We start from the raw sequence: 113,779 nt of genomic DNA on the forward strand, positions 1-113,779 counted from the left end.
GTTTCCTCACGGCGGCTCGTTTGCTCTTTTAACAAAGCCTTTCGGTGTCCATAACACCCGCAACGCTCACCCCAAACAGTCTGACCGAATGTGACAAGTGGGCAGACGTTATTCATTTTTGTGTCTTAGATTCATTTTTTCTACTTTGTGTCAAATATCCTGTGTGTGTGTGTGTAGTAAGTAGTGAAAGCAAACAAAGAATAACATAACAAGCGTCGGGGTCCTGGCGGATTCCCCATTTGACGTCCAGACAGTCAGGAGACCCTCGTTGTCTCAGCAGTAACTCAAGGCCTTAAAAGGTCTGGAGCTCCGTGTCACTCTGAGGACGGTCCAAGAATGACCCCCACTTCCAGTGGCTACGTCACTTAAATACCAGTGGGAGAGGAAGGGGCGGGGTTTTGTGGCTCCAGGAAATGACCTCAGTGGTCGTCCAGCAGCTTCTCTTCCTCCATTCTAGGGACACAGGAGACAAAGTGAGGGGTCCAACGGGAGGTCTGTGGCTCCCACTCTGGTCCGTTTGTTTGTCCCTTCAGTTGTGTGGCTCAGCACACCCACCTTCTCGGCGTCACTTGGAGGGACGGCCACAAGAGTGTCAAATAAACAAGGAACTCACCTGACAAGCAAAGTTACACAACACTCCAACTTTAATGTTTTTATAGCACCTTTCAAATGAAGCGGACGTCAAGCGGCTTTGCAGAATGACCGGTCAGCTTTTCTTTTGGCCTCCAGCTTTGTTAATGCACGCTGTTAGAAAAAGGTCACCACACAGTCAGCAGAGGTTTACTTCATATAGCGCCTTTCTTCAGAAGAATAATTACAAAGCACTCATTCAGCTGTTATTTGTAAAGTGGCCACTTTGTACGGTGTGGGCAAACACTTCACACAGCCATTGGTCAGACTTTATTTAGTATAGCGCCTTTCATAGTGGACCCCCCCCCAAGGCACAGCAGTTCAGTTGTGTTCGTATTGCCACTCAGGGTCAGTGCTGGGGATCTGCACATTTTATAGCGCCTTTCACAGCGCCCCCCCCCAAGGCACTTGACAGTTGATTGACGACACGAGGACTGACAGGACTGGTTTAAGAGGTGACGTCTGTCCTACAGGGTGACATCAGTCAAACCAACTCCTTGGTATTTAACAGAAGAGAAACAGCTGGCCAGGCCACCAGCTTATGATGACAATAACACATGTCACCACGATGGGGACACGGGTGGGTGTACAGACTCACATTGAGTCACTGGGGTGTCTGCTTTGATATAGCGCCTTTTCAGAGTGAACACCAGCCAACTAGCAGGAGCAGTACAGTGGTCTCTGCAACGTGGGACGTGGCACATGAAGTGACTTACTTGGGGACAACCATGGAGTCAGCAGGGTTGGGGTCTTGTGGGTTTATATAGCGCCTTTCCATAGTGACCCTCATCACTACATAAGACTCATCAGTGGTGCAGCACGTGCGCTTGTGTCTGCTAAATGAGGGGTGACACGGAGTCAGCAAAGACCTGAATGTGTGCCTTTGTAGTTTTATATAGCGCCTTTTAATTGTGTGATTCCGTACCTCTGCTATGTGGGATCAGCCAGGAGCAGTGGCATGGAGGTTGGATTGGTGTCCTTATGGGTCCTTCTTAGAGTGCCCCCCGTCACTACAAAAGGCTCATGAGTGGTCCGGTATGCTCCTACTGCATAGGATGTGACAGGTGGGGTGACACAGAGGTGGCAGTGCAGTTGAATGTGTCCTTGTAGCTTTATATAGCGCCTTTCTATAATGACTGTCCTCACGTCAAGATGGAGTCAGGTGGGAAGGTTGGGGTTATGTAGCACCTTCTTATGCGCCCCTCTTCACTATAAAAGGATCGTCCTATTCCCGTTATTTCCACTATGGGGGGGCTGGCAGGTTTTCTGGGATATCCAAGGAGTCGACCAGAGGACTAAATCTGCCCCTTTTTATAGCCCCTTTCTACAAGGTGGTTTCTTTTTATTTTATTTTATTAGATGCAGTGGTTTCTAATTTTGTTTCTCTCAGTGACAGTCCTGGTATGTAAAGTGACCAACTTAGGGACACACTGGGACTCGGTGCTGGCAGCTGAAACGCTGCCTTCCTATAAAGCGACAGCAGAAGACACAAGTGGAATACGTGAAGGGGCTTTGATGAAAGGCGCTAGATAATGTCTACTGACTAACCACCCCCCCACTAGTCACTGCTACCCATTGGTTACTGTGCCATTCAGTCCAGCGGGCACCCTGCTGTTCTTGTTGTAATGAGGGGCCGCCTTTTCAGGTGACATAAGAGTGGAGGACACTAGTGGGGTCACTCGGCTCTCGGCCGGTCAGCGGGTGAAACCCAACATTTAAACTCAAAGCACCTGATGTTGGAGTTCAGCCATTTGCATAGAGGTGACAAGAAGCACACTGGGGACAATCCTTAGGGATGAAAGCACAATGGTCCCACTGGTTGGGGGGGGGTAGAGGGGGTCCGTTACAACACCCCATCCTCCTCGGTCACCGCTGCCTGTGCCACGCAGATCCAAGTGGACTTCTCTCTCCGGCACGTCAAACCGGAAAACGGATTGAACCAAGCGATGGAAAACGGACCTCCGAATGCCTCCTTCATGCCCGCCCAGTACATCGTCTTCTCCCAGGTGGCCGTCTCCTGCTTAAGGCGCTCGATGCCCTGCAACACAAATGACCGGGTCAGTTCACTTCAGATGCCAGGTGTGGACAGTGGATCTGTCACCATCTGAGCTGAAACAGCAAAACAAAACCTTCACGACGTTGGCTTTGTGCCACTCGCGCCAAGTGTGCCTGGCCTGTCGACCCCAAGGGCCACCATTTACATTCATTTATTTATCTTCAACCTGATTATCCAAAGCTGTGGCGTGAGGGCAACAGGCTTAGCAATGACAAGGTGCAGTAGGAAACCACCATGGGAAAAAGAAAGTGCCCCCCCCCATATCACTTGTTCATAAACCTCAGGTGACAAGGCAAACAGAAGAGACAGGTGTGAAAAGGTAAGTGCACCCTAGAATTTAGGAACAAGTAATTGTGGTGAAAAACTTCCATCTGCTCTGACAACTTGAGGGCAGTGCCAGGCCTTCAGCCATTTCTACGCCTGCCTCTGAAGCCACCGCAGGGTCAAAATCAGCCATCCAGCTACTTCAGTGATTAACGAAGCGGCACTGAAGGGTCCGTCTCGTGTTTGGACTTGAGGCCTCTTAACAGATGTCTTATTTCTTCTAATTTGCCACATTTAATTACGTTCTAAAGTGAATTGTTCCTTTAATCCTTTTAAAAACCCCTTGGCTGTTTATTCCCCTTACAGCAGGGCGTACAGTTACCCGGGTCCAAGAATGACAAAAAAAAAGGTTTAAATTTGGAAAATACGAGCAGGCTGAGGCAGCAGAGGTTTCAATTTAAGAAAAGGTATCTTCTGCGTTTAGGAGGCGTCCACATGTTGACGAAGCTCAATGGCGGATTCTTGATCCTGTTTTCTCGAAGTAACAATACGTTTTGTGTTTACCCGTCTGCTCACAGCCGCCATTGTGGGCGGAGTTTGGATGTAAATAAGGAGGCGGATCAGCGCGGAACCAAAGCCGTGTCTGAAACAGCTTACAGTGATTGTGTCTTCCCAGGAAAATGGTTTGAAAACGTAATAAATATAGAAAACCAAGCATTGACTTCCTTATGATAACCACAATATGGCAGCCTCCTTAGCGTCATGTCCACCCCTGGAAAAACAATGAAAGATTATTACGTGTACCGGCAGCAAGTAAATGCAGCATAAACAGTCAGAAAGGCCAGCCGAGTGTCTACTGCTGTAGCGCTCCCGTCCTTCATGTGACATGTTTTATGTCACCCACACACAGCTTGATGTCACCATCAGGCCAGTTGACGTAGTTCTTTGCATGCGTTTCTTATATTTTTTCCGTCGCCTGCTCCCGAGGGTGTTGAATGTCGCTGCCTGATCGACGCGCCCCTTGTGTCATCGCAGGCTACCACAGCACACGGCTTACTGACTTCTACGTTTCCCCGACATGGACACTGACAGATCAGTGATCAGAGCAACACGTTTTCCTTTTACCGTTGCACAATCATGTCACCTTTTTGTCACACAGCTACTGTCACACCACGCTGAAGCTTCATATCACAGCAGTATAGTCGTACAGCTCCACATCACTTGTCAGGTTCACTTTTCATGTTACCATCGGATGACCATTTCACATCATCATCATCATCATCATCACTATCACCCGATTTGAGCAATGGTTCACTTTCACTTTCAGTTCGGTCCACAACTGCCTTTATGGCTTTTTGTTGGCCACTGTGTTTATCATTGGAGGCTCCGCCCCACTCATGAATATTGATGAGTTACCTTAGAGTGGCATAATGCATAGAAATATTCCTGATTATTTGCAGCTTGATGTTGATGTTATTTCTTCCACTAGATGGCAGCAGAATCTCTCCTGAGTGTTATTGGGGCTTAACAATGTAAAGCAGATCATTAAACGTCACCCCAGGTCAGACTCGGGTTAACCGTATTTATTAGAATTCCTAGCTGAGTTTGCACCAAGGATGTTAAAGTGTAGGCTGGATGTGAGGCCTCAACTGGAACATCTAGTGAAAGTGGGCCTGCGAGTTTGTAGCACTCAACTTCATGGACGACTACTTGTTATGGTGTTGAAATATGCTGAGAATTAGGGTCACACAAAAGCAGACGTTTCCCAAAGTGCTGAGCTGTTGTGTTTCCTTTCACTGTGTACTGTGATACACCACATGGCCAACAGTGTTGGGACGCCTGCCTTTACACACACACACATATGAACATTAATGACATCCCATGGGCTTTAATGTGAAGTTGGCTCACCCTTTGCAGCTCTAACAGCTTCAGCTCTTCTGGGAAGGCTTTCCACGAGGTGTACAAGTGTGTTTATGGGAATTTGTGACCAGGAGAGCATTTGTGAGGACAGGCACTGATGTTGGACGAGAAGGCCTGGCTCGCTCGCAGTCTCCACTCAAACTCATCCCAAAGGTGTTCTGTCGGGTTGAGGTCAGGGCTCTGCGTAGTCCAGTCCAGTTCCTCCACGCCAAACTCACTCCTCCATTCCTTTACAGACCTTGCTTTGTGCACTGGTGTGTGTGCACTGGTGTGTGTGCAGTCATGTTGGAACAGGAAGGGCCATCCCCAAACTGAAAATGAAAACGGCTTCGTATGCTGAAGCATTAAGAGTTCCTTTCACCAGAACCCCACACCATAATCCCCCTTCCAGCAGACTTTGCACAATGCAGTCCGGCGAGTCCTGTTCTCCTGGCCAGACTCGTCCATTGGATTGCGTGATTCGTCACTCCAGAGGACACGTTTGCACGGCTCTCGAGTCCAGTGGTGTTATGGTGGGCTTTACACCGCTGCATCTGATGCTTTGCATTGCACTTGGTGATGTCAGGCTTGGCTCGGCCATGGAGACCCCCTTCATTCTATGAAGCTCACTCCATCTCTATGCTGCACTGTTCTTGAGCTTATTGGTGGTCTGTAGCTATGGACTCTGCAGAAGGTTGGCGACTTCTGAATGTCTCACCGCTCTGTGATTTGGCCTACCACTTTGTGGCTGAGTTGCTGTTGTTCCCATTTGTTTCCACTTTATTACAATACCACCAACGGTTCACCATAGCGAGGAAGTTTCACGAATGGACTTATTGCACAGGTGGCATCATCTCACGGTGACCTGCTTGAATTCACTGAGCTCCTGAGAGCGGCCCATTCTTTCACAAGTGTTTGTAGAAGCCGTCTGCGTGCCGAGGGGCTCGAGTTTATACACCTGAGGCCATGGAAGTGATTGGAACACCTGAACTCAATCATTTGGAGGATACTTTGGACAATACAGTGTATCCAGCATGGTGATAATTGAGTGATATCACATCTATTAAGCAGATGTAAGGGAATAAACAGCCATTAGGGGGTGCTGTGCAGACATGTCAGAAGCTTGAGTTCCAAATATCCGAGAGGTGACCAGACTGGACTTTATAGTCCAACAAGAAGAAAGAATCTTTTTTTTGTAAAACTTGAGTTATTTGTATGGAATGTTATTTGATTTTAATAAAATCAATTTTAAAAAAAAGGAAGAAGAAAGACTGGAGAGGAAGGTGGCACGGTGGCGCAGTGGGTTTGCTTCCCGGCTCTTCCCTGCGTGGAGTTTGCATGTTCTCCCCGTGTCTGCGTGGGTTTCCTCCCACAGTCCAAAGACATGCAGGTTAGGTGCATTGGTGATCCTAAAATGTCCCTAGTGTGTGCTTGGTGTGTGGGTGCGTTTGTGTGTGTCCTGCAGTGGGTTGGTGCCCTGCACAGGATTGGTTCCTGCCTTGTGCCCTGTGTTGGCTGGGATTGGCTCCAGCAGACCCCCGTGACCCTGTGTTCAGATTCAGCGGGTTGGAAAATGGATGGATGGACTGGAGAGGACAAGTACGGACTTTGAAGTTTGGAGGACCGGCAGGTTTATCATCCTTTTCCCATTTAGAAAGCATGGAGGATGTGAGACAACAAAGAGAAACTTCCTGATGGAGGACTGGGGTTTGGCTAAGCAGGGTTGGGCATGAAATGTGACTACAGTGGCGGATTGGATTGGATGAACCAAGGGAGTTGCCGCCACCCATTGGTCCAGGAGTTGTGATAAGAATGGTAGAAGTTGGTCTCTCTCTCATCGAAGACCACCTACCTCTCTTGACATTTTTTCCATGATGAAGACAATTCTATCTCAGCAGCCATACTGAGACGTGCTTTTGGGCTCTTTCAATGTTCCACTCGAAGGACATGCAGCACTGAAGACCAAGCCAGGCACAACATGTGCCAGAAGATGCACTGCTACTTAGGCTGTAATGGCATTTCTGTCACACTCATTTTATGTTGCTTATAATTTGGACAAATGACCTACAATACAAGATTAACAAACAGTGTAACTCCTCCTCATGTCTGTTCATCCTCTGTCATAGGGGTAATGAAGGGAAGGCGTTGCTGAAGTACAGTGACTGACCACACAGTGTATGGGATTTGACGCATTACACAATACAGAGGGTGACCACAGAATAAAGCGTCTTGAGCATGGGAATGGCGCTATACAAATACAATGTATTACTGCCACAGGGGATGCACAAACCAGGGTGTTTCTTCATGCCAGTCCCAAGCCTGGATAAATGGGGAGGGTTACGCCAGGAAGGGCATCTGGTGTAAAATTTTGCCAAATCAATATGCGGACAAAGATAATCTGCTGTGGCAACCCCTAACGGGAGCAGCCAAAAGAAGAAGACGACAATTATTATTAATGTACGACAAAACACAGCTAAAGAGGAGAAAAGCGGGTACCTGACCACCCATCACTGAAGACAACTGATGTTCCAAATGCATTTCAGGGGAGTCACTTCACTGGAGCTGCAGCTGCAGCGGGCGAGACGTGGAGCCGTAGAGAATGAACCCTGGCCATGTCTTTCACTAGCAGCTCTTATGTAGGGTGGCGAGGTGAAGCAGTCGCTCCTGGAGCTGCTTCAGAGATCTAGAATCATCTGTTTGAACCACAAGTAAAAAATAATAACAGGAACCTCCATACGGTCACTCAAATCTCTCACACCTCAATGCAAATAAACGTTTAACACGGCCAAACAAATAACATCAATTAGCAAACTTACTGTAATGAAAGCGGCATGATGACCACTGACATCACTTCCACTTTAGCCCAGGAAGTCCCACCTCTCCCACCCCACGGGCCACAAGTTAAGGCTCACTACTCGAGATGAGACCGGAGCTCCGCTATGGAAGGCCCTCTCAACTGCATGTCCTGAGAGAGGCTCTGACGGATGAGAACGTTGTTTTTTTTTATTTACCCAACGTCACACGGGGTCCCGGCTGGTCCCCATCACTTTCTCTATCTTCCTGTTCTATCTTATTTACACTCCTTTCGAGGCTTCTTAACAGTCTTATCCAGAATTTGCATTGTTCCTCTCTCTTTGTGCTGTACTAAGAGGCCGAGATCAGCGCCTTGAAGCCACCGTGGGGCCTGTAAAGAAGACTCCTTGACTAAAGCCCCCTGCCGTGGGTTATGGCTGAGGGGTGAATACTCACAGAACGAGTTCTTTACGTTTTCAAATATGTCCTCACAGTGTTTAGGGTTGACCAGTGAGAGTGAACCAAACTGAGCAACACAAAGAAACATGGACATGCCCAAGGGGTAAACCGTTGATGGATGATTATCACTTATGGCAACGCACATCAGCCAGAAGGTGTGCTTTGTGAAGCTCCTGCTCAATAGAAGTTGTCAGACTTACAAGGCGGGGATGCCAAGTGAAGAGCCTAATTATCAGGAAGGTGACAGACAAGGTTAACAATTGAGGACTTTGAGCCTGGCATGGCTGCTCTGTAACACAACATGCCAGCCCCTTGGCTGCTACAGTCCGGACAAGTCTTTACTGTTTAGTCTTCTTCACTCCCTACATATTTTCATTTCTGACCATATTTCAACACCATAACAAGTAGTCATCCATGGAAAAGTGAAACACTGTTTTAAGTGGATCTTCCAATCGAGTGCTCCCATCCAAGCCATAACTTTAACCTCCTTGGCATTATCCTTGAGCGTGAATCAACTCAGAATTCTATGTAAATGCAATTAAACCCGAGTCAGATTTGAGGACATTATAACATTTGGGACAGCACTCTGCTGCCATCTACAGGAAGAAATAACATGCTGCAAAAAATCAGGAATATTTCTATGTGTTTTGCCACTCTAAAGTAACTCATCAATATTCATGAGTGGGGTGGAGCCTCCAAAGGAAAACACAAAGGCAGTTGTAGAATGAGCTGAAAGTGAAGCATTGCTTGTCTTTTGGTTTTCAGCAAATGTGTGGCCAAATGCCTTTCTGTTTGCCTCATCTGTCCACATTGTCCCAGAAGTCCTGGTCTTTGTTTAGGCATTCATGGCGAAACTTAGGCCTTGCCCAGATGTTCTTTCTGTTTCCTCCTGGCACAAAACCCACATCCTGCAACCCGATCTCAGATAAGCGGAAGAGGATGGATGGATGGACACAACCCATGTAGATCTAATTTGTGCAGCGTCTCTTTAATGGTGGACTCCTGCACTTTGTCATTAACAGAGACAAGAGCTACCTGAGGGGCTCACAGTGAAATTCTGGGCTTTTTGGGGAGTTCTGCCCTTAGGCTGACCTTACCAAGGGCCTGGCCTGGGCAAGTTGGCGATCTTCTGAAATCCCTTCAAAGACTCATAGAACCTTTCTAAAGACCTCATAGAGCTCACTCTCAGTATGGTGATCACACTTCAACAATTACAGGTCTGTTTCTCTCATCTCCTTTCTTTCTAAAACACTTGAACGCGTGGCTTCTAACCAGGTCTCATCCTACCTTGTACAGAATGGAGTGTTCAATGCCAGCCAGTCCAGTTTCAAGACTACTAAAGGTGGCCGACTAGCTACGACTTGCTAGAGCTACCAACATGTCCTTGGTCCTGATTCTTCTAGATCTCTCCACTGCCTTTGGAACAGTCAACCCCAACAACCTTGATGCCCCCCTCTCTGACCTTGGCATCACTGGAACTGCTCTCAGATGGTTTGAGTCCTACATTTCGGCCAGATCCTACAGTGTTTCCGGGCAAGGAGAGTTGTCAAAGGCACATCAGACGTGCACAGGGGTGTCCCAAGGACCAGTGCTAGGTCCTCTGCTCTTCTCTCTGTACACCACATGACTGGGTCCTATCATCCAGTCCCATGGGTTCTCTCATCAGTGCTATGAAAATGAAACACAGCTGTACCTGTCATTCCCTCCAGAGAACAATATGGTGTCAGCCAGAGTCTCTGCATGTCTTACTGATATCTCAACCTGGATGAAGGACCACCACCTACAGCTCAACCTGGCAAACACTGAAATTCTTCTGATCTCGGCTTGCCAGTCTGCTCGGCTCCCCTTCTCTGTCCAGCTTGGCTCACTGCCACTAACCCTTGCCAGGTCAGTACACAACCTTGGGGTGGTGACTGATGAGTAGCTACATATCTTCTTCTGACCAGACTTCTACTGTTTCTCGTCCATGCAGGTACAGCATGCACAAGATCAGACCTTATCTGACGAAGTACGCAGCACAGCTTCTGGTCCAGGCTTTGGTCTTGTCATGTCTGGGCCACTGCAACTCACTCCTGGCAGGAGGACTCACATGTGCTATCAAGCCGCTGCAGATGGTACAGAATGTCATGGCCTGTCTTGTATTTAACCAGCTGAGACGGGCACATGTCACTCCACTGGCTCCCTGTAGCAGCACCCATTCAGTTAAATCCCGGATGCTTGTCTACTGAGTAATCAGGGGGTCAGCACTGGAGTGTATGGAGACACTGGGGAGGTGCTGTGCTCCTTCTCACCCACTCAGGTCTGCTACTGAACAGCATCTGGTGATGCCACCTCTACGTGGTGTCAAGTCTAATCCAGACCCTTATGTGTACTTCCAAGTTGGTGGAATGAGCTGCCCACCATCATCTGAACTGCTGACTCCCTCAATGTATTTAAGAACCATCTGTCTAAATAATCTTTTATGTTGTTGGATAATTTGTTGGCGGGCGGCACGGTGGCGCAGTGGGTAGCGCTGCTGCCTCGCAATTGGGAGACCTGGGGACCTGGGTTCGCTTCCCGGGTCCCCCCTGCGTGGAGTTTGCATGTTCTCCCCGTGTCTGCGTGGCTTTCCTTCGGGCGCTCCGGTTTCCTCCCACAGTCCAAAGACATGCAGGTTAGGTGGATTGGCGATTCTAAATTGGCCCTGGTGTGTGCTTGGTGTGTGGGTGCGTTTGTGTGTGTCCTGCAGTGGGTTGGCACCCTGCCCGGGATTGGTTCCTGCCTTGTGCCCTGTGTTGGCTGGGATTGGCTCCGGCAGACCCCCATGACCCTGTGTTCGGATTCAGCGGGTTGGAAAATGGATGGATGGATAACTTGTTGTTTCAAGTTTGTTTTATCGATTAGAATCTATGATTGTATATTTATCATTTATTACATCTTTTCACTTGTGCCAATCGACTTCTGTTACCTGTCCTACTGCACTTGCTGAACAAACAGGGCCCAGACTGCTGTTACTCGATTATGTTTACCTCTTTTTGTAAGTCGCTTTGGGTAAAAGAACCTGCCAGGCAAAGAAATGTAAATGTAAAGGACAAACGAACGTGGCGGAGGTTTAAATAGGAGGAGCGGCTCAGAGGAGATCCCCTCCAGTGACATTCTAAACATTTGCCCCCGATTCTAATCTGAGGTAGTGACAAATGGAGGATGCTCTTACTTCTTCCACATGTGAAATTTGCATTGATGTTTATTTAAATTAAACAACAGACTGCACAATATCCATATGAGGGAGTAGGGCTGCATGATTAACTTTTTTTTTCTCATGATAACGATATTTATGATCCACGATCAGTTAATAAATATCGTCGCGATTTTACAGTATAAAGACCAAACTGTTTTTTATGGGCTGCGTTTACGGATTGGACTGCGTCACTATGACGTTACTGTGTCTAGATTGCAAGCGCTTTCTGAAGCAGTAGAAGTTAATAGCAGCAATAACAGTCAGTCAGAATAAATATAAGATGGCGGAGCAACGTGAGGAAGGTGCAGAAGTGCGATCGTTAGTTCCTAAAAAGGGGTCATACTCAGTTGTCTGGAACTATTTCGGTTTCGAGGAATGTGATGTTGATCAGGTACGAGTCTTGTGCAAACTTTGCTCCTATTCCGTCCAAACGTCCCAAGGTAACACAACAAACCTCATCAACCACCTTAAAAGCCACCACAAAGTACACTATCAAGAATTTCAACGACTGAAGGCACAAACAGCAACAACAAAAAATTACCAGCCATCCACAACACAGACAACAATATCAGGGACATTGTTCAACGTAATACCATATCTGCCGAGCTCGCAAAGACACCGGGAAATAACAGAGGTGATCACGTACCATATAGCCAAGGATATGTGTCCAATAACCACCGTGAGCAGTGAGGGGTTTAAAAAAATGATCGCAACACTTGATAAAAGATATAGCATTCCCTCACGCAACCATTTTTCCAATGTTGCGCTGCCCTCGCTGTATGCGAAATGCCGAAAAGAAATAGAAAGAGAAATTCTCAGGCGTTTGCATGTTCTCCCCGTGTCTGCGTGGGTTTCCTCCGGGCGCTCTGGTTTCCTCCCACAGTCCAAAGACATGCAGGTTAGGTGGATTGGCGATTCTAAATTGGCCCTAGTGTGTGCTTGGTGTGTGGGTGTGTTTGTGTGTGTCCTGTGGTGGGTTGGCACCCTGCCCGGGATTGGTTCCTGCCTTGTGCCCTGTGTTGGCTGGGATTGGCTCCGGCAGACCCCCGTGACCCTGTGTTCGGATTCAGCGGGTTGGAAAATGGATGGATGGAATTCTCAGGCTCAGCCTTGAATATTTTGCTGCCACGACCGACTTATGGTCAAGCAGAACTGCGGAACCGTATTTGAGCTTGACAGTTCATTTTATTGACAGCGAGTTTGAGATGAAAAGCAAGCTTTTGCAAACTTCGTTTTTCCCACAAGACCATACAGCAGAGTTTATTGCAGTGGGCCTCAAAGAAGCGATGTCCGCTTGGGGCTTTGTGGAAGAAAGACTTGTGTGCATCACAACGGACAATGCAGCTAATATGATTAGGGCAGCATCTGTGAATAACTGGCCGAGGCTACACTGCTTTGGTCACAGACTTCATTTACCAAAGGAATAATCGTCATTATTAATCGTGATAAAAATTTTGAGCAAAATAATCGTGATAGTCATTTTTTCTGTTATCGTGCAGCCCTATGAGGGAGAATCAAAGAGTAAAGGCAATTTACCTTTTAACAGCGGTAACTGTGAGCAGATGAACGTGACAGTTTCTCCACGTCGTACCCCTGAGGGTCGATGCTCTTCTTGTGTTGTTCCACTGACTTCCTCATTCCATAGGGTTAGCAGATTTTCGGCTGCCCCCAATTCCAGGTCTGCTCCACTTCCTTAATCTTGTCATCAGAGGTGAACCTGTGACAGTACAGTACACCTTTTAAAGTGGCCCAATGATGGGACGGTGACGGAGCAGCACATTTCTGACCGCATTCCTCCTCTGTTGTTATCCACTGCCAGGTCTCAGTTTCTCTCTTAAGAGTAGCACAAGGTTTCCAAAAAAAGCACCAGAGTAGGACCCCCTGCATGTGCCAAAACAAGGTCACCATGATATTCTTGGCAGAGGGCGGTTGTTTGAATTTCTTTGTTACTGGAGAAGACTGGTGTCCAGTCCTGCGTGATGTTGTCATCATGTTTCGTTTTGTTAACACTGGTAGAGGTGTAAGAACCTCCTGACTCGTGAGACTCGACTCCTCTGATTCATAAATGAGTTGCTAACCCGGACTCCAATTCATCTGACTAGAAGTCGCCCAGCTCTCTCTGTCACTCACAGTGATGGACCCGCGTCTCAATCCACTCCAAAGCACTCGGATCTTCTTCCAGAAAATGTTTTGCACTACGTCAGCTTCTATTCATTGCAGTTATTGCGCCATTTTAAAATTTCCTTTACTTTTTGTGAATTGAGGTTTGTTATATCCCCTTTATCTAAAGATACGGTGTATATGAAGGTCAAATCTTGATATGTACATAGTTTCTCCCAAAAAAAGAAAAAAAAAAAGGTACGTGATGGGTGCACTTACTTTTTCACACGACTGCACGTAGTGGGCTCCTGCTAGGTTGCTCTTTTCCCAGGGCCACAATATCCAGTGAGGTTCCTTTTGCTACTGTCACTGTTCAGTTTGTCAATGTGACACATTACTGTACTGTGACAACTAAGTGACACAAAACCAATAAACATCAGGAAAAAACATTCTGGCCAGCTTAATTTCACCCTCACTTTAGCATTCAAAACTGGGACTGACATGTTAAAAATTCTTTTTTGTTAAATTAAAGCAGATAATTCAGTGCGACACGTCTTTAGTTGTAAGACAGGACCTCGCATGGCTTCACATCAGAAGCAGCTCTGAATTTGATCTCCAAGCCTCCCCACAATTCCTGCCCTGAGGGATTCCATGTGGACGTTGCATATTCTCCCCTCATGTTTCATCCCAAAGACACTCAGGCTTACTGACACCCCTGAATTTTGGCTCTCCTGTCGTGTGCCCAGTGCTGCCATGACAGACTCTCATGTCCCCAGTCCTCTCCACTTCTCCATTGCGCAGTTTTTCTGTAACTACAGAAGGAAATCAAAGGCAGCGGTGGCCGCAGCAGGGATGAAGAGCTGGAGGACATGGCCCAGAGTGCAGAATGACTTCAAACACACCGAAGGGCATGACAGGGCCCTTGGCCTTCTCTTAAAGTTTAAAAAAAAAAAAAGTGTCTCTCAAAAAATAAGTCGCTTCTGGTTTGTGTTTCTTAGGGTGCTACATTTATTAAAATGGGCCGTAGCTTCAGTTTTTTAATATACAAATTTCTTGTTTCTTTATGAGGAAAACAAGTTGATAAAACACTCAAACATCAGCTTAATTATCCCGAGACTGATCAGTCATATGAAATATACTAAGTAAGGACTGACTGCTGAAAAACTTTACAGAAATGAATATTTTACACCCCAGAAGACAGACGTGTCCCACGTGTACAACATTGTCAAGGCAGCATACCTAACCGTCAATCATATTGCTTGTTTGTTACTTCATGCAGTGAAAAGCAAAAGTTCTGGGACAGTACAGAGTGGGCATCTCCATCTACGTTTGTTTTCTAACTTGAGAAGGAAGGTGAGAAGGCTTCAGCGAACACTAGATGATAGCCGTCCTATGTATAGCGCCTCCAGAAAGTCTTCAGGCCCCTGCACTCTGTACTCCAATGTGGTAGCCTTGTGCTAAAAACATTTAAGTTCATGTTTCTCCTCCTCAAGCAACACTCAATACCCCAGAAAGGTAAAGTGAAAAATTCAAATCTCTCATTGACACGAGCATTCAGACCCTTTGCTTTGGCTCAGGTGCAATCTATTCTATTGATCACCCTTGAGATGTTTGGACTCCACCTGTGGCCAGTTCAGTTAACTGGATAGGATTAGAAAAGATGGGACAAATGTCAAAAGAAGGTCCACCAGGTGGACAAAAACTAAGCCAGGAGGTCAAAGGAACGGCCTGCAGAGCTCAGAGACAGGATTGTGTGGAGGTCGAGGCACAGATCAGGCAAAGGTTACAAAAACATTCTGCAACGCTGATGGTTCCCAAGAGTAAAGTGGTCTCCATATTTCTTAAACAGAACCCTAAATCTAACCTTAACCCTAATTTGGGACTACGCACTGCTGAGGCCTCATCTGGAGTTGTGTGTGCAGTTTTGGTGTCCAGGGTACAAAAATGACAAAGCAGTGCTAGAAAAAGTCCAGAGAAGTGTGACTAGGCCGATTATGGGGGGGGGCTACAGGGGATGAGTTATGAAGAAAGATTAACAGAGCTGAGCCGTTACATTTTTAGCAAAGGGTGGAGAGTGAAGTGCCAAAAATTATGAAAGGAATCAGCTCAGTGGATCGAGACGGTGACTTTAAAATGTGGTCTTCCAGATTTGGAAACTTGTTAGGGAGTAAATTTCACAAACATTAGGAAGAGAACCACAGACAGATGAAATAAGAGACCAAGTAGTCTGCTGGACAGTAGGACTTTAAGGACCTTTAAAACTCGACTTGATGTTATTTTAGAAGAATTAAGTGGCTGACAAGCTTTGTTGGGCTGAATGGTCTGTTCTCGTCCAGATTGATCTAATGTTCTAACCACAGCTGTGTCCAGAGCTGGCAGCACGGCCAACCTGAGCTACTGGGGGATGACAGCCTTGGTTAATACAGGTGACCAAAAATCTGATGGTCACTCTGGTTGAGTTCCAGAGAACCTGTGTACAGAAGAGAGACACTTCCAGAGTGACAACCATTAGTACAAGTCTCCACTAATCAGACGCCTCTCCTCCAGAAAAGAAACATGGAACCCATTTGGAGTTTACATAAAGTCACTTAAAGGTCTCTCCGACTGCAAGTAACAAAGAATCTCTGCTCCCATGAAGCCAGGATTGAACTGTTTGGCACCGCTCATCACCATGAGAACCAACAGAATCAACAGAGAAGCATGGTGGTGCCAGCATCAGGGACTGGGAGAGTAGTCGGGATCGAGGAAAATTTGAACAAAGTTGAGAGATATCCTTATTGAACACCCGACTGGGCTGAAGGTTTGTGCAACAGAGGGATGGCTTAGTGACATTCCTGTGGATGTCCTCGAGTGACCCAATCAGACACTCTCTGGAGAGACCTGACAACAGCTGACCACAGATGGTATCCATCGATGCTCACAGAACCTGAGAGGGCCTGCAGAGAACAGCAGACAATCTCAAAGTCCAGGTGTGCAAACCTTATTATGAAGAAGACTACAGGCTGAAATGGCTACCAAAGGGTCTGAATAATTGTTTCGACATTTTTAAATTATTTTTTTTATAAATTAGCAAAGAATTCCAAGATCCTGTTTTTCACTTTGTCATTCTGCAGTGAGGGAAAACAAATTTAAATGACTTTAGCACAAGGCTGCAACAGAACAAAACGTGAAAAAGTGAAGGGGTCTGCAAACCGTCTGAAGCTGCTACATATGTACACAATGAATTTAACAGGGACCACCCAAGCTATCTGTTCAAATTCTTGTGTCCACCATAAATGATTTATTACATCACATATGCAAAATATTCAGCCATGAAAGCCAACGGTGTGCAATTTTTTTTTTATTTCTTATCAAAAATCCTGTCTAGAGAAAACATTACACATTTAACAGAATTGTCCCAATACTTGTACTTTTCATTTTATATAAAATGCTAAATCTCTAGTTTAAAAGCACTGAATTATTGCTAAATGAGTCACATTCTTTTTGTTTGTCCAATGTACAATTTCTCGTTTGTACTTACTGTTCATAATTTCAATGAAACTAAAAGGTGTACAAGTATCACGTTAAAAAATGCAAATATTTCAATATTTTATTGTATTGTGTGATTACAGCCATATTATGTATGTGGAATTTCAGTTGCAAACATGTCGAAACAATGTAAGTAAAGCCACTGAGTAAACTGAAATGTGTAGTAATAAAATATCACAGTTCTAAGGTGGGCTTTGATCAAATATGCCTGCCTGGTTTAATTAATCCCAAAGCGAAAGAAAGAAAGAAAACGAACGAACAGGCCCCGCTGTGACAGCACTTTGGTGTGCAACAGAACAATACTGGAGGACGGCATTTAGCCACATTGCTTTTGGCTTTCCATAGCGCCACGTTGCTGGACCAGGTCTTGGGTTAGAAAACTGAAAAGCAAACTGTTCAAAATGAGAGATGAGCTGTGAAGAAGAGTGACATAGATGAAGTGTTGGGGACTTGAGGAAGAAGGTGATGGGAGGGGAACAACTTTTTAAGCCAAAGCAAGTCCCTATTGGAATACAAAAGTCCAATTCTGTATGTCACATCACTGTACATATGCTGGAAATGTTAGGCTAAAGCAAGGATAGCTGCACACCCCCCTCTCCCTCACTACGACTGCCAAGTCATATAATGAACATCAGTGACGAGAGCTGGATGAGGCTCTGTAGGCCTGTTTACTGAAGGTCACTGTCGTGAACATTCTGTCATCAATCAGCTGTTCAAAATGCTGTCCATATCACAGAAAATCTGTCTATTAACTTTTTAAAAAATAGACAGCAATGTGAGCTGAAACTAAAACTGAACAAATCAAGACTTTAACACCATTGGAGCTCAATACATGACAATCTTTTAGTGTTTGCATCTGCACTCGGCATTTCCAGTGTTACAGCCTTCCGTGTGGCACTGTTAGTTAGGAAATTCAAACTTGACGCTGGTCTCATACACATGTCAGGCACGGACACTTTGAGAATATTCAAACCCACAGGTAAGAAGGTCAGCTGTCCTTGTTAAAAGATAGTTTAAAGTAAGGCATGATAAAGTGGCAAAAGGTTGTTTTTTGTTTCATCCAAAGCAAGCAGAATTAAACAGTACGGACACCTCAATTAATCTTTGATGCAGTGGAAGAGAACCACAGCTTAGAAATGACTTCTAGACACAGATTAACAAGTCCCTGGATTCACCAAGAAGTGAAGTTACAAAGTTTAGTTGTCATTCCCAGCCAAATGTCCTCCTACAGGTGTTAACAATTAATTCAAACAGAAAGGAAGCAATCAGTTAATTAACAATGAGCAGCAGGCAAAGAACATGTCAAGAACAGAGACAGGTGAGGCCATTCATTCTTTTTCTCTGCAACTGCTTGGTGTCATTTTATAGAAACCTGCCCTCCCCATCACTCACCCACAGCCCAATAAAACATGAGAAACAAGAGTCAACAAAGTTCTCCAGTTTCGGATTACAATCATATTAAATGCAGATAATGCTTTAAGTGGTAGTCCTGGCTCATTGCTGCCCTCTACTTCAAACCACGTACTGATAAGGGTCCGCCTTCCCATGGTCGGGTGTTGCAAACGGGCTAAGCCATGCTATAGAAAACGGGTGTCCAAACACTGCTTTCATGTTCATCCATTTAGTTTTTTTTGCCCATCTTCTCTCTTCCTTTTTCAACTGTTCTATGCCCTGAAAATAAGAAACAACCAAGACTTGAGTTCAATCATCTTTTTGTTTTTTTATACTCATTGCTTCTTTTCTTTAAGGTTTGTGTTTGAGGAGAGGGTGATTACTAGCTACTTAGTGTGGGAGTGGAGAAATGTGTCACTATCTTCAGCTCACATGAAGAGAGTAAACGGTTGGCCAGTGCAAAGGTCAAATAAGTGCTAACATGATGAACAAATAAATGAAAGATGTCAGACTAATTATTAAGAGTCTTAAGTGATCAAGGGCAGGCAGATTCTCAATCAGAAGTGGCACACTAAATACCAGTCAGTAAGATGCCAGGTAAAAGGTGACCTTTACAAATCCAGCTCTATATAAACTGCCAGCTACAGCAGCATTCTTGTGCAGCATACTACTGGATGATGGAAAACTCTTAACATGTAATAACTGTTGCATTTGCCTTTATGGAAACTCCCTCTAAATATGCAGTACTACAGCAGCTGGTCCTACGTTTGGTACAGTATACATGTCATCACTGTAATGAGGTTTGCTAGCAATTTACTAAAGTCTGTCTCATAATACAAAAGAAAACAATGTCTTACTTTAATATTTTCTGAATATTACCATATTTTTTATATTGAATTTTGTCAGATCTGAATGCAAGACATAAAAGAGAAACGGTGTCTTAAATCTTTTTTGTTTGTATTCATGGTTATCTATTGTGCAATGCACTTATCTACCAAATATCAACCAGACTTTTTTGTTTTGTAATTCATTTTGGTTAAAGGAATCTGTTCGGTAAAAAGTGTTAATCATAATAATGTATGGAAGTTTAAAAAAGAAAAAACCTTTATTATCACTTGCTGGATTGGAGAAACAGAAGCTGTGTGTTTAACGGTGGGCTCTTTAGACTTTGTCAGTACATTTCACATTATCGAGTATAATATTTATTGCCAGGTCATTACACTTTAATTAGTTTTACATATTATAAAGAATCTCTCCATCAGTTATCGCCATGTTGTAGTAGCTTCTTTCAAACTCAGCACAAACATGACCCAGAATGCCACATTCTCAGCATTTCTCCATTATAAACAAATGGTGACCACTGTCAACATTTTCCTTCTGCCTTCACCACACTCTTCAGTTTTTTAAAATCTTGGGCTCTATTTGTGCTTCATCAGAGGAGGAAAGTCATTGTACAAAGAGTCCCATGAAAAAGTACTGGCCCATTTCCCAATTTCCTCTGTGTTTCAAAGTTTTGACACTTAATGAATGAACGTTTCTAACCCAAAATATCTAGTATTGGATAAGGGTCCCCTGAGCAAACTTGTAACACATTTTTTAAAACTTATTTATCTAATGATCCAAAGTATCCAACACCAACTGCCACTGTCTGAAAAAAGTAATTACTCTTTACATTTAACAACTGGTTATGCCACTTGTAGCTGCAATGACTGAAACTAAAAAAACATTCTGTAATTCAGCGTCAAGTCTTTCATGTCACTATGGAGGAATGTCAGCCCCCATTTCAGAATTACTTTAATTCACAAATGCTGGTAAGTTTTTCAGAAAGACCTGACAATTCAATTCATGCCCCAGCATCTCTAAAGGGTTTTAGTCAGGACCTTTGACTAAGCTAATCTAAAATTTTAATTTTCAATCCTTTCTCGCACTGTGATGTAGTCGTGCCTTTTTGCATTGGATCATTGTCTTGCTGCATTACCCAGCCACACTTCAGTTTACTGATGGATAACCAAACATTCTCCTTAGGAATTTTCCAAAAGAGAGCAAAATTCATTCTTCCTTCCATTATGGCAAATTATCTTGAGGCAGTTAATCACCCCCATGGCATCGCACACTAACACCATTATTTATGACCTTTAGGTATCATTCAGATGCTTCTTTGCAAATGACAGGTGAGTGTTTATGTTGTTCTCTTTTTTAGCGGTGGTTTCTGATTTGACACTCTCCAACTAAGCCCATTTCTGTCCAGTGTCGTCCTAATTCTGGAGTCATGAAAACTGATCCTGGCTTAAGCAAAAGAAGCTTCTCTTTCGTTGGATTTATTTCAGATCTTTTGTGATTTCCCAGATGAATCTACATTGTCAGTAATTTTGGGGTCACCCACTCCAAGGAAGGCTTCCTACTGTTCCAAGTATTCTTTGATTGGGGACGATGTGTCTTACTGTGGTTCAGTGGGGTCCCAGTGCATCAGAAATGGTTCTGCAGAGCTTTTTAGATTGATATACATATATTTTTTTTAATTGATTTTAATTAGAGACAGATAAATTTGTCTTGACTAAGGAATGTTAACAAATCAAAGCAAAATTTGGCCCCCATCCAAGAGAAAGAGAGAGGAGCCAACAACTGAAGCTACTCGATAAATTAGCAAGAAAAGAGGGGAATCCTATTCCCTGAAATGGAAGCATATTCTAGAATGTTATCGATGAATTCCTGTCATAATTTTAAGAAAGTTCTGAACAGATCCTCCAAGTGAGAATATGATTTTTTCCAATTTCATGTAGTAAAGAACATCACTGACTTAGGAGTGGTGGGGTGGGATTCTTCCTGATAACTGTTTTCTGGTTTGATTGAGGCATTATGTACCTGTTGAATGATTCTGATGGTAAGGGTCCAAATAAGCAAAGTGCTGGTTCCTTCAAGCCTGGCTGTGTTCAATCAGTCAACTCTAATTATCCATTTAAGGGGGAGGATTTAACTAGGGGATAATTACTACTACAGAAAATATCAGTTGGTGCTGAAAAACTTTAGGTAAATTATAAACTTTATTAAAAAAAAAAAAACACGGGTGTAAATGACATTTGGTAATTTATACAAAATGTTTCTGCACTGGCGTTATAAGAATATTTAACAAAATGTAAAACAACAAGCAGCCCCATATCATAAATAAAATTAAAAATCTGTGGCAACATATTCTACAGGCCCCCATAAAAGTACACTATTAATTTCTGTTTAAGAATAGAAAACAAGAAGTTATATTTGTTTTATATTATTCAGTATACACTAAAATACACTAAAACAAAGACAAAATCAATTATTACTTGAATTTACAAAGTCATTTTTAATTATGTGATCCCAAGCTACATTGTGACTGCTTTTACTTGTCTGGTGTTGCAGAAAAAAAGAATTAACATGAGGAAAATATTTAAAGTTAGTAAAAGTTATAAAGATACTGTGAAAACAGAGCAGTAAGAATAAAACAGAATTAAAGGTAAACAAGAGATTAAGACAAATGCATCATACCTTAAAGATATTAATGTGAAGAAAGCAGCAAGAAAGTCAGTCTCTTGAAAATATGAAAACTCTCAAAACTACAAATGCTTTTTATATGATACTACACAGGGGATTAGAAAATAAATAGATGAATATAAACATTACCATGAAATCTTTAATACACAGGATGGATGTTTTGATGGCAGAGATTAAAATTATGAATACTCACTGTACAAATTCTGTTAATATTAATCAGAGAAGAGTCTTAGTTTATATTAAGCATTCGTCTGTAAAAAGGAATTGACCATCTCACCCTGTACTTCTCGTGTACTGCTGCGCTGATACACATTATCTATATAAGCTGTGATTTCACGGTCTAGAAATATGCACATGAGGTTGACTACTTCCCATCTATACAAGGCCTTGCCATGCCAACACTAAACATATAATTATAAAATCTATAAAACTGGACAAATATCCATTCAAACTATGTGTAGGTAGCTACTGTGATAATGTAAATATATAAAACAACATGTACCATAATGGAAGAAATTAGCCACAGATTTTGTATTGTTCTCCACACCCAGAAATACAGAAAGCTGTTTGAGTTTTCAACTTCATTCCTTTGTAGATGAGGGGCAGTGGCGGCCCACCTACCAAGGTGACTTGTTCCCCCAATACACAGGACGGCAGCATGCCTCTGGCACTGCTATGTAGTAGACTCCTGTAGGCTGTGCAGGAAGAGTAGTTTGAATAAGGGCAATATGAAGAAACTTTTGGTGAAAGCTTTTTCTCTGCCCTAACCCACCTGAGCATAACATATGCACAGATCTAACTTTAAAAGAGAGGCCTCTCCTCCTCAGGCAGGTGAGTTTAAAATAAAGAGTGCAGTAGGACAACAGTCAGCTGGTGTGAAAGAAGAGACGGACTAACAGTTGTATTGTGTGGCATTACTTTCTTTGTGTTGTGAAGAGAAAGAAGGCTGTGAAAATGATTTTGGGGGGAGGGGGGTTGGGGGGTTTCTGACGGAAAAAACCCCAAAAAACCCAAAGCATTCTTCTTTGAATCCAAGATTTATCAAAGTATAGTTGTGGTCTTGGTTTGGGGTGCAGGATGCCCTCGAGCGACCACACTTTGCAACACTCCTTCCCATCACTAAATAAGCGAGTCTCGCTTTCATCCAATTATGCATTCTTCATTTGTAAACAATATCTGCAGGGGTTTAAAAAAAAAAAAAAACAACAACAACAAATGAGATACTTACTGTTTCATCAGTACAGATAGAGTGGATCTGTGTCCCAAACATTACTGCTGTAAAGATGAGGAAAAGAAGTCCCTCAAAGCACAAAAGGATAAGCAGGATCACAGTCACTGGCGGAGAAAAAGTGCTGCACTCTGTAGCAAAAACAAACAGACACATGACGCACATAATGTACGTTAGTCTCAAGTAGGTACAGTGTTATCATAAGCTCAAAGTTTCGTTATTTTACTCAAAACCATTTCAAGAAATACATTAGGTGCAGATATCACTTACAGTAAAAGCAAACTGTTTCAAGGCCTTTCCTTAAAAGGTGTGCAGCACTGAACTAAATAAGAATGATTCTAGGATTGCAAATGCAGATTATTTAACTTATGCTATTAAATAAGGAGAAAATCACACAAGTGTTCAAGAAAGATTTATTATGATTAAGAAATGTTTATTAGGGAAAGTGTGAATTACTACTGCAATGCACAGAACTAGACTACATGCCATTGTCAAACAGCCTCACCATACTTTGGAGCATATTTTACATGACAATACAAACACATAGGTGTTGAAGAGTATTGAAAATGTAGCAAAAAATGAAGACTAAATGAGGTGGACGTGTTTAATGAAACTCACAATTGTTATTGTTGCCTCTGTTAAACTTAAAGGGAAGAAAGTCGTATTAACTTACTCGTCCAGTCTTCCTCAAAGCAGTACAGGAAATGAAATGCTACCATCACTAGAGCATGCAAGGATATGAGTGCTATGTACATCTGGAAAGCAAAGAAAATCTTTACATTAGCAACCTCAATGACAAAATTCACAATAATATTGTCTATGTACATAAAGTATGTTCTTTTAAAAACACAAAAAGGAAAGCATATAAACAGCAACAGGATTCTATTTATTCATTAGTCTGAATTTCCCCTTGGGATTAGACTAGACAAACTTTATTAATCAAATTATTATTCTTATCTAATTTGAATTTATGTTTTTCTTTGCTTGTAACCATTTCTTTGAGATCCTGTAAAGCACTTTCAGCTCCATCCTATGCATTACAGAATTAAATGTGCTTGTTGTTGATTGGGCAGGCAGTTCTGTTTTGACAGATTCACTTGTTCAGTCTCCAAGACCAATTCATGCTTTGCAGTTCAATGAAATTTTGCTTCTCTCACCCATTGCATTTTTGCCTCCATCTACACAAACCATTTGAGATGGAATATACTGAATTACAGTATATGTTGAGGTTACACTATTTACTTAATATATTCTATCTGTCAATATGTCTGTGGTGCTTTTTATAACTCAAGCCCTGAACACCGAGGAGTCAAAAGCACAGGAAATATCAAATATAAAAAGATTTCCTCCTGGGTCAGTGATGTGCCAATCAGCCATTTATCTGATTTGAATAGCTACCAAATAAAAATACTGACGAGAGAAAGTTACGCCAACATTGTTGGTTGGGGGTGGATGTGGGTAGTGAGGCATATTAGGTACTTTTACAGTCGATTTCTTTATATTTAAACAGTTTAAAAACAGTGTGATTTGTTTATTGAAGGAAACAGTGGATTTTGTTTTATATAAATGGTACAAATCACATCCCTACAAATAATAGCCCATAGAATATACAGATGCACAAGCTACTATTTACCCACTAAAATAAACTGATTTTTTTAAACAATGCAAATGTCTATTTAAGGAAACAAAACAATGAACAAAAGGCCATAGGTTATAAAAATGAATCATAAAAGTAAAAATCAGACATTTGATATAAAAATAATCTTATTGTGAGGTTATGTAGTGGTGGCAACCAATGATGAGACAGAAGGCTGTGACTGTAATTTAAGTATGTCCAGAAATTGTACTTATTTGACAACTTAATAAGGACCGCTGTGAAGCAATGTCCTAGCAAACAGTCTCCAATAAGCTTTCTAGCTCTATTTTATCGTGTTTGAAACCAAACTGAAGATGTTATGGTTGGCTTCAAAATAACATCCGTCTTCATTAACACTCCTTTTTATTATTCTTAGCTAAGGTCACTGATGAGACATCTATTTACCTGTGGCAAAAGCACTAGCATTAACTAAGGGCAGGAACTGCCTAATCAAGAGCTCAAACGAGCATTGTACAGTTAAACTGATGTTAGAGCTTTGGACAGCTTGTGCTGGCACAGCTTTGTTGGTTCTGACAGGTCCATCCAGGTATTGTCAGTGTTTAGTGTTTTTTATATTTTTCATACCCAGTTTTTAAATTAACATTTTAATAGCTTCCTGCTTAATTTAATTTTACTAATGTAGGATGCTCTGATTCACTGTTCAATTTTTGCCATCCAAAAAAGGGTTTTACACTTTGACACAATTAAGGGGCATATCACAGCAGTGAGACAGTAAACAATCTATGAGCACAGGCCTGCCTAGCCTATGTGACATTTGTCCACAGATATGTAGTTTATGATAGCTTTTTATTATGCAGGCTATGGCTTTATAAGAATATAGGAGGTCACAAAGCTGGTGGAACACATTGACCTATATCTGAGGAAATAGGTTTGATCACAGTGCATTACGGTAAGAAATCTGTCCAAATAGCTTGCCTACGGATTAACAGCGTTCAGGCTCTCTGCTTGCAGACTTTGAAGGTTGCTCCACATTCTTAAAAACTAAAAAGCAGCTCCATGGTTTCAGTCTTAAACACAGTTCTCTTTTAATTTCCAAGGTTATTCTTCGCTAGGTAGTTCACAATTTAAATAAAAGAAAACCAGTGAATCACATTCCATCCTTATGCATTTAGTTGCTTGTCTCTGCACAATGCTTTGTGCTACACTTGTCTTTCTTTTCCATTTTGTGCTGAACAGAGCCTCATGTAGGATGACATATGTGGTCTTACTAGCAGAACTCTAATTACACTTTGAACATAATTGTGTCTTGATTTGTATTCAATAGTTTTTACAATATAGTTGAACATTTTATCATCTTATTCAATTTTTTCTACATTTTTTCTTAAGAATGCTAAATTAGCACAATAATCTAAATTATTTTCAAATATTTGCTGCCTGCAAGTCAATGTTACCCCTCTTGTATTTATGAATGTTCCTTCCTGTATACACGGGACAGCTTAGCTATTAGCTAAACAAACGAACCTGGCTGACTGAATGGTCTCCTTTCATTTGTTAAATTTCTTATGTACACTGAACTACATTTTTGTGTCTGTCTCCCAATTCTGAAGAATCCGCAGGACTTTCCCGAAATGTTTTGCTACTTCCTTGGACTGCTATCCCACCAGTCATCTGCAAGGTTTTTTTTTTTTTTTTTTTTTTTTACAATATCTGTGCTCATGTCTTACAGTAAATTAGCTGCAGTATTGACCCAATCCCACAAAGAAAATCTCCTCACATCTGTACTGTTCAAGCCCAGTAATCTGTTTGTCTAATTTCATAACTTGAAGTAAAAGCAAATAGCATTGAGCTTGAAATGAAACCTTTAAGAAAATGTATCAAAGACTTTTAAGAAGTAGAAGTAAACTATACTGTGTGCTTTACCTCTGTCCCCTTTGCTGATTCACAAACATCTAAACACATTTGTTTATTTGGATTTTACCCATGTAATCCCATGATATTACTCTCTTAGTGTTTTGGGTATAGTGTCCATTATTTAAAGAAATATGACCTGCGAGTTCTTAAGCACTGGGGCCCATTTCTTTAGTCCTGTGCAGTAGAGTCACATTTACAATTTTCCAAACACTCTCTAATCTAAAGCCTTTGTTGTATGTTTGCCAATGACTTTTACAGCTGATAATGTTTTTCATTTATTTCAGTCCTACAGGTCAAATTCCACCATGCCCTCCTGCTGGTCTTTAATGCCCTTGGGTGTCTGACTGTTCTACTTTAAAATCCTTACATACTGAGCTTGTTTTTCCCTATTGGAGGCATTCTTTTGTTCAAAACAATGGCATATTATTACTTTAGTTTATTTGTTATTTCTGTCTAATGTTCACTGTACATATTGCAATAATGTTAAAGGATCTTCTGTTTTTATTATAGTACTGGAAGATTTACTGGCACACCTCTTAGCTTTCATTACAGTCCTTGCTTCAGTTTCTCGTTTTTCTCACTGCAAGCATTCTGGTAGTCAGTTATTTGTGCTGTCCCCGTGATTATGTACCCCACAACCTCAGACCAGCTTGGACGACTATAAAAAAAAAAAAAAGTGCAGCTATCTTCTTGACAGGGGAAAGGTGGTTACAAGAAAGTAATAACTCGTGTATGTGTGTGCGTCTATACAACCTGTTTACAAATATTCAGCATCTTACAAATCAATATTTTTTTTACAGCTCATATTTTGATTGGGGCAGTGTGGTGGCGCACAGTAAGGAGACCAGGGTTCACATCTTGGGTCCTTCCTGTGTGGCCTGCATGCTCTTCTTGTGTCTGCGTGGGTTTCCTCCTGCTGTCCAAAGACATGCTGGTTATGTCAACTGGCGACGCTAAATTGGCCCTGCAATGGGCTCGCATCCTGCCTGGAGTTTGTTCCTGCCTTACTCCCTGTGTTAGCCAGGAAAGGCCTTATCCATCAATCCCACCCCCCACCACTTGACTTAAACACGGTCTGGTTTAAGCAGTTTAGAAAATGACATGACATATTTTCATGGGAATATAACTAATACTACAAAATAAAAGGGCTCGAGTTGACAGCATAGGAAACAAATCGTTACCTCTGAACTCAGTGTCATTTCACCAATAATTACAAAAACATCTTCCAAATACAACTAAACTTTTTCCTTCTTAACTTGAGAGGTAAGTTGATTTTATCTTTCAAGAATATTTTATGTGAAACCGATGGTACGAAAAAAAGACAAAAACCTGGGCCTCCTGAAACTGAGCCACCAGCATTCAGTAAAGCTGGAAATGTCACCATCCTTGCAGCCATTCTCAGCCAAGCAATTTAGAATGCAATGTGCAGGTACGTTTTTCATTTCATGCTGGTTCCTATCTTGGGCTTATGGTTGCCATGAAAGTTTCTAAGCTTCCTGTTACCCGTGCTTTTCAAGTTAGGCTAGGATGGATGTCAGGGTAGTTCATATTGATTTAAGTCTGAATAAGTTAATTATTAAAAGACTTCAAAAATACCGTTTAAAAAAAAAAAAAACAAAAAAAAAAAAAATCCAAAGAAAACTAGAAAGCAGATTTTAGGATGAGTTATTACTTACTATACTGGAAAAAACAACAACATGATTAAACTAAAACATCAGATTAGGAAGTATGAAAAGGAAAGTACGATGAAAAGTCATTACGGTTAAAAGACATTGGTTAACAACTTGTGTTGCCTTCACAGAAATTTGGGTGTTGGGGGGGGGGGGGAGTTAGGGAATGTACTATGATGGCCAAAGTAGCACTGAATTATTAGTAAACTCACTGAAGAAATTACAAGGTCTATAGTCCCAACCAAGGAAACTTACAGTAAACAGTACAAAGTACTTTTGGTTGTTTTCTCCTACACAGTTATTAACCCAGGGACAGTGGTGGTCCATTTTCCTTATACACCTCTTGCAAACACTAAAACAAAAGAAAAACATATTATTAAAGGAAATAAAACACCCTCATATTATCAGAAAGAAAATATAAGCCTGTTTCAATAACATATGTTCAAAAATGAGTTACATTGGTCTAAAGTTTTACGAAGGACTATAATATTAAAAAGATGACAGATACATTTTGACTTTTGTTCATGAATTTTGTACAGTTCATCTGGTACTGCAAAATAATAATAAAATAAAACCATCTTCAACAGCAACAACCTGGTGCAAGGTCTGGTTCACATGTGTGTGTGAGTCTACGTAGAAATGTGTTAAGATGAGTACGGTTTCCATGTGTTTTGTGGGTACTGATGTAAACTTTAATGTGTGTCAATGCACCTAGGTTCATACATTTTTAATGTACCAATTCTGCAAGTGTAAGCATGACAAACTGTGTTTAAATAAAGTTCTGTTGTAAGGAAAAAAATGTCACCACAGACTTTTTCTGTTACATGCAGAAATTTTGTTGAGCCTTGAAATGTGTGTTGAGGTGGGAGTATACTGCCAACTAGAATGGAAGTCATAGTGATAGCAACCCTAAAAATGCATCATCCACAGAAACAATGTGCTCAGCTTCAACTGCCGTTGTTAAGAAGAAGCAAGGGATGGTCTTCCTATTATATTTGTGTGCCATTGCATGTTTTTTTGTATTTTATATATTGCTCTCGGCTTATAAATGGAAAACAAATAATAAAACATTGAGTTTTGTCATTAGTTTAATGATACACACAAGCAGCCGTTATTTAAAACACTGCAGAGTCAGGTCTCAAGTTCAAAGTTGCCGTGTGGAAAATCATCATTAAGCTGCGGAATTGTAGAGTGAGAGCCAGGCAATTAACTTGAACCGATAACCACATGCTCACAAAATGTAACCTTACAAGAGATAATGTTTAGAAATTGCCTAAAATGCGACAAAAATGGGTTCATTACATTTACAGTACTGTAATTAAGTCATTTTGTTGCATAAAGTTGCAATTGCTACTGATTTGGTAAAGAAAAAATCTATTTGTCTACAATTTATATCTTTTTTTAAATTCATTGTCTATTTCCCAAATAAAAATATCTGAAATTTGAGAGGAGTGAATAAGAATGATTTTTTTTTTAAATAACTACACCTAAATTGTTTAAGAAAACAAAAACTGTGATAGACATATTTAAATATTAGGAAAGTGGATATATACTATTATGAGTTACTTTATCTCGGGACATAACGTGAGCTACCACAGCTATGCTGATGACACACAGCTGTATTTATCAATAGCACCTGATGACCCCAAATCTCTTGATTCGCTAACACAATGTCTAACCTGCATCTCAGAATGGATGAATAGTAACTTTCTCAAATTAAATAAAGAAAAAACCGAAATCTTAGTGATTGGCAATAATGGATACAATGAGGCTATTAGAAATAAACTGGATGCATTAGGATTAAAAGTCAAATCGGAGGTAAAAAAGCTTAGGGGTAACCGTTGATTGTAATCTGAATTTTAAATCGCATATTAATAAAATCACTAGGACAGCATTTTTTCACCTAAGGAACATAGCAAAAGTTAGACCTCTTATATCATTGAAAGATGCAGAGAAATTAGTTCATGCGTTTGTCTTTAGTCGGCTAGATTACTGTAATGCACTCCTCTCAGGACTCCCAAAAAAGACATCAATCGTTTGCAGTTAGTGCAGAATGCAGCTGCTAGAATCTTTACCAGGAAAAGAATATCCGAACACATTTCTCCAGTTTTGATGTCACTACACTGGTTACCTGTGTCATTCAGAATTGACTTTAAAATTCTGCTTATGGTTTATAAAGCTTTAAATAATCTCGCCCCGTCTTATATATCGGAATGTCTGACACCTTATATTCCAAATCGCAACCTCAGATCCTCAACTGAGTGTCTCCTTAGAATTCCAAGAGCAAAACTTAAAAGAAGTGGTGAGGCGGCCTTCTGCTGTTATGCACCTAAAATCTGGAATAGCCTGCCAGTAGGAATTCGCCAGGCTAATACAGTGGAGCACTTTAAAAAACTACTGAAAACACATTACTTTAACATGGCCTTCTCATAACTTCACTGTAATTTAATCCTGACACTCTGTATATCCAATTCATTATAATAACTATTCATTCAAAATTTGTACTAACCCCTACTCTCTCTTCTGTTTCCTTTTCCGGTGTCCTATTGGTGGTGGCTTGTGCCACCACCATCTACCCAAAGCACCATGATGTTCCAACAATGATGGATGGATTAAAAGCCAGAAGTCTGTATAACCATCAGCATCAAGTGACTCCGTGAGAACCCTAACTACAAAGAGGACTATTTCATTTATGTTAGGTAGAATGCCCAAAGGGGACTGGGCGGTCTCGTGGCCTGGAACCCCTACAGATTTTATTTTTTTCTCCAGCTTTCTGGAGTTTTTTTTTGTTTTTCTGTCCACCCTGGCCATCGGACCTTACTCCTTATTATGTTAACTAAGGTTGTCTTATTTTAATTTCTTTTTTGTCTTTTATTCTTCTTTTCTTCATTATGTAAAGCACTTTGAGCTACTTTTTGTATGAAAATGTGCTATATAAATAAATGTTGTTGTTGTTGTTGTATTCAGGATAAGAGTAATTTTGTAATACAGACAAAAATAACGCAGTTTGATGTAAACATCTACCCTCCAACAGTATGCTTCACCATACAGGGATTTAATACTATGGCTAATTTCTCAGCAAAGATGGCATGATGTTTCCTTATGAATTATATTATTTACTACACTGAACAATACCTTGCATTTAGATCATCTATGGATTCACCGTAAAGTAAGGAATGCCAACACATCGTGAGTGTCAAAGTGTACCTGCAGTGATGGGCTCGGTCAGGCTTGATACTGCAACATTTGGGACACTTGTACACGACCTGGCCCGGCTTCAGCTGTAAACTCTCAATGAACTCCTTTGTTGCATTTCCCTTTGGCACGGCACCCTGGACGTGAACAGCATGAAACAACAACACTTTTACACAGTTAATTAAATCTTGAAATAACCATAATAATAGCAATAGCAATAAACTTGTTTATTACTTTTGTTTTAAATCTAAACATTGTGTGGCATTTTCTCATCAAGCAGAAGAATCTACTGAAGGTTTTCTCCGTTTATCTAAAAATGTAACATCCATTCAAGTGGATTTCATCAGTGCAGCCTTTACTTACAACCTTTTAAATACCAGATGTTGAATGATGCTTATTAATAAGAAGGTCAGAGAGTATTTACAAATAGATGTAAATGAAATCTGCTGACAGCTGTAAGGATCATTCCACCACAGTGTGCTAAGAAGTGCCTCTGGGGGTCTTTTCTACCCACCGCTATTAGGCAATTGAATGGTTCCTTCCAATGTACTCACTAAGTTGATTGTGAATTATTTGCACAACATACATTTGTTATTTATTTATATTTATAGATTGAATAATTGTCTGCATTATCTGCCCATGTATCTGTAGTCTTGCTTTTTTTATGTTTCTGCTGCTGTATCCATCTGAATTTCCCCTTGCGATTAATAAAGTTTTATCTACTCCAAGTCCTGTGAAATATAGATGCTTGAGCCTAATAATAAATTAATCATTTCAGTATTGAAAAGGCAGGTTTATTTTAGAAGAAAAACACTTACCGGGTCAGTCAGCATGGCTCTGCCATGTGAAGCCAAAGCAAGGAAGGCCAATGTATTGAAGAGGAAGCCATTGATAAAGCTGTATACCAAACTTTTTGCAGGAACAAGCATGACAAAGAGCACCACAAACTCGGCATAAAAGACCAATAGCCAAGTGATGACGCCGCAGACTATACCGCAGCCATCCCGGATGAACCACATACCGTCCACGGCCCCTCGTGGTGGTGGAGGCGCACAGTGTTCAGGCTGCAGATAGCCTGCTTGCCTCTCAATATCCCTGCACCGGTGAGCCGGGCTGTGCATTCTAGGACACGTGGTCCATCATTACTCTGTAAAAGAAGCAAAAACAGAAACACAGTTAGGAGAACATATGGAGTCAATGGGACCAAATCAGGATGTAAACAATTTTAAACTGAATAAAACTAATCATAGCAAATTAAGCAATGCAAAAATGTAAGACAGAGTGAAAAATGCCTTTACTTAGATTAGGTTATACTTTATTTGATAAAAAAAAATAACCAAACACAGCCAACACCCCTGAAATCACACACAAAACCATCTGTCTCGGCTAACAGTGCTCTGCTGCTGTCAATACCAGGCTGGTAGGTGGCACTAAGAGGCGGTAGACCTGCTCAGATTATCCCACAAGTTCAGTTTGTAGTGTCCATGAATGGAACATGCCTAATAGACGCCAGACTCTTGTTCGAGGTCCCCAGAATTCAGAATGATTCATCACTAAGATACTGCTAACAGAATGAATTGTTTCTGTTGCCGAGTCTCCCAGAATGATGTAACTTCCTTTCCTGGGCAGTGATGTGGACGAATTCAGTCTGCAATTCAACGTCTTCATCGCACATTCAGTTTAATTGTCCTGTGCTACCATTTTCACCACACTGCACGTTCACAAAAGTACCCCCTCCTGTTTTACACACTTTGTCTGATGAAAATATCATCTGAGATAAGGGGTGTAAGCTGGTTCTCTGCAGTACCCAAAATATCACAGGATGTAAACTTGCCATGAGATATGTACGAAAGCAACAGAACATTTCTCATTATAAGAAGTCAGTCCAAGTCAGAATCCTTTCCATTTTACTTTTTATCTTCACTTCTTCCGTCTCTAAACAAGTCTGTAACTTTTATCCTTGCTTCAGATATTCACCCTTTTCATTTTCACACAAGCGGCTCTTCTGAAAAGGCGTAACGGGGCTCTTTAGGTGGCGGTGATCACAGTGCTACCACATGAATATGAGAATGTTTAACAGATCCCACTTTAATTTTATTTCATTAGAAAACCTTATCACTAATTCCATTGTCCAGGTGTGTAGTCAAAGGTTTAAAGTGTACCTATGTGATCTGCGAGTTTTATTCCAGCTTACACCATTTTACTTAAGATGGGTGACTGAGGCCATTAAAGCTGAGACAAGCTGACAGGGCGAAAGCAATACTGCCATGTGACCAAGTCGAAGAGGCACGTGGAGAGAACTCAGGCTGACTATTTAAAGAGAGGAGGTGTACCCCGTGGTCTGACGGTCAGATAATTCTCAACAATGAATATGTGCTATTTCCATTGAATGTATGCCAGCTAAAGAGTGTAGCCCATGTTTGGCAAGTGTATGTTCTTATTTTAGAAACAAAGACTAAGAAAAATATAAAGCTCTGGCAACTGCACTGACAGTAGACCTCACCTACGAAAAGGACGGAAGACATCACTCTTGTCTGTATCTAGGAGCCATGACTCCTGCATTCTCAAAGTGGCCATAGAGAAAAGTACCACAAGGACTCCACGACGGCCATGCTTTGCCAGGAGCTTTCCTTGAAAGATTGCACAGATTATTGTGTGTCCAGTCGATATTAAAAGTAGCTAAGTGAATCCTTCCATTAGTGTGATTTTTACTTTCTTCATCTTAGTATCACTAACGTACCACTGGGGATAGATATTAATATTTTTTGGTTTAGTAATCGCTGCAATCTCTAAGATATTCCCAGGGAGCATGTGCCCCCTTCTGGATACAAGGAGAGTGTGCGTTTCTCATGAAATGAAAATTATTGTTACACAAAATTGTAAAGAATGTATAGTGGCACACCTCCTTCAGTATTACAGACTTGGGGTGTACTTTTGTTTGTGTAATTACTAATTATCAGCTATAATTTCACAGTACCTTTTAACATGTGTTGTGTATTACGGCACGTATATTGTGTAAATATATGGAATTTGGCATTTAACACTTAGAAAAAAAAATAATCCTACATATCTAGTTTAAATATATTTTGAAAGTATGGCTGTGGAAATTTAATTATACAAGTCAAATATGATGGGAACTAGATTTTTGCTTTACACTTGTAGTCTAAAAGACACACAAGTTTAAAAGATACTATAAAAATAGGCCATAATTTCCTTATGCTAGTGACTGCAAATTGTCACCCAGTTGCTATATTGGCTGTACAAAATCAAATTTTAAAAAAGGATTCATCTGGGAGAAGGCTACAGTGAGCAAGGAGTGCATGCATGTCGGCCTGACCCACATTCATCTAACACTCCGTATTTTTAAGAAAGCGGCTTCCATGAAAACGCTCCGCTCATGGAGTTCTGCTAAATTCACAAGGCATGTTATGTTGTTAAGCCTCCAGCTACAGCTCGACGTTCACCAATACATTATTCATCAGGTTCAGGCAACAGATTACATTTAAAATTAAAAAGAAAAACACAGCCTGTCTATAACAAGTTCCACACTCACTTTAAAAATGTATCTTTAGCCAAACTCTTGGGCTTTTCATGAACGGTGTACTGAAAGAAAAAACAGAAGAATACTGGACAGATTTAAAGGTGTTATTTTTAATACACCTGCTAGCTAAATAGACAATTTCAAGAAATATTCCTTTAAAATCAATGCAGATAACACTACAATACTGACATTACATATTCTGATAAGCCAAAAAAAAAAAACACTTTCTCCATATTTTTGCCAATTTAAAATTCCACGATGCTTATATTTGTGCTACTTATTACAAACAATCCATATGACCAAATTTTAAGCTACGTCTATTTAATAAAGCATAATGTAAAAACAAAATGGCAGCCACAAATTCACAAAGATAGATATTATTAAAAAACACCAGCAAATAATTGATTTGAAGACAGTTTTCTGGATTGGGGGGAAAAAAAACAAACAAAAAAACTATTCTTCGCCTTCTGGAAGTATTAATTACATTTTAATTTGTAATCATTTAGCAAAAAAATGAAGGACACTGGAGTGGGGAGGTAACTCATTTAGGCTCTTATAAAAAAAAAATCAACTCCCTGAACCCATAAGTTTAGGATTTCTGGTGATGATGACAAGATTATGTGACAAACGCCAACATGTGTAATGTTAGGCTTTCAAATTGTAGGAACAAGTAGTAAAATGAAGGGGACCAACAAACACACTTTGTGCCCCCACTGTGTGACCAACACTCACCGACTAGATGATGGATGTGTTAGGGCGGCCTTCTTTTATTATTTCCTGCAATGTCTGAGGTCCTCAGAACTCTCCTATAACAAAACATAAAATCCACTAAGAGGATTTGCCCAACATGTTTCTCATTCAAAACACAAATTCCACGGCCTGACTGTGTATACAGAAGGACAGCATACAGTGTAGTTTTGACATTTATGGCTCTGAGGCTAAGGATCTGCGTTGGTATCCCGAAGGTTGCCCGTTCGAATCCCCGTCACTGCCATAAGAAATGCTACTCTGCTGGGCCCTTCAGCAAGGCCCTTAACCTTCAATTGCTCCAGGGGTGCTGTACAATGGCTGACCCTGCGCTCTGACCACAAGGGGTATGCGAAAAAACCAAGTAATTTCCTTCGGGATTAATAAAGTATAATAAAATTTTTAAAAAAATTTAAAAATCTGCTGTTAAATCTTCAGTTTTCCATTTATTTTCAAAGCAGCTTGGCTACCAAAATTACAATTTCAGGTGGCTCTGAAAAAGTATTCAAGTAAGCGACAAGGGGCATTATTGCCATAAGGCATTCTAGAAGTGTCAGATGGCTTTGGGGCAGGCTAACAATTCTTTTCCATAACGGCTGGCAGCTCAGGTTTACCTCTCCACTTATCATGGCTATCAGATCACTAACACATGGCTAGCGCTGTAATCACATTACTTTGTAGAGCTGGCCCGGCTACAAACTAATCTTTCTTACGGTTGAATGTCATCTACAACAGGTTACTGCTATCCAAAAAGTGACTTTAAAATTTACCCTGCCGTTTCAGTGCAAGTAGTTGTAGTACTAGGGTGTTGTACCGTGTTAGCCATTATGAATGCAGAGGAAAGCCAAGTAAAATGACACCTTTTATTGGCTAACTAAAAAGATTACAATATGCAAGCTTTCGAGGCAACTCGGGCCCCTTCTTCAGGCAAAGATGTAGTGCAAGTAGTTAAAAGCATCCATGATTAAGGAGCAAACTGTGATATTCTCTTCAAGAAGCCTTTCCACGCCATTGTCACAGTTCTTTACGTCTTACTAGAGTTACACATCCACAGTTGGCCAGAACTGTGAGTGCTGAGAACATTGAAAGAAGCAGTAAACAATCCTAGTCAGAAAACGGCTCTCTTAAAGACATTAAAGAAATTTGTTAGTCACCTTCATGAAGCTTTTAGTTTATTCACACACAAAAAAATTGAATTCTGTGTTAAAGCAAAGTTAAAAAGAAGTGATTAAATGGACACACACACACAGCCACACACACAGAGCAATTCTTGAGACCTGAACTGCTGTGAATTGAGCTTCACAACCTAATATTAATTACTTTACCAAGTCTCATACCAGAATCAAATTCTAAACTCAATAACTTCAGTGCAGAAACAATCAAATAACTAAATTAAGAAGATTACAATGGACCAAACATGGGCCTCTAATTAAACACATAAATGCAGAAAAACGCAATTGTGTCACATAAAACACTCGGCCTGCACAAAACCTGATTCTGCCTTTGGAAGTCAACACACGCAAAAGACGTCATTCAGATGGTAACTGCAGAGAGTAGGACTTTACAGGGTAGCAAACGTGTTACAAGCAGGGTGCTTTGTTGAGCAATAGTTAACAAACATCGTATCAACTCAACACAAATCCATTCAGAAATTAAATATGAAATGAAAATGGCACTGTCCTCTTCTATGGATACACTTAGCTACAGTGAAAATTCAAATGCATCTGACCCAAACAATGGCGGCCCTGAAGAGAAAGAAGAGCTCAACACATAAAGACAGCATTCAGAACACAAAAGCGCGTGTACAGTACGTTCTCTGAGTAAACATATGACTGAATTGTTTCTTGTCCTACTGGCTTACTGTGCTTTAACTACTCAGCCTCCACTTCTTGCAACTGAGCACTTTTTAAAACTGATTTAAGCACGATTGTACAAATTCTCGCTTACTGTGTACTTTTTACATATCCAGTTAATTCCTTATAAAAGGGTAAGGGCCCTTCTGCTTTGGTAGGGCCTTTTATGTTTATGTTTGCATCTCCTGTTTTTCCATTGTCTTTAAATTGACAAAAGAAATTCAGAGGACAAAATGAGAAAAAGCTTAGTTGTAAGGCCTTTTATTTACAGTTGGAATCTCCATGTGAGAGTCTGCAGTTCTGCTGTCGAAATACCTGCAGACTTCATGTTCATACGGCATACGTACCTGCAGATCATCAGTAAGCAAAAGAAAACACAAAGACTAGAGCCTGTGCTTTCAACCTCAGGCTCTGTAAATGAATGTTTTTCTTGAACCTTGCTGACTAACCATACTAGGACAAAAATGCAGAAATTAAACGCATTTACAAACATCAAAAATGGTCAAATTAACTTTCTTCTTCTTCTTCTTTCGGCTGCTCCCCATTAGGGGTTGCCACAGTGGATCATCTTCTTCCATATCTTTCTGTCCTCATCATCTTGTTCTGTCACACTCATCACCTGCATGTCCTCTCTCAGCACATCCATAAACCTTCCCTTAGGCCTTCCTTTTTTCCTTTTCCCTGGCAGATCTATCCTTAGCATCCTTCTCCCAATATACCCAGCATTTCTCCTCTGCACATGACCAAACCAACATAATCTCACCTCTCTAACTTTGTCTCCCAACTGTCCAACTTGAGCTGACCCTCTAATGTTCTCATTTCTAATCCTATCCATCCTCATCACACCCAACAAATCTTAGCATCTTTAACTCTGCCACCTCCAGCTCTGTCTCCTGTGCCACCGTCTCCAACCCATATAACATAGCTGGTCTCACTACCGTCATGTAGACCTTCCCTTTCACTCTTGCTGATACCCGGCTGTCACAAATCACTCCTAACACTCTTCTCCACCCATTCCACCCTGCCTGCACTCTCTTCTTCAACTCTCTCCCATAATCCCCATTACTCTGTACTGTTGATCCCATGTATTTAAACTCATCCACCTTCGCCAACTCTACTCCTCTCATCCTTACCATTCCACTGACCTCCCTCTCATTTACACACATGTAACAGTTGCATGATATATTAGAAGCAAATATGAAGCAGAATATCAAGTCACCACATGATATAATGACAATGCCACATGCTTTAAAAAAGGTGTAATTCAGGTTCAAAATCCCAACATTTAAAAAGCTCCAAAAATTGTTTTTTTGTTTTCCCCCAGAAAGTTTTCTTTTGCCCCCAAATGCAGTGAATGTCACCTGCAGTTCATGCCACATGAACCACAGTGTGTGTGAGCGTGATTTTGAAAGGATACATGCGAATGGCACACTCTGTAGGTCAACTCAATTCAATCTGTTGTTGCAGAATAGACTTTACTGTACAGAGGCTCAGAGCGCTGCAAGATGTTCTCAGGTAAACAAATTACATAATGTGCACAAACACAAACACACATTACTTTAAATGCACAGCAAAACAAAGCAATTTCAAAGAGATGTATGTAAAACAATCCTAACAATTCAAGTATGTCAGTATTACTGTTGAGGTATGGCCAGCTGACATCGGAAGAGCAGGCGTCAAAATCCCTGGAGGAAATGAACCTCTGGGGGTCCGCAGTCAGTTAAAATGCAAAGCTCTAAACAAAGTCAGACTCAGTTCTAAAGACTTAGGCCAATTGGCCCCCACACCCAAGGCATCCTGGGGAATGTAAAATTGAAGTTTGTGTTAAGCAGTCACTTTCAGAAACAAGTCACTGTCCAACTAAACCCACCTGACTTAACACAACTGCATGTTTCAGGTAAACACTTTGAGGATGAAATCTTTATACACATAAAGCACGATGACAACGGACCTGCATGATAAATGTGCTCTGAAATTTGAATCCCAGCTTTATTCTTCTTTACGAGACACACAGCATATCTTCGTATTGCAATCTCAGCAAGTGTCATGTGAAGCTGTGGCCTGTCAACTGTAGGATGTACTTTTTAAAATGAATCCCATCAAGCGTGACTGCACAGGTGTAGTTCAAAACTATCTCTGGGGGGGAAATGGTGTGTCATCTCAAGGCCTCCAGCACTTGTAAGTAATATATATTTATTATACACACACATATACACACATATACATTATATATATATATATATATATATATATATATATATATATATATATATACACACACATACATATACATATATACATACATACATATATACATACATACATATACATATACACATATACATATACACATATACACACACACACATATAAGTTTATACATGCAGGCCACTTTCCAGTAAAGACGAGTGTGCAGGTAGAAAAGAACTGAAAATCTCATACCGACCTTTAAGGATTTTGACACTCTTGATATCCTTCTGTTGTGAAACATTCTGACCTGTCATTGTCTACACATGTCTTAAACAACTATTATCATACACTGATAATATAGATAATACAGAATTTATTTATATTACATATCTATTGACTATATTTATGTATCAAGATTGCAAATACCATACATTGCATCAATGTTCATATTGCATACTACACGTCAATATTGCTGCTACTTCTTTGTCTTGTCTTTGCACAATGTCTTGTCTTGTGTTTTAATTTTAAATTTAAATTCTATTTTTATTTTTAATTTATTATTTGCACTTCATGTTGTTACACTGTGGACCCTGAGCTTTGCAATTTCGTCTATCTGTATACTTGTATATGGTTGAGATGACAATCACGTACGCTTTGACTTTGACTTGACTGAGTATCTCAGTTACAACTAACTCCCTTTTTAAATAATGTTAAGAGCCCGACATAAGGATTAAGCTCTGAGATGTGCTTTGTGTATCATGTTAGGACACCTGAATACCAATTTATCTGAAATGTCACTCCTAAATATTAAATTTGTTCACTGCTCTGGTATAAAACCTAATTCTTAGATCTACATGTACAGGGTCAATGGTGGTATAATCCAACACTGAGTGGGGTCATGTCATTACTTCTCCTTGCAGGGCTCTGCCCATTTTCTTATTCATACTTACAGGATGTATATGCATGACCACATCTGTGCAAAATTCAACCCTTGTACTGTTGTGGAACCCCAAATTATATCAGATTTCTGAAATATATCTGGCAAGGTATTGGAAACCAACGAAGATAATATAAAATTCTGATCACAAAAGGAAGCGTAATTATGAGAATAAGCAAATCTACACGCAGATAGGCCATCCACAAACTCATGGACAAAAACATCTGGTATTTGGGAGATGGCTGATATTATCGTATCATTCTCAGACCTGCTCAGCGTAATTAAGGTGGTGGCAGAACCTATCCTGGAGGGATCCATACTTCATTCTTATTAAGTGCATGATAATGAAAAGTCAGGCTTGAGTCAGTTACAGACTTACAATTAAAAAGAGTGACACTGAAGCGACCCACGCAGGAACACAAAAAGAGCGTCGACCAAAGAGCACAGCGGCAAATGAAGGCAGGAAAAATGTCAGCAGCAACACACAAGAGCAAATAATGGGCAGCGCTTTTCATCTCAGATTGTTACTGTGGAGAAAAATGCTGGAATTGAATTTAACGCACACTTAACAAACATGACGAATGCTTTACGTATTAAAATGTTTTTAACTTTACATTTTGTGCCCTGTGATGACATTCCTGATGCCTCTGAAAAGCCTGTGAATACAGTGAAGCGTAAAGCATATTACACGACACAACGAAATGAGAAATATGAGTATCTACTGGTGTATTAACGTCTTCATGTTTGTCATCCGTGTGTACAGATAATAAATACGTCAAACCTTTAATACTGCAAAAGTACATGCAAAAGGAAACATGCTTGATGTCAGCATATTGACATATCTTAAAGGGAACGTCTTTGAGTATGGGCTCGTATCTGAAGTGTGTGCAATACGTGAGCAGACCCCTTTAAAGCTACTGTCTAGAGTGCTGTGTGATTTGAAGCAGGGGGAGTGAAAATACCTGCTGCTATCAAACTCATTTGAGTAGCACAGCGTTAACAAGAATTTTGAAGAATACAGCGGTGCGTCGTTTCATTTACAAATACAGTCATGGGCCGATGTAAGGCTCCACTTGGGACAGCCTATTTGCCTGTACGCTGGTCACAAAGCTTGAGACTCTGTGGGCCTGGTGTGGGTCAATGGCACACGTACTTTAACTGCTAGCACAAACTGATATCCGAGTCTTGGTGGCCTCTTTTGAGGGTGCCGCACAGCACTTTGGAACTGCTGCTCACTCCCTCATCCGCACAGCAGTTTGGAAACTGTGCTTGTCATTCATGTGTCGATACTACATGGGGACCACTCGATGTTCAAATGTTGGTGCATCATGGGGAGAACCTAACGTTCACTTGTTGGTGCTTCACGATAATCAACTGATACATCACAGGGGAAAACATGTTTAAAACTTCCAGTCTTCTTGTTTTCAGACATGCATTAATGAAGCAAACTCTTTCCCTCTGCAGAAGTGCATGTCATTATTATTAGCAAAAACAGGAAGTTGAAGATTTTTGGATTTGATAGCTTAAGGGAGGCTCCTAGGTTGTATGATTAAATATTTTTCTGCATCATACTGACACATTATTGTATTAAGCTGTGGCAGAAGGGAATTTTAAATAAGGCAGACTAGGAATTTGTTAAACATCCAATCATGCTCTACTAAATTCATAGATTATGTCCAAAAAACAGAGGAAATTGAAGCAATGGCACAGGTGACAAAGTCATCAACACCACAGTCTTTGCTAGAACTTCATGGCAGCGCTCAATCATTTCACAGATGTGCCTCTCCTCTCCTCTGTGACAAAAGCAACATTCGTCACCACTCACCATCTGGATATCTAAGCAACTACGCTTTATTTTCAAGCTTAAGCATTGTACAGTCCTACTGCAGCAGTGTAACACGGACCAAAGGGGAAGAAGGAAACGTCTCCAGTGAGCTCCCTTTTCAGCAATGCCAATGATAAAATCAGGGACAGGATTAAAACAAAAGTGACTGGCATGGAGTACTAATCAAGTATGAGTGCTTGGAGACATAAGCAGTTAAAAGCTTAAGGACCAACAGATAAACCGAGACCACTGTATTGATACCCAAGGGGAATTTCATTTTCTCCTACAGCAACATATGGCAGAGAGTCAAAGTGCAAAACTGGAAATAAAAATTTTTAAAAAAAGTTAAAGTTTGTGCTTCTTTTCTTTCATATCATACAACACATAATGAGCTCAGACAGACACCCTGAACAAATACTCCATATTTAAATCCTATTTTTTTGTCTTTGATATTCCCTGCTAAATAGGTGGCACCAAAGAAACATAACATTGTGTTACACGATTCAATGGCTCTCTACAAATCATCAGGCTGCCAATGGCATGGAGCGTCCTTTTCACATCAGGAAGCTGCACAGATTTGTTACTCAAATACTACAATAATTATGAAGGGCCAAGGGCAGGTCTGGATCTCAGTTCTTACACCCAAAATATAAATACGTTTTGGGTATTAAGGGAATTATTGAGCATTTTTGTGAGACAAATAGATAGATAGATAGATAGATACTTTATCTATCTATCTATCTATCTATTTGGACAAATGTCACCTAACCACAAACACAGCCAAAACAGTCACATCTGTGGCATATTGAATAAAAAAGTCATGCAGCTTCAGAAACTGCTCATGACATTAGAGGAGCCACAACACACTGAATACAGTAGAGCACATTCAGATACGTAGGAGAGTGAAGCATGTCCTCTTGAGCAGTCAGACTGACAGGGAAAAAGAAAATATCCCTCATGTCACAAACATGTCACTCTCAGATGATATTTCTCTGTATCTCAAAAACTTGAGCTAAAAAAAAAAAAAAAATCTAATTTTCACAGTCATGCTCAGGAGCTACTTTGGTCCAGGAAATATTTTTTCCGTTGTCCAGTGTAGTAGTAGTAGTAGTAGTAATAATAATGTAAAAAATATTATCTTGATGACAATATGTCAATTATTAATGTCAAGTGTGAAGATAGGCACAATGGGAAACGGCGGAAAATATGATGGCAGTGGAGCTTCAGTAGCACCTCCTGGCACACGGTGGGAGAACGGCTAATGGTGCTCAACAACTGCGTTCCATGAAGATGATCAGATTGGTCAAGATGATGATTTAGAACAGGGGTTCCCAAACTTTTAAGCTAAGGACCACCAAAATGTTGTAGCATCTGGTCAGGGTCCCCTGCTCATATAAAGTCGATGCTGGATGATCTTAGTTGCTGCTACATTAGAAGCAGTTACACAGCATGATGCTGGATAATAGTAAATCTGTTCATCAAGAAATGTCTCTCTTTTTAACTTATTACCTGTGAAATTTTTACCTGTCCCCTTATGGTTTTATCTTCCCACAAAACAAAATCATTTTCAAAAGCTTTCCAAAAATTTAGGGTTAGATTACCCTCACCAGTCACTTTATTAGGTGCACATTGCTAGTACCTCGTTGGACTCCCTTCCGCCTTCACAACTGTCATTAATTCTTGGTGGCATTGATTCAACAAGGTGCTGGAAAACATTCCTCAGGGATTTTGGTCCATTGTGACATGACAGCATCACACAGTTCCTGCAGATTTGTTGGCTGCACATCCATGATGCAAATCTCCTGTCCCACCACATCCCAAGGGTGCTCTGTTGGATTGAGATGTGATTACTGTGGAGGCCATTTGAGGACAGAGAATTCATCGACATGTTCAAGAAACCAGTCTGAGATGATTTGGGCTTTGTGACATGGCACGTTTTCCTGCTGAAAGGAGCCATCAGAAGATGGGTACACTGCACTCATAAAGGGGTGGACGTGGTCAGCAACAATACTGAGGTAGGCTGTGGAGTTTAAACGATGTTCAGTTGGTACTAAGGGGTCCAAAATGTGCCATGAAAATATCCTCCACACCATTAAACCAGCAGCCTGAACTGCTAATATTAGTCAGATGGATCCATGCTTTCAGGTTATTAATGACAAATTCTGACCCTACCATACGAATGTCACAGCAGAAATCGAGACTCATCAGACCAGGCAATGTTTTTCCAGTCTTTTATTATCCAACTAGGGGGCTCCGCCCCCTGCTCGCTTCGCTCGCCAACCCCTGGCGTTGGGACATGACAAAGAGTCAGATGTATGAATTAGATATAGAATAGTGTGCAGCTTTGGATGATGCCCATAGAAATAACAAATAGAGTGTTTGTCATATATTAATGTTTTATTGGAATATTTCTTTGTATACAACATTAGCAGTAAAGATGGTGTCTTGTCCTTGAATGAGTCTTCCTTGGCATGGATTATTTATAATTTTAACTTTAACGTCAGATGAACGGCGAACACGTGAGAAGGCAACATAAAGTTGTCCATGTCCAAAAACGGGTTCAGAGAGGTAGATGCCAACCTTGTCCATGGTTTGTCCTTGTGATTTGTTGATGGTCATGGCAAATGCAGGTTTAATGGGGAACTGTCGGCGTTTCAATGTAAAAGGTAATTCTAGGTCAGAACTCGTAAGGTCAATTCTAGGAATGAGAACAGTATTGTTAGCATGTGATCCTGTAAGAACTGTCGCTTGAATAACATTGCGTGTCATGGTGTTGACGACTAACCGTCTGCCATTGCATAAACCCTGTTTTGTGTTAAGGTTTCTTAATAGCATGATTATTGTTCCGTTTTTAAGGGCAAGGTCGTGTTGTGGTAATCCGGCAGGGTTAATAGTGTTCAAATATTCTAAGGGGAAATTTATATGTTCATTGTCGTCATCAGAGTCAACTTTGTCTGAGCTTAGAAAGATCTGTGTCTCTCCAGGAAGTAATGAAATGACTTGGTTATTAATGTGATTAACATTAATATTTTTTGGACATAATATAGTGCGTTGTGTTAACAGGGGTATTTGGTCTAATGTGATTGCTGTTCCAAATATCTCTTTTACTAAGTCGTCTGAGATAAAGGATTGTGGAATGGAAATAATATCTGGGTGAAGTCCATCTGTATTTGTGAGTGTACCATTTCCCAGTTGTATTAGCCAACTGTTATATTCTGGATCTGGACATCGCATGTTTTGTACCAACTGTATTGTTTTAAAGCAATGCCAATTGTCTGCGTATTTTAAGGTGGACTGAACAATAGCTGAGCGCATGGCATGTGGAACAATAGCTAAGCATTGTCTAAAATCTCCTCCTAATAAAAGAACTTTTCCTCCAAAGGGAATATTATTATTCATCAACGTTTGTAGAAGTTTATCAATGGTGTTGAGTAAGTGACTGGATGCCATTGTACATTCATCAATAATTATCAGTTTTGCAAGACGGATGTCTCGGGCATTGCTACTGTGAATGTTCATAGTGGATACTGATGTCTCTGTGATTGGGACCGGTATTTTGAATATTGAGTGACATGTACGACCATTTATTAACAGATTTGCTGCCACTCCGGAGGATCGCAGTCACTGTTAATATGTTTCCTTTTCTGCAGTTGAACGGTTAATAGTGCTTTATTGTAAGGAGATCCACCTATGCTGACACCTATGCTGTCTAGTGTGAAGGTGTTGACGTTCACTTTAGAATATGTGGCTTTGGGTGTCACTTCTTATGGATGTGTGTGTGTGTGTGGGGTGGGGGGTGGTGAGGATTGTTGTTGCGCGAGCGTCTTCTTTCTTTTTGTGTTCCTGTGTCTTGTTTGAATCCCCCTCTTTGTGTGTGTCCCGTCCGTTGCTTGTAGGGTCTGTGGGGTGGGCTTCGCTCGCCAACCCCTGGTGTTGGGAATGACAAAGAGCGTGATGTATGAATGAGATATAGAATAGTGTGACAGTGTAGATGATGCAAATAGAAAGCAAACAATAAAGTGTGTGGCACAGTGTAAAGGTTTATTTGAAAATTTCTTTGTACACGCCGTTTAAGTGTAAAAGGTAATTCCAGCTCAGAACTTGTAAGGTCATTTAAGATGGTTATTGTTGTGATCAGAGTCAAGTTTGTCAGAGCTTAGAAAGAGTTGTGTCTCTCCAGGAAGTAATGCAATGACTTGGGTATTTATGTTTTCCACATTAATATTTTTTGGACATAATATAGTGCGTTGTGTTAAAAGGGGCATTTGGTCTAATGAGATTGCTGTTCCAAATGTCTCTGTAACTAAGTCGTCGCAGATAAAGGCTTGAGGAATTGTAATAATATGTGCCTGAAGTCCATCTGTATTGGTGAGTGTACCATCTCCCAGTTGTAATAAGTAATTGTTATGATCTGTTTCTGGACATCGTATCTTTTTTACTAACTGTATCTTTTGAAAGCAATGCCAATTGTCTGCGTATTTTAAGGTGCACTGAACAATAGCTGAGTGCATGGCATCTGGAAGAATAGCTAATCACTGTCTAAAATCTCCTCCTCATAAAAGTACCTTTCCTCCAAATCGAATATTATTATTCATAAACGTTTGTAGAAGTTTATGAATGGTGTTGAGTAAGTGACTTCATGTCATTGAACATTCATCAATAAACAACATTTTTTCAAGACGGATGTCACGTGCAGTGCCACCGTTAATGTTCATAGTGGATACCGATTTGTAGGATCTAATGCAGTTGATAAAGATTTAACTTTCAGGTACATCGTCAGTTATAAGCTTCTGTAGATATTCAGTATATGAATGTAAAGAAGGCAGTCTAATTTGACCCTTTTGACAAGAACGTGTAAATGTATAACTTGTATTGCCAGTTGTTTCTTCAGGGAAGTGAACTGAATGACAATGATTGCAAATGACATTCATTAATCCGAATGAATTTTTCCGGGGTATGTTTTGCTTGTGCCGTTTGAGAGGCGCGTTGTTGCATGTGTAGTATTTGGGACGTGTTGTTTTGGAGCTGTAATCGATTTGCCTGTGCTGTGTGAGACGCCCGTTGTAGCCTTCGCTGCCATTAACGTATGTCTGAGACGGGAGGTGTTTCGTTTTGAATCCGTGCCTGTTGCGATGCAGCACTTTGATTGATAGTTTGCGTCATGTGGATCTAGGATGTAGATTTGTGCATATTTGCGTTGTTGATTTGTTTCAGGGTGCACTGTTCCAATGCGATGCAGTATTTGTGCACATATGCGAAAGCAGTATGGGCCATTGCCTTTTGGTGGCCTGATATTTACTCCGGTATATGCAAAAGCAAATGAACTATTGTAGGATCTAATGCAGTTCATAAAGTTTTTACTTTTAGGTACATCGTTAGTTAGAAGCTTTAGTTGAGCTTTGCGTTTTTGGAGTCGAGACATTTTTTCTTATGGATGTGTGGGGGGGGATCGTTGTTGCGCGAGCGTTTTGTTTCTTTTTGTGTTCCTGTGTCTTGTTTGAATCCCCCTCTTTGTGTGTGTCCCGTCCCTTGCTTGTAGGGTCTGTGGGGTGGTTTTGTGTTCTTTTTTTTGGTCTTCCATGGGCTTGTTGAATCCCCCTCTTGGTGTGTGTCCTGTCCCGTGCCTGTAGGGTGGCGGGGGTATGGTCGTGCCTTGCTATTGTGCGCTCGTCTGTTCTTTTTTTTTGGTGTGTTTAGTTTCGTGTGCAATGTGTTTCGTGCTTTCCCCTCGTTTGAGTACTCTGTAATGTTTTTTTTCCTTATTTTGGTGCTTGTTGAGCCTCATTTTTGTGACTCCTTTCTGTATGTGCTCACTCCTGTTTTCTGTGCTCTTGTCGGACTCTTTTTGCGCCTGCATCTCTCGCGGACCCTCATCCGCCTCTCTCGCCCTCTTTTGTCCGCCTTTCTCGGGTCCTCAGCCGACTCTCGCGGACTGTTTGTTGCGCCGGCGCAGTACGTCTTTTTGCAGCTACGGCCGGATGTGCCTGCGTCCATCATCCGGTTTAGCATTCTCGGTTAGTAATATGGATGTTTTTTTAGCCTCTGTGAATTGTAGCCCAAGTTGTCTGTTCTTAGTTGACAGGAGTGGCACCCGGTGTCGCCTGCTGCTGCTGTAGCCATCTGCTTGAAGGTTCAACCTGTTGTGCATTCAGAGGTACTCTTCTGCACGCCTCAAACCAGTCTGGCCATTCTCCTCTGACCTCAGCCTTCAACAAGACATTTTCGCCCACAGAAGTCCTGTTCACTGGATATTTTTTCTTTTTCAGACCACTCTCTGTAAACCCTTGAGATGGTCATGAGTGAAATTCCCAGAATTCCCCGCCTAGCGCCAACACCCATGCCATGTTCAAAGTCACTCAAATCACCTTTCGGTCATCTTGACAATGCCTACATGCACTAAGTTGCTGCCATGCGATTGGCTGATAAGATATTTGCGCTGACAAGCTGGTGGACATGTGTACCTAATAACGTGGCCAGTGAGTATAACTATTGACTTGATTCAGAATCTGTCTATACAGGTGTATGTATGTATATATGTATACACACACACACACACACTCACTCAAAACTTTTGAATACCCCAGAATTGTTCCTGTTTTGGATAGAAATTGATTCTTTGATATCAATATGCCACTAAAATGATTTAAAAATATAGCAGAGACATTACTAAAGTTGCTAATGGCTATTACTACTTGAAATTAATTATTCATCGTTTATTATTTAAATATTTGATATATGTATGTGTGTGGATGTACAGTATATACTGTACACGCGCACACACACACATTATATCAATGATGCAAAGCATTCTGGATTTTTACATTACACAGAATCCAAATTGAATCATGCATCAATTGAAACAACATAATGCTGTTTTTCCTCATGAGATGGCTCTAAAAAACCACTGCAAAGCAAAAACAGAGGTGGCTTTTTTCCAAGCTCAGCAAATTGCCCGGCAGCATTCATTTCACACAGCTGCAATGAAATAGCAAATTCAGTGATGAAATGCCAAGGCAAGTGTGCAGAACCATCTTCTGAGTTGTACATCTTTATTTATTTATGCACACACAGAATGACAAACAGCAGCCTTATGAGCCTCTAAAGTAGGCCAGCCATAAGGCAGAGGGTGAAACCTTTAGAAAGAGTCAAGAAAAAATAACAATTTTATCAGGACACCTTTTTCAAACGTTTTAATCCTGGGACTTACCATCTACAATACATGCCCAGCTATATTAAAATCTTAAAAGGTTTAGACGCCCTGATGCCAATCCCTCTTTTATACTAGAAATCTTCTTTACACGGCTCCTAGTGAATTATCAGCCGGCTTGCTGCCAGCCACTCTGTGACACTCACTAAAGTGCTACAACTTTGAAGAAAGTGTCTGTCACTACTACTGTCGCACCACAACAGTCTCCTTTGTAACCGGCTTCATTTATCTGCTGGAGGTCCACCTTTTATTCAAGGCAATTCAACACAAGCATCAACTCGGGGTACTCTGAATGTGGTGAATGAAACAGCTGTAACTCGACCAAAAGCAGAGAATGCAAGTTCAACCAGTGGCTCTGAGGCTACTTTGAATGAGGACTTGAGTCACTGAATAGACCAACACCTCCAGCTGCTGTCAAATAAGAATAAACTAGGGATGCACCGATACCACTTTTTTGGAAAACGAGTACGAGTACTTGCATTTCAGTACTCGTCGATACCGAGTACTCGTCGATACCGAGTACTTAATAAAAACATGATTTAAATTTACAGGTAACAGCTTTAGTCATATAACTTAACAAAAAAAAACAAGAAACTCTCGTCTATCCACTGGGAGGTTAGGCTAATTAGCGACACGGGGCTAACACTGCTTGTCCAAATATCCGTGGTGAAACTAAACGCAGAGGAGGCTTGCAGTAGGCTGTGGATATGTTTTTTCATGGAGTCGTGTAGTTTAGGCAGCTCCGTGTCAGTCATGTAGCGGCGGCTTGGGATATCATATCTGGGCTCCAGAACATGGAGGAGATGCAGGAATCCCACATTTTCTACCTCCGAGAGTGGCTGGTCACTCAATGCAATGTACTCGATAATTGCCTGTGTTATTTTCACAGCACGTGGATTGTCTCTGGACATTTTCTCTCGTCTTGCAAGAGTTTGCTGCAGCGTGGGTTGTGTTGGTTTAGAAGCGTGGGTAAACTCTTTATACTCATTGTCGTGTTGGGATTTGAGGTGCTTGATTAAATTACTTGTGTTAAATGCGCTACCTTTTGAGCCTCCTCTGGACAATTTCGCTGAGCACAATTTGCAGTCCACCTTTGTTTTGTCGTCTTCATTCACTTTGAAATAGTTCCACATGGCTGACATGTCTCGCCTCACCTTCTCCCCGCTCTGAGCTGCAGCCGGGGCCTGGGGGCGGGCACTCGGCGCCTGTGATTAACCCCTTACACGCCGCTCAAACATAGACATTTCTCAGACCGTCGTATCGGTCCCCGGTATCGGGGGACTTTTAACGAGTACGAGTACTTTAGAAAATGTGGTATCGAGGCCGATACCAGATACCCGTTTCGGTATCGGTGCATCCCTAGAATAAACTATTACCTATTCAACTCTTTGGAAAGGCTATCATCAAAAATATTAACACAACAAGACAAATTCATACTAGAAGAGCTGATATGAGCTATACACTTGCAAAAATAATCACTTTCAAGTCACACTGTAAATTGGACTTTTACCATCTCCTCAACCCTTAATTACAGTACCCTGATTTGGACAAATAAAGGATAAACACATTTCCTGAACCAATGTAGCGGCCCTAATAAGTGTCCTGTTTGACTATTTATGCCATTTACATTGACTTATTTGGCTGACGCCTTTATCCGAGGTTAGTTACAACATTTATGATACAGATGGTTCCACTTCATTTGTGTTTCCAGTTGGAGCCCAGGCGGGTGAAGTGATTTGCTCAGGGTCACACAGTGTCAGTGGTGGGATTTCAACTCACAAGCTCAGGATTTGAAGTCCAAAGCCTTAACCACTACACCACACTGTTTGCCACTGCTTTAAAAATTTCTTAGGCCATCTACAGCATGCACCTCCCCATGCACTCATTTGTTTTCTTATATAAATTAATAAAATTTAACAGCTATTGATTAAAAGGTACAGTGACAAATAACGACTGATACAGAATTCAAACTGAGATCTAATGGGTTAAAAAAATGATTCTTTAATCACTGCAAAAGAAAGACGCTCATGGAAATGGGAGGAGCAACACGGATGTCAATGATGGCATCAACAAACCACCATACTGTGGAGCAGGAACTGTTTACTTCAAGATCAGAAGGTATGAAGAATTAGGTGGATTGTGGGCTTTCCTTACTCCAGCTATGTGACAGGATGACAATAATGTGACGATGGTCCAAACAGTCACACTGAGCTCTTGCTCCATCAATTAGGAAGTGATTCATTCACTTCAGCTTCTGAGAAATGAGGCACATGTGCACAATCTGATATCAGCACAAAATCCAGGCGCTCACTGTAAAAGAAAAGGGCCAGTCACGGAATAAGATGTTGCTACACAGTTGATTTTCCACTTAAGCTAATCATAAATTACACAATGATGTGTTGTCTTCAGGAGTGGTTTATTTTCTTTTTTTGTTATATCTATTTCCTGAACTCCTGTAAGAGCTGAATTTCCCCTTGGGACAAATAAAGTACTATTTACGTATCCAAACTAACATCTGACAAAAAGAGGTGAATGATTGAAACAAAGACTGCTCCAGCGCTCTTCATAATGAACACTGTGAATGGTTTCTTAGCACAAATGCAGATTTAGAAAATGAGGACCAATTATGTCATTTTACTATACCAGAAAAAAGAACACCAAATAATAACAGCACACATCACTCAGTTCTCAAGACAGTAAACACACATCCTAACAAACGCATGCAAACAAACAATGGTAATCAGAAAAATTAAGGTTACAAAACAGTAACAATTCCTTTGTGCAGACAAGGATGCTACTGTAAAAGACAAACAGGAGACCACTGACTGCTGTGAGGGACGGATGGCTAAATATTCCAGTCCACACCTCCAGGCCGCCAGATGCCCTCCCAGCAGCAGGGATGGTCCCCAAATTCCAGCAGGGCATGATGGACATTGGAGTTTTTATAAACAACCCTGCTGGATACCATGGGGACCACCAGGAGCCGCTGTAGGGAGGCTCACAGAGTGCTACGTACCCTATAACCCGGAAGTGCGTCATGATCACATGATCGGAAGGAATGACGTGCTTCCGGGTTGAAGAAAAGGACTTTTAATCTGACCCGGAAGTGATGAGGACTTATGGATTGTTGGGATGGAACTACTTCCGTGTCAGGGACTGTAAGACGAGTGAGCTGAGCTGGGTGGAAGGGTGGCAACGTGTCTGGGAGAGGAGGATTGGTTTATTGTATTGGTTATTGATTTGTATGAGTAGTGTGGAGTGGAGGGTGCCTTGTGCACATTATAATTATAAAATAAATAAGTATTGGAGTTTTACCCAGTGTTTGGAGTGGTATCTGAGGGTTCAAGGGAGCACTAGCGCCCCCTACTGCTACATTGCTTTCCACTTTGTTAAAAAGCTGCAGCACTTTGATAATCCAAAACTACTGGAATAGAAAGAGGAACATTCATGTTATCAGTATGTGAAACTTCCCCATAAAATTCTCATCCCGGATAATTGTACACAATATGGGGCTATACAAACAATTCCATAGAGAACTCATCCTACAGTACCATACTGGCATGCTGGTTTTCATTATCATCAATTAATTAGACTACATCAGATAAATGTTATGAATCCCACGGGGAAAATTAGATGCCTACAGCAGTAAAAACACACAAAGCAAAAACACAGACTCACAGGACAAACAATGCCACTGATCGACAGGGTGGGAGGGATATAGAGCTAGAGTGAAAGGCACTATATAACAGGCTGAGGTATACTGATTTGAGCCAAAATCGCCAAATAAACATTTATTACTGTAAATTATCATCACTTTCCTTAAAATATGCTGATGCTGTTAAAGCAGATATCTTGCTATATATTTTAGTCAATGACTTTTGGAATACATATCACTGTGGACATGAAAGTTTTGATCACATTTTTCCAAATCAATCAATTTATGACTCACTTTGATCAATGAATAGCTATTTCATTTTAAAATAACAGAGACAATAAGGATTTTTCTCACAGAAAAGATTTTATTTATGTATTACGTGTGTAAGGGCTTATTTCACATTTCAGTTTATGAGTACGAATAGAACTTACATACTCACAGGGGTGGCTAAATTACTGGACACAAAGTTTTGGATGACATTTTCAATTCAAACAAACCCCTGCTTCACCTGCGACTCCTCATTTCCACGTGCATATAGCTGGCTATTGGCAGGACTTTAAGCAGCATGTCCTGTTAAAGGATTTTGTGTGTGCCAGTCATCAGCAACCCAATGGCACATTTTCAGATTATTAGTGCAGTCCAAAGGGCTTACAGCTGTGGCGAGCCAGGTGTCCAAGGCTTGCACCGTTCCTGTTAAATCGTTTTCTTTTTATATATTTCTGATGATGATGATGATGCCTCTAGTTGGAGTGTGGCACCCTGGCTTAAATGCAGCAGTGTATTAAATGCACCCTGCAGAATGCAGCTGCTAGAATCCTAACTAGGAAAAGAAAATCTGAGCACCTCTCTCCAGTTTTGATGTCATTACACTGGTTACCTGTGTCATTCAAAATTGACTTTAAAATACTGCTTATGGTTTATAAAGCCTTCAATAATCTCGCTCCATCTTATATTTCGGAATGTCTGACACCTTACACTCCAAATCGTAACCTTAGACCTTCAAATGAGTGTCTGCTTAGAATTCCAAGAGCTAAACTTAAAAGAAGTGGTGAGGCGGCCTTGTGCTGTTATGCACCTCAAATCTGGAACAGTTTAGTATGTGCCTCTAAATTTTTAGTATGTGCCTCTGCGTCAGTCTGTGCTGGGTTGGGCACTATATAGCGTTTATCACACCATGAAAGCGCCTTTTAGTCAATTGTCCAATTACTTTTGAGCCCCTGAAATGAAGGGATTGTGTGGGAAAAAAAATGCTTTAGTTGCCTCACATTTTTATGCAATCGTTTTGTTCACCCACTGAATTAAAGCTGAACGTCTGCACTTCAACTGCATCGGAGTTGTTTCATTTCAAATTCATTGTGGTCATGTACAGAACCAAAATGAGAAAAAAGTTGTCTCTGTCCAAATATTTATGGACCTAACTGCATATAATATTTGAAAATTAAAATCAAATGACCAAAAGGTATATACACTTTGAGTAAGAAATGTCCTCTTATAAACACTGAGGGCTATCAATATTTTAGGTTAAAGATGTTCATAAAACAATTATATATTTTATTAACTTTTCTCTGTAGGTAGAATGTAATAGCTGAATTATTTACAAGAATTATTTTTAAAAAATCAGCTACTACTGTCTAAATAGATCCAGTACCAAGTTCTTTGAGAAGCTAAATTCTTTGAGAAAGTTGTGCTTATGCTATTTTAGAATTGTAAGTGACTAATGTGTTACTTAATGTGCTAACACAGGTGAGGCGCTGTGCAGAGTTTAATCTTTGTAGCTTATTTAACAGCATGAAGAAGGTTACTGGTACACCATACGCTGCAAATAAAACGAGGGTCTGATGGTATGTTATACTTTAATCTGATGATAAGTAGTCTAAGAAAATGTGAAATTTCAGTTCATCTTAATGTGACTTTTACTAATGCAACACAACACCCTCCATAAGGTGGGGGCCACATAGTGCTGCAGAGAGAATGTCGAATGCAATGCCCGATGAAAAGCCAAATGTTTAAATATATAACATGGCCTAATCCGATCCTACACTGTTGTTTCACTGAACGTGTTTTTGATCATTACAAAGAAAAACACAACATAACAGTCTGAAAAAGAAAAAACACAAACACATTTACTCTCACACATTTCTCTGTAAAAATGCTCAACACTCATTACTGTATGCTGATTAGTTTCTGTAATTGAGTAGGTTAACATTTTAGCTTTGGGGTAGGATCTGCTTGTTCACTGCCATGTGGTCACTTTCCATGATTAAACTCATTGTCCAAAGTGAATCTGCAGGGGTATTGTATATCCAAGTCTCAAATGACTCCATTCAGAGAATAAGCAAACCCGGCCTGGAACCAGCTGGATTTCAGGTATGGCTTGGTCTTCAAGAGGACTACAATTTCTATTCCTTTTTCAGTCCTGACTTGGTTTCATGATCATCTTGACTTGCTCTCAACTAGTTGTGGTCTTGGAATGGCCAAATGTGGTCTTGAATAAATGACTGACCTGGAGCAACTTTGCCTGGAAAAAGGGGCCACAAATCACACACAGACAGTGTGCAAAGCTGGGACATTCTTACCTGTGACAATTTAATGTTTTTACTGCCGCAAAAGGTAACTCTAGAAAGCAGCACCCAACCACAACCTCTTTAGTTTTTTTTCTGACATAAAAATATTAAATTAACAATTTTGAAATAATATTACAGAAAACGATTGGCTATTGGGTAAAATTAGAACATTTGACAATGAACTGAATAACTGCAAAGTTTTTTCTTAAGAAGTTCAGCAATCTGAAAAGAGAGAACCTGCCTTACTACAACATACAGTATACTGTACATAAGACACAGGAACAGTAGATAGAAGAGAAGGAGGGCATCTGTGGTACAAGAAACAGAAGGTCTGCCTTCACCATTACTACGCCTGATAAACTTTGAAATAGTGGCGCATCAGGCGACAAGTGATTATGAGGATGGAGAGGAAAAAAGAAAGAAGAGATGAGCTACAGATGGATGCACATTTAGAGAACAGCCAAAGCAGAACAGAATCAGAAGAAACGCAAACAGGTCAGGAACAGAAGTGTCAAACTGAAGTCTTTAAGGTAAACAAAAAATTAGTACCACTTCAGTTTAGTTACTGTAAGAAAGCATCCATTCTTCATTTACTCTTATGCAACAAGACCTTAACAAACACTTCTCAGGGTCTTCATAACACCATAGCAGCAGTGAAGTGTTTATTCGTCTCTGCAGCTTCACTTTGGAGTGGTCTGAGGTGGCTTAACTGAGACTCGTTTCTCTTGACAGGATATATTTAGTATAAGACCTGTGAATCCTTCTTATTAACGAGTCACGTTGCCATCATGTCAATACGCCACACTGCAGAGAGATGAATAACTAATTCATCTACCGACATTTCAGAAGTGTTATGAAGACCAAAAGAAGTCTTTGTGAAGGTCTTGTTACATAAGAGTAAATGAATAATAAGTGACATACAAAAGTGTGGGCACCCTTGTTTAAAATGTCTGTTACTGTGAATAGTTAAGTAAGCAGTACAAAATTCAATATGCATGTACAGTGTAGACCCTGTACAAATAATTAGGTGCCAAGTTTAACACAAAACAATCTACCATATAATAAACCACTAAGGTCTGTGTGCCCAGTTCCTCTGAGCAATCTGATTGGTCAGTTTGGCTTTGTTGACATGACGCTCGGGGAAGGAATAAAGGAATGAGACATGCCGAGGGAGTCACTTTCCAAGATGGCCAGTATAAAACTGGACAGAAGGTGAGAAAGAAACCACAAAAACGATGAGGGTGTCTGAGAAGCAGACTTTACAGGAATGCGCTCACGAGAGAGGGTGCGCCAGTGAAGAGACGTTTACACATGATTAAACAGAGAAAAGGTGCTGACAGCACATGTAGGGCAACAGGGAGCAGATATTCTTAAATTACAAAGGGGCCACAAAGTGAAAGTGTTGCTACTTAACAAAACAAAAGAATATGAATCCGTGTTTGTCAGCTACTGTGCCCCCAGTAACAGTTTGGTCCACACAATCCTGGATAGTCAGGAGAGTTTGATTTGAAGGGCTGTGGCTCTGTCTGTTTGAAAGGGCAATGGGTTGTGTCTTTTAATTAGACATTCTGCTCTTTGGACTTGTTGCAGGGTTTTAGAGGCGCCTTCCAGTCCAATCTTACATTTGTGTTATAGTGAACCAGTTTATTTAATAGCTTTTTGCTCCTAACCTCTACCCCTTCCAATAGCCAGTCACTCCACACCACCTCTACTACGTCAACAATTCCTTGTTCATATTTCATTTCTGCCATTTCAACGGGTATGGCCAGTGATAAGATCATCTCTGTCCATCAATATAGAATGTTCATAACTGACGACCAAGGGAGGAGACAGCTGAAAAGACATGGGACCACATGGAGTTTGTCTGGGTACTTAAGGCCTGTGAGGACCAACTTTGTGGTAACCTCTGTTACCTGCTTGGTCTGTCACTAAGGCACCAGGTGGTACTGCTGCTGGGGAAACCATCTGTACTCCTCCAGTTTCAAAGAAGTCTGGTGAGTGTTCAAATAATGACAATAGAGCAGTGGGCCTTACGGCCCAGATTATGAAGACCTTCAAGAGTACGGTCCTGGGCTATACGGGTTCTCTTATGAAAGACCACTTGGAATCACTGCGGTCTGACTACTGGATAGAGACTGGAGTGGAAGATGTAATTATTCATTTGTTCCACAAGGCTGGACAAAGCAGGTATTTGCCGTTCTTTTAACTTTCCTATTGCCTTAAGCACCATACAGCCATCATTGTTAAGGAGCAAGCACAGGGATACACAGATGGATGAGCCTATGGAGTCCTCAATAATGGATTATCTGTCTGACACTACAGTTTGTGAAGCTCCAGGACTGTGTCTCTAAGGTGGACAGGAGCAACATGGGGGCATCACAAGAAACAGTCCTGTCTCCTTTTCTCCTCACCCTGTACTATAAATGTAACACCTGGCCATGTCATCTGTATTAATTGTCCATGGGTTGTACTGATGAGTGGGATGAGACAGAGTACAGGACTCAAGTGGAGAACACTGTCTGCAACTCAACACCAGAAGAACAATGGAACTGATGACTGACTACCACTGCCCCAAAGAGCCTTTTCACTATTCAGGTAAGTGCATGTAGAGATGGTGCACTGTTACAGACACTTCACTGACAAGATGGACTCATTTAGTAACACTGAGGAACCAGTGAAGATAGGGCACAGAAGACTTTTTCCTTTATCTCTGGGACTGCATTCCTTTAAGGTGGGAAATGACATCCTTTAAAGCCAGTGTGATTTAGTGTGGTGGGCTAGTAACATCCCTTCAAAGAGAGGCCCACCAAATCAATGAACTTATTATGAAGGAAGGCTTGATTATGAAAGAGAGGAGCAGATGAAAGAATAAAGACAAAACTGATGGCTGTTATGAACAATGCCAAACATTCCTCTATGACACACAAGCAATTAAGTCCTTTTAGACAATGAATTATTCAGCAGATGTCTGTCAACAAACTCAACTGAGGCTCCTCTGTAACTAAGGGAACGTCATGGCATCATGGCGACTGCTCTTTTATCTTTAGCCAATTAACAAGTGTTTTTCCCCTCTGTTTAAATGTAATTCTTGGATGTGTTTGAGGGGAGTCTGTTGTTGTTTGCTATTATATTTCTAGAAGAAGCTTCTCTAAGTGCTGAATTTCTCTTTGGAACAAATAAAACACTAAATTAATTAAGTACAGTATATCATCACCTATCTTGGTGCCAGAGAGTAGTGATGTGTTGCACGTTGTTGGTTGGACATTCACTGTACTCTGCTGCTGCTATTACTGGCGTTAATGCTGGCATGACATTTGTGGTGAAATGAACAAAAAGGGCTGGGGAGGAATCCTGGCATACATTAAGAATTCAATCTACACTGGAGAATGTTTTTTTAAATTAAACAAAACTGTTGTGACTTGTGGTTTAAAACAGGGTCTATGGGACATTGGTGCAAATGTTGAGGAAAAAAATTGCTTGAAAGTCACTGAAAAAATGCACTTTGAAGTGGCAAATGTTTTGATTTTGGAAATCATGCTTTCTGCATTTCAGAGGTATGCTTGAAATAATAAATGTTATTAATCCCAGGCATTAGTTGCTCTGGTTATGAGCACATTCCTGTTTAGGTGACTGCCTGCTGCCAGTAAAGGGTGGCATTTCATGCAAATAAGGAAGTTAACAAAAAAACCACACATGGTGAAGCTGTGCAACACTGTGACAAAACCAGCAATGCGCAATTTGCAATGGAAACATAATTATCAGCCAGCTAAATACAGTTTAAACGAGGAGCTCTTGTGCAGGGAGGCAGAGTTGTGCTGCTGTCTCATGGACCCAGCATCCTGGGTTTGGATACCATGCCTGGTCCTTGTTTCTGTGGAGTTTGCATGTTGGTTTCCTCCCACATCCCCAGCCACATGCAGGTTAGGTGAATTGGTGAGTTCAAATCACTGGGAGAGGGAGTACGGATGGATGGGGCTGTGCGAGTGAATGGATGCAGAATGACAACAACAACATTTACTTGTAGAGCACATTTTGATACAAATGATGTAGCTCAAAGTGCGATGGATGGATGGATACTTTATTAATCCCAAGGGGAAATCAAGGATGAAGAAAGAAAAAATATAAAAATACAATTAGGCAATACTAATTAACAAAGAATAAAGTAAGGTCTGATGGCCAGGGAGGACAGAAAAACCAACTCCAGGGGGCTGGAAAAAAAACAAACCAAATCTGCCCAAGAAAGTCCCAAGAAAATTCTTAGCTTAAGCCAGGGCTCAACGAGGACAAAACAAAGCACAGGTTGCATCTAACAAACACGTGTAAGGTGACACCCTTAGGTGCAGCACTGAATATACCATTTTGTACAATGGAAGATCATAAAACTAAACTAAAAAATAAACGTCGGCACATCAAAGTCAACAATGACTCTTCAAAAGCTTAGCCTACCACTGCATGCAGTTAACACATCTACTAAAATAAGGCCATTAATGCACTGTCTTCGTAGTTTTTAATCTATCAAAGGACTTAACCATGGATACACTAAAAGTGTGCCATGGCCTAGATATGATATTCATAGGTTAAACACACACATTTACAAGAGCAGATGACAAACCACTGAACTCACCAGTAGCAGGGTTGAGCTTACCAAGTCTGACAAATGAAGCTCTACAGCAGTCATCACCAAATCTGCCGTCCACTGCTCTCCAACAAAGTGGCTTCATTTTGTATCTTCTGACACTTTTTTGTATTTTGTAAATGCTTACTGTGTAAAACACATATATAAAAAATGAAGTAGTTAATAAAGTTTGCTGTGTCTGATAGGTGGTTGGTCCCTGCAGGGCTGTGTCCCAAGTGCTCAAATACATCTCAGCACCAACAACAACTGCAGCAGAAAGGAAATGAGCTGCAGGACACCATGCCATGGAGAGAAGGGCTGCTGCAACGGGACAGGTGAACACACAGCTGGACTTCTTCTCAGAAAGCACAAGCTCACCAAGAACAAAACAAACATACAACAAGAAAACTGGTATGAAATGGTCCATACTGTACTTCCATTAAGTTTCACTTTAGTGTGTTGGCCCATACTACAGGAAATTACTTAACGGAATGTTTTACAATACAACCGATTGTTCTATGTAATAATATACAAGTACATTAACCCACTGTATGTAATATTTTTAACAGTAGATATACAATATATAAAAAATAGCAAAATGAACAGGAAATGTAATCAAGTGAACAGCTTCAATAGAAAATTTCACTTGAAGTGAAGCACATTGGGTGAAATGAAGTAAACAAGCTGCACAAATAGACGGATTGGCCTCTTTGCACGTCGACCTTTACAGATTTGTTTTATGCTCATTTCTTTCCCTTCATCACCAGGCTTGTGCTCCTATATGGCACACAAGCTGTTCACTCTTTTCATTTACACCTTTCTTTGTGTACGTGCCTGTGTGCGTACATGTACTGTATATCTAAATAAATCACGCATCTCAAAACCTACTTGCAAATCAATAGGCCTGGCCCCAAGACAAAATAAACAGACTGCAAATATGCTAGTTACGTTAAGCAATTTCTACCCAGTTATTGTTGGACATGCATCAAACTGTATTAGAAGGACATGGGGAGAAGCACTGGACCAAATGTGACTGTCACAAGGCAAACACGAAGCAACTTGTTTGAAAGAAGACAGGCCACGGACCTCGGAAAGTGCTTGTCCAAGAATATTCTCTCTTTGCTGGCATGTGGTCATCCAGGAGCTCTACACAGCTCAAAACAAAAACACGCACAACTTTCTGTGGAAGCCTGTCATTTTAGAACGTGAAAATCAATTTTAAGTTTCCGCAGACACCATACTAAAGTCAACTTCTCTTGACATTGTGGACTTCATCGAATCAGAACCTGAACAAATTTTTGATGCCATCACCAAAATATCTATTGACATGAAATCTCAAGACATGGAACAATAATCGAGGACATCCTGAAAATGGATGCATTTCAGACATTAAGAATGTTGACATCTGTGCCGATTCCCAGTAAGAAATGCAAATGAAAAGGAAAAAAAAAAAAGTGTCACTAGACAACCCAATTTCCTGTGGCAAATGATAAGAACTGACTTGAAAAATACCTAATTGATCCTTGTATCTTTAATTATACCTGATTAGTGTGACCTCGTGTGTTATTTGTGGCGCAAGTTTAATTATACGCATCCATTTTCTTAACCCAATATGCAGGGCAGGGCAGTGTGGAACCTGGAGCCTATCCCAGTAAGCATGGACATAAGACAGGAACATCTCCAGGACAGGGCACCAGTCCACTGCAGGGTGAGAACACACACACACACTCACTAGGGCCAATTTAACAATGCCACTTCAACTAACCTACATGTCTTTGGACTGTGGGAGAAACTGCAGCACCCAGGGAAAGCCCAGGCAGACAAGGGAAGAACATGCAAACTCCATGCTGGGAGCCTGTAGGATATCAACAACTCCATACTGTATAATAAAGTAAAAAACTTAAAATGATTACCTAATTAAATAAAAAATGGGAGCAGTAGATACACAAAAGACAATGAAATTTGTGAGCATGAAAAGTCATGAGAGTGGTAAGCATCTTCTGAATTTCAGCCATCCTTCCATCTCAATTCCCTTGCCAAGTTCAGAATCACCCCGGCAGTTTCTATCCCAACCGCATTAGACAGCCGACTGATGGAATGAAGGTTTCAGCTAACATTAAATAAACGAGAACGAACAAAACTCCACGGCCACTGCCACCCTCGAGGAAAGGAAATGTGCACCCCCACTGATGATGCTGTAACTGATCCCCCCAATGAGAGCTCGCTGAAGACTACGGAGTGGCTGAAGCACCGCTAGCAGTTGCTGTTTTAAGCCCAACCAGACTTTCTTCATTATTTTGTACAGTGAGAAACGTCACCTCTGATGGACTGCTTTGTTTAGGAGGAAAGCCATTTGTCTCTCTCTGTGCAAGTGAAAACATAAGCATAACTGAGCCAAGTTGATGTCCACTTTCAGGAAAAGTTCTGAATGTATATAAAGCAAACTAAAAAACACAAAAAGAAGAGTTCATTCTGAGAATTACAACACTAAAATGTTTAACGTGACAGTTTTTCAGGGAAGAATTATTCAATACTAGCAAACTGTGCTTGTAAACATTTTGCCATAATAAAAGCATTAATAAAATGATGATGAGGGAGGGAAGAACATCACAGTACAGTAAGAAAGCATATTATTTTAATAAGTAGTGACTTGTGAGGGGACTCAATATTACAATTGTCACATGATTAGTATGGGATGTTATCAGAGTCACTTACTTACAATACAAAGTGTAACACAAACAGGATAACAGAACATTTTGGATAAGAAGGGAAATGCAGGGCACATGTAAGTTGGTAGGTTTGTGAAGTGTGGCCATCAGGTAATGCAACGTCTGTAATAATTGTTGGAAAACACAATTTGTTGCATAAACCTTATTGTCAGCAATAATATTCCCAGAAGTACTTGTATGTTTAACCTGCATTTCAATGTAACTCAGAAAAATGTAGTGTACAACTGGCCATGGGTAAAAACAGGGCCTGGCAAATAAACAGGAACATGGATTCCACGCTACTGTTGTGGATATAGTAGTTGTGGTTACTGTTTTTTTATATCGTGCACAGATGGACACAAGCGAATTAATATAAAGATTTACGGAACTTTTCCATTACCGTGAAGCAAATCGTATTATCGTGACACACGACAGAAAACTTACAATTGAAGATGTGACTTCCAAAATCTGCTAATTACACCTTTTGGTAAAATTTAGTGAACACGTGATTCTGACTTTTCATGCAGTTGGTCACGCGCCGAAAATATGTTTGAGCTTCAAACCCTGCTAATTGCAACAGTGTAGCGCTGTAGTTTTAGGGATTTAGTTTCAAAATCTGCTAAGTACGGACCCAGATTTTCCTATTTACCTCCAAAATTTTATCTTTTGTACTTAGCTGATTTTGGAACTGAGCTCTTCAATTAGGCACCCAACAGGAATTTTAACATTAGGCACCCAAAGGGGACATTAACATTAGGGACCTATAGGTAACTATGCCCCCCCCCAACATTAAGGTTAGTATTTGTATTTGGGGTAGGCCTGACTTTGTGTCATGATAATAGACAAGTGCCGATTTACTGCATACATACAGGGGCAGCACAGTTGCCTTGCACAACATCTATGAAACCCTCTTTTGCTCACAGGTTTAGAAGTTGTGCCTCTTGCATGTAAATTTCTTTTTTAATGTGTATATACTTTGTTAACAGATAAATTCTATTACTAATGTAGTTTGAGACTGATAGAACACAAAAAATACAGAAACGACTGGAAACCGGAATAAAGCCCATGATGTTTGCTGTGTGAGGCAATGGTGCTAAACACTGCACCACTGTGCTGCTAATCCATAGGAGCTTTAAATCATGAAACATTCTCTTTTTGATGAAAAAACAAAACATTAAACATTATCAGTCTGGACTGAAGAGGGGCGAGGTCTACCTGCAGGCCTTGGCTCATTTTTTTGGGTTGCTTTCCCAAATTCACATGTTTCTCTGAAAATTGGGCAGAACTTCGCTCCATTCTGCTTATGTTTGAAGTTGCAGGTCCAATTCCCACCACTGACACTGTGTGACCCTGCGCTGGTCACTTCACCCGCCTGGGCTCCAAATGGAAAAACAAAAGAAAAGGAGCCATCTACATCTCAAATGTTGGAAATGACACCTTGGAGAAAAGTGTCAGCCAAATAAGCAAATAAACAAAAACATATCCTCTGATGTATTCGATTCTTTATCCTCACATTTCATGGTGCTATTATTTACTTAATAAATACACAAGTAAGGTACAGGGTAATGCGATATCATAATTTATTTTGTATGAGACATTCCTCCATGCAATGGAAGGTCTAACATTCTGAACTTTAGACTGCTGTATGTGACATTCCCCGAGTCAATGACTTCATTTCCTCTCAACTTTATCTTCAGGTTCACAAACAAACAAAGACCTGCGTTTAAACGGACTGGGATTGATTTGTGGTCACTCCATAAATGAACACAAAGTCAGAACTTCAAAATATTTTAAAATAGTAAGGAGAGACCGAGATGCCGCCGTCTTCGGTACAGAAGGGCCACTTTGGGGGTACAGCAATATTAACCCTTTTCTTTCTCTCTCTCTTTTTTTTTTAACACTCCAGTTTTCCCGTAACGTCTGCTCGGTTAGCCTTCGATTCTAACGCGGCCCAGTGAGGCCCGCTCCTGCCTTGCACACAGCGCTGCTCAGTTCGGCTCCAGCCTCGCCCACCATTCGGGGTGGCTTTGTGCGGCTTTCACATGGTAACGCGACCTACAGCGCAAGTGAAGGCCCTGTTCGACTCGTAAGGTGTGAAGCGCCTCCTTTATCGTCTTTTCTGATCGTTTCGGCCGCTTACTGAGCACAACCACCGCGTCCCGTCGATTCTGGTTGTTGCCTTTCGCCTTGTGTCTTTCTGCGGGGTCTTTTCTTCATGAGACGTCCCTGCATCCGAGTGTGCGGCTTTGTCAGGTGCGCCTCACCTGCGGTCCGCGGAGCTCAAATTACCGCTCGGTCTTGGTATCCGCACGCAGCCCCCTCGCAGCTGATGTCCACACAGACCCTTTTCCACTTCCCAAATAAAGATCCATTTATGTAAAATGAACGTGTCCCGAACAAAGCCCCGAGCCCAAGGCTAAGACGGTAGCGGTGGCAGCCACTCACCTCGTCTCTCCTCCGACGCCTTCTCCTCCTCCGCGGTCGCCCGTTTCTCTCGCTCGGTTTCTGTTCTTCTGCGGGCGGCTCAGCCGGTTGGCCCTCCGAAGCGTATCGGTGCGCTCTCGTGCTGTTGCAGCCCTGCGCTCCCCACACCCAGCGCAGGCTAGCGGGCGAGTCTCCTCCGCGAAGACGCGCACGCCGGGCTCTCGTCCGTTTGGGCTGCCGCGCGGCACTACACTCGCCCACTTGTCTTCCCGCTCGCCGCTGTCGTTCGCCCGCGCGAGCGGCTCCCACCCAGGCGATCCGCCACAAAACAAGCACGCAGCAGCAGACACCCACACCAGGAAGTCCGCTCAGGACAGGCAGGCAAGACTTCCTGCCGCCGCTTTCGCCAGTTTTGTGAACATCCAACTTCCTTATTAGCCACAAAAAAAAAAAATGTCTCCGGAGAGGCTCGCCCCTCAGTAACACGGCGAGAAAACACGCAGCGGACGGACGAGGGAGCGCGGCAGTTCCGGTTCCTTCGTTGGCTTCACGTATGCCGAGAAAGAAACAACGCGAGCGCCCCACGGTGAGGCCAGCCGAGCTTTGGGAGGAGCGGCGGACGGGGTGCCACAGAAAGTGGCCTGTTTCGAGTCGCATGTAGGGGACTGTGTTACTTCACTTAAATCCTAATTGTGTTCCGTGGTGGCCTCGTAAGCCATTTACATTATGCGTACGTTTGAAAACGCAGCGCTGTGCCCGGCTGCTGGATGCCGACACTTGGAGCAGAGACACGGGGGCGTTCTTGTATGGCTGCACTTCACCGAACCATAGAGCTACGAATCGGCTAATTTGCGCTTAAAATAACGTTTACTTACACATCAGACTAGTCCAGTGAAACCATAAACGTGTTATGTGATGACTTGGTATGTAGTTTAAATGATGCATACGTTTGAAAATGCAGCACAATGTCTCATTGCGCAGCTGGCTGCCAGTTCTGATTACAAAGAAAACGAGAAGCTGCGCAGCGCTTCAGTGACCCCCACAGACATGCGCGTCGGCAAATTTACACTTAAAAGCTGACACTTCGTTACGCGAAAACCGAGTACTCCATTCATCACAGTGGGACAGCGTTTAACAACTCGACGGAATATGTGGCGCATTTTACGGTGTGTTTTTAATACGGAAGCGTGCACGCGCTTGACGGCGGCTGCGCAGATAGTTGTGAGGCTGCCAACAGTCGGACTGCAGTGCGTTCGTGCGAAGAAGAAGATGCGCAGAACTGCGCGTACTCGCCGAGTTTCGCTTAAGCACAATTGCCTAATGGTGCAATTTAGGATTGAAAATGTCATCAGTATAACATGGCCTGTAGCCAGTGAATACATTTGTCAGTGTAACACCGCAGTTAGGTTGAGCTGCACTTTTAATATGGTGTAAATTACCCTGGCAGCCAGCCAATTAATCTGTTAGGTGACCTAGGCGGTGTCATCTGAGGGGCATCATTTATGAAAGTTAAGGGGCGTGTACTCTGGACACCTATGGTGACCCCCATCCCAGATCATCAAATTCTAATAATACTGACTACCTGCTATGGACAACAAGAGGCAATGTCTGTCCACCCCACCTAGGGCTCCACATTGGTTTTGCACGGATTACCCCGAAATTTGAAAGGATACACACATAATAGCAGGTAATGGTAGTCTGCGCAGCACACTAACACCATTGAAATAACGACAACATTTACTTCTATACACATTTTCATACAAATGATGGAGCTCAAAGTACTTTACTAGATGAAGAAAGAAAAAAAGAATATAAAAATAAGATTAGGCAATACTAAGTAACAAAGAATAAAGTAAGGACCAATGGCCAGGAGGACAGAAAAAAACAAAATCTGCAGGGGTTCCAAGGCCATGAGACCACCCAGTCCCCACTTGGCATTCTAGCTAACATCAATGATCTCAATCAGTTCACAGAAGAATTAGATGATGCTGGTCATGTGGACATCTGGCCTTCAGTCCATCAATGTAGGGCCTGCATGGTGCCCTTTTTGGGTGGTGGCGACGCAGATGCCACCACAGAAAACCAGAAAAAGAACAGCAGAGAAAGTAGGGGTTAGTAGGATTGCAGAGATAAGATAAAAATGATAATTCAATGCATATACAGAATATCAGGGTTACACTAAAATGAAGCTCTGAGAACGCCATGTTAACATAATGGGTTTTTAGCAGTGTTTTTAAAGTGCTCCACCATATTAGCCTGGCGACTTTCTATTGGTAAACTCGTATTCCAGATTTGAGGTGCATAACGGCAGAAGGCTGCCCGCCTCACCACTTCTTTTAAGTTTAGCTCTTGGGATTCAAAGCAGACCCTCATTTGAAGATCTGAGGTTACGATTTGGAGTGTAAGGTGAGAGACCTTCTGAGATGTAGGACGGAGCAGATGATTGAAGGCTTTGTAAACCATTGGCAGGATTTTAACGTCAATTCTAAATGGCACAGGTAACCAGTGTAGTGACGCTCAGACTGGGGTGATGTGCTTGGATTTTCTTTTCCTAGTTAAGATTCCCCATTCTGCACTCCTTGTAATCGATTGTTGTCTTTTTTGGGTGGTCCTGAGAGGAGTGTGTTACAGTAATCTAGTCGACTGAAAACAAAGGTGTAAACTCATTTCTCATCATCTTGCAAAATTGTAAGGGGTCTAACGTTTGCTATATTTCATCCATCCATTTTCCAACCCACTGAATCCGAACACAGGGTCACAAGGGTCTGCTGGAGCCAATCCCAGCCAACACAGGGCACAAGGCAGGAACCAATCCCGGGCAGGGTGCCAACCCACCACAGACGTTTGCTATATTTCCTAAGTGAAAACATGCTGTCCTAGTGATCTGGTTAATATGTGATTTAAAATTTAGATCCAAGTCAATAGTTACCCCTAAATTCTTTACCTCTGTCTTGACTTTTAAACCTAATTGATCAAGTTTATTTCTAATATCCTCATTATATCCACTTTTGCCAATCACTAAGATTTCTGTTTTCTCCTTATTTAATTTGAAGGGCATTTTAGTAAAGGAAAATGCTGCAGCAGCTGATGGGACGACTGTATGGCAGCTTTCAGTGTAGTTTTTTAGTGACGGTTTCGTTGAGGTGGCTTCTAAAGCAGGTTTTAATTGACGCGTTTTAAAACATCACAACAGTGGGCAGCGTGCACCGTTAGTCTGCACTTCTCCCTATGTGACAAATGCACTCTGTGATTTTTCGGGTAAGGAAGACGGACGTTTTGAGATGAGATTGCTGTGCGCACTTATCATGGCAGCAGATGACTTGTTGCATGTGTGCTAGCAAATGCTGGTACGGCTACAGTATGTCCACACGACTGCGCTTTCATTTAAAAATGCAGATGTTCATTTTCAGAAGTTTTCGCCTTTCCTCCACACTATGCTGGAGTTTTTAATCCCTGAACGTGGAGACTTTTGAAAACTTACTCCAGAGCCGTGGACGTTTGAAAACGGCAGCTTATTGTGAAAACGGAGTGTTTTGAAACGGCATGCTCTGATTGGCTTGTGCTTACTACACGGCCCTTCCCTGATTGGATTCTGCTCACTACATTTTCTCAGCCACTTTGCTCCGACTTCTACTCGTCTGTTTTTCTCAATAAAAGTTCCACCTCATGGAATTCTTTTTTGTTTTTCATATTGCTGCCTTCTGTGTGGAAATGCAAGCTGCGAGTGGATGTCTGGCGTGGAAGACCCTTCCTCTTCCTGTTTCTGCTGAGGTGCACATGCTCAGTGGAGGTGAACGTCCGTGTCCTGTGTGTTTTTGGTTACTTTAGTGTGAGTGGAGATTGTCAATGAAGACATACTAGAGTGGAAGTTCTCGAAGAATGTCACTGTCCTCTGTGTAGCCCACAGTAAAGACCCTATAGGCCTGATACTGCAGGATGCCAGGAGGGTTGGACAGCCAGTTGGCAGAGGTCTCCAGAACTGTGACAGTGCCTGAGCGTTACATCTGGCTGTGGACCCCCTTAGATTTCTTTTCTTCTGCCATCTGGAGTTGGTGTTTTCCTCTCCTTCATTGTTGACTGGCTGAATCCTAACTACAGTAATCCCTCCTCCATCGCGGGGGTTGCGTTCCAGAGCCACCCGCGAAATAAGAAAATCCGCGAAGTAGAAACCAGATGTTTATATGGTTATTTTTATATTGTCATGCTTGGGTCACAGATTTGCGCAGAAACACAGGAGGTTGTAGAGAGACAGGAACATTATTCAAACACTGCAAACAAACATTTGTCTCTTTTTCAAAAGTTTAAACTGTGCTCCATGACAAGACAGAGATGACAGTTCTGTCTCACAATTAAAAGAATGCAAACATATCTTCCTCTTCAAAGGAGTGCGCGTCAGGAGCAGAGAATGTCATAAAGACCGAGGAAAGCAAACAAATCAATAGGACTGTTTGCTTGTAAGTATGCGAAGCACCGCGGCACAAAGCTGTTGAAGGCGGCAGCTCACACCCCCTCCGTCAGGAGCAGAGAGAGAGAGAGAGAGACAAAGTCAAAAATCAATACGTGCCCTTTGAGCTTTTAAGTATGCGAAGCACTGTGCAGCATGTCGCTTCACGAAGCAGCTGCACAGAAGGTAGCCACGTGAAGATAATCTTTCAGCATTTTTAGACGAGCGTCCGTATCGTCTAGGTGTGCGAACAGCCCCCCTGCTCAATCCCCCTACGTCAGGATCAGAGAAAGTCAGCGCAAGAGAGAGAGAAAGGGAGAGAAGTAAGTTGGGTAGCTTCTCAGCCATCTGCCAATAGTGTCCCTTGTATGAAATCAACTGGGCAAACCAACTGAGGAAGCATGTACCAGAAATTAAAAGACCCATTGTCCTCAGAAATCCGCGAACCAGCAAAAAAATCCGCGATATATATTTAAATATGCTTACATATAAAATCCGCGATAGAGTGAAGCCGCGAAAGGCGAAGCGCGATATAGCGAGGGATCACTGTACAATGTTAATGGGCTTACATTGTTGGGGTCTGTTTAACGATATCCATCCATCCATCCATCCATCCATTGTCTCCCGCTTATCCGAGGTCGGGTCGCGGGGGCAGCAGCTTGAGCAGAGATGCCCAGACTTCCCTCTCCCCGGCCACTTCTTCTAGCTCTTCCGGGAGAATCCCAAGGTGTTCCCAGGCCAGTCGAGAGACATAGTCCCTCCAGCGTGTCCTGGGTCTTCCCCGGGGCCTCCTCCCGGTTGGACGTGCCCGGAACAACTCACCAGGGAGGCGTCCAGGAGGCATCCTGATCAGATGCCCGAGCCACCTCATCTGACTCCTCTCGATGCGGAGGAGCAGCGGCTCTACTCTGAGCCCCTCCCGGATGACTGAGCTTCTCACCCTATCTTTAAGGGAGAGCCCAGACACCCTGCGGAGGAAACTCATTTCAGCCGCTTGTTTAACGATATCCATATTACTAAACGAGAATGGTAAACCGGATATGGACGCAGGGACCTGCCCGTGGACGCAAAAGACATAGTGCGCAGGCGCAACACAAAGCCCCCCTCCACTAACAGAAATAAGAAATGAGGCAACTCGCCCATAGAACACAAAAAAAAAAGGAGTGAGACGCAGGCGCCACACAAAGCCCATAGCACACAAAAAAGAGGAGTCAGACCCACACCCCCGAGTAAAACGGGACAGACTACGGAGTCCACAAAGGGTCACACATCAACCCCGATATATTATGGAAAGCGAATTGTGGTACGGAAAACGGCAGATACTACGATAGGAGCATTCGCCTACAACGTGCATCTGAAATCAACGTACACACTACACAGCAGAATCCACGCACTTCTAAAAAACCGCACGCGGACACCTGACGTCATACATAAACAACAAGAAACCGGACTACACTACATATTGGAATCACATTACAGTGATGCAATATTAACAGGACAACCACAGATAACACAGGCGCAACACCTGATGGGTAATAATAAGAAGAAACGAATGCTCCGTATTAAACATACGTCATCTGAACACGTACGAACTATACAGCAGAGGTGAATCTTATTACAGAGATGCACTATTAACCGTTCAACCACAGAAAACGCTCCATATTAACAGTAAGTGCGATCCTCCTTATTACTTCTCCATATTAGTAACGATAAAGACAGACAAGTCATGAATTCACGATCACGGGTGCAAAACGATACGGCTCGAGTAATGGGACCACAAAGACGCGCCTGCATGAAAAAAAACAATAAACATAGGCGCCTACAATGCGCTTCTGAAACCGCGGAAGAAAAACTGTCTCGGCTCCAAAAATGAAAAGCTCAACTAACACAGGTACAGAAACGAGCCCAAATGGACAGATACAATGAACGTAGACGCATGCAGTGCGCATCTCAAACTGCGGAAGCGTAGCAGGCACGGATTCAAAAGGAAAGAGCTCGAGTGACAGACATACAAAAACGGGACCGACGGGAAAAAATCAATGAACGCAGACGTCTACAACGTGCGTCTGAAATGCCGGAAAACAAGCAGGCATGGCTCCAAAAAAGAGAGAGCTCGACTGACCAAGATACAAAAACGGGCCCGGCTCAATAAAAACAATGAACGCCGGCGACTACAACACGCTTCTCACACAACACAAGCAAAGCAGTTACAGCTCCAAAACAACACATCCCAAATACTGGACATACAACAACGCGCTTCTCAAACGGCACAAGCAAAAGATAAACGTCAAAGACAGTAACGACAAACACCTGCTAAACAATTCCACCAATTGACTGACAACGCGTTCAATAATGAGTCCACTATTAATGAAAATTCATTGGGATTAATGAATGTCATTTGCAATCATTGTCATTCACTTAACTTCCCTGAAGAAACAACTGGCAATACAAGTAATGAGTTTACACGTTGATGTCAAAAGGGGCAGAGTAGACTGCCTCCTTTACATTCATATCCTGAATATCTACAGAAGCTTCTAACTAACGATGTACCTGAAAGTGAAATCTTTATCAACTGCATTAGATCCTACAATAGTTAATTTGCTTTTGCATATACCGGAGTACATATCAGGCCACCAGCTGGCAATGGCCCATACTGCTGTCGCGTATGTGGACAAATATTGCATCGCATTGGAACAGTGCACCCTGAAACAAATCACGAACGCAAATTTGCAGAAATATACATCTTAGATCCAGATGACGCAATCTATCAACGAGTGAACCTTCCTGAAAACAAACAATGCACGGAGCTTATAATGAGAAACGTCACTAAGGTCATAAACAGTCACCCATTAGCTAAGTCTATAAAAATGCTACATGAGGTTGAAAGAGAGGCCAATAAAAAAGCAACCTACGGCTGCCCGGCGGGCATGGGTTCAAAACGCCGGGGGTAGGTGAGCGAAGCGAGCAGGGGGCGGAGCCCCCTTGTATTTGACCTAATCTGTATTTCTGTGTGTGAATGTCATGTAACTTGTAGAACGTGTACTTTGAGCAGTTGAGCCGCCATCTCTCATTGAACAGCTGGAAGCTGGCAGTGCAAATGACGATTTCATTCTCATTGGGAGTTGACTGTTCAATAGAAAGTCTAAGAGAAGCAGCAACAGGAGAATTTCCACCTGCTGCAGTAACGTCCTTCGAGCTGATGTTGTAAAGAGCTGCTGCATATAATTCTGGAGATCATCAACCCTGTCTGCACCCTGATACTCACCTAACTGCTATTTGTAAATACCCAGAGATGGGGATGACTGCTAAACGTCTTGACGTAACGGTCAGGACTATCAGAAGAAGAGTGTAACAACTGGCTATAAGGCAAGCACAACACGTTATTTAGACAACTTGACAGAAGGACGAGACCTAATACTAACTTCTCACCATTTCGGTTAATCTCTCCATATTCAGGGCCACCTTAATGTATGGACATAATGGACACTGGCTGGGGGCCCCTAATGTTTCTAACGCCTCTGTATCTTTCCGTTTTGCTATCAAAACCTATGATGTTGTTAAGATGGGTCCTGTGCATTGATGAAATGTATGTTTGCTACCAGAACGCAGAAATGTTTAAAAGTGGAAGGCCTCATTTGAGGCTGATTTGTCATTTGATTACATTCAGGTTTGACTGATTAATGCGTGGTCTTCAATCAAAATGCAATGCACTTGGAGCAGCTGCTAAATGACATGGAATATGTTTGCTTGCCATTTATGATGCATTACATCTGGACTGAAAAGTCCGAATTTCCAAGTTCTCCTACTTGAAACTTCAACTGGAATGCCCCCACAAGTCAGATTTTCTATTCAGAAACTTTGGACTGCACTGTCAGGTCTACGTTTGTTCAAGTTCAGACTATGACAGTAATCCAAAATATCGATGTACACGGTGAACTTTAGTGAAGGATGTAGTAAGTTAAATAACTCTACTAGCACTTCTGTCTATTCGACTCATTAAATACATGCAGTACTGCATTTTTAGTACTCTTTAATATTATTTTTGTATCAGTATGCTGCTGCTGGAGTATTTGAATTTCCCCTTGGGATTAATAAAGTATCTATCTATCTTATATAGTGCCTTTTATATCTATCTATCTACTGGCCAACCTTTTTCAACCACTGTCTGCAGACACGTTGCTATGGTGTTTGGGTGCGCACAATACCGCGTAATGCGTTGTTACCAACTGGTATTCATTCCAAAAAGCCAAGCACGACAAAGGTTTTCCTGGTGGCGTCCGTGTTGTTTTTCCAATTGACGTCATTCCCAGCGCCGACAATTGACGTAAATTCGAGCAGCATTAGTTATGACGCACGATGTATGGGCGTGAAATAAAATGCGATCCACTTTTGAATTCCATGTTAAATTGCGTGCCGTAATAAAAACCAATCGATCACTTGTTCGGTATGTTTTTAATCAGGATACGGTAAAACCGCTGAGAAATGCATAAGCGTCTATACAGCTCCTGGCGAGCGCGCATTGACAGGCTGTGCAAGCAGAGCGGTGCGTGTGGGCGTGTCTAGGGGGCGGGGCCAGTGTCCTCGAACAGTCTTACCCGTCTGCGAGTGTCCAGAACGTCACTATAATTAATTAAATAAATAGCATAGACTTCTGGCTCCACAATAAACAGAAAGAGTCGTTCGCTACCCGGTCTGTGTCAATGGTCTGGGTCCTTGTGAATTCCCTGGCTTGTAAAGCGCGAAAGCAGCACTTCCGTCCCACTCTGATGACGTTATCGAACCTGCGACTAATTATGAGAGCCCGGCGGAGGAGATGGCGACTGTGCGAGTCAGCGAGGCAGAGAAGATCTTCATCATGCACGGCGTGCAGGTAGATGTTCAGAATTAGAGTGGACACCTCGTCCAGTGAGTTAGAGCAGTCAGAAGCGGGTGTGCGAATGGAAGGGCGTAGAGACTCCGCGAGGCGTCAGTAAGGTTAAAACCAGCAACTCGTGCTTTACCGAGTTCACGTCGTGCCCACCTATCATGTGGAGCAGCGAGCAGTGGCGTCGAGAAATGAACTGGCGAGAAGTGTCGAGTATTGAACACTGGAGCGGGGTGGGCTGCTGTGGCGGGCTGCGTTTTTAATTAGCAGCAGGACTGGCTTGCGAGCAGCTCGCGTGTCCTTACGGTGGTCCTAATGGCGATCAGTCCCTCAGAAACTAATCGGCTACATGAAGACAGTTTACCGGTTAACCCGAGGCGATGCTGTGTTCGCTTAACGGCGGTGGGAGATGCGAACACGGTTTGTTTGTTAAGCTATCAATCGATTATACATACAAAGGAGAAATAAATCTTCAAAAGATAAGCAGTGTCGAATACGCCATAGGTCCTTACGAGTCATCAGATGGGCAGATTGTACAAATCTCACTTGTCCATCAGTCCATCCATCTTCGTTATTTTTTTAACTGCAGTAAGGAATTCAAATAAAATTGAAACCCATTTTTAAAAACTGTAAAACAAGACTTCTTATTGGATTATTGGGCTTTGTGAATGTAGTATCGACCCATTACAGTATTTTAAATAGATGAAGACAATTTTTTGTATTCGCCATCTGGAATCTTATGAAAGCTAAGTTAACATCCGTGTCCTTAAAGTCAGTACTAACAGGTTTTTAGAATTCTTTTTTACTAAAACCTTAAATATGCATATGGCATTCACACCTGCCATCATGAAGTGCTTCCAGAGGCTAATTATGAGGCACGTGAGAAGTGGTCTCCCAGCCTGGCACAGCCCACTCCAGTTTGCTTATCACTCCAGAGGATGCCATGTCCTGTGCCCTTCATCTGAGTAAAGGGAGTGTCTATTGATTTCAGTTCAGCATTCAACAACATCATCATCATCCTCCTCCTCCCTCAGAAGCTGACACTGGTGGGCTTCAGCAAGTCTGTCTGCAGTTGGACAGTCCGTCCTCAGTCAGTCTGCATCAGTAATATTCTCTCCAGCAACACCACACTGAGCACCAGCGTCCCCCCCACAGGGTTGTGTGCTCAGCCCATTTCTTTTCACTGCACTGCAAGCTCAAACGGCATCACCAGGTTTACCGATGGCACAACCATGTTGGGTCTCATCAGAAATGGAGATGAATTAGCATCTCAACATGGAGTGTAACAGCACGTGAATGTGGACAAGAAAAATCATCTTACTGTGTATGGAAAAGACAAAAGAAGTGATTGCTGCTTTAAGCTGATGGCACGTTACGTAACTTCTAGTCATGGGGTACATCAGACTTGCTGACTAAAGTTGCAGGTCTCGTCAGACGACCATGTCAGTTTAAACCACTGAAAATCACTGGACGTGTCCGATTATGTGACCACATGACATTCCCTCTTTGTCCAGTAACCAAAAGCATGCTGGGTAAACTGTGTCTTCAGCTGCGGTCTTGTTCTTTTTGGGTTTTTTTTTCTCCATTTTGTGGTGGTACTTAAAACACAAGATATCTTGTCTTCTGTTTGTGAGGTCCAAAACGCCCATCTTCTTCATTCCTTGTTACTGCATTATTAGCACTATATTTCTGGACGAGCATTCATGGGCTGTCATCTAACACACACACACATAGATCCCACCTCTGTGGCTGAAGGTATTTGTTTTTGTCGCAGTGAGTGGCTAAATATGACCGGCCTTCATTGGAGCCCACCGCCGACTGCCTGTGACTCACTAAAGTCATACAAATGAAGGCCGTGTGTGACGTGGCCTTTATTATGAGCCGTGCTCTTCACCACCCACTGCATATTGAGGAGCACTCGGTTCCAAGGTGTGCACTTGGAGGATGACCTCGCCTGGTCCATCAGCTCCATCTCTTTATCTAAGAAAAGGCACAGCAGCAGCTCCACTTCCGAAGACAGGCTGAGGAGACCCCCTGACCACATTCTATAGGCGTCCCATATTGGCGAGGAGCATCACGGCCCGCTGTGAGGAACTGCCACTCGTTGGAACCCTGCAGCTGGCGGTCCACACTGATGAATAATACAAATCAGTGGGTCCCTCTTGTCCATTCAAGTATCTGCAGAATTGTGAAAGACCCCTTGGTAGGCTTACTGCCCGTCTGGTTGAAGGTGCCAGAGTACGTGAGCCAGTCTTGCCAGCCTGGGCTTCAGTTTCTTTCCAAAAGCCCATAAGGCTTCTCGGCACTAGAAGGTTTAGTTGCACTAAGCTTTGTGTTCACTTGTGAGGTGTGACCCCCGTGCACTTGTGGACATACGTAGTGTGTGTGTGTGTGTGTGTGTAGGACCTCGTACTGCTTACCTGCATGTTGCACTGTTGTTCTGGCAGCAGGTTATTTTGTGCCACTGTACGCTCGTGTATGTATGGTGTGATGATGAAGGCCGACCACACCACCCGCACCAAAGAGACGTGTTAAAGGCTCCTGATAATCTTCACCACACACACACACAGTACAGGATGTTTCTCTTTTAGGAGGCACAGCTGTTCTTTTTTTTTTTCCCCCCCCACACGAGCCCCCTTTTGTGCCACTTGGTTTGTTAACACAACATTTTTGTTTTCTTCCTTGTAGGATGACCTGAGGGTGGACGGCCGCTCGTGTGAAGATTATCGGTACATTGAGGTGGAAACTGATGTGGTGTCAAATACCAGCGGGTCTGCCCGAGTCAAACTCGTAAGTCAGGAAAGTGTTAATGTTTAATTAGTGAATGCAGAAATTGTTGAATGTTCATATCGTAATAAAGAGTGGCACCGTGGTTGGCATCAAGTATTTGTCTGATCCGTTTAGGTCCTTCCAGCCTTTGTCACACCTGACCCTCGCCCTTCACCTTGCCGGTGGTGAGCTCATAAGATGGCACCACATTGCCATTCTGAGCTGAGCCCAGGCTGGTTACAAGTGTGGACTTATAGTCACCCCCAGGCCAGGCTCCAGGAGGGGGTCCCAGTAATCCTGTCACAGGCAGGGTACATGGAGGTCTTGAGTTGTGGGCAGCGGCACTTGTAATATCAATCTTGGGGCAAGTGTCAGAAATGAGGTGTCTTCACAGGATGGCCTGGCTGACACCCCATGGCAGGGTGAGGAGCTCGGTGATTTTTGGGGGAGCCTCTTGAGTAGAGTCGCTGCTCCTCCAGCCAGAGAGGTGCCAGTTCAGGTGGCGTGGGCACATCATAAGGATGCCTGCTGGGTGGCTCTCCTAGAGCTGCTCCTGGCACATCCCACCCAGAACAAGCATGGAGGGATTCGATCTCTGGGCTGACTTGGGAACGCCTGGGAATTCCTCAGGAAGAACTGGAATCGTTGATGAGAACAGGGAAGTCTGGGCTGACCTACTTGGACTGCTGGCACTGCAACCGTCACGAGGAAAAGCAGTTTGAGAAGACGAGGCAAATGTCAAACGTTTAAAGCCATTCTGAATGTTGTCGTTTTTAGATTAAAGAGAAGGGTCTGACGTGGGAGCTTCTCGAAAACCAGTCAGGTGAAAAGGGGAGAAGTGGGGTCTGTGTTGGCCCCTAATGATGCCTGGCCAGGCCGCCAGACTCCCCTGGGCACACCCACTCACCAGCTAATGTAACGGCACATCTTTGGATTGCATTAAATCACCACACACCCCCTGAAGAACTGACGCTCGGTGCTGCGGCATGCTGGGGGCGCTTTGGCGACTGTTAGATGCCACACAAGTCTTACCCGCTGCTGACGGGTCTCTGTCACTGTGTGTCATTCACATTTTCACTGGTTGTGTTTCTTTAATTTCTTTTAGGGCCACACTGATATTCTTGTTGGTATTAAGGCGGAGATCGGAAGGCCCAAACTAGACAGGCCAAATAAGGGGTGCCTGGAGTTCTTTGTTGACTGGTGAGTAGAAGCAAATCGGACCCCCCTCGGGTGGTTCAAGGGTGCGTTCTGTGCAGTGTTACTCAATTTCAGGTAATTCGCTTCTAGAAGATTCTTCGTCTTCCTTTTTTTGATCTTGGTCAGCATGCTTTGGGGCACAGGATTAGTTAACTTGGACTTGAGCTCCAAATTCTGGGTGTAGCTCTGCCTTTAGTAGTCAAAGTAGGGGTGGGCACAGACTGCCACGTGTTTGAAACTGTCCTTTAACTACACAATGTGGTAGATGACCTGAAACCAAGGCCGCCCACCAGGGCAGTGGGTAACGCTGCTGCTGGGTCACTTCTCATGGCCAGTTGACGTCTCTGTGGAGTTTGTGTGGGACCTCCGCCCTTTCATTTCTTCCTCTGTGTGTGTGGCGCTTGTGATGGAGTGGCACCCTGCCCAGGGCTGCAGCATGGCCTTGAGTGGAAAAGTCTGGAAGTCAATTAATGCAATTTAAAAAAAAAACAAAAAAAAAAGATGGCCCCCATTTTAAAACAGGCAATGAGCGTTAAGTCCCATCAGTAAACTTGAACAGTTCAGGTTGAACATGCACTCACCTATGTCCTCCAACATAAAAGACCCCAGATATCCCACAAATGTCCACTAGAGGGCGACATGCTGGCAAAGCCCTGGCTAGCAGTAAAGGACCATGAAATCCTATTTCTGCAAAAGTGCCCAGTAACACTAAAATAGGCTTTAAGGAGCAAAAGGCACATCAAAAATAAGAAATCCCAAAAGCAAACGCAGTCCCAATACTCGAAATGCAAAGAGCGGTCAATAGGAAGAACAAAAGGTCAGAAAAATCCAGTAAACCACAAAAACACAGGAGAGCTCATCAACACCATAGCACTTCCACAATGAACCACAAGGGACTGTGCGTTGTCCTTGACAGTGATGGACAAGTGGCCCTGTGTCTTGAGGGACCATCCACAGGACATACGGAACATAAAGGAAGATTTGTAGAAACCGTCTGAGCGACAAACAAAGGACTAAAAAGATATGAGAAGGACATAAACAGCTTTTGAAATCCAGTCAGGGTAGGAACTGAAATACAGCGGCCCAGGGTACAGAGACCACTGCAGGGCCAATTGGTCCACTCAGAATGAAGACCATTTCATAGACTTCAAAAAGCGTTTTTCTGGATAATTGAGCACATGATCATTTTTTAATATTCACGTTGCTCTGATCATCTTTTAAATAATTAAGTCGCAAGCTTTCCTCAATAGTTTATTTCTGTCTTGTGCACAACATGCTAAAAGCCACTGGTTGTGCCATTGAGACTTGACATGGCAGCAGTGCGGCCCCCCCGCTCGTCCACATGACTGAGTATGCTTTTAGATCAAGTGGGTGAATCTAACGTATTGGAGGGAAGTGGAATTGTGCCGACATCCCCAAGTTTAACTGAGGCCTTCACAGTCCCAGAGTCCTGTGTGGCTGTGAGTGTGATGTGCCTCATGAGGGGACACGCCGTCTCTGAGCCTGGTGTCGGTGTGTAAATTAATGACAAAGAAACCTCAATGATGGTGACGGGTGACACTTTGGGTGTTGGGTATAGGCAGCAAGTAGACCGCTGTGAATTTCTCACATGCTCGTTTCTTCCTGCAGTTGCATAGCCACTGGTACTTCATTATTAGTTATACTTTTAACTTGCGACTGATTGATTTATTTAGCTCTGCAAATGCCACTCCAGAATTTGAAGGACGGGGAGGAGAAGAACTCGGCACGGAGATCGCCAACGCGCTCTACAGGGTGTATGACAACGAGCGCAGTGTGGACCTGAAGAGTCTGTGCATCACGCCCATGGAGCACTGCTGGATTCTCTACACCGATGTGCTGGTCAGTAGCCGCCGACGGATGGGCACTGGTGGCCCAGCAGCTCCTTACTGAGAGGAGTCCACCTGTGCAGATGAAGAGTTGGCTGATGAGGAAGTCGTTTTATTCCTTTCAAACTGGCCCTGTCCACAATAACCCGTGGACTGTTGGCCTAGTGTTTTAAAGTGTCCGCTAATTCAAATTTCATTTAATTATAGCAAAACCGCTTCATCTGGCAGCGAACCTCCTTTATCTGTACAGGACAAAAACAATTGTCTTCTTGTATGGCTTAGTGCAGAAACGTCATCTGATTAAACTGAACAGAATGGAACTGCAGCCCGCCATACCTGTGAAGTCACTCACGACACACCCTCGACACACTCATTCCAAGGCCCCATTTGTCACATTTTTCGTTCCAACAGGTGGTGCGGACACCCAACACTGTAAATGAATGAAGGGCATTTTAAATTGAAACATGACTGTCAGAGGAAGTGCAAATCCCATTGACTGTCACTCCGATGGTCCGAGTGCTGGGGTCTCCATCTTATGTGCCCACTTTATACAGCAGCTCTTAATGGAATTCATTGATTTGCCTGATTTGTATCTCCTGTCATGCTGCAGCATCAATGAAGGAGCAGCACCTGAACGTTTAGCGGACTTGAATGAGATTAGCACTCCCTCGATGTGAATTTCCCTTTATTAATTTGCAGTGCCAGTTTGTCTGTTACCAGAGTCATACGCCGTTTCTAACAGGATTCTGAAAAGTCCTTCATGAAATAAAACCCACCCAACAGAGGCTCCCAAAGGATCGCAGCTCGGCCTGCATATAAAATGAAGAAAACGCGCCCGCGTCCACGTGGACTTTAGTATATCGTGGGGGACGTGAGCTTCAGATTGGCCAGCTGGTCTGCTCACATGTGACACGCGCACACGGAGCGTCCTGCATGGACGTGTGGCATTGATGCCAGTTGTATCGGGAGCTTTGTTTTCTCCATTTTTTGCATATAAAAACATTGTTCTTGTTCTTAACATTTTTGTCTTTGCTGATGTATTCCATCAGTAGTTCGGGATATCAGTTTTTTGTATTTCCACCTTTTATCTGTCTATCTGTGAGTCAGTCCATTGGCCTTAGTCATTCCAACAGGTGGCGCATCACAAACCTTTGCAGTGATGCGTTTTATTAGCACAGATGTTGGAGTGACAGATGCACTTCCTTTTATTACTCCGTGCGCATTCCAAGTAGACGGTGCAGCGGCGACGTTCGTGATGGGGTCCACGATGTGAACTACTACTCACAGGTGGCATCGCACTGGTGGTGCTGCTGCTGCGTTGCAGTGAGGAGATTGTGGGTTCACTTCCCGGGTCCTCCCTGTGTGGAGAGCGCTTTGAGTAGTGAGAAAGGCGCTATATTAATGTAAAGATTATTATTATATCAATTCGCCTTCGACACGTCACACTCCTTGTACTTCAGGTAATGCCAAGTTATTTGTTAACTCTTTTTAATAATTCTCGGCACCTTTGTGATCATTTTGTTGGGGTTGCTGGACAGCAGTTCCCTGATGTGCTCACGGTGGTCACATTTTGACCTGACCGGTGAGTTTCTCTTGTCATTTTCTAGCCACTCTGCTCTCCTGTCCGCATTAAAGAGGGGCTGAAGGCGTTCTGGGGGGGCAAAAATCCTCCTCAGTTTGTCAGAATCCTGGCATGGACCTGTAGTGGTCCTGGGTGGGCATCCTGCTGCTTCTTCGTGCTGAACTCCTCTCAGTCCAGTAGTACACAGTCTGCCGTGGTGGACTTCGGCCCATAAAAAGCAGATGGCTGCTCTGTGATGCAAACGGGGAGCAGAGCGGCCAGAAAACGACACGAGAAGCTGACTGATGAAGGTCGGAGTTTCACTGCTGACATCCACGTGAGCCCACCCAAACACGACGATGACCGCAGTGCAGAGAATTGTGGCCGTACCCTCGTACTCGTTTTTTTACTGGTTTAGTGTTAAATAAATGAATTTAGTGAAGAAGAGAATTGAAAAGAACTGTGAGGCCACTTAGAAGTCCGAATGATGCGCCGAGTGTGAAATCTGCTGGACTGAGAGCTCCGGGGGTCCCGAGATCTGCGTTATTCCATTCTTTTCTTTTTCTTGGTGACGGTCACGCCATCTAAAGTGCATTTAGCTTTGATCCGTTTTCACGTTGAAGTATTAAATTCTCTCTTCCTTTCTCCCCTCAGCTGCTGCAGTGCGATGGCAACTTGTTTGATGCGATTTCTCTGGCGATCAAAGCTGCACTTTTTAACACCAAGTAAGCCCCCTTGTTCATGCTGATCTTCTGGTCCAAACTCCCGGGGTCCGTCAGCTCAGAAGTTGAAGCGGCGACTGCAGAGCGCGACGTGAGGTGCCGCTGGGCTGTTAGTTGGGCGCCTCCATTGGTGGTCTTGGTTTTGTTAGCCGCTCCCTTATCTGAAGGGTCCGTTCGCTGTGCGCGTCTCGCCTTTTAGAATGGAGGAGTGTGGAGCTGCTGGTGGTCTGCAGAGGTGGTCGTGTTTGTAGCCGACTCGGGGCATTCAGAGGTAAGAACTGCAGCTGAGCAGCGGCCCCCAGTTTGCCGATTTATGTTCATGTGAAGCGCTGGCCCACCTTGACACGATGGCTTTGGTCTGCTTGAATACGTGATTTGAAATCACTCCCCTAAAATAAAGGAATACAATTAAGAGGGGACAGCAAGGGCTGAGAATAAGCTGAGGGGCCGGGGGGCTGCAGTTCAAAATTACTGAGAGGAGCCACGTGGCAGGGCAGTCGGCCGCGAGTTTCATGTAATTGCGGTGTGGGGTCTTTGACTGTTGACTCATCAGTGCAGTGGGTCAGTGCTGACCTCCATCTCCCGCTTTTTTTTCTCTCAAGTGACACAGTGTTGTCTGTCAGCTATCTGTGACGTCACAAAATTCAAGGTAAAAGAGAACAGCCAGCACTGTGCCCCCAGAAAAGGGCATTTAAAGAATTGAGAGTATGGTGGGCATTTCAGTCCTGTGAACTTTCAGCCCTTTGAACCCAGCAGGCCGGACACCTGAAAGGCTGGCGTAACGGCCCACCTACAGTATCTGCCGTCATACCCCTACTGGACTGAATGTCAGCCCATGAAGATTGTATCTTGCAGTCTCCTGCCATGGAGGCCACCATAACCCAGCTAGCTGGTTGGCATCCCACCCTCCGTTCATTTACCGCCATCTAGTTACGCTACTCATACAAGCAACGCTGCAGGTCACCTTTGTGTTTTCTGATTGGTGTCCAGCAGAGCTTTACACTGGCATGAGAGTAGCAGCCATGGCACCTGCACTTCAGAGCAGGTCATCCACCTGAAGATCAGCAGGGTCAGGCCTGGCCAGGGCTTGGATGGGAGATCAGGCAGGAAAAGCTGCCAGAGGAGGCGTTGGTGAGGCTAGCAGGGGGCGGCTACCCTGTGGACTGAGTGTGGGGATCCCAGTGCAGTGACAGGGACACGGGGCTGTACAAATGGCGCTGTCCTTCACATGAGACATAAAACAGAGGCTCTCTGTGGTCATTAAAGACTCCTGGGCATCCTTCTGTATCCCGATGCCCACTACGCCCTGGTCCTTCTGTCTCTAACTGGCTGTCTCTCGCCACTTGACCACCTAACAGCATGTGTGTGGTGAGCATCCTGGAACAAAAATGGCTGCCATCTCATCATGCAGGTGGGTGTCGCACATTGCTGGTGTTTGAAGTGGCTCTACACTGACAGTGACGGGCGCTATATAAATGTGAAGAACTCCTATAATTAAGTGCAAGCAGGCAGAGAGAGAGCTTCTGACCTTGTGCTCCATTGTGACGTGAGCTCATCTTAGGACCTCTGGGTCACTGTGTGACAGGTGTATGACCCCCACACACCTTCAACTGTCCCCAGAGTGGACTGCGCCGCTCCTGAGGGTCTTTGGGCGCCAGACTTGAGAGCCCCACAGGGAAGGGGAGACGGTGAAGGTCCTGTGAAGTGTTCTTGTTCTTTACTTCGGCCACCTAAACCCGTTTTGGTGTCGGGCCTGGACGGTGGGTGGTGGTGAAAACCCGGCTTGTTCTCAGCCTGTTAGAACGTTGTGGCTTATTGTATCATCATCATCACCACTTTACAAAGCAAAGGTTTTCATTTTCAGAGGTGTTGAAACTTGCTGGGCTTCTGGTGCCAAAATGCTGGGAAGGGCAGGGCTCAAAAGCTGAGAGACCACCGTGTGCCAACAACTTGACGTCCACCTTCAGCCTCATCGTCTCCCGCCCGGATTGCACTTATCTTTGGGCACAATTAACGGCACACCTTGGGGGGCCCCGTCTTCACACTTTCTGGTTTATTAAATAATGCGGTCAGTTACTGTGTCTCTTTTACTTTTGTCGTGTACGACTTTAAAGGAGGATTTTCAGATCTCCTCTAAATTATGAGGGAGTTGAACCGGACGGGACATGGTGGCACTCGTGAGCCCCCTTTTTACAGCTAACCCTTTTATGTATTTTGAATTCCTCAGGATCCCCAAGGTCCAGATGATGGAGGATGAAGAAGGCACCACTGAAATTGAGCTCTCAGATGATCCATTTGACTGCGTGCGACTCAACACTGAAAACGTCCCGTGTATTGTGACGCTCTGCAAGGTATTTGGTGGTCTTGGCTTGAAATATCTGAAAAAGAAAATCACCTCACAAAAAGGGCAGGAATTGTAGAGCAGCCGTCATGTAAAAGTCAGCCAGAAATGTGTTGGGATTTGGGCCCCCGATAACATTTCATGCACAAACACACTGCAGTAACGTCAGTCAGGAGGAACATCGCCTGCTAACCCAAATGCAGTTCCTCCAATCCACTCGGGGGCCTTTGAGGTTGTCCAGCAGGGAGCGCTAGCGGGCCAGGGTCAGTGCTGGGAACCGCTTTAAAGCCACAACAGCGAGACCGAGTCACGACGCCAGCGCCCAGTTTAGACCTGGCTTGTTGAAAGGGGGCAGTGGAGGTCTGGCATGGTGAATGGGCCCATCGTGGTCAGGTGGGCCGCTCTCGCTCTTCCAGTTGGCTGAGGCCTTCTGGGTCTGTGGGCCGTCGTCTTGTGCAGGTGCTGTTAGAGCTTGCAGAGAAGCCTGGTGGGCAGAGGTTCAGCACGTGTGGGGTCCGGTGGTGGTGGTGAGGTGCACAATGTGCTATCACTTGTTACTTTAGGATCATATTGTCTTTGTATAATAAACCAATCCGTGGCAGGAGCGTCATTGGCCCACTGCTAGAAGATTAAGGAAAACAAGGAACCTTCTTGATGTTTCTCCTGGCAAAGCCCAAGAAGTGTTTTCTCCCAGAATTACGCAACATAAAAATAAAAAACCGAAGCAATGTGTAAAAAATGAGTGATTGTTGTAACAAAGAGTCTCCATGATGGCACAATTGGCGTGAGGCCTTCAAAAATAAGCAAGGGAGCAGGCCAGACCTTTAACTGGAGGCTCACCTGAACTTGTCCAGGCCCTTAAGACCACCTGCTGGCCCACAAATGGGAAGCTGGCAAAACAACCAGAAAGATACTAAGAAAAGCACTACAAGAGCGGGGATGACCATAAACCCGTGGCTTGGATGAAAAGGGCAATCTTTATAAATCAAGGATTTATTCACAGAAGACTAGATAATACAAAGAAAAATAAAACTCAAAAGAGCAAGAGGAGGCACAAAGGAATTGCTTAAACGATACGCCTGAGCAAACGAGAGCCAAAACCTAATCCAGAGATCGGAATTTTTGAAAGAGAGCACAATAAATTGAGAAAACACAATACTCACTTGACTCCACAATAAATGAATGATCTCCAACTCCTGAGCCTTCCCAGCTCACTTATATAACCAGAGGGAGGGCTCAGGCACCGTGATGTCAGGGTGGCCCCGTCTCCTGGGGCTCCACCCACAAAGAACAGCCGAACATTTAAAGAGACAGAACAATCAGCTATACACATAAAGGAAAATATTCCCTCTTTGATGGGCCGTATTCAGCGTCCAGCGCTTCATGCCCACTAGAAGTCGGTGCCAGCCCCAGAGCTGCCACGGCTGGTGACACCAACAGGCTGCCATCTCGTAGTCGCTGATCTTGTCATATTACAGGATTGAAAATCACAGCCCACGTCACACTTGCCGACCCTCCAGCACAGTCGCGCTCCTCTCCTATTCTGACAGCCAATGGCGTGCTGCCTGGCGGAGCTGGTGAAGTGCCAAGTGTTTACAGCAGCAGCCTCTGCCCTTAATTTCTCTTTTCCATTCTGTTAGGGGATGTAAAGTGTGTGACGCACTTCTCTTGTGTTGGCGAGGTCTACAGCCCCCCAAGCTGCCTGACGGCGGTGCCGCTGTGCGAAGGCTTGGTGGTTGTGGGGCATTGGGCCCGAGAGTCTCTTCTGTTTGTGAAGTTCCTTATTCCTGCTCACTTATTGGTTGTCGCCGACTGACGAGACCATCAGATGTCTTTGATTTGCTGCTCACACTTGAGGACCGTCTCTTTGTCTTCGCAGGAGCCCACCGCTAAAGTCACACCCTGGCACACTCTCGGGGAGTGCGTTGTTGCCAGATAACAAAATGACAGGTGGTTGTGACACGACGCCGCTCTCAGTTAAAGCTGCCATGTCGTGTGCAGCTTTAAGTGTTAAACGAGGTGATGGACGCTGATTTCATCTCCACTGGGTCGGCTCCAGCTGCCGTCGTCCGTTTCCACTGAAGTCGCATTCCTGCTGGCCCGGTCTGGAGACCCCCAAGGCCTCCTAAAATTCCAATGTGCTCAGAGGATCGGAATTCCATCTGCTGGCAGCTCGGGGTGTTGTTACAAACATCTGGCCGGTCAGCCTGCTCTCCCCAAGACGTTCATCTGGTGAATGAGTCCGCTCAGCCACATTTGTTATCTTGATCCTAACGGACCCTTAGCAGCCCCCCCACCCCGTCATGGGCCAGTCACACCAAAGGAAAATAGAAAAGCAGTAAAGTATGAAAACTGGGAGGCCTTGGACCTGAGCTGGTCAACGAGGGTTAGGCGCGGGGTGGAGACCTGCAGCGCCACAACTTGTTTGTGTTGGACTAAGGCCGGACCACCCGTACGTCGTGTCCACTTTTAAAATGTCTTTTCTCTCTCCACTGCTGCAGATCGGTCAGAGACATGTTGTGGACGCCACGCTTCAAGAGAAAGCCTGTTCAGTGGCGAGCCTGCTGGTGTCTGTGACGAGCAAGGGGACGATCACGTGTGTCCGGAAGATTGGAGGAGGCAGCTTAGACCCCGAGAGCATCTATGAGATGATTGAGGTGAGACCACCACCTTTGAATTGGATAAATCTGCTTTACTTTGGCACAGATGTTCGCCTCCGCTGACCACGCCACAGGCTTGGTGGATTTGAGGAGGTGTGGTGGCACAGCGGGCATCGCTGCCACCTCACACAGCCAGTGGTCCTGGTTATGGTCTTCTCTGGATTCTGCATGTTAGATGAGTTGCCTTTCCCCCTATTAGAGAGACCCTTGAGCTTGGAGTAAAGGAAAACTCTGCTCAGAGATGTTTTCTCCCCCCATATGTCATTTACCTCGTGTCGTTTGGAGTGATGGCCGAGAACGTTTGACCTTTGACCTTCACTTTTAACCTGCGTCTTCCTACCTACGTTTTATTTGCATTTCTTCTCCCAGTCTACTTCATCAAATCTTCCTGTGTGTCCCTCAGCACAATAACGTTACTTCAGTGTCACCGATGCGGTCCATCGCGGTGCAGGGGCCTCAGGCGTAGGTCAGGGCCATCCTGTGATCAGCGGCCTGAACTGCTCTTTCCTTCCTCGGCTGCCCTCCCGTATCGACACCCTGACCGTTCACAGCGCCTTCTGCACGCACTCATCTGCCTCGTCCACTGGCTGGCACAGGTGCCATCTGCACTCGCATTTCCTCAACTCCTTGAGCAGAATCTGGCGGCCCACCTGGGTCAGTGGACTTTAGAAGGGGAGATGTGCCTCCTAAATGCTGGCGGGTCAGGCCTGAGCACCTGTGTCAGATCCTCCTGTCATGACCGGGTTCTGCTATGTGGCGTTTCTTATCTGCAGCTTTAGACACTCCTTTACGTACTCGGTCAGTTACATTTATTACTTTCTAAAAATATTCTAACAAGTGCAGCATGCGTGACGTTCCTAAGCACGATGTCAACGACTGTTCTGCATAGGCAGGTGGCACCTGAACCACAGCACATTTTATGCCAACTTCAGGAGTATTTTGTCTTGGTAGAGTAATGTATTCCTCGACTTTCCCCTTTTGTATTATTAATGTGTAGCCTTTGTCAGAATTCCTCAGATCTCCCAGACTTGCTACTGTTGATCAGGTGTTATAGTATAGAACTTCTCATCTACATTTATAACCAAAGTCCATTTGAATGTTGGCAACCATACAACCTGATAAATGGTGAAGTGTAGTCTCAGGTGGCACACAGACTTGTAGTTACTTCAAACGTCTCCAGTTAAGGCCTCGTTGGTGCTCAGCTCTCTCCAGCACGGGCCGCATGCCTGTCTCAATATGGCTGCCGAGCTGTGCTCTTCATTGTGTTGTCCTTCTCAGTTCATGGTGTGTGAGCTGCTCCTTCATCATTTGTTAGTAACAGAGAGAGAGTGTCAAGGACTGAGCACATTTATAGGTTTTCTGTCCAACCCTTACAGCCAATAGGGCGTCGTGGTACTTAAAGGCTTCTGATACAAGCCACACTTCAGACCAATGGGGCGTTAGAACACCGTCACACCTGCCACCCTCCAAACCAGGTGTTAAGGTAAAGCTTGGCAGTTGGGCAGCCTGGCTTTGTGTGAGAGTCGACTGAGAGACGTTAGCCAGACTTGTTTCAGGCACATTACCCAAATCCTGCCCATTGCTTTTGGGCTTGTAAACCTGAATGCTTCTTCTCACTAACGTAACACTGATATTCCATTTGCTTTGCCTAAATTACAAATAAAGGCATACAAAATATTTATCAACGTGTATACAAAATGTCACATCACAACCCGGAGGAGTCGTTAACTGGGGGTCTTACTGCATATGCTGTATGTTGCTGAATGGGTTCAGAAATGCGTAGGACCTTTTGGGCCCATTCACTCCATTCTTTCTAGTGTTTTAGTCCCACATCCCAACGCTCCTAAGCCACGATTTTCAAAGACCCTCGTCCCACCTGAATGTTTGAGCAGTGAGTGAACCATCGGGCCCTGACCTGTCCCACTTCTGGGTTGCAGTGCCACTGTTTGCGGCTCACAAGCTGCTACTGTTTATAATGGTGGTCTTTCTTGGTGGGTTGCCACTCTGCTGCTTCTGCTTGATTCCCCCCCCCCCCCCCCCCAAAGGTTCCACTTATCACGCTTGAATCGAAGGGGGGAAAGTGGGTCAGAAAGACACTTCTTCTTCTTTCGGCTGCTCCTGTTAGGGGTTGTCACAGCAGATCATCTTCTTCCATATTTTTCTGTCGTCTTCATCTTGCTGTGTCACCCCCATCACCTGCATGTCCTCTTTGACCACATCCATAAACCTTCTCTTAGGCCTTCCTCTTCTCTGACAGCTCTATCCTTAGCATCCTTCTCCCATTATACCCAGCATCTCTCCAAACCAATGCCATCTCGCCTCTCTGACTTTGTCTCCCACCTGAGCTGACCCTCTAATGTCCTCATTTCTAATCCTGTCCATCCTCATCACACCCAATGCAAATCTTAACATCTTCAACTGTGCCACCGTCACCAGCCCATATAACACAGCTGGTCTCACTACCGTCCTGTAGACCTTCCCTTTCACTTGCTGATAACCGTCTGTCACCAATCACTCCTGACACTCTTCTCCACCCACTCCACCCTGCCTACACTCTCTCTCTTTATCACCTCTCTTCCACAATCCCTGTTACTCTGTACTGTTGATCCCAAGTATTTAAACTCCTACACCTTCACCAACTCTACTCCCTCATCTTCACCATTCCACTGACCTCCCTCTCATTCACACACATGTATTTTGTTGTGGTGGTCCTACTGACCTTCATTCCTCTCCTCTCATACAGTATCTCCACCTGTCCAGGTTCTCCTCAACTTGCAGATCACAATGTCATCAGCAAACATCACAGTCCATGGGGACTCCTGTCTAATCTCGTCTGTCAACCTGTCCATCACCATTGCCAATAAGAAAGGGCTCAGAGCCGATCCCTGATGTAATCCCACCTCCGTCACTCCTACCGCAGACCTCACCACTGTCACACTTCTCTCGTACATATCCTGTGCCACTCTTACGTACTTCTCTGCCACTCCCGACTTCCTCATACAATACCACAGCTCCTCTCACTCACCCTGTCATTTTCTTTCTCAGGTCCACAAAGACGCAATGCAACTCCTTCTGGCCTTCTCTCTAAACTTCCTGATCAACATCCTCAGAGCAAACATCTCATCTGTGGTGCTCTTTCTTGGCATGAAACCATCCTGCTGCTCACTGATCATCACCTCACTTCTTAACTGAGCTTCCACTACTCTTTCCCATAACTTCATGCTGTGGCTCATCAGTTTTATCCCCCTGTAGTTACTGCAGTCCTGCACATCCCCCTTATTCTTAAATATCGGCCCACCAGTCCACTTCTTCTCCACTCCTCAGGCATCCTCTCACTTTCCAAGATTCCATTAGAAACTCCACTGCCATCTCTCCTAAACACCTCCATGCTTCCACAGGTATGTCATCTGGACCAACGGCCTTTCCATTCTTCATCCTCTTCATTGCTGTCCTTACTTCCTCCTTGCTAATCTGTTGCACTTCCTGATTCACAATCTCCATATCATCCAAACTCTTCTCTCTCGTTCTCTTCATTCATCAGCCTCTCAAAGTCTTCCTTCCATCTGCTCAACACACCCTCCTCAAAGACACTTATTGAGGTCACAAAGACATTGATTTATGAAAGAGTGAGTGGGGACACCAAAAAGGTCAAGAAGCTCTGGCTTAGAGGGGGTCCACATGCGGCGGTGACACCCATGATAAAAGTGAAGGCGCGCATTGGCAGATCTTTTACGAGACGTCGGTGCCTTTGATTGGAGGAGGCAGGAGTGAAGCAGCTCATCAAAACTAGAAGAAAAAAAAAAATTTAACCGTGCCGGTGACATCAAGCTGTCACATGCTTCAGTCATCGAGTGACAGCCATCAATGGAGCGGTCGAGTGACGAGAGCCGAGCCAACGTTCTACACGTGCGTTTAGTTTCAGGTGAATGTTTAGCGAGTTTCAGCGCCGATGTTTTACCGCCGTGTGTTGCCTGACTGGCCTCAGCGAGTCTGCTCTTGATGATGATGATGCATTTTATTTCTATACCTGCAGATGGTTACCTGGTTTAACATGGCAGTGCGTCAGTAATACTCTGAATTAACCGATATGTTTACTCCTTGATGTGCTGTGAAGCTGACGACCTCCGTTCCCCTTTTTCTATTCCCAACCCGAGCCCCCCAAGTATGAACGGGCCGCGCTGCTTTATCTTGTATCAAAAAACGGACCCTTTAGTTAGTCGTTCTTTACAGGTGTCTGTTAGTGGATTGTGCGCAGCACGCCGTTTTCTGATTGGTCGTTGCCCCCCAGTGCTCTGGTGACCCTGATCTCGCACATACAGGATCAAATGGACAGGAGCCCACGATTCTTTTCCCTTGGTGACCCCCAATGCACGAGACTTAACCTTTCCTGCAGCAGGCGCTTCCACCAAAATAATGGAGTGATTTGTTTATTTATGTCAAGTGGTGGGAATAAAGTCACAAATGTCACTCGCACGTGTCACTCTACTGCTGGGCGTCTCGACAGCCACACGTCATTTCTCAGGACACAACCAGAGTTTACCACAGACAGTCTGGAATTCTCCTCAGGACCCGCTTTGCTGCAGCAGACGGTGACACCAAGCTAACCCCCCCCCCACACACACACCCCCCATCTCGGGGGTCACGATGGCTCATCTTCAGTCCTGCGACCGGCAAGTTTAAGACTCCTAGAAGACATTTGGGGGACCCGCCCCTCACCTCACTATTGACAGTGAGAGACTAAACGGAGACGACGGCCGTCTGACTGAACGACACTTAAAGACCCCACAAAAAACCGACACACAAAGGCAGACATGTAAAGCGAGTTAAGTGCGGATTGGCCCTTAGAAAACAAACTGTGGACGTGACACGGCGGGGGGGCTTTACTTAGCTGTTCACTTATTGGGGACGAGGCAGCCCCCCCAACCGCTATCTGTCAATTCATCTTCACCACACACAACGCAGCCCACCACCGTGAGCCCACGACTTCACTTAAATCAACCTGCTGCCCATCGTCTGTCCTCCAGCGGAGTGAAAAGGTGCCATTGGGAGCCCAGCAGCCCGATGACCAATTAGATAAAGAAACATTGCATTTTGGGAAGTCCCATAAATTAGCGACCCACTTACAAACCCATAAAGACCCCCAATGGACGCAGCCCCCTCTTCATTTGTCAAACATGCAGACCAGTTGATATTCAAACAGGATGCAGGATTTAAGGACTGTGGCCTCGCTGGCACTCGACGACACACAAAGGGCAGCTGGAGGTGCCCACCGTCTGTAGGGCTTAGAAAGAATGGGAGGTCAAAAAAAAAAAATATTCAGTGGGTAAATGTGAGGGGCCAAACTGGCACCAGCTAAGAGGGCAGTCAAATCACAGCTCATTACAACATCTGACCACAGTGGACGTTGGACCCTCTAACAGAAGACCCTGCCAGGCTCCACATGTGGTCACTAAAACTGAATGAATAAACAGTGGAAAAAATGTCACCTGGCCTGGCAGACTCCGTTTGTGCTGCAGTATGGCATCAGCCACTGGAGTCCATTGGGCCACCTGCCTTGTGCCAGTGTGACAGGTTGGCATTGCAGTGGTGTGGGGGGCACACGTTAAACCTCTCAGTGCCACCTGAATCTCATTTGAGTGCCAAAGTGTACCTGCCCACCCCATGATGACCACAGTCTGCCCTTTCTCAATTGGATATCACACTGGCATGACGGTGACAGTACGGGCCACTTGAGTGTCTCCAACCCTGCGTCCAGTTGAGTGTCTGCTGGATGTTAAGGTGGTTCCTTGTGACCCCCTGGTACAGTAAGTGGTAACTTGACCCTTTTTTAATTGACAGGCCCACTGTGGCACTTGTGGCAGTCAGTTTTATGAGGCCTCTTGTGATGAGCCCACCCGACTCTGCGCCGCACCTCCTTCTGCCGTCATACCCAGCAAGTGTTGGCGCCGTTTTGTTCTCATAACCGACTTCTTTAGTTCCACTGGCAGCTGTTGACTTGCACACGTGGCACGGACGTCTCTTCCAGGGTTCACGGTTGCAGGACCGCCGGGCAGGAGGCCATGAGCTTTGGAATTTTGAGAGACGCTCCGCAGTCCCAGCCTCACTTGCTGAATCTCCGACTCCACCATTCGTAGTTTGTTCCCGATTTCCACAACGTTCTGCGTGACGCGCTGCTGCCTGGCGCCTTGTCTTAAAGACACTTCCCTTAACGTCCAGTAGGTGTCCTCGAGTCACTCTAAAGAATTCTGATGGATGAGCTGCAGTGACACCTCTGGGGACACACAGATGACATCCAGCAGGTTAAGGAGCCTGGAGCAGTGGGCCAGGCCATTTACTCCCATAACGCACTCTGCTTTGTCTTGTCATAACATGTTGAGCTGAGTGAATGCTGTCCTCTCTCCAGCTGCAACTGTTTTCTCTTCTCCCTCCAATGCTCTTTGTAATCAGATCCTTACGTTTTTTCTGGATAAGGTCATGAACATTAGATCCCAGATCTCCATTTCTTCTTCTGGCTCTGTTGATTTAGCCGTTCCTGTACACGGCTCCCTCACTAGCTTTGAACCCATTTCGCTCCCCCATCTGGAAAAAATCGTCGCCTCAATGAAGCCTTCAGGCTCTCCGGACGATGTGGTGCCGTCCAGACTGCTGAAAGATGTCTTTCCTGTGATTCGATATGATGTCTTAAAGATCATAACTAGTAGTCTATCTTCGGCTACAGTTCCTTGTGCTTTCAAACACGCAGTTGTACATCCAATCGTGAAAAAACCTGATCTTGACCCTGCCGTCTTCTCCAATCTTCGTCCAATTTCCAAACTACCTTTCCTGTCAAAATTGCTCGAAAAAGTAGTTTATGAGCAATTAATTCACCACCTACAGGACCATCAGGTAATGGACCTTTTTCAGTCAGGCTTTAGGCCCCAACACAGCACAGAAACCGCGCATTTACGTGTCCTAAATGATGTCCTTTTGGCATTGGACTCAGGACTCTACGTGATTATGGTTCTTCTCGATTTATCTGCTGCCTTCGACACAATCGACCACGACATCATGATCTCCCGACTCGAATCCTGGGTTGGTGTATCTGGCTTAGCCCTCGACTGGTTCAGGTCATATTTCTGCAACAGGACTCTTAGAGTCATGCTAGATGATTTTTCATCTGAATCAGTCCCACTCCCATGTGGTGTCCCCCAGGGTTCCATTTTGGGGCCACTACTTTTTTCAATTTACATCCTGCCTTTAGGTGCAATTTTTAGAAAACATGCAATCTCGTATCACCTATATGCTGATGACTGCCAAATTTATTTCTCCCTCAAGTCAGCTGACTCCACTAAACCTCTTCTCGACTGCTTATCTGACATTAAGGACTGGCTGGCTGTAAACTTCCTTCACCTGAACGATTCAAAAACCGAGGTCATTGTTTTTAGTCCCGACCGCAAACAGACCCTACCCCTTGGCCTCGACTTTCTTCCCATTCCAGTAACTTCGTCTGTTTCCAATCTTGGAATCAAAATGGATATGGTCCTGAAAATGGATGCTCAAGTCAACAGCACAGTAAAATCCTGCTTTTTCCATCTCAGGCGAATTGCCAAACTCAAACCAATTCTGCCTTACCACCTCCTGGAATCAGTAATCCATGCATTCATTACGTCCCGGCTCGACTATTCTAATTCCTGCCTATATGGTATTAGTAAAGCCACTCTTTCGAGACTCCAATTGGTTCAAAATGCGGCTGCAAGACTTTTAACTGGAAGCAGCAGAAGCCAACACATTACACCGATTTTAAAAACCCTACACTGGCTGCCGGTTAGCTTCAGAATTGATTTTAAGATACTCCTCTTAACCTATAAGGCACTAAATGGTCTAGCCCCTGCCTACTTGAGTGTCTTGCTCCATCGTCACAATCCCCCTCGTGTTCTTAGATCCGCAGATCAGCTGCTCCTAACCGTTCCCAAGGCACGTTTTAAAGTTCGTGGTGAAAGGGCTTTTTCTGTCTGTGCAGAACTGGAACTCCTTACCTTTAGTGGTTAGGCAAGCTGCTTCAGTCACCACATTCAAATCACACCTAAAAACGCACTTCTTCACATTGGCTTTTAATTCTTAACCTGTCTTATTTCCACTTGCTTTTTGCTATTTCTCTGTTTTATTGGGTCCCCTGACCCGTTTTTAGTGTCTCTGTTTTAATTCTCTCTTAATGTTTGTTTTTAATATTTGGCTTTTAGTCTTGCTTGTTTTAACTGTACAGCGCTTCGGTCAGTTGTAATGCTGTGTTCTTAAGCGCATAACAAATAAAAATGGTATGGTATGGTAAGGAGTGGCACCCAGGACTCCAGAGGTGGGCTCACTTAGGGTGTCACTGCGCCAGAAGTGTTGTACTCAATGCCAGCACTGGTGAAGCTGTGTGATGCCACGGCAAACACAGAAGTGCCATTCAGTGGCATTCAGTGTAGTAGGACACAAACAGGAATGACAGCCTCAGACTACCAGCAGGTGGGCACCCGGCCAGCACTGAAGTGAGCAGCCCCCCAGTGTAACAACAGATGGGGGGTTATAATTAGAGGTCGCTTCACTGGCAGTCCCTCCTTACACCACATTTTGGTAGGCACCGACCGCGGTGCCAGACCTGCCATGACCCTGTCATGTAGCCGTCCCTCGAATTTGTCCCTCGTCACACTCACTCTGGTCCTGCCACTTGCCCAACACGTCACCTGTAAGAGGGGGCTCTTCACTCGCCGCCTGACATCTTTGTTCAAGTTTGTCATTCCAGCCACGTCTAAGATACGGGGGGACAAAACTGAGTCACTCAGGACCAGAAGGGAAAGCCACAAAGAAAAGTAAACCACAAATGTACAGGATGTGCGTACAAACACACCGAGTCACACAAGGGTCACACTGTCACACATGCAGTCACACTGTCACACATACAAAGACGGTGCTAAATTCCCAAAGCCCTCTGTAAACGCTATGGCGGCAGTGAGCACCGTGGTGTGGAAGTGCTGGCCTGTCACGCGGGTTTAGCCGTCTTACCGCTGGTGGACATTCAGCTCGTGAGAGGGGACTGGGGGGTCCGGTTTGAATGCTGTGGCTGGCCGATGTCACCGCAGGACCAAACTGTCTGCTGTGTGAGCCGCTGGCCTAATCGGTGACGTCCGTCTGCAGTCGGGGTCTCCTCGCGCATGACCCTCACCCTCTTTGAGGACGCGCGTGTCAAGTGGAAACCTCCAGCTGGTGGTGTATTGGTGGTGGCATCACTGACTGACTGATGGATGGGTGGGTGGCATTGGGCTAAGCAGTTAATTGAGATTTTCTGCCAGCGTGTGCGGGTCACGTCTCCTGCCCAGGGCTTTATTTGATCCCAGTGACGTTTGTTTTTTTCTTTTTTCAAGACAGGGAAGCGGGTTGGCAAGGCGCTACATGCACCCCTACAGGACATTCTGAACAAAGAAGAAAGCCTGGGCAAGAGTCGAGAGAAAGTGGGCTTCATTGGCTAGTGGGGGTGCCTGGGTGCCCCTCCAGACTTGTGTGTTTTTTTGTTTTCTAATAAAGCCATTTTTTGTATTTTTGGTCAAGTCTGCCTTAAGTGCCAGTGCAGACCCCCCAGTGCCAGTGCTTGGCCGTTCAGTAATCTTACAACTTGTCCCCAAAGAGTGCCAATGCGGAGGAGTGACAGAGGTGGCCACACTGCAGGTGCTGATATTCTGTGCCACCTTCAGCACCCTCTGTTGTACCTCTAGAGCTGCCCACTCTTTCCATCATGTCCCTTCTGCCATTGATGTCGGTCATCTGTGGCCCTGGCACCGCTGGGTTGGCAGACTGGCCTCTTCAGCTCCATCCACAGATTTAATGAAGGAGTTGGCGCGGTTTGGCCACATACTCAGAGCAGGGGGCTACACACACAACCCTGTGATGAAGCAACATGGAGAGCGTGATGGTGTGCCAGCCTGGACATGCTGAGCTCTATTGATTAGCAAGGCCCAAGTCCAGTGGCAGAGGATGGCATAGAGTCCTAAACTGGGGGCTTTGGTGGTCCAGTGGGGTTAAACACTGAGCTGGCAGAGCAGTTTGTGTGCCAGGACGGTGTGCTGGACTCAATGGGGGTGTGGTGACAACTGGCAAACTGCAGGTGTCCTGCACCAGCCGGCCGAGGTCACCCCCCAGCTCCAGATAGCTCAGGTTGGGAGACCCTTTAAGCAAAAGGCGCACTAAAATAAAACTGAAGTGACACCTGCCTGACCAGATGGATCCCCCACTTCTCCTGTCACGGTGGTCTTTCCTGAATCAGTGAACGACACAAAAGGGTGGCAGAGGACTTCGGTGATCGGACACCGTGGAGGGGTGACAGACGCGTCCCTCTCACTCCTCAAAGTGGCAGCTGATGGGCCGTTTTCAATGGCTGCATCTTCACAGAGTGCCCTATAGGCGGGTGTGTGAAAGGCGCCATAAAACAAGGCAAAGCCCCCTCGTGTCATCTCTCCAAAGGAAAGGCAGATAAAGGCCGACGGAGGAAGTGCCCCCCACCCACCGCTGTTACACGCCACGCACTTCTTGGCCATTCAGTCAAAGGCGCTATATACTGGGAGACTCGGAGCATTTTGGAGATCCAGCAGCCCCCTTTGCGGACCCCCTGGCCTCTGCTGGCATTTAAAGCCGGCGGCGTCTGGCAGCTTGAAGCGAGTTGGAAGGAGCCCCCGGACAGCCGTTTTTGATTAGCCCCCCCCCCCCCCTCGATAGGACGTCAAAGTTAAAAGCGACGGCCGCGCCAGCCCCCCGCTCACTTGTAAGACGATGGAGCGGAGAGGCGCCTGCCTGCTGGTCTGCCTGCTGTGCGTCGTGCCCACTGCCACTTCACAGAACGCCACAGAAAAGAAAGGTAAGCTGACGCCAACTTACTCGATGGCGGGGGGGCTGCATTTCAGGGAAGAGGTGGCACAGCCGGGACCAACCCTGAACAGGGCGGTGGCACTACATGATGTCTCTATGTGGCATGGGCAGGGAAGGAGCCCTTACGGTGGCGTCACATTCTGTGACTTCGAGTCGGAGGGGATGTCACCCTTGATGGCCGCAGTTGTGAGGCTGTCTGACTGCACAGCCCTGTGACGGAGCAGGGAGGGCGAGGGCAGGCAGCGTGGCACAGCGGTGACAGCTGTGGACTGCTAACCCTGAGGTTGTGGGTTCAAATCCCAGCGCTGGCACTGTGTGACCCGCAGCAGGTCACTTCACCCACCTGGGCTCCAAATGGAAACACCAAACAAATGGAACCGATTTGATCTGACATGATGGAAGTCACTTTGGATAAATAAAGAAACGTGAATGAGTGGCACTCGCAGCCTGTTAAGATCTGTGACCTCCACCTCTTTTTAGTTTGTGACCTCCAAGGCCCCCCCCCCCCCCGCTTATTCTGCGTCACTTCTAACTCTGGGTGTCACTCATTGCTGGCCTGCTGTCATCTACACTGAGTGGCACCTTCGACTGCCAACAGGGGGGATCTGGTGGTCAAGGAGGGTGACGGGGGGGGGGGGGGGGTGTCACACTACATGAATGTTCACCCCAGGGCTGGTTATGTAAATGAAGTCTGTGACTGCAACATTCATGCAATGTGACAGAGCCAGCAGCTTTGGGGGCGTGACCAGGGGCGGGGTTTGACATTTAGGCCATTCAGATGATTGTATGTTCATTAGAGTCACAAATCTCAGAGTAACACATTGTGGCCTGCAGGGGGCGCTCCAGCAACACTCAAGGCCTCCCTGCAGCAAGTGCACCACAATAAGCACAAACGCCACGCTACCTTCTCGCTTCTTCTTCTTCTTCTCTCCACCTCCTCTGGCTCCCAGAATGAAGGCGGGGGGCTTCTTTCATCCGGTGGTCTGGAAACACATCCGGGTGAAGCCCAGTGAAGTAGGGCTCTGCAGCACCCCCTGGTGGCACCCATGGAACCCAACAGGGCTGTGCTGAACTCCAACTCCCATGATGTTCCCACAGGGGGGCAGCCCTCTAGTGCTCCGGGGGTGGTAATGCCCTGTGGGTGTTCTCTCCCCCGCCCCTCCCACTAAGGAGGCATCCCAGCCAGGTGAGCCGTCCACCCCAACGTTCAAAATGGTGAAATTAGGAAAAAGTACACGAGTCTCGTCTACGATATTGAAATGGCAGAAAACGTGTTGTGGTGGATTGAAAGTTGTCAGCTTCTTATACTAAGAGAGAATGAACGCATGGCACAATACGCTGAGGTTTGAAGGGGAGGTGGGTTGGCATTGCTAAATCGGCCCCCCGTCTCTGTGTGTGTGTGTGTGTGTTGACACCCAGGTCTCCTCCAGGTTCTTGCGACTTGAGCGACGTCGGCATGCCAGCCATTCACTGAGTGGAGTTGTTGCTGAAGGCACGCAGGATGCCATTGAACGCTGGCACGTTGTATTTGGGAGATGATCGTCGTTTGAGTGGCATTGGCCTTCAGTGATGTGCTGGGGGGCTGCGGTCCTGAGGCCGTTTCGATTGTTTCCTTTTTATCCCACCATGTCGGTGTCTTCTATGCTACAGTTTGAGGATTTTTAGTGTCGTCGTCATCATCATCATCATCATTTGTGTTATCGTTGGACTGTGCAGGTCGTCAGATGGCAGTGGGATGTGGGGGGGGGGGGGGGGGGGGAATAAACCTAATCAGACAGTTGAACCCACGTGTTTATAGGTGTGTGTGACTCACAAACAAATACTAAAATAAAATAAACTCAGCTGCTGTGCCCCTGCCCAGGTAACTTAAAGGGCAGAGCTGGCTGTGGCCCTGGCACAGTGTTCTGATGGGTTCTCGCCCTTTGAGCTGTTGTGGCTGCACTCCTTCATAGGAGGCTCCCCTGCAGCTGGCGCTGAAGTTGCCCGGAGATGTGATGTGATGCCCTCAGGCTGATGCCACCCATCAGTGCCACCAGTGTAGGGATGTAAACACCACACCACCACTGACTCCTGAAAGTGTGACAGCTCTTTACAGTGGGCACACATCAGTGAGCCACCAGCAGTCCAGTCCAGTCTTGACTTTATTGTTGGATGCCCCCTCTGCCAGAGTCGTCTCTCCATAAAATACGGCCACTAGTTTTATGCACGCAGGGCAGTGAGAAGGTGCCAAGCAGGCCACGCTCTCCTGGTGCTCCAGTGGCACTCAAAGCGTCACACATCATCAGATGTCATCAGTCACGTGGCAGTGACACCTTGATACATGGTCTGGACGCAGTGAGCTTCAGTAAGATGACACAAGTGTCACACAGCCCACCGTCACCAATGCTTGGACGTTTCACTCTCACAGCATGCGGCAATGAAGACATTCCAGGAATCCACTCCCGTCTCCGGGTGTAACGGGCAAACCCGATGGCAGCTTGTGAATGTGTGTGAGACGTCACCATCTTACAAAGTGTTCTGTGCCTGTGATGAACACCACAACGTGGGCTCGGGACCACTCAGCACCGCTCACCGCTGCACCCACAGATGCCAGTTCAGGCAGGGGGCACGAGTGCCGCCATCTTTGGTGGGCTCGGACTCACCTGAGTAAAACAGTGAAGTTGGACATTCAATATTTCAGACAGTTTTAGCCATCATGTGGGCTACAGAAGAAAAGGACCACCTAAACCACTACCAGCGTCTGTCCAAGTAGGGGGCCCTGGCACCTCTGTGAGGCACCATTAATGCATAAAGACAAGGACACATTTTGGTGCCATCCAGACGTGGTCCGTTCCAGGGACATCCCAGCAGTTTCCATCAGGACAACAGCAAACGAGTGCATGGCGGCGTCAGCAGAGAGTGCGGGTACGAGACTGGTGGTCCTGAGCCGTGTGGCACAGCATGAAGCAGAAGAAGAATTACCTGTCAGAACACAAAGAACAAAGTGGAGGTCGTCACCAAGTGTGAGTTAGAGTGTCACACTACAGGACCTAATGACGCCCCCCCCCCCACGTACATACGTCAGGGCGCCCGTCTCTCCTCCGTCCCCGCCCCTTGTCTGACCCCTTTGCACTCATCAATTCCGTTTTCCTTGATGTGACCCCCAGATGCAGCAAACGCAGAAGCGATTGAGGAGCTCAAGAAGCAGATGGACGACATCTGGAAGGAGCTGAACCTGATGAAGGAGCAGCAGGCGCTGCAGACAGGTGGGTAAATACATGCACAGGAGACTTTGTGGTGTGGTTTTACTCCGTTAGCCCCTCGGACTCTTAAAGGGGTATCAGGAAGGTGGTGGGAGTGGTGCCAACGACTGGGCACTGCGGGCCTGGCAAGGATACCATGTAGTGCAGTCAAAAGCCCCCAAACACAAAGACCACTTTACCGACCCTGAAAAACGAAATCTCTAAAGTACGGATTACTTCATTTTACCCTTAATAAATGCAATGTCAAAAAACAGAACTCTGTTGTTCCACTATTGGACTATAAAATGTCCTTGTAAAGTGACAAGCTAGGTAGCTAATTAGCACAGGCTAGAAATATACCGAAATATTTAAAATTATGCTAAGGTACTATATAAGATAGACAGACAGACAGACAGACAGACAGACATGAAAGGTGCTACATGATAGATAGATATAAATATGAAAGACACTAACAGAATGATAGAGTGAAAGGCACTAGATAAGTAGATAAGGCACTATATAATAGAATGATAGAGTGAAAGGCACTAGATAATAGACAGACAGGCAGACAATGCGGGGCACAAGTGCTGCTCGCTCCAACACTGTGGCTCTTTTCCGATTCATGGTTATGCCTTTTGGAGTTGCTGAAATGCCTGCCACCAAAGAAATGATATTTGATTTTAAGAGACAGAAATCTGTATGTTCACCTATTGTAGTTCTGGGAGAGGAGGTAGAAATAGTGAATGAATATAAATACTTAGGAACTTACCTAGATAACAATCTTAACTGGAATACAAATACAAAAAATTATTTTCTAAATGCTACCAGCGCTTATTTCTCCTCCATAAACTCAAACTATTTAAAGTAGACAAGGACCTCATGTTGTCCTTCTATCGTAGTATGATCCAGTCCGTGATCACTTTCAGTTTCATTGCCTGGTTTTATAGTCTGACAAACCAAAACTCAAAAAAGCTCCAGCAGATTACGAAGTATGCAGCTAAAGTTATTGGGGCAGATGTAGATGACGTGACTGGTGTGTGTGTGTCAGAGGGCAATGCTAAAGAAACTGGAAATCATCTCAACTGATGACAGACATCCATTACATGGAGAACTAAACTTCAGTAAATCAGGAAGGAGAGTCGCTTTGAAAACCCACACAAATCGCTCCAGAAACTCCTTTCTTCTTAGTGCCAGACGACTTTTCAATAAGAAATATCGGAGATAATGATTAAGGTTTTGATATATATCCTGTTACCTTTTTTTTTTTGGTATAAATATGTTTTATCTAACTGCCTTACCTTAACCTTTCTTATTTCTATTTGTATGTTTTATTTCATTCTGTCTGTTACCTGTTATTAGATGCAACTGAGAAGGCAAATTTCATGTTTTCCTGTGTAAACATGACTAAATAAAGAAACCTAAACCTAATCTTTCAGAACTGGACGGACAGACAGACATTTTAGTTTTTTTTCTCCACAAGCTCATGAAATATTATAACAAGTGTGAACAACCAGCCCCTTCAAATTCATATGAAGAATTACAAAAAAAAAAAAAACTCATTAAAATATTTGACTTGATGAACAATCCTGATAATGAAGGGACACCCTGAGGTCTCTCTCGTTGTAAACGTCTGCAGCGGATTCTGAAGGGTTTGGACCCCCCGTCACTTTCTGCACATGTTACTGTGTTGTACATTTCATTTTCATTTTGGCCCATCAGTCTTCACTCGTCATCCCATAATGACAAAGTGAGAAGGTGTTTTCCTCTAAGAAATGGTTTCATTCTAAAGAAGTACATTCCAAGCTCTTAAGAAGGACAGTCGAGTTAAAGACGGGCTCTCCGATTCTCCTCAGTCTTTTCCTAAACTCCTCCGTTAAATCTAAATGAGGTTTACTTTCTCTTTAAATGACGGGGACTGCCATCATGTATTCCTGGGCGGGAGTGCAATCTCACCCCCCACCTAAACTGTTTTTACACGCGCACACTGTGTGTGTGTATATATATATATATATATTTGTTTTCTTCTTTCACTATTGTATATATTACTGTGACGGTGTCGTTTGTTTGTACGTACTGTACCTTGTTGTGTGCAGCGAGCTAACAGCGTGAGACGTTCCTCAAGTCAGCGCCGCCTGGCATTAAAGTTCCAACTTCAACCCTCAGACGCCGATCTGCTCTGACGTCATTCTGGCCACGACCACCGAGCTGTTTGCCTCTGCACGACCTCCTCGTATTCAATTCAATTCAATTTGCTTTTATAGGATGTTCTTCACCGAATGCAGCTGCGGAGCACCGGGACAAGTTCTCATGACAAATACAAATAAATTTTTCAAATGAGTGATCACGCAGGTCTGTTTAAACTGACAGGAAATGACACGTGATGGGAGCCCCCCCCCCAATGTCCGTCCGTTCCCGATTTGGATTTTTTATTTCGCTTCGGTATTTGTTTTTTGTCCTTTTCAGTGACGTGCGGTGAGGCTCGTGGCTGGTGACTCCGTCAGAGTCAGATTTACAGATAAATGAACCCAAAAGAGTTGCTAATTCACTATTCAGTTGGCCGCCAGCTTGCACATTGACTGATTATGGTCACTGGTTATGTTTCATATCTCATCTCATTCTTTACACACACACACTGGTAAGGCGCAGATGTGGATAAGAGCGAGCGGCGACAGGGAGAGCAGAGAGCGCGCATTGGCTCCTCACCCTCCACGTGTTCTAAATCTGCCGTTGCAATTCCACAATTCATACTCATTCTGTACAAATAAAAGTATTGAGTGGTGTCCAAAAAAACGGATTTCAATTTTGACCTTAATTGAAATCCATCCATTGTCTCCCGCTTATCCGAGGTCGGGTCGCGGGGGCAGCAGCTTGAGCAGAGATGCCCAGACTTCCCTCTCTCCGGCCACTTCTTCTAGCTCTTCCGGGAGAATCCCAAGGCGTTCCCAGGCCAGTCGAGAGACATAGTCCCTCCAGCGTGTCCTGGGTCTTCCCCGGGGCCTCCTCCCGGTTGGACGTGCCCGGAACACCTCACCAGGGAGGCGTCCAGGAGGCATCCTGATCAGATGCCCGAGCCACCTCATCTGACTCCTCTCGATGCGGAGGAGCAGCGGCTCTACTCTGAGCCCCTCCCGGATGACTGAGCTTCTCACCCTATCTTTAAGGGAAAGCCCAGACACCCTGCGGAGGAAACTCATTTCAGGCGCTTGTATTCGCGATCTCGTTCTTTCGGTCACTACCCATAGCTCATGACCATAGGTGAGGGTAGGAACATAGATCGACTGGTAAATTGAGATCTTCGCCTTGCGGCTCAGCTCCTTTTTCACCACAACAGACCGATGCAGAGCCCGCATTACTGCGGATGCCGCACCGATCCGCCTGTCGATCTCACGCTCCATTCTTCCCTCACTCGTGAACAAGACCCTGAGATACTTGAACTCCTCCACTTGGGGCAGGATCTCGCTACCAACCCTGAGAGGGCACTCCACCCTTTTCCGGCTGAGGACCATGTTCTCGGATTTGGAGGTGCTGATTCCCATCCCAACTGCTTCACACTCGGCTGCGAACCGATCCAGAGAGAGCTGAAGATCACGGCCTGATGAAGCAAACAGGACAACATCATCTGCAAAAAGCAGTGACCCAATCCTGAGCCCACCAAACCGGACCCCCTCAACGCCCTGGCTGCGCCTAGAAATTCTGTCCATAAAAGTTATGAACAGAATCGGTGACAAAGGGCAGCCCTGGCGGAGTCCAACTCTCACTGGAAACGGGTTCGACTTACTGCCGGCAATGCGGACCAAGCTCTGGCACCAATTGTACAGGGACCGAACAGCCCTTATCAGGGGGGCCGGTACCCCATACTCTCGGAGTACCCCCCACAGGATTCCCCGAGGGACACGGTCGAATGCCTTTTCCAAGTCCACAAAACACATGTAGACTGGTTGGGCAAACTCCCATGCACCCTCCAGGACCCTGCTAAGGGTGTAGAGCTGGTCCACTGTTCCACGACCAGGACGAAAACCACACTGTTCCTCCTGAATCCGAGGCTCGACTATCCGACGGACCCTCCTCTCCAGGACCCCTGAATAGACTTTTCCAGGGAGGCTGAGGAGTGTGATCCCTCTGTAGTTGGAACACACCCTTCGATCCCCCTTCTTAAAGAGGGGGACTACCACCCCGGTCTGCCAATCCAGAGGCACTGTCCCTGATGTCCATGCGATGTTGTAGAGGCGTGTCAGCCAAGACAGTCCTACAACATCCAGAGCCTTGAGGAACTCCGGGCATATCTCATCCACCCCCGGGGCCCTGCCACCAAGGAGTTTTTTGACCACCTCGGTGACCTCAGTCCCAGAGATGGGGGAGCCCACCTCAGAGTCCCCAGGCTCTGCTTCCTCATTGGAAGGCATGTTAATGGGATTGAGGAGGTCTTCGAAGTACTCCCCCCACCGACCCACAACGTCCCGAGTCGAGGTCAGCAGCGCACCATCCCCACCATATACAGTGTTGGTGGGGATGTCAATGTCCTCCCTTGGGACGTGGTCGAAGTTCTGTCGGAGGTGGGAGTTGAGGCTACTTCTGACAGGGGGCTCTGCCAGATGTTCCCAGCAGACCCTCACAACACGTTTGGGCCTACCAGGCCTGACCGGCATCCTCCCCCACCATCGAAGCCAACTCACGACCAGGTGGTGATCAGTTGATAGCTCCGCCCCTCTTAATTGAAATATTTAGTTGTTTTTAAAAGCTTTTACTTCTGATGATTTGATCAATTTTAATACAGACTGTGTACTGCTCTTAGAACAGGCACTATTATAATATGCGCTGCAAGGAAAAAGAAAAATAAATAATTCTGGGTGCGAGTGACCAACATTACTGACCTACTACACCACCCCAAGTACAGAGACACACCAGTGAAAGCAGGGTTAAGGTAAAAGTGATTATTGGAAGACAATACACACACTTAATGAAACAAAACCCCATCTACAGTGCATCCAGAAAGTATTCCCAGCGCTTCATCACTTTGTCCACATTTTGTTATGTTACAGCCTTATTCCAAAATGGATTAAATTCATTTTTTTCCTCAGAATTCTACACACAACACCCCATAATGACAACGTGAAAAAAGTTTACTTGAGATTTTTGCAAATTTATTAAAAATAAAAAAATTGAGAAAGCACAGGTACATAAGTATTCACAGCCTTTGCCATGAAGCTCAAAATTGATCATCCTTGAGATGTTTCTGCAGCTTCATTGGAGTCCACCTGTGGTAAATTCAGTTGAGTGGACATGATCTGGAAAGGCACACACCTGTCTATAGAAGGTCCCACAGTTGACAGTTCATGTCAGAGCACAAACCAAGCATGAAGTCAAAGGAACTATCTGTAGACCTCCGAGACAGGATTGTCTCGAGGCACAAATCTGGAGAAGGTTACAGAAAAATTTCTGCTGCTTTGAAGGTCCCAATGAGCACAGTGGCCGCCATCATCTGTAAGTGGAAGAAGTTCGAAACCACCAGGACTCTTCCAAGAGCTGGCCGGCCATCTAAACTGAGTGATCGGGGGGGGGAGAAGGGCCTTAGTCAGGGAGGTGACCAAGAACCCGATGGTCACTCTGTCAGAGCTCCAGAGGTCCTCTGTGGAGACAGGAGAACCTTCCAGAAGGACAAACCATCTCTGCAGCAATCCACCAATCCGGCCTGTATGGTAGAGTGGCCAGATGGAAGCCACTCCTTAGTAAAAGGCTCATGGCAGCCAGCCTGGAGTTTGCCAAAAGGCACCTGAAGGACTCTCAGACCATGAGAAAGAAAATTCTCTGGTCTGATGAGACAAAGATTGAACTCTTTGGTGTGAATGCCAGGCGTCACGTTTGGAGAAAACCAGGCACCGCTCATCACCAGGTCAATACCATCCCTACAGTGAAGCATGGTGGTGGCAGCATCATGCTGTGGGGAACTGGGAGACTAGTCAGGATAAAGGGAAAGATGACTGCAGCAATGTACAGAGACATCCTGGATGAAAACCTGCTCCAGAGCGCTCTTGACCTCAGACTGGGGCGACGGTTCATCTTTCAGCAGGACAACGACCCTAAGCACACAGCCAAGATATCAAAGGAGTGGCTTCAGGACAACTCTGTGAATGTCCTTGAGTGGCCCAGCCAGAGCCCAGACTTGAATCTGATTGAACATCTCTGGAGAGATCTTAAAATGGCTGTGCACCGACGCTTCCCATCCAACCTGATGGAGCTTGAGAGGTGCTGCAAAGAGGAATGGGCGAAACTGGCCAAGGATAGGTGTGCCAAGCTTGTGGCATCATATTCAAAAAGACTTGAGGCTGGAATTGCTGCCAAAGGTGCATCGACAAAGTATTGAGCAAAGGCTGTGAATACTTATGGACATGGGATTTCTCAGTTTTTTTATTTTTAATAAATTTACAAAAACCTCAAGTAAACTTTTTTCACGTTGTCATTATGGGGTGTTGTGTGCAGAATTCTGAGGAAAAAAAAATTGAATCCATTTTGGAATAAGGCTGTAACATAACAAAATGTGGACAAAGTGATGTGCTGTGTGTACATCCTATCGCACTGCAGTGCTTCCCACCCAACACAAGTCAAGGCACAAAACACTCAGGCGCATACTCCACTAACACATAAATTTGAGAAAAAGAACAAATGAATGTATTCGTAGTCCTTTAAATATTCTCTGTAAAGGATGAGCATCTCAGTCTGTGGTGGGGAATGAGGCGCCGACCATACCTACTGTTTCGGGAAATGTAGAGATTAAGAGTTCCTTGTACTCCTCTCCCGAATACCTTTCACCAGAAAGTAAATATAATTCGTCTTGAAATGAACCCGGGTTCACCTGACATTTTCCATGCGGTGTCGGTCCTTTCCCTGTGATGGTGGCCACTTCTCTCTTTGGCTCTGCGCTTCTCCTCTTCTTTTTCCCACCACCCATTTACATACTGATAGCCCCTCCTCATACAGTCTGTTGGCCCTCCAAGTCAGGTGCTCCCCTCCGCCAGCTTTACAAATGAAGCCATTAAACCAGTAACAGGAATGGGAAAAGGTACAAACTCACAGTGACGCACACATATTCCAGACGACCGTTACAACTGTTCAACAAAAGGATAATAAGAAAAACAAAAGAATATTTTATTTAAGGTCAAAATTTGTTTTTAAGTATTGGATTGTTTTTTTTCTTAGTCTGAACCCATTGTATATAAAATTGAAAACCGTTTATGGTCTTCCCTTTATTTATACGGTAAATTAAGTCCATGCGCCTGTCGTTCTCCATGAAAATCTCCTTTATTTTTAAAATCTTAATCTTCCATTTTGGCACTCACTTGGAATAAAAACTAAAACTAAATGGCCCGCTGCAGTGCACGTGACTTTCTGATGTCGCTAACTTATTGGCGCCTCTGCGTAGAACAGCAGCAAAGAGCATATGTTGGGCTCTCATGCGCCCCCTTCAGGGCGTCACGGTAATGCCCGTCTCACCCTGTGCCTTCTCACTGCGGTTTTATGTCTGATCAGCAAGACTAAATACGTCACACACATTCATTAAAGATATTAGCCAGACTGTGGAAAGTCAGGGTGTATAATAAACGTGTCTGCACACTTTGGCGACACACAGAGAGACAGCGACAGGCAGGCGCCAATCACAGGCATTAACCCCGTGAGTGTGTGAGGGAGAGCGCAGTCCGAGGGGAGGTGAGGCTCGTCACTACCACACCTCGCGTTTCTCTCCTGTATTTGAACAGGAAATGCGCCAATTCAGTGATTTTGACTATAAAAATGTTCAATTATTAGAATCATACAGAGAACAAATTTATAGCACAGCCTAGCGGCCACATTTATTGTATTTTTACTTTTCATGATGACAGCCTCACCTGCCTCCCCTGACCGCATGTCCCTGGTCCTTTTCATTTGTGAGAGGACCTGCTTGTAAGCCACTTCGGTGAAGGTTCTTAAGTCCCCAGTTGCTCTGGTGGGAGATTTGAACCCGGGATATCAGACCCATAAAGCGGTAGCAGTAAGCGGTGCATCACCCCATTAGAAAAGCAGGCTGTTAACAGGAAAATGAGATATGAGAGAGAGAGAGCACTTACCACCGAAGACACTCTGGATGAGGTCTTCTGTCTTTACTGTTGTTTTTACGAAGCCTGTTCCAGCACCAGGGGCGGATCCACCATCAGGGCATTCTGGGTGGGCGCCCAGGTACCCGTGACGGCAAGGGACCCTTTCACCAGTATCGACGAGTTCAAACAACAAAAGGGGGCGATGGAGCAATCAAGAGTAAGAAATGCCGCAGTGTTTGAAAACGACCAGACGCTGCATTGCTACAAGTGCGATCAACTCTCTGTGAAGGTGCCACGTCACCCAGGGGCCTGTGGGGGTCTTCATCTGGCCTTGTGTGGCGCGTTGTGCACAATAACAACAAAAGGAAATGGAAAAAAATGCAAAAATCAATCTTACAGCACAGAAAAGGTTTGAAAGCAACATTCAAATTCACGACGAAGGAGAGCAGTGTGAGCGGCGAGTCTGGCTAAAGTGTACACGCCTGAAGACCCCGTCGGCAGGACGCTGCCACTAAGTGCATTTTGCTCGTCATCTCAACATGGACACTGCTTCACACACAGAAAGTCTCTTTTGGTTGCTCCCATAGTCTTCTTCCTTCTGATCGGCTTCTTATTACATTTGTCAATGGTGCAGACCTGAAGTTCCACATTTGGGTTGCCACCGCCAACAAAAGCCATTGCTGAAAAATTCAGCCACATGCCACCTCGATATCTACAAGTCAAAGGGTTAAAAACAACCCAAAATATGGCGCCACCACAGACTGTCCATATTCATACGGCACACGTTCAGTTTACTTGATTAATCTTTTGAATGTCACAGCACGGCGACTTATCACACGACCACCAGCCAACTGTGAAGACCGCCACACAAAGCCTGGAATATTCACGATTTCTACAAGTAACCCACGGGCAGCTGTGCCACAGGCCGTAGTTTGCCCTCTGCTGCTATAAAAGGGGGGATACACAGCCGAGACCCCCAATTCCACAATGGCAAGGTTACATCAACTGGAATTGAAAAGACAGAAAGAGTCGGAGAGAGCCGGCCGTGACAAGAACAGAGGAATTGGCTTCAGTATTCAAAGGAACTTCAACTTGGCGCTTTGTTGCCAGGCGGCACCGCTGCTAGGGGCTTCTCTTCATAAATCCCACTATAGTTTAAATGGTGAAACTCTGAAATGAGCTTTCAATTTGGTTGTGCCAATCTATTCCCAATGTGACCCCCCCACCGGCGTCGTGTTGTGGGGTCAGCCACCATCACAGGCGATTTTCACCCAACGTTTTCATTGCTTTGGGAGGGAAAGCTGAGTGAATGTGTGCCTAATGAAGCCCTCCATTAAATGAACCTTCTACTCTAATTACGTTTATTTTCCACTGTTAAGTTTTAGAAAGCTTCTTTTTTTATTAATCTTTTCTTTTTTTTTTTTTATTTTGTATAAATCCCTTCCTGACAGTTTGCCTGAAAGGATTAAAAATTCACAGCAAGTGCTTCCTGGCAGGCAACCACCGTAAAAATTACCACGCAGCCAGCGAGGACTGCATCGCCCAAGGAGGCACGCTGAGCACGCCAATCAAGGAGGAGGAGAACAACGCGCTCCTGAACTACATGTTCACCACCATGGGCACCGAAGCACAGATCTGGCTGGGCATCAACGATATGGCCAACGAGGGCACCTGGATCGACATGACTGGCACCAACATCAAGTACAAGAACTGGGAGACGGAGATCACGGCCCAGCCCGACGGAGACCGGGCTCAAAACTGTGTGGTGCTCACCGGCACCTCCAACGGCAAGTGGTTTGACGAGAACTGCCGTGCCGAGAAGCGGTTCATCTGCGAGTTCAACATCGTCTGAGTGAGCGCGACCTGCTCTTTCATTCTGAATTCTCATTCTCGGTTACGGCGAGTGAAGAATAAAGAGACACAGAAAAGTCACCTTACCCGGTGAATCTCCAATCCAGGAATTGTTTCCTTTCCCGCTGCATACGTCCTATTGGGCTTCACTCTTCTTTGAAGGCAAAAATGGCAGAAAAGAAAACCTGAAAGAGAGAAAGAGGGAGAGCAAAAATGAAATTCACGGAGGGACTTTACAACAGTGTGTGACAAAAGAGGAAAAGAAGTGTGTGCAGATAATCTTGGACATTACATCTTACCTCCTTGTCACCTCCTTATCACACAAGGCACAAGTGAAGAAAGTCAGCCTGTCAGGGTAACCTGAACTTCTGGCCTCCTGTCCTGAACCATCAGCTTTGGCTAGTGAAGCGCTTCACCTTCAAGCCCAGCGAGAGAAGTCAGCTTCTGCCCGTCGTCGGGGGGTTACGTGCCGAGCTTGTCCTCTGCTGAAGGTCCATTGTGGTCTTCTCACTGTATCGCCGCACAGCACTTTTACACAGATGTTAAACACTTCCACTCATAGAGAGTTTTGCTCTCCAGTATTTGCTCTAACCCTATTTATATTTCCCACTTGTGCTCATTACGCTTGCATTACTGCCCACTACTTGTGAAGTCGTTGACCTGTTAGCCACAAGTCTCGTCCATCAGTTTATATAATGTGGTCGACGCTCTGTCCTTTAATGGCATCAACAATCTCTTAAAATAAGTGGTGGCAAACTCTTTTCTTTTTGTTACAGATGTAATAACACACTAATCTTACCACACATGACTAATACGTCATGGGGTGAAGTACAACTGACGCTGCATGTCCTAAATGTACAGTAAGTGTGTACCACTAAATCAAAAATTTTCTAATAAAACTTTTTCGCTGTTTCAGAGATGCCAGTGTATTTTTATTACTGACTTACATTATAATGTTGTCAAAGTGCTAAATGCATGCGAGGCCATGCTGCTCAGCCGTATCCTCTGATGGACCGGACACGCTAAACCTCAAGGGTGAGTCTCAGTCTGTATGGTGAACTCGCTGAAGGATCCCGACCTCAAGGTGGACCAAAGAAACACTGGAAGGACTACGTCAAGTGTTCTCTCAAGGCCTGCTCCCTTCTACATATGCAGCTTGAGACACTTGCTGGGGACTACGCACTTTGGAAATGGACAATAATCAAAAGGGTCCATTACTCTGAACGACAACCGACCCATCAACAAGAAGAGAAGAGAATGGCAAACCAACCCACTCTGCCTGGGGGGCAATTTCCTTGCCCATCGTACCCCTGGGTCTGCCTTTGGCAAATTGGCCTGCTCTCCCACCAGCACACATACGATTGGGGGGTTGCAGGGGGGTCTGGGGGGTGATGGAGAAACAGATGGACAGCCATGAGACACACGGTGAGGTGTCACCCTGGCTGAGATACCTGATGTGCCAGTGGAGGAAACTGGAGTGTACCTTTAAAGAAAGAGACAATGATGGCATTATCTATGAAAGACACTGTGTAACACTCCAATAGCCAATTCCGCGTGATTGCAACTGTGCGTTTCAGAGTGTGTGAAAACCTGTCATCATTTTCAGACTCAAGAGTACAAATAGA

At 44.1% G+C, this 113,779-nt stretch overlaps 3 protein-coding genes across 7 annotated transcripts; 2 read left to right on the forward strand and 1 right to left on the reverse strand.

The window, feature by feature from the left end:
- Window positions 1-626: 626 nt before the first annotated feature.
- zdhhc3a (zinc finger DHHC-type palmitoyltransferase 3a) lies at window positions 627-66,369 on the reverse strand. Of its 5 annotated transcripts, none has more exons than XM_051935674.1 (8): window positions 65,752-66,368; window positions 35,018-35,067; window positions 32,283-32,611; window positions 31,477-31,601; window positions 28,525-28,621; window positions 23,765-23,846; window positions 23,092-23,222; window positions 627-2,668 (listed from the first exon to the last, which is right to left on the reverse strand). In XM_051935674.1, exons 3-8 carry the CDS (start codon window positions 32,583-32,585, stop codon window positions 2,474-2,476), a joined length of 933 nt encoding a protein of 310 aa, XP_051791634.1. In that variant the 5' UTR covers window positions 32,586-32,611; window positions 35,018-35,067; window positions 65,752-66,368; the 3' UTR covers window positions 627-2,473. The 5 variants fall into 5 exon arrangements, with proteins under 5 accessions (XP_051791634.1, XP_051791633.1, XP_028673691.1 ...); XM_051935673.1 differs by lacking the exon at window positions 65,752-66,368 and adding an exon at window positions 60,608-60,729; XM_028817860.2 differs by lacking the exons at window positions 627-2,668; window positions 65,752-66,368 and adding exons at window positions 16,977-18,617; window positions 60,608-60,722.
- An 8,560-nt stretch (window positions 66,370-74,929) lies between these two features.
- On the forward strand, window positions 74,930-97,690 carry exosc7 (exosome component 7). Its single transcript, XM_051935679.1, has 8 exons — window positions 74,930-75,044; window positions 77,727-77,828; window positions 78,913-79,007; window positions 80,699-80,864; window positions 83,067-83,137; window positions 85,362-85,485; window positions 87,977-88,132; window positions 97,519-97,690. The coding sequence occupies exons 1-8, from the start codon at window positions 74,988-74,990 to the stop codon at window positions 97,621-97,623; spliced, it is 876 nt and encodes a 291-aa protein (XP_051791639.1). The 5' UTR covers window positions 74,930-74,987; the 3' UTR covers window positions 97,624-97,690.
- A 1,190-nt stretch (window positions 97,691-98,880) lies between these two features.
- On the forward strand, window positions 98,881-112,355 carry LOC114663915 (tetranectin-like). Its single transcript, XM_028817864.2, has 3 exons — window positions 98,881-99,002; window positions 102,160-102,258; window positions 111,755-112,355. The coding sequence occupies exons 1-3, from the start codon at window positions 98,918-98,920 to the stop codon at window positions 112,153-112,155; spliced, it is 585 nt and encodes a 194-aa protein (XP_028673697.1). The 5' UTR covers window positions 98,881-98,917; the 3' UTR covers window positions 112,156-112,355.
- The last annotated feature ends 1,424 nt before the right edge of the window (window positions 112,356-113,779 follow it).

This window comes from Erpetoichthys calabaricus, chromosome 13 (genome assembly GCF_900747795.2).
Source record: "Erpetoichthys calabaricus chromosome 13, fErpCal1.3, whole genome shotgun sequence".
NCBI classification, from domain to species: Eukaryota; Metazoa; Chordata; class Cladistia; order Polypteriformes; family Polypteridae; genus Erpetoichthys; species Erpetoichthys calabaricus.

Bases quoted from the DNA above. Each gene is read 5' to 3' on its own strand.
- zdhhc3a (XM_028817858.2), bottom strand. From the start codon at position 32,585: ATGCACAGCCCGGCTCACCGGTGCAGGGATATTGAGAGGCAAGCAGGC. The intron at 23,847-28,524 runs GTAAGTTTCCTT...TTTGCTTTCCAG, and splicing joins AGTACTTTGTACTGTTTACT to ATGTACATAGCACTCATATC. The intron at 23,223-23,764 runs GTAAGTTAATAC...TTTTTGCTACAG, and splicing joins CTTTGAGGAAGACTGGACGA to AGTGCAGCACTTTTTCTCCG.
- LOC114663915 (XM_028817864.2), top strand. From the start codon at position 98,918: ATGGAGCGGAGAGGCGCCTGCCTGCTGGTCTGCCTGCTGTGCGTCGTG. The intron at 99,003-102,159 runs GTAAGCTGACGC...TGTGACCCCCAG, and splicing joins GAACGCCACAGAAAAGAAAG to ATGCAGCAAACGCAGAAGCG. The intron at 102,259-111,754 runs GTGGGTAAATAC...CCTTCCTGACAG, and splicing joins GCAGCAGGCGCTGCAGACAG to TTTGCCTGAAAGGATTAAAA.
- exosc7 (XM_051935679.1), top strand. From the start codon at position 74,988: ATGGCGACTGTGCGAGTCAGCGAGGCAGAGAAGATCTTCATCATGCAC. The intron at 79,008-80,698 runs GTGAGTAGAAGC...TGATTTATTTAG, and splicing joins CTGGAGTTCTTTGTTGACTG to CTCTGCAAATGCCACTCCAG. The intron at 83,138-85,361 runs GTAAGCCCCCTT...TGAATTCCTCAG, and splicing joins GCTGCACTTTTTAACACCAA to GATCCCCAAGGTCCAGATGA.